This window comes from Sorex fumeus, unplaced genomic scaffold, assembly GCF_029834395.1.
Source record: "Sorex fumeus unplaced genomic scaffold, SorFum_2.1 ptg000094l, whole genome shotgun sequence".
Lineage (NCBI taxonomy): Eukaryota > Metazoa > Chordata > Mammalia > Eulipotyphla > Soricidae > Sorex > Sorex fumeus.
Window position 1 is genome coordinate 11,294,590 of NW_026606151.1, and position 144,179 is coordinate 11,438,768.

Here is a 144,179-nt window from a genome sequence, read left to right on the forward strand (position 1 = left end):
GCATTGCGCAGGGGTTAGTCTTGGCTCATGCACTCAGGAATTACTCCTGGTGTTACTCAGGGGACCATATGGGATGCTGGTAACCAAACTCAGGTTGGCTGGTGCAAGGCAAATACCCTACCCTCTGTGCCATTGCTCCAGCCTCCATATATTAGTCTTGATAGTGCTTGTGCTTCTAAGAAGTTAGCAATATTTTCAAAGTATCCAATTAATTGCATTGTTCATCACAGCAGTTTTTTTATTAGCACTGTAGCACTTTCATTGTTCATTGATTTGCTTGATTGGGCACCAGTAATGTCTCCATTGTGAGACTTGTTGTTACTGTTTTTGGCATATCGAATACACCACGGGGAGCTTTCCAGGCTCTGCTGTGTGGGCAGGATACTTGGTAGCTTGCTGGGCTCTCCGAGAGGGATGGAGGAATTGACCTGAGTCAGCCCCATGAAAGGCAAATGCCCTATCCACTGTGCTATTGCTCCAGCCCAGTTTTTTTTTATTAGCCTTTATATTTATGTGGAATTTATGGTCAAATGAACTGGCACCCGAGCTGCGCAGGAGGAAGAGAGCGGCTTGGAACGCCTTCAAGAACGTCGAAGAAATAGCTAAGAGGACGAAGAACCTCCGGCTCCGGGCACATCTCTTTGATTCCACTTTAGAATAGAAAGAGCTATGCTTGGAATATCATGTTTCACTCAAATGAGAGAAAGAATCCGCAGTTCTGACATCCGTCGACGATCAAGAATCAGGGATGCTGTCTCATTTGCCAAGGTGTCAAAAATCAGATGGGCTGGTCACGTAATGAGATTTAAAGACAACCGCTGGACTAGAGCTGTTACCGACTGGATTCCACGGGATGTCAAAAGACCGCGTGACCACCCACCTACCAGATGGTCAGACTTCTTCGTCAAGATCATGAACGATTGGTTTGAGGCTCTTCATGTTCCCAGAGCGAACAGATGCCATTGGGCTACACTAGCACGAGACAGGAACAAATGGAGACGTTACTGGCGCCTGCTCGAGCAAATCGACGACTAACGGGAAGTTAAGTGATTAAGTGATTATGGTCATAATACCATGTAGAGTTCCATGGATCAAAGCCAGGTTAGACATATCCAAGGCAAGTGCCTTACCCACTATAAAATTTTTTCCAGCCATAGCTGCCATCTTTTTTATAACTATGTAGTATTCCATTGCTTATATGCTACAACTCCTTTCTAACTCATCTTTCGTTGGTAGAATTCTTATTCTGTTTAATAATTTCTCTCCTAATCTTGAAACGCATCTTTATAAATGGTATTTTGAGTTTGATCTTGGGTGATTTACTTATTTGCATTCCATAAGGATGACTTCTAGTGATTAATCTCCTTCTTCGGTTTGGAACATATTCTCATTTCTTAGTTTTCAATGATTGTGTGTTGGTTTCATAAACATATAATATGACTCCTTTTCTGTCGGGTCCTGGCCAGTTGATCCCGGAAAACTGGAGTATGAACCCCCCAAAGTCACTGGACTGACTCCCTAAAGGGGAGGGAGTGGGTAGGGGAGAAGCCTCTGCCCTGGCCCTCTGTGCATGGCACAGTGGGATTCCTGGTTTTCTGCCCCTGTTGCTGTAGCAGCTGCATAGAAAGAAAGCCACAGAATGCGGGAGTCTGGTGGTCAACCAGTTCTCCCTTTATTGACCCCACTCAGAGATTCTTGTAGTACACTGGGAGGGAGGGGGTGTGAGAATCCCACACTCAGGGAGAGGGCCAATCTCATGTACAGCGTGTTTCTCAGGTAGGGCTCACAGATGTCAGTTAATGATTTACATATCCTGCTCTTAGGGCCAGATTAACAATATGGGTAGGTGGGCACAGTCATGTCCCTCATTCTTAACCAGAGTGCCTGCCTGAGGGGGGTTGCTGGGCCCCCTGGGTCTTTGTAAACAGGGCCTGCTCTTGCTTCCAGGGGCAGGGGATTTGGTCAAAGTCTCAGACTAGCTGCTGAGACCCCAACACTTTCCCAGATTTTTCCAGTGGCTTTTGGTAGGAGATGCTACTTAGCAATTCACTCAGTTTGAGATTATTGTTGTCTCCTAAACCTTTGTATCTGCAGAGCAGCCATGTTTATTCTTTGTGGCTCCCAGGAAATTAGGGTATGACACTTTTTATCAGTGTGCCCTGGTGTGTGGTAAGTGTCTCCTTATCCATTTAGTCTCCCAGAGGAATAAAATTGCTTGCCCTTCAACTCTCAGACAAAAAGTAATTGGAATTTGTACCTAAAAGCAGCAGTTGTAGAAGTCAGATATGGTCAAGCACCTATAGAGGAAAACATGGAATCTGAGTGTTTTTGCTGTTTTGCTCTTTTTTACTTTTATTTTTTAGACCATGCTAATAGACACTGGAAGGACTTATGTTCTCACATAAAATGCGCTTTATTTCTTTGATGTCTTCAAAGTCTCCTGCATACTGACCTCATAGTTTCCAGACCTCCCTGCTAAGAGTCTGTCTCTTTTCATAGCCACCAAAGTGGCTTGGTTAGTGTGTGGATAAACTCCAGGAAGAAGAGAGAGAGTTGTTTTATTGCTGTGGTGAGCTAGGGAAGGAGGTGCAGACCGTTGTCACACATCCGTGCAGACTCCAGGAGGACCACTAATTATGAACCACATCAGTTGCCCGCAAAAGGCCTATTAAAAGCTGAACTCTCAGGCAGCAGCTGGGACATCAAACCCCTCAATGAGAAACAGGGAGCCATGTATGTTTTACACTGAGTTTCCTGCACTGAGTCTGGGTGAAGGAGTGTGCAAAGTGCTCAATTCTGTTGGAAAGTGCCGCTTAGTTGAGTGTGGTCTTGGAGCATTCAAATAAACAAGACCTATCAGCACAGCAGTGACTTGGTAGTCCTCTGGGTAGCAGTTATAAAATTAGGGGTGCTAGGGGCTGGAGTGATAGCACAGCGGGTAGGGCACTCGCCTTGCACGCACCTGACCTGGGTTCAATTTCCAGAATCCCACGTGGTCCCTTGAGCACTGCCAGGAATAATTCCTGAGTGCAGAGCCAGGAGTAATACCTCTGTGCACAGCCAGGTGTGACCCAAAAAGAAAAAAATTAGGGGTGCTACATGTAACACTGGCTTCTTCCTTCCAGGGAAAAGATGGATGTTTGATTTTTTTGTTGAAGTCAGTTGGCAGGAGAAAATGGTGATGCACCCACCAATCTTTCCAAGTTACAGAAGAAAGTAAGTCAGCTCTTACAAGGAGGCTGATTATGAACCTGATTCAAAGCTAGTAGATGGGACCTTGTGTAATGAGATCTCTTCCTTAGGAGAAAGGAATTTCTAGATAGTTTTGCTTTGCTCTGCACTGAACCCAGAGGGATATCCATGGCAAGTGCTCACATGTCTTTCTACCAAATCTCACCACATAATCACTGCATACTGTTTTGTTGTTTTGTTTTGTTTTTAATAATACTGGCACATTAAAAGATAAAAAGGTCTTCAGAAATACCAGATGATCATAATCATTAATGTTATAGAGAGAGATAGAATAAGGGAATAGAAATTGCAAACAATGACAAACCCTTAAGCTTGAGTTACAAAACTCAGTAAGCAGTGGGGATGGGAAAAAGGGAGAAATAAGCAGATGAGAAGTGACTTGGGAGAGTGGTGGAGGCTCATAGGCATTTGGGTGCTGTGAGATACAGTACCTTTGTACACCAAAGTCACACACAAGTTGACACCATGTCACTTAAGCCATGATGTCAATTAAACAAATTAAGCCTATAGATATTGATTTCACTCTATTCTTAATTTTTTAAATTTTTAAATCTTTTGCTTTTGGGATTACTCTGTGCATCACCCTGGCGATGCACAGGGATTACTCCTGGCTCATGCACTCAGAAATTACTTCTGGTGGTGCTCGGGGGACCGTATGGGATACATGTAATTGAACCAGGACTGGCTGCATGCAAGGCAAACTCCCTACTGGCTGTGCTATCGCTCCAGCCCCTCCATTGTTTATTTTTGGCAGAAAGAATTGACGTAAGATCTTCCACCATTACACAGTAAAATATGGCAAATACTGACTCTATTCAAGAGTGCCGGTTTGTGTTTTTGATGGATGGATTCTTGCATTTTGGCTCATTAGCCTTCCAAACTAGGTGATTTGGGAGACATCCCTTGGGTGGCAACAATGAAAGTGGGAACACTATATGTACAATCTAAACCTTTCACTCTTCAGGGGTACTTGGTTGCTGGTTCCCTTTTGAATATAAGGCACTGTGTATGTATGTGGCGGTGGAGAGAGTGGTGTTTTAAAATGGGTGTCTCAGCTTTCAATCTGTTTTGATGTCTCTTTTTTTAGTTACTTGATGTGTAGAGGTCAGTTAACAGACTTTTTAGTTTCTGGAAGAGGGCATTTGTCATAATGTAGCTGCCTATTTCATGCATATATGGGACCCCGGAAAGCCAGAAGGCTCTGATCATGCCATCTTAATGATGTCTCATATCTTCTTGATTTTCTATTTTAGCTGTTATATTCGCACATTCTTTTTAAAGGAAGAAAGTTAAATGTGGAGATTAGACACTATATTTTGAAGATTTTTTTCTATTAAATAGACAAGAATTCAATAAAATCAACATAATTTTATTTTCTTCAGGGTGAGCCAAGATTTGGTCAGTTAATATGCTTTTAAGTTTCATACCTCCAACAGCAAGCCTTACCTCTTTTTCTACTATGTCAAGTCAATTTATTTGTAATACTTCACTCCCATTTCATTTTTGCAAGGCATGAGTGCCTCTCAATATTTATATTTTTGACAACTATTACCTTTGCACTTTTCAAAATTTCTGCAAAAAGTGTTCTCTGATAAATGTCCTTAATTTAGCTTTGATCTTCATTTTTCTCTGAGTCCATTGAACACAAATGATTTCAGTCCATATAATTTCCTACAGATGTTCAAGTGTTTGGTTTTCACATTATGAAATTTATTGAAGGCTCCTATATGGCAGTTTACTTATTTGCAGATTGATAAAAATTATTCATATTTATTTACACGTCCTCTCTGTTGGGAATCTGCAAGACTATCCTCAGTATTAATGATTTACTACTTTTACTCCTAGGATAAATAGTTGTTATTTTCAAAGTTACTGTTTATTACAGGAAATGGGTGCAAAATAAAACTAGCAAATGGAATGCAGTGTCCCCTTCCATGGATTCTCAATGGACAGGCTTACTTCCTCAAAAAAATAACCAACTACAATGAACATTATTTTCAGCTGGGAAAATGCAATCAAGTTTCAATATCTGTCTTTTAATCACATATGATTTTCTTGTATTTCTATACTATATTGGCAAAGTAAGCCATTATTTATAAGACACTGCAACAAAGATGTGGCTTGATGACAAAAAGATAGTCTGAAGAACCTGTAGGGAATTCTCCCCAGGTATGTGTGATATAAGGTTACACTTTGCTGCCTGTGAAAAATCTTTCTTTGGTAAACATTTATACTAGATTACAAATCTTCTTAGTCCAGACAAGTTGCACAGGTGAGTGGTTAATTAATTTTTTAAAAATGCATGGGTTATTGTAGGGGTTGAAAATGCTTCATACGAAAGTTTTATTTTAAATTGGGCTTATCTACTTTGAGGGAGGGCCAAGAGCTATTTAGTTTGAGTTAACGAAAATATTTAAATTATCTTGCATAAGCTTTACCTGTAATTAGTCCATTTTAATTTTCTTTATTTGGAGCAAGTTCCTAAGAAGTGCTGTGAAGTAAGTTAAGCCTAGAATAATTGAATTGTTTTACACAATTTAGGATCTTTAATGGTTGTGCCATCTGTACGGAGCTCAACAACAAAATTTTAAAAAATGAACATTTATTACAGAGCATTCAGTTTTATTTCTGTTTTTAATACAAACAAGTCTTTTACTTTTTCACACTCCTCAATTCTTTTGTTTATGTTGTTAAAAATTAAATGACGTCATCACTTTAACAAGTCCAATTGATAGAAGCAGGTCTGGGAGCAAATGCTATAGACTATAGTTGAGCTGACTGTAAGAGATGAGAACTGATGCATGTCAATGTGCCAGAGTAGTAGATAGGCCTGTTAGTAGCAAGTGCTCAGGTTGCCATTATTAGAACATTTGACAGTGGTTCAGAGGTTGAACATCAAGACCACTTCGATGCTTTTGAAGACTTATTTGTGTGTGTGTGTTTGTAAAGAAATGGGATTCCAGTCCTTCTAGTACATAGAAATTACATAAATCTCCATCACTTATAACATAGATAATTGGATAAGATGTTGACTATCATATCTGGCTTTTGCAACTGCAATTCAGACTTCAGATACCCTAGGATTTGGGTCAAAATTTGAAGAACATAAAGATTATTCTATTTTTGCCATCAGTAGCCTCCATTAAAGGGTTATAGTGGTTCTTATTGATTTTTCTAAGTTTTTATCTTTTGGGATAATTGTCTTTTCTATGATCACTTTGATTCAATAGAAGCTTCTGGTCTTCATTGGTACTTCCAAGAAATTACCTTTGAAGTGACTTGTTATCATGCTAATTTTAGTAGAGGCAGCTTGGCATATGAATTAGATTAAGCTACATCAGGAAAATTAATTTTTTCAGCTTTTTTATGCAGACATTTTGATTTACAAAACTATTAGTACTTTACTTTTGGGCATACAATCTTCCAACTCAAAATGCACTACCGATATCAGCATCTTTCCACCAATGTTCTAAGAATTTCTCTTATCTTCTCTATCCCAGAAACCTCCTTAGCAAAATCTTAAAATTTTTACATTAATACTTTTATTATGGAGCTGGAGAGATAGCACAGTGGTAGGGCGTTTGCCTTGCACGCAGCCAATATGGCCAACCCGAGTTTGATTCCTTCGCCCCTCTTGACGAGCCCGGCAAGTTACTGAGAGTATCTTGCCCGCACAGCAAAGCCTGGCAAGCTCCCCGTGACGTATTCGATATGCCAAACACAGTAACAAGACGTCTCACAATGGAGACGTTACTGGGCCCGCTCAAGCAAATCGATGAGCAATGGGAGGACCGTGACCATGACCGTGAATATTTTTATGAAATTATTTTAAAGGTTAATTCTTATGGTTTTAATCTACACACTTATCTAACTTCTACATCACCAAAGTGTCCAATATCTTTGACAATGTCCTTATATGACCTCACTTCAGTTCCCCTCTTCACCTACTCCACCTGCTCCTTACCTGGCATTTCCATTTCTTTAAGGTTTACCATCATTTGATATCTACCACTCCCTTATATTCACATGTGAGAAGATCTGATATTTGTCCTTCTCTCTCTGACTGTGCTTAAGATGTTACCTCTGATTCCACCCAAGTTGCAGTGAACCGCATGATTTCATCATTTCTTATGTTTTTATAGTATCCTATTGTGTCAACATACCAAAAATCATTTATTCACTATTTATTGTTGGAAAGTTGGATTGTTTACATATTCTGACTACTGTACTAAGTATTGAAATGAACATAGGTGTGCATTTATTTTAAAATTGATGTTTTGTGGGTTTTTTTTGGGTTTTCACATCACACCTAGTGATGCTCAGATGTTATTCCTGAATTTGTGCTCAGGATTCACTCCTGGTGAGCTCGGGGGACCATATGGTATGCTAGGGAGCAAACCTGGGTTGGCCGCATGCAAGGCAAATTGCATGTTTAGTATTATACTATTATACTATTATACTATTACACTCACCTGTTATGCTATTACACTGGCCCAATGTTTTGTGTTTTGAAATAAATGTAAAGCAGTGGAATCACTGGGTCATATAGGAGCTGTATTCTTACTTTTTCCAAAAAATTTTCATACATTTTTTTCCATAGTGGCTGAAACACATTTTCACCAGAAGTGAATGATTTTCCTTTATTTAAACCACAATTTGGCCAATAGTGGTAGTTTCCCCTATTTTTGATATGTGCCATTTATACTATGTAAGATGAAATTACACAGGCAAAGCTAAATTTACACTGATGGAATTATAGCGCAGTGATTTGGGACAGTTTGATTTATTATTTTTACCTTAAAAATACTCATAAATGTAGTCTAGATCATAGAATTGTGAGAAATAAATGATATAAAACACTATGTTAAGGGGCTGGAGTGATAGCACGTGGCCTTGCACGTGGCCAACATGGATTCGATTCCCAGCACCCTATATGGTCCCCTGAGCACCAGGAGTAATTCCTGAATGCATGAGCCAGGAGTAACCCCTGTGCATTGCTGGTGTGACCCAAAAAGCAAAAAAACAAAAACAAAACAATACAAAAAACACTATGTTAAGATCATCGCCAGTGCCTGGCACAAAAAAGGTGCTAATGCCAGATCCTAGTAGTCATGCTCTTCCTCTCTCTTCACTTTTAGTGATAATGTTACCAATTCTCTATGCATGTTAGGTATTAGTATCTGCTCACTGTTCTTTGAAAAGCACACTAGCAATGTATTTAGCAGTGATCTGAGGCAAGACATGAGCCCATTTTCTACATCTGACCTACTTAGTGGTTTGCTAAGACAATGAAGATCAGATTTAAGAGCACCAGCGTAGTGATACTTTATGTAATTCATCTATACTTTTTGTTTTGTGGTTTAAACTTTTATGGTGTGAATACCACCTCCTTTCAACTGATCCCATTTGAAAAGATGATTTACTTTAGAGATAAGTGCGCGGGTTATTTCAAAGCATGCAGCTCATCAAATTCGTCTCCCAGGCCAGGATGAAGAGTTCTTCACACACATTAAATCAAGCTTCAAACACTCTGCATTTCTAGACTCATGCAGCTTGCTCACCACAGCCAGTTTCAATTTCACTAAAAGGAAAGAATTGGTAATTAATTATCTAGGCCATGTAATGAGTTTCCATTACTTGGAATTCAATAAAGCTCTTTCATTGTGACCAGGCTGATCAATAGCACAGAAGGGCTAATAGAAGCCATAGATACAGTTGGGATAATAGAATGGCTATAGGAAATTAGGCTGGGTCCCTGGAGCACTCTTTCTTCTCTCCAGGGAACAACGCTGTTCAGAAGCTTTTTTTTTTTTAGAACACTCTGTGAGGTATTGCAAAATGAGTAGGCTATTGTGTTACTGCACAAGTTAATGGATACTACCTTTACAAAATCCATAGGCACTTGGGGCTGGAATAACTTTGGAGATTATTTAGTTGTATTACTCATGGATCACCATGCCTTCTAGTTGACCATTTGGTGGTGGAGGTGGTGTGTGTGTGTGTGTGTGTGTGTGTGTGTGTGTGTGTGTGTGTGTGTGTACTCGAGCTTAGTGATGCTATGTGCAGTGCTACCCTCTTTCTCTCCCCTGTAACCCCTGATTAGACAAAAAAGGAGGTATAACTCACACACACACACACACACACACACACACACACACAAATCCCAGCCAATCTTGGGAGCATGCAGTCTCATATAGGCAAAGCATGTAACACTAAAGAGACACAGAGAGAGGTAATGGATTATCTATGGGAGTTTTACCTTAATTACGATATAACTTAGGATATAACTATCAACTAACTATCAATAGATAATTGAATCACTGGGTAGTTTAAGATTGAGATGAAATTTTTTTGTATGTGGTTTTTAAAATTTTCTTGGAATAAACATTACTTCTTACTCTAGTAGCTTCTTAAGTAGGTATTTTATCTGGTAAAAAGAAAAACCAATAAATATGCCCTTAAAGTAAAAGAAACACTTCAATGACTTAAGTTGTGTAAGAGATGCACTTTTGTTAACATTCACATTTATGTTATGAAGGAAGTTAGCATAGTTTTATGTGATACTGGATATGATGAACAGTTTAAAAGCACTATCTCAAGATCCTATCCTCTATCAATGAAACTGAATTGAATATTTTCTCATTGATGGTTAATTACATAGGTTTCAAATAGCTGGAAATACTCTTAAATAAATAAAATTTGTAATATTTCAGATCCAGTTGTGTTGCCAACTTGTCGTCAATATCCTATTAGACGGATGTAAAGAGATTTCAAATTTCCCATCTCCAAGCCAACACCTGTAACTGTCTCTCTTTTGGTTACAGTCATATTCCTGAAAGTAAAGTCATAACTCATTGTGGTTTTGATTTGTCATTCCTTAACAGCTAAAGAAGATCAACTTTATCTGTCTTTGTTGATTATAAAAAATCTTTGATGAAGTACTAATCTAACATTTTACAACTTGAAAGTTGTTTTTTAATCTTTCAATCACAAACATTTTTTATACAGTGTGTATATCAAATCCTTATATGAATTATTTACAAATATTTTGCAAAGCATGATGAGGACTCAATTTTTTATCTTATGCAATACTTTAGAATATGATGAGACCAAGAACTTCCACTGTACAAAGTGTGCCCATTAAGTTTTGTGTTCCTTTTCAGGATTTCATGAAACACCTGGTTATACCATGAAAACCCTGAGTCTCCGTCTCTGCCTTCTGTTTCCAAGTGTGCCTTTCTCGAGGATCAGCTACCATTTGGTAGTGTGAAATGCACTGTAATGAAATGAAGAAGACATCTTTAGGTGGGTGGTATGGATAGATTTCATTTGTTCGAAGTTTTCTAATACTGCCTTGGGAGACCTTAGTGCAGACAGTTATGTATATGGCTGTGGATGCTAATTATTCTTTAGAGATAGGAAAATGTTTCATGAGACAAGGAGATAGGGAGATTTTTTTTCTCATTCTGAATGGGTTATTGAGGAAAGAAGGGGAAGAGGAGGAGGAGGAGAAGGAGAATGGAGGGATGGAGAGAGAGACAGAGAGAGAGAAGAGAGGGAGAACTTCAGCAAACTGAGAAACAAAGTTGGAGAAGAGAATTTCCAGGACATAGTCTGATGAATTGCAAGTAAATGGATGTTTTCCTAGGGCTAATCAACAGCACTCGCTTAACTCTCTTTGTCATGTTTGCTTCTCAACAAGAGAGAAAAAAATGAAGTGGAACAGTGAGAGCTATTTAAACAGACAACTGGAAGCCAGAAACTGGGGGAACATTTAGGTCTTTTATCTTTCTAAATCATGTTGTTGGAAAAATATCATGAATTGGGATACTAATTTTTTGGGCATGCAAAGTGACCACTTAAGCCAAACTTGGCATTCAATAACAAATTTCTTCTCCTCTGTCTAACAGTGTTATCTTTGCTTTTCAAAAATAATTTTTAAAAGTTCTGTTCATTGTTTCAGAATCTATCAAGGCAACACAGAAACAACATTTAAAGGGGCTAGAATCTAAGTCTTAAACTTAATTTTCTATATTCATCAATCCTGGTAAAATATCACTTGGGTCAAGTTTGAAGGCTCTCTATGATGGAGAAGACAGCACCTTAAAATAAACAGTCCAGCTTGTTGGATTTTTGAGCAGTTCTATTACCTAGTACATTCCCTCTTCACTGAACTGAAATGAGTTTCTATATACTTCCATAACCACCATAACTGATTATGCAACTGGAACCCAATGTATGAAAATTACAAATGCCTTTCACTTAGCGCCAAACACTTACATGGTGAGTGTTTCATATTATTATTCATTGACAATTAAGAATTTTTTTTGCTTTTTGGGTCACACCGAGCAATGCACAGGGATTACTCCTGGCTCTGCTCTCAGGAATTACTCCTGGCAGTGCTCGGGGGACCATATGGGATGCTGGGAATCAAACCCAGGTCAGCCACATGCAAGACGACCGCCCTACCCACTGCACTATTGCTCCAGCTCCTGACAATTAAGTATGAAGCTCTAAAAAACTCAGAAATTTATCTGCATTTTCCTAATGTAATAGGGAAAAGTTTAAATTTCAATTCCTGGTTCCTAGAAAATAAATTTGAGGCTATGATTTTAATCTTGATCAATTATGATTCAAAGCTTAAGTGATTTCCATATACTATTACTGCCTTTCTAAAAAAATCACTATTTCCCTTTACAAGAAAAGTTTAAATATTTGGAGATAATGTTATTTCTCATTCCCTCTTTAGCAAGAAAAGAGCCTCTGATTTTCTAACCCAAACATGTATTAACTTTTCTTTTTGGTTGCATGGCTGTGTGCCAGATACTTGAGACATTTTTTTGAGTAAAAACTTATTTTCTTAATGAATTTGCTACCAATGCAGCAGCTTCAACAGAAAAATCATTCTGTAAAGAACTATCGCAAAAGTAAGATAAAATAATTCAGGATATGTAGTTTGTTGGGCTAGAGTGATAGTACAGTGGGTAGGGCACTTGCACGCAGCCGATCCAAGTTCGATTGCTCTGTCCCTCTTGGAGAGCTCAGCAAGCTACTGAGAGTATCTTGCCCACACAGCAGATCCCGGAAAGCTCCCCATGGCATATTGGATATGCTACAAACAGTAACAAGTCTCACAATGGAGATGTTACTGGTGCCTGCTCGAGCAAATCGATGAACAACTGGAGGACAGTGCTACAGTGCTACGTAGTTCGGTCTATGTGTGCTTTGCCTTTGAACAGTGAATTTCAATGGAAATTACCCTGGTTTTCTCTGTCAGTTTTGAGTTACTATAGAAAATTGCCACAGAACATGTGAGAAGTAGGAACACAGAAATATAGAACAGGACCCAGCAGGTCAGGATACATAGGAAAGAAGAAAAGATATTGTAATATGCTCTCTTGAGATCTTCTTTAAATACATATTTAAGATGGTTTCAAATGCATATGTATTTTTCGAAGAAATAATGATTCCTGAGGTGGAGACAAGTTGTGCTGAAGATGTTGTTTGTGAGGAGGAGGTTTTTTAACTGTGATCATTCATTCATTCAGTCCTTCTGCTAAATTTGCTGAATGTCAGATACTGTCCTAAGTCTGGCATTTTCGTGATTGACACAGTCCCCCGCCCATATGGAAATTCTGTGAATAACAAATATTATGACCTTTTATTTCACAAAGTGAACAGCAAGTGCATTTCAAATTTTAGAAATGAAAGTCATTGATTTAGGTGTTGAATATGTATGAGGTGGTATTGGTAAGCATGTCTAGTGTCTCTGATAGTATTCTTGCACTGGTCAAGACATACTAGTCTGGTATCTGCTCTCTCCCCTGAAGGAGAGAGCTATTTAAAGTCAACTAGAAACCAGAGGCTAGAAGATCATTTAGATTTTATCTTTATAAATATATGATTTAATATATAATAGGATACACCTGTTCTGTTACATAGCATGGGCCAATTCCATTCTTTCACAAGGTCTACACTCTTCCCTGTGACTCCGAGTTCTGGAGAAAGCCTCCAGGTGAGTTTTAGGGAGTCGTAACCATTTGTGGGATTTGTAATCATTGGGTCTTGCATATAGGGCCGGGATGGCACAGTAGCTAAAAGGATGAAAAGAATCAAAACAGGTAGTTTGTCTTACAGTTCTCTCATTTTGCAAACAAAATCACCTGCACTCCAGAAAGCAGAAAATATACAGCCTGGAGTCAGAGGTAGCCAGTCCAGTTTCCTATTCCCTTTTATACAAGTCATTCAAATATTTCTTTGTAGTGGAAAGTACATGCTGTGATAAAAGAGAGGTCTATTTTCTTGGGGGGGTGGTCACACCTAGCAATGTACAGGTGTTACTCCTGGCTTTGCACTCAGAATTTACTCCTAGCAGTGCTCGGGGGACCATATGGTATGCTGGGAATCGAACCCGTGTCAGCTGCATCCAAGGCAAAAGCCCTATCCGCTATGCTGTCGCTCAGCCCCTTAAAGAGAGGTCTTTATCTTTTTCATTCCCCTCTACTTTCCAGTGCCAGAACAGTGGCTGACACTGTATAACAGATTCCCAGTAGATGTTCTGTGATAAAACATTAATTAATGAATTTAAGACTTTCTGCCACTATTTAGTACTACGTACAGGTGATCCTGCAAAGTCAATGAATCCATCTTTGCCTATATAGTACAAAATCAAAATGCAAACGTTTTCTTGGCTTTCCTGATCTTTACACCAGTAAACTCTGTTCACCTGAACGTCTTCCTGTTCCCTGATTGTCTAGTTAGGACATCAAGGATCAAGCAATCAGAGATCGTTCATCCAACCTGCATGATGTTGACCATATGACTGTAGGAGATTCTAGAAGAATTACAACAGATAGATGCTTAGTGTAAGATAGTCACATGACTTTGAGAGGAGAGGCCAAGGAATGGTTTCACTTAGGCAGTGTACCCTGGCGCACAGTCTCTTTAAACAGCTGGACCAGCACAGAGGTAAATGAAATCCCACAGTGGAGGGGGTTGTCTCTGAAAAGACAACTGTTGTATAGCTCAAGGACACGAGCAATAGGACGAGACTTGAGAGCACACGGATGACTCAGTTTCTCCCGGACACCTGCAAAAGCACTTGAGGAACCCATGTTTCAATGTTGCTCCTTTCATCCCATCATCCCAAATGAAGTATTTCTTGGCACTTGCACTTAGGAGAAAGGTTCCAGCATGTCCCAGGTACCACAGAATAGTCTGGATTTATTTCAGCACCATTTGTAGTGGCCAAAGAATGTTTGGTGTTCGGAGTGGAGACAAAATAAAAGCTTATTATTTCTGTACCTAAGTTACCTGGAGGTAGACACTAAAAGAAAACATATTTTTTGATCAAAGTTGAAGGAGGCACAAATGATACCCAAGGGGATTATGTTTTATGTTTATAAACTGTAATAAAGCATGTTTCTGAGCACCCTATAAGACAATCAAGCACTGTAGAGAGAGATAGTACAGGGGTGGGGCGCTTGCCTTGCATGCGGTCAAATGGGTTTGTTCCCTGGAAATTCATATGGTCTCCTGAGTCCTGCCAGGCCAGAAGTGATCCCTGAGTGCTGATGGTGTGACCCCTCCAACCTGCATTCAAAAAGACAGTAAGAGTGTGTGTGTGTGTGTGAGAGAGAGAGAGATAGAGAGAGAGAGAGAGAAAAGAAGGGAGAGAGAGGGAAAGAGGGACAGAGGTAGAGAGAGAAGGAGAGGAGAGGGAGAGGGAGAGAGAGAGAGAGAGAGAGAGAGAGAGAGAGAGAGAGAGAGAGAGAGAGAGAATATCAAGCAATGTCACTGTACAGGCAAAATAACTAAATTAAGGAGTAATGCAAGTCCTGCTTCTAAGTCATTCCTGAACAGATTTAATCATCTTAATGCTGCTTTGATAGAATAAAACTAGTGTAACTGTCAGGAGAAGGATCTCCTATGTCCAGGTTTGTTTTACCTTAGACAAGCCACTTAGATACACCCAGACTTACTTTTATTTCCTTATATGTGAAATGGGAATAATAGTCACTTCAAAGTTTCCTACTAGAGATGGGATTCTAGCCTCTAAATGTAAACACTGATGATCGACACTTTGACTCCTGGCACTGTGACAAGGACTTTATTTGGAAGTAGCTGAATTTAACTTCTTTATAAGAAGAGGGGGCTGGCGCAATAGCACAGTGGGTAGGGCATTTGCCTTGCATGTGGCTGACCTGGCTGACCCAGGTTTGATTCCTTCGCCCCTCCCGGAGAACCAGGCAAGCTACCGAGAGTATCTCGCCCTTACGGCAAAGCCTGGCAAGCTACCCGTGACGTATTTGATATGCCAAACACAGTAACAAGTGTCACAATGGAGACATTACTGAGCCCGCTCGAACAAATCGATGAACAACGAGAGTGACAGTGACAGTGATAAGAAGAAGAAGTTTTGGAGAAGGCCTGATGATAACAAAACAGATTATAATAAAGGCATGTGAGCCAACAAAGAGTAAAGAGACAAAGCCAGAAGTTAAGCAGATGCAGGGAAGGTTTAACCAGTCTGAAAGGGAAGACAGTCAGAGAACACTTTGTATATCTGTATGTTTGGGAGTAGGAAAGTATGAATTTATGTCATGTTAAGTTACTATTTTTGTAGAAATTTGTATATAGCCATTCTAGAAAACTAATAAAAATGTCTGACTAATATTATTTTGAGTTCAAAATAATAAGTGCGAATGTTCTCATATTTATTAGATCAGAATAAGTTGTTATAGAAATACAAATGCTGCTTTAACTTCTTTTTTTTTTATGGAGGAGTACTGCTATTTATTCAGCCACTGATTAGGCTGATTGAATTGTGCATAATCTCCACGTGAGTATTTTTTTTCATTTTTTATAATTTTATGTATTGAATCACCATGAGAAAAGCTACAAAGCTTTCAATTTTAAGTTTCGGTCATAAATGAAATACCTGTACCCTCACCAGTGCCCATTCTCCACCACAAAAAAAGCCCCAGAATACTCCCATCCCACACCCTCCCCCTACTTGCGGGGCAAATGATATCCACATTACTCTCTCTCTCTACTTTGATTTCATTCAATATTTCGACACCAGACTCACCATTATTATTTGGGATTTTAACACCACACTCAGATCTGCCAAAAAGGCAATAGTAGACTATTTGTTTTCTATTGCTCATTATGAATAACATATGATATCATGTGGCTGCAGTAGTGGCCGCATGATTTTGATATTTCAGAATTTTAATAATTAAACTTGGAGGAATTTCTTGCCAAAACCTGCTGGGTTCTGAGATTTGTTCTTGAGTCTCTGGGATCATGGCCTTTAAGCAGTTTGATCAGGAGCCAGAGATACCATTTGTGGGCGGCAATTTGGGGTCTCGTTAGGGCGTGGAGGAAAGGGCCGGCTCCACCCCCATTCCTTGAGGACCCATGTGTCTCGTCACTGCGGGCCCAAACATGACTGTCCAGTGGCCTCTGGAGGATGATGTCCACCAGGCCGCCAGGGGGAACAGGCCAAGACACAAAACCTATTTCCACCTGGGTTGGCCTGGTGCTGATTACCTACTGCAGGGACCGGACGCAGTTCTGCCAAAAGAAGTTGGGTTTTGAGATTTGTTTCTGAGTCTCTGGGATCATGGCTATTAAGCAGTTTGATCAGGAACCAAAGTGGCCATGCCTCTAATTATATAGCTGAGCCGGAGGTGGTTTGTGAGTGTGTCTCCCACATACCTAACTTTTGGCCGTTTACTTTCTTGGTAAACTTTGCCCAAAGTTTTTGGGGTCTGGCTAAAGGCACAGCAGAAATTTGGGGGTATCTGGAAGTCTGAAGGCGCCATCAGGCTGTTGATGTACTCGCCTCGCAGATACAGGTCAGATAACAATTGACCTGCTGCGGCACCATATTCCCTACTTTGACTTTTCAAACTTCATAGTCAGCCAAAATGGATTTCTTCAGAGCAGTGTTAAGGATATAAAATTTCAAACTCTGTTAGCTATGCTTGGCTGGAGTGATAGCACAGCGATAGGGCATTTGCCTTGCATGCAGCCAACATGGCTGACCCAAGTTCGATTCCTCCGCCCCTCTCGGAGAGCCTGGCAAGCTACCGAGAGTATCTTGCCCGCACGGCAAAGCCTGGCAAGCTCTCCGTGACATATTCAATATGCCAAACACAGAAAAATCAAGTCTCACGATGGAGATGCTACTGGGAATGCTCGAGCAAATTGATGAACAACGGGAGGACTGTGACTGTGACTGTTAGCTATGCTATTAATTGTTAGAAAACATTTCTTAGCAAACTCTTAGTTTTTGGGACCCGAGTGATATACAGTGGGTAGGGCTCTTGCCTTGCATGGTGTCTACCTAGGTTTAATCTCTGGCATCCCATATGGTACCCCAAGAATCACCAGAGATAATTCCTGAGTGAAAAGCCAGAAGTAACCCATGAACATCCCAGGTATGACCCCCAAGCAACTCCAAAAATCCATCCGAAATAAATTTTAGCTTTTGGAGGGTTACTTTGCTTTTTATTTTTTATTTTTTTCTGACAATATTTACCCTGCTGTGCCCAGTGCTTAATCCTGGCTCTCTGCTCATGGCTAAATCTTAGCAATATTTAGGGAACCATGTGGGATTCTGGGAGTCAAACTTGGTCAACTTCATGTGAAGCAAGTGCTTTACCTTCTGTATTCTCTCCATTCCCAAAGGATTTTAGCTTTTCCCACACTATGATCTTTAGGAGATAGCATTTTATTCTTGAATGTCTTATTCATTATTCTTAGAATGTTAGTCTCTCAAGGCCAGAAAGATAGTAGGGTGCTTGCCTTGCACTCAGATGACCTGGAATCTCCAGCAACCTGAACCTTCCAGGAGTGATCCCTAAGAGCAAAGCCGGGATTAAGCCTTGAGTATCATCAGGTGCAGCCCCAAAACAAAAACAAACAAACAAAAATGATATCATGTTCACACAGCCAATATAATAATGTAAATTAAATAGCAAACGCAGACATTTTATGAGCTATCGTCATAAAGTCCTTTTAAATGAGCCAGTTCTTTATCCACCCATACCAAATAACCACAGAAGTGAAATACCTTCAAATTACCATAATTTTGCAGTTATTTGTTATTCTGAAAGAGTGGGTAGTCTCAAGTACGACATTTATCAGGTAAAAATCATATTAGGATTTGAGAGTTCTGTAGTGTGTTGTCCCTTCTGCATACATGAACGAGAAAAGGCTAAAGTATTTTCTCACAAGTGAGTTGATTGGAGCAGGAGACAAGTGGGAGTTAAATGCACTGGACGTTGGAGGTCATCTGGTTGCAATCTGTTCATCACATAATCACTTAATCACTTAACTTCCCGTTAGTCGTCGATTTGCTCGAGTGGGCGCCAGTAACGTCTCCATTTGTCCCTGTCGCGTGCTAGTGTAGCCCAATGGCATCTGTTCGCTCCGGGAACATGAAGGGCCTCAAACTGATCATTCATGATCTTGACGAAGAAGTCTGACCATCTGGTAGGTGGGCGGCCACGCGGTCTTTTGACATCCTGTGGAATCCAGTCGGTAACAGCTCTAGTCCAGCGGTCGTCTTTAAATCTAATTACGTGACCAGCCCATCTGATTTTCAACACCTTGGCAAATGAGACAGAGTCCCTGATTCTTGATCGTCGACAGATGTCAGAACTCCAGATTCTTTCTCTCATTTCAGTGAAATGTGATATTCTAAGCATAACTCTTTCTATTCTTCTTTGGGAGACCTGAATAGCGTTCTCATCGTGTTTGCATAGGGCCCAGGTCTCTGAGGCATATGTTAATGCAGGAAGAACAGTGGAATCAAAGAGATGTGCCCAGAGCTGGAGGTTCTTCGTACTCTTAGCTATTTCTTTGACGTTCTTGAAGGCCTTCCAAGCCGCTCTCTTCCTCCTGCGCAGCTAGGGTGCCAGGTCATTTGTCATGTTGACCTCTCAACCTAGGTACACATAGCAGTTGCATTCAGAGATGGTCATTTCATTGAGAGCGAATGGGGTGTCAGGAACGAGGCTGTTTCTCATAAACATTGTCTTCGTAAGATTCAGCTGTAGTCCTACATTTCCACACTCACGGTCAAAGTTGGCCAGCATTTGTGCTGCTTGGCTGATGTTTGGTGTTATTAAAACAATGTCATCAGTAAAGCGGAGGTGGTGTAATTGCCGACCATCTATCGTCACTCCTATTCCTTCGCATTCTAGTCATCGCATGATGTTCTCGAGGGTGGCACTGAAGAGTCTCGGTGAAATGGTATCACCCTGCCGCACCCCTCTCTTGACATCAACGATCACTTCTTTGTAGAATGGTGAGATCCTGGTAGTGAATCCGCAATACAGCTCATGGAGGATTCTGATGTATTGGGCTTGAATGCCCTGATTGGCTAGGGCTTCAATGACCGCTTCCGTCTCAACAGAATCAAAGGCCTTCTTTAAATCAATGAACGTTAAACAGAGTGGCATCTTGAACTCCTGAGAAACCTCAATGAGCTTGGTTATTGTGTGGATATGTTCGATGGTGCTGAATCCTTTGCGGAACCCTGCTTGCTCGTATGGTTGTCCTTCATCTAGTGTTCTGCCAATCCTATTTAGGATGACTCGAGTGAACCACTTGTAGATGACAGACAATAGGCAGATCAGGCGATAGTTGCCAATGTCATGGATGTCTCCCTTCTTGAACAGTAGTATGGTCCTGCTGGTTTTCCATTGGGACGGAACCTTGCATTCAGACAGGTAGCGAGTGAAGAGCCGAGCCAGTGTATTGATGAGTACAGATGGCAGGTTCTTCAGGTGTTCAGGTCTGACCTTGTCTGGGCCGGGTGCTGTTTGTTTCTTTACCGACGAAATGGCGTGTCGGATTTCGGAAGGGAGGACATTGGGAACGACATATCCATCCTGTGGAATTTGGTATGTCAGCAAGTGGACATGGCTATCGAAGAGATTTGAGTAGAAGTCATGGATAATCTTCTCCATTGCCGTTCTGGAGGATGTGATGGATCCATCAGGACGTTGGAGGGCAGGCATCTTGGTCTTGTAGTTGGCGAAGGACAGGCGGGCGTTACGGATACTTTTCCCGGCTTCTGCCGCATCTATCAGTACTTCTGCTCTTCTCTCTTTGAGGTCTTCCTTGATCGCATCTCTGCACTGCTTTGTGAGCTCGGACGTTAGCTTGCGGTTGCCTGAGGCATGCGCCAAACCACGCTGGCGAATTAGCTCAAGAGTTTTCGAAGATAGGCGATTTTTTGTGGGTATCTCTCTCTTGGCGTTCCTCGCACATTCATGGAGGTGCTAAACCAGTCGATCGTATTCCTCGTCAATGTTGTCAACAATGGCATCTTCCCATGTTACTGCAATAGTACCAAAGAGTTCCCAGTTGGTAATCATTCTGGGAGTTCTCTTTTTGAACTTTGCATCCCTTTGTCCCCGCTCTGTGAAGTAGAATTTTTTATGAAGGAGACGGTGGTCCGATCCCGTTCGAAATTTTGGGACAACAGTGACATCCATCAGGCAAAACAGTCGATTGAATATGATGTGGTCTATTTCGTTGTGGAATCGTCCACCGGGAGACTCCCATGTCCATCGTTTAGATTCTGCCTTCTGGAACTGTGAGTTACCATGAATGGTCTTGGTTGACATGATGAACTCAGACAGTCTCTCACCCTGTTTGTTCCATTCTAGGCCATGGGTCCCAATGTGAAGTTCTTCAGCTGATCTTCTCGGTCCTATCTTGGCATTAAAATCACCCACAATGATCTTGTAGAAGGTGTGGTCTTCTTTATAGAACTTCTCTAGCTCCATGTAGAACTTCTCGATTTCTCTTTCATCATAATGAGATGTTGGTGCATAGACAACGAAAATAGAAACTGCAGGCAGTGAGCCACATCTATTCAAATGTAAACGTCCGATTCGGGTTGTTAGGCATTCGAATGAATCAATGCTCTTGGCCAAGTTTGTGTTGACAAGGACACCGACGCCTCCAACACCTCTTTTATCGCATGTTCCGAGGAAAAATTCTTCTCCAGTGTCGAAATCGGCATGGTGAGATTCGTGCCTTCTTGTCTCGGTCAGACCAATGATGTCGTACTTGATCATTCGCGCTTGTACCATCAGGTCCTCGATGGATGCATCTGATGCTAGCGTACGTGCATTGAAAGTACAGAAGATCATTTTTGTCTTCCTTCGCTGTGGCAGCCTAGGTCGACCTTGAGATTTTGTCGGCCTCTCCTTTCTCATCCTTCTCAGTGCTGCCATGTCGGTGAAGCCTTCAGGGTCAGGTGAATAAGACCAGTTGTAGTTACTGGTTTTGGCATATCGAATACACAATGGATAGCTTGCCAGGCTCTTCCTTGCGGGAGGAATACTCTCGGTAGGTTGCCAGTCTTTCTGAGAGGGATAGAGGCTTTTGGGGCAACCTCTAATCACCCTTGTAGGTGTTACCATCTGTTCATGGTACAGATAAAGAAAGCAGAGTATCATGGTGCATGACCTGTTGAAGGTTGCACAGGGATTTGGTGACAGTAAGGGATCCCGGTTACCTTACTCCCAACCCAGGACTCGTTCTTCAAAACAAGAGTGCTAATACAGAACTTGGGGCTAGCTCTTGGATATCTTGCCTAATAGCTATGAGACCTTGGATACTCTCAAATTCTCTCCACATGCTGTTTCCAGTTTGGAAAATGGGAACAAAAAATAGGTTTGTTATATCTGGAGTGCAGCTAGGGCAGAACTATCTAAACTGCCGCAGAATAAAGTACATTTTTCTGTTTCCATGCCACATTCATAAAGACCCAACTTTTCTGTCTCAGCCAGAACTTTCTGGGAGCATTCCTTCCTTGATCCTCAAAACTTTGCACAGGTCTACTCCTTCTGTACTTGTAGTTCTAAGTCTAAATATCCTAAATATCCTTTTTTTTCTCTGTTTCAATGGCCTCAAGATTTATTGATTTTTGGGTTGTCAACAATTATCCTTAGATTATGATCGCATGTTAGCACTTTATTTTAGTATTCAAAAGATTTTGAAGACTGAGAACTGCTCACCAACTAACTAATAAATAGATGATTTTGTGCTCACTGATTAGGGAAAATGTTTTAGTGGGGAAATAGAATATAATAAAAAAGAATCCCTTTTTTCAATAGTTACTGACAATGTAGCGCTGTAGCACTGTCCTCCCATTGTTCATCGATTTGCTCGAGTGGGCACCAGCAACGTCTCCATTGTGAGACTTGTTGTTACTGTTTTTGGCATATCGAATATGCCACGGGTAGCTTGCCAGTCTCTGTCATGCAGGCGGGATTCTCTAGGTAGCTTGCCGGGCTCTCCGAGAGGGACTGAGGAATCAAACCCTGGTCGACTACGTGCAAGGTAAATGCTCTACCCTCTGTGCTATCGCTCTAGTGATACATTGTATTCATCAATATTTTCCTCAAATATTTTTTTAACCTTTTGGCTATGTTTTGCTTAAGATATTCATAAAATTGATGATTATATTACCTGATCACATACTGATGAAGGCCATGTCTAGAAAGGGTCTAGGAGCTACATTGATAGACAGAAGGGACATTTGCCTTGCACGCAATTGATCCAGGTTTGATCCCTCGGACCCATATGGTTCCCAAGCACTACCATGAGTAATTCTGAGTTGCAGAACCAGTTGCACCCCTGGATATGACTCCAAAAGCCAAAAATAAATAAATAAATAAATAAATAAATAAATAAATAAAGTGTCCAAAGAAACCACAGTTTTACCCGCGGAAATTTAGTTTAGAATTATACCTTTGTGGCTCATAAGACACACTGTGTCAAACTATTTGCAAAATCCTTGAGCTTTTTAAAGTGGGGAAGAAAATTATAGAAGTGAAACACCTCTAAATTAGTTGTCAAATATTCTGGCTTGGAGTGTGGGCCTCTCTGTGTTTTTATTCGTATTATGGATAGAACAATACCTACAAAGAATATTTGTGAACCAACAAGAAAATGTTCATGATAACACTTCCTAAAAGTGAATATATGGACACCAAGAACAACTTTCTAGAAAAAGTACAACACATGTGTCAGGATGTTCACTGATTACAATGAACACGGATTACACTGACTACACTGAAGAATGAATACTGACTGGCCCGAGAAATAGTGCAGTGAGCAGGGCCGTTGCCTTGCATGTGGCCAATCTGACTTCAATCCCTGGCACCTTATATGGTCCCCAGTGCACCACTAAGCTTGATTCATGAGTGAAGAACCAGGAGTAAGTCCTGGGCACTGATGGATGTGGCCCCAAACAAACAAACAAAAAGCAAATAATCACTAATACTCTTTTCTCTTGTAGTTCCAGTAGGAAATAGAGGATGAAATTGCTCATTTAATCTTTTAAGAAACTTGGAATATATTGACAAAATGTGAGACCTTCTAGTTATTGACACTCAAATATTGAAATGCTAATATGCACCAATTTGACTTGGGAGACAGAAGATTCTAAAGCAGACCAGGTGCTGGAGTGATAGTACAGCCAGTAGGGCATTTGCCTTGCACACGATCTACCCAGGTTTGATCCCTGGCATTCCATATGGCCCCCTAGCACTGTCAGGAGTTCCAAAATCTCAAATTGTTTCTTTTCAATGTATTTTTCTGAAATGGGATTGTTCATCTTACCTGGATTGCTCCCAAATTCTAAATCTGGTCCGACCCACACTACGTATATTCCAAGATTATAGTACCAATCATACTTGCCTGTGAATTTAACTCAGTTTTACTCCAGGTTGTATACAGAGCTCTCCTTAAGGTACCATATGACAAGCCAGGGGCTCTTTATTACACTTTGGTCACATACCAATAGGCATAGGCGATGCCTTTTTGAGATGGTGAATATTTTCAGTTATTGCTAAAACATATACTGAGAGACAATCATTATCTCCTTTTCCTTCTAATGTTCTTAAGTTTAACCCTTTGCTGTGAGTCAGATGGTTTTGGGGTTGAAGAGACAAACATACATAGAGTTGGTAAAAAAAAAAATTAAGATTTTTTACTTGGCCAAGGGTACATAAGCGCTGGAGCAACAGCCAGCGGTAGGGCATTTGCCTTGCGTGCAGCCCGGTTCGATTTCCCCGCCCCTCTCGGAGAGCCCGGCAGCTACCGAGAGTATCTCGCCCATACGGCAAAGCCTGGCAAAGCCTGGCAAAGCCTGGCAAGCTACCCATGACGTATTCGATATGCCAAACATGGTAACAACGAGTCTCACGATGGTGACGTTACTGGGCCCTCTTGAGCAAATTGATGAACAATGCGAGGACAGTGCTACAGTGCTACATAAGAGCAGATGCCGTTTATTGATTGACTAAAGGCTTACCTTTTTTCCCCAACATTCCTTAGTTGTTTACACTTTCTAAGCAGCTAAAAAAAATCCCATCAGAATAAATAATAAAGTGAAAGTATTGTTAAGCTCTTTTCCCTTGCATTCAATTTCCGTTATTGACAGCTTACATTATCTGCTTTCTATATAAAGAAATGTTTACAAATGTCATACTCTGCTAATCTTTCCAGTTTTCTGAACCAAGTGCATCCTTTGAAACATCGACCTTCATCCAGGTGGATGAGTTAGTGGCCAAATACTTCTAGATAAACATGTACACTTTCAGTTGCTACCTATTGAGAAATATTGATTGGGTGGAGTTTTAACAAAGAGGTCAGTAGCGTATTCATTTCCCTTTAGTAGTATAATATGGGTGATGACAGTGTTTTACTTTCTGCAGAATGATACCTTGGGAAAGGTTCAGAAACTCCGTATCCCTCAGCAGTACTTGGAGCTCATAGTCATACACATAGAGAATGAATGTGGCATGGAATAGAAGTTTGCTGTACTTTATTTTTATTTATTTATCTATTTATTTATTTTTTGGCCTTTTGGGTCACACCCAATGATGCACAGAAGTTACTCCTGGCTCATTTACTCAGGAATTACTCCTGGTGGTGCTCGGTGGACCATATGGTATGCTGGGAATTGAACCCAGGTCCATCACATGCAAGACAAATGCTCTACCCACTGTGCTATCATTCCAGCCCCAAGTTCGCTCTACTTTAGAGTCTTATGCTAACACTTGCTAACACTTGTTTATAAGTTCACCAGGGGGCATTTTCTATACTACCTTGCTAAATGTCTCTTTCATTCTTTAGAGAATATAAAAGTTCAGGTCAGGCTACCAATATAATAAAACTAAAATTCTTATTTTCCTTTTTTCCTACACCTATAGGATAGTTTAGAACAAAAGGGAATCTATAGACTGTTTTTTTATTCTTAATAAAACCAAGTAGGTTTGAATATAATATTTAGTTTTTTCTTTCTTTATGTATTTGGTCAATTTAGAAAGTTATTTGTCTTTTAAATTACATTCAAGCCATTCTAGATTTCAGAACAACTTTTGAATATTGTGTGTGATTTAATGGTTTCATTTATGACTTAATATTGAGTAATATGACTACTCTCCAATCTTCCATAATTACAATTCAATTAGTCAGAATTTACTTAATAGCCATGTGCCTAAGCATAAGGGAAACACTTGGTCTGTTTAGCAAACCTTCTGTCAGAGCAGAAATACAAGGAAATTATAGCTGTTGATTACTGTTTTAGTGTGGGAAGGATCCGCCATATGATGTAAGATGGCTTCTGCCAACTTAGGCAGCAAAAGCTTTTGTTTAGCAGAATTCTATTTAAGGAGTTTTGATAAATAGTGTTGTCTCAGATGGATTAAACTATTGATTTACCAATACTGTTCCTATCTCGACCCACAGGGACACTGTTTATGCCACTTAGAATATAACAAACTCTTTGCCATATGCATGTTGTCTGGCCCATGCTTCAACCCTATCACCTTTCAGCAGATTGCTTTAGACAAGAGATCTCATGGGCAAGGAATCTGCAATGCATATAAGCCTACTTGCTGATTTAATACAAGAAAGTCCTAGACATTGACCTTGTCTTAAGTTATTCTAACTTGGCAGGGCTGTAACATTGCAAAGACCTGCAAATCCCTTTTTAACAAGACTACCTGAACCAAATGGCCCCAGTCCAAATACATGAAAATTTAAAGGTGTCCAAAAGATCAGTGACTTACAGTATTAAAAGAATAGGAAGACTGACACTGCATTTAACTCAGGTCTACTTGTTTATCCAATCAAGGATTCTGTCTCCAAGCATAATAGCTGCTCTGTTATCATTTTATAAATTGCTGTGCATATTATTTCAGTAATGAACTGGGAGAAGGTATTCTGATTGGAAAATGTTAAAGGTACCAAGTGCCCTGTGAAAATCCCCAGATGATCAATTATTTGAAAGAAATTCTTTCTCCTCTAAGCAGGTCGTATTTTTAATTTTTCCAAAAACAGCAGGTAGGACGAATATTAGAATGTCCACAGAGGCCGTGGTCCTTGAAGCACCCACAGGTATTACAGGCCAGTTGAGACAGTTCTCAAGGCAAAAGGCAGGCCAAGAACAGGATGCAGGTGCTTGCAATTTTGCTTACTAGTCCTTTCTTTGGTCAAAAAAAATTTTTTTTGATAATTTTCTAGGGTAAGAGAAAAATTGGCAATACCTACCAAGTTGGCACTAAGTAAGTCTAATTTGGCAAGATCAAAGCATACCCAGCACAGAATGATCATACATGCACATCATGTGCCCTGTCTAAAATGGTAGCCAATGCACTTTCTACTATTTTAATGATGGGATTTTGAGTATCAGTGTTCCATGTGTTTTGTAGAGTTTTCCCTTGACAAACAGGGAAGGTGTTCTTATGATGTGCTGTGAATCTGAGTTGTGCAGATCATGGAACAAGAGCCAGGAATATTGCTCCATAGTTGGAACCCTGCTACATGAGCTGGGGGAGAAGGCAACTGCATGATAGTTGGAGGAATCATTCGGGAATGGAGATATGTGCTGAAAGTAGATAAAGGACCAAACATGATAGCCTCTCAGTATCAATCTTGCAAACCATAATGCCCAAAAGGAAAGAGAGAGAATGGGGGAAATTGTCTGCCATAGAGGCAGGGGGAGGGTTGAAAAGGGGTAGGTATACTGGGGACATTATTGGTGGGAATGTGCACTGGTGGAGGGATGGATGTTCGATCATTGTATGACTGAAACTCAAACACAAAAGCTTTGTAACTGTGTCTTAATTAAAATATGTGATTTAATTTAAAAAAAGGAAGCACACAAGTATATATCTGTATCTACATATATGTGTGTGATATATGTTTGTTTCTATGCTATATATTGCATATCTATAATCTACCTGTGGTATGTATTTTTCTACATCTGAGCAAAGGAATTCAGACACTCTATAGTTCTACTATATGTGTGTTTTTCTTTCCCAACATGGCTTAGGCTGAACTCTCCTAGTAAGAGGCAAAAATACATTTTTAATGAGTACAAATAAAGAACTAAAGACAGGTTGCACTTAGGTTTTTGTAATAAAAAATGAGGGGGCCAGATTGATAGTACAGCAGATAGGGCGTTTGCCTTGCACACAACTGACCCCAGTTTGATCCCCAACATCCCATATGGTCCCATGACCACCAGGACTAAGTTCTGATCATTGCCAGATGTGACAACAGAAAAACCCCAAAACAAAAAGAAAAGAAAAAAGAAAATTGGGCCTACCTATTGTGTATGCCCTAGTAGGTATCTTTCTTTAGTGAACCTTCAGTTTTTTAATTTCTAATATGATCAAGTTTGAATAGTGATTTATGAGTATTTTCCTAATTTATGTCATAAGAATATTTAAATCTTTGTCATTTTTGTACTGAGGTGACTGACATGTTCTAAGGTTTACAATTTTGATGTACAAGGATATACAATATTAACACCTCACCTACTATCAAAATACCCACCACCTTCTACCAATACCTTTTTGTAAATCCTAATCCACCTTTTCATTTCTCTCCTCCCACTACCTGTCCTTCCTCATTGGGCAACTGAATTTTGTAATTCAAGGCCAAGGATTTCTTTTCAAGTAATACAGACACTGTCTGTTCCCTTGTTTTATTTATCTATATACTACAGGTGAGATATAGCATTCTGTATTTGTCTTTCTCCCTCTGACTCATATCACTTAATCTGATATCTTCTAGTTATTTTCAAGTTGCAGCAAACAGTAAGATTTAATTTTTTATAGATGCATCCACTTAATTCACTGGAATTCTCAGCTTTAAATGCGTGCATTTTGTCAGAAAGACAGATGTCCAAAGCAGACTGTAAGTGAAAAGGTGTTTGGGGAAGATTAATAGTTAAGTGCAAAAGGAGAAGAGAGTGTGTTCTGCTTTGGGGTTGGTAGCATCCCACCAAAAGTGAAATAAAGGTGTAACTGGTCTCCTGCATAAACTGGATTTGCTAGAGTACAAGCATAAACAACGTGATTTCCCCTTCTTCAGATTCTCCATTCAGTTTTTTGGGGCACTTTCTGTGAATTAGATTTTTTTTTTTGGACCCAGGAAGAACCCTTAGGCAGGTCTTCTCAGATTGATGAACGAATCATTCCTTCTTTGGAGATTAAGAACAGTCTGATCTGATAACCACACAACTCCACTCCAGTTTAGAATAGGAACCAAGACTTTTAATGTGTGATCTGTGAAATCTTTCTCCTTCCTCCAATTTGTACCTGACCCTACTTGGAATCCGGGAGTGCAGGCTATGGTCAGGGTTGATTCTTGAGTTCTTCCTAGCTGTGGTATTGGACACCTTTGGTTTTGTAAGAGATACTGAGGGAATTAAGGGAGAAAGGTCAGAATCTTATCTTCTCAGTAACCTGTGAACTGACATTGTCATTGGACATGGCAGATGTGAAAAATTAAGTAAAAAAAAATGATGAACTTGTTGAATTTCTAGGACCTACTTCCTCTATGTCAACTCTGTACAATTGTTCCTTAAGCTCCTGCCCATTTTGCAATGCAATCCCAGTAAGAAAAGTATAAAAAGATTGTTAAACAGAGATGAAGTAGGCTTAGAGTAGGGCAGTATCACTGTATCACTGTATTACTGTCGTCCCGTTGTTCATTGATTTACTCCAGCAGGTACCAGTAACGTCTCCATTCGTCCCAGCCCTGAAATTTTAGCAGCCTCTCCTTACTTGTCTTTCCCACAATTGGAGGCTCTTTTAGGGTAATGAGACCTATTATTTTTACTGTTTTTGACATTATCGAATAAACCAACGGGGAGCTTGCCAGGCTCTCCCGTGCGGGTTGGATACTCTCCCGTGTGTGTGAGTAGGGCTGGGAAAATAAAAAAAGAAGAAACTGAATATATTTCAGACTCCATTTATCCACTATGGTATGAATTTAGATCAGACAACACATACTTTGTACATATATGTCATTAAACACAGCTTGGTGAAATGATCTTACTCTATATTTTGCTATCATTCATTTTTCATCTAGATGCAATAGAAAGCAAATGAATTAGATTTGATCCCCCTTATGATGAGAACTCTTAGCATATATTCTCTTACCAACTTTCCTATATATGATACAATGTTATCTATAGTTATCATGCACGTTCTATCTCTAGTATTTATTTCTCTCTATATTAGTTAGAAGTTCATAGCTTTTAAAGTACAGAAAATATAGGTTAAAATGTACACTGTCCTCAAGTTCTTCCCTTTCCTCTCACCTTTCACAACCAGAAGTCTGTTATTTTTCAAAATATGGGCTTTTATTTTTAAGTTAGATTTTACAGATAAGTGAGGTTATATAGTATCTGTTATTTTTCAAAATATGGGCTTTTATTTTTAAGTTAGATTTTGCAGTGAGGTTATATAGTATTTGTCGTTTAATATGAAGTTTAAGATGTCTTTTTCCTTGCCATTTAGTATATAATATACTTCTTAAATTTTTTTTTGGGGGGGTGGCCCCTTAAGCAGGGCTCAGGAACTCTGTAGGCCAGATCAGCAATTCTCAGTCAATGAGACTGCAAGTTCAATGTAAGGGTCCAAGTCTTTGGTGCATCTCAGAGCTCTGTAGTACTCAAGCTATTCTGATGGTTCTGGGGCCTCCATGCTGCATAGGTAATGCTTGGGGGAACACATGATGAATTGAACCTGGGCTGTACTTTCTCCTGGTCCCACCTAAAATTTTTATGTGCCCAATAGTATATTTGTTAACTATAGGAAAGATGTATTTTTATTAAAAAGAGCTAGTAGTTTTTATTATTTCCCTGGGAAAAACTAAAATATCTAGTTAGGATTTTTCATTAAAACATTTTCATGCTATTATTAAGAAGCATATTGTCTATTTCCTCAAATTACTTGATAAATAATATAACTTGTTTTATATTTTGTTTGAGTTAAAAGGAAGAGGTGTATTTTTTTTTATCTTATTTTAACTGTAAAAAATCATGAGACCACATACTGAAGATTAAGTTTCCTGAAATACTCTTTCAAGTTTGAACACCCTCTCTTTTATTCCCTTGAAGATCACCATCAATGACATTCTCACTATATCAGTAGAAAACAGCAAATTTGGTGCTTTATTCACTGGTCTATGATCAGAGTTCTGTGATCCTCATGGTTACTGAAGAAGGATAAAGGTATCCCATGAATTTGTAATATACATATTATATAAGGGCTGGAGCAATAGCACAGTGGTAGGGAGTTTGCCTTCCGCACAGCGAGCCCGGCCAAGCCAGGTTAGATTCCTTCACCCCTCTCGGAGAGCTTGGCAAGCTACTGAGAGTAACTCGCCCGCACGGCAGAGCCTGGCAAGCTACCCGTGACGTATTCAATATGCCAAACATAGTAACAAGTCTCAAAATGGAGACGTTACTGGGCCTGCTCGAGCAAATGGATGAACAATGGGAGAACAGTGTTTTTGTGACAGTTCATAATATATATAATATATACAATATAATATATAATATAATAATATATAGTATAATCTAATATGATATATATATATATATATATGCCAGGTAGGGCATTTGCCTTGCATGCAGCCGACCCAGGTTCAATTCCTCCATCCCTCTCAGAAAGCCCACCTGGCAAGCTACTGAGAGTATCCCTCCCGCACAACAGAGCCTGGCAAGCTCCCTGTGGTGTATTTGATTGCAAAAACACGAACAACAAATCTCACAATGGAGACATTACTGGTGCCCATTCGAGCAAATCGATGAACAATGGGAGCACAATGCTACAGTGCTATATATATATATATATAGCACTATATATTTATACATATATATATGTATAAATCTGTCAAAAATGGTTTTTTTTTTGTTGAAAGTGATCTGGTTCTATTAATCCTGTATCCTGTGTCATCTGCTATGATGAGTTGGAAATAAGTAGCTGCGATGAGACAGCACATTGTTTGGATGCCTTGGAAAAGGATCATTTCTATTAATAACACCAGGACTAGTAAGTTTCACATTAATTAATAGAAACGACAGTACTTTAATCATTCAAGTAACACAAATACAAATAAAAACATGCCTGGGCTTGCTTGTCACACTGCTGCACTGAATACTACAGTCTGTTAAGTGGCTGGACATCAGCCAACAAAATACCTGAAGTTCTTCACAGACTGGACCAAAAAGTCCCCCAGCTTTTGTGAAAGAAATACTTGTCATAGTTTCCACACAGTATGAAATTTCCATCAGTGAGTGTTTTTCCTAATACTGTTTTATATAAATAAGTTCTCTGAGATTTTTCTCAGATGTCATAAATTGCTTCCAGAATGATCAAAGAGAGGAGTATAGGAACTCCAAAAAGGCAACTATTATAGAACTTTGAGGATCCATGTTTGTCTTTTCTTGTTTTTATTTTATTTTTTTTTGCTTTTTGGGTCACACCCAGCGATGCTCAGGGGTTACTCCTGGCTCATGCACTCAGTAATCACTCCTGGCGGTGCTCAGGGGACCATATGGGATGCTGGGAATCAAACCTGTATCGGCCATGTTGGCTGCGTGCAAGGCAAACGCCCTACCCGCTGTGCTATTTGCCTACCCGCTGTGCTATCGCTCTAGCCCCAAGGATACATGTTTCTTAATCCTTTGTAAGTACCTGACCTTTTTTTAGAAATCATGTTCTGGGACATCCACCTGTACAAAAAGCATGTTTTTGCAACTATGTATATGTCAACATTTGTAAGACAATTTAAACAATTTGCCAGCATTCAACAGTTTGCAACTAATTATACTATATTCTTTTTCTGTAGACAGTCCCCCAGTCTGTAACATTTAACTCTTCATTTCCTGAGAGTTGTGTGGATCCTGCTAGTCTAATGTTTCTTAGACCAGAGTTTCTCAATCTCAAGAATCTTGACAGTTTGGACAGAATGATTCTTATGGAAAGACACTATCTTTTGTTGTGGGTCTTTTGCAACATCTCTGGCTTTTAGTATACTGAAGTCAGTGATGATTCTCCCCAGATTGCAATTCCCCCAAATATTGCTAGAAATAATATATGGTCGATGTGGAGACAAAATCATCTTGCATTTAGGACTCTGGCTTTAGAGATATGGTCCTTTTTTGTAATCAAGGCACTACAAAGAACGTGAAGAGAGCATACACAACTCATAGATGATAGCAAGCTTGAAAATAAACTCAGGTTTTTGTGAGAGTCAAATTTTAAAATGCAAAATATGAACAATATAAGTTTTCAGAAGCAAAACTATTCATTAGCAGATACACAGAAATGCAGTTACAGTTTTAACCTTCAAATGGGCATTATTGATTGAAAAAGCAGGTGTATTTTAGATTTGATTAATTTGGGGGGCTTTGGGCAACATGTGTCAGTGTTCAGGGCTTACTCTGATTTTGCACTCAGGAGTCACACTGGTGCTCTGGGGATGATATGGGATGCTAAGGATCAAACCCAGGTTGGACACATACAAGGCAAGCACCCTACCTATGGTACTATCTCTCTGGCTCATAAGCAGTTGCATTTTAAAAAGCATACTTATATTTTTGAATAATAAAATGCCTAAGAATAATACTAATAGTCATATTTTAATGATTCATATACCAGTATGAATAAAATTATTCAGTTAGGTACGATGTAAATCAATCTTTTCATTATGATAAATGTAAAAATATAGAAAAAATAGTACTAGCTTCCATATTTAAGAGTGAAACAATTCACAGTAATAAGAATAGAAGTATGTGATAAGCACAGACAGAATGGAGCAGGAATATTTGATATTCATATGTATTCATTAAATGATAAAGTGAATACATGAACAAAATGGTCCAAACTTTGAAGGCCAAGAGAAAATGTCTATAATACACTTTTCTCAGAGTTCCAACAAATTAGCTTTGGGGAGTTCATAATCAACTCACTGAAGAAAGGACGTTTTATGAGTATCTATAAACATGTCTAATTTATTAACTCTTTCAAAAAATGTCATATATTCAGAGCTACTTTTTTTTTCTTTTCTTTTTTTGGGTCACACCCGGCGATGCTAAGGGGTTATTCCTGGCTCTGCACTCAGGAATTACTCCTGGTGGTGCTCAGGGGGGCATATGGGATGCTGGGAATCAAACCCCAATCAGGCGCATGCAAGGCAAGTGCCCTACCCGCTGTGCTATGGCTCCAGTCTCCAAGATTGCTGCTTTCTTTACTCAGAACAATGGCAGGTAAACAAAGGGGCATGGTAAAATCCACAGCTAACACCAACTTGTGTAAAACTGAAAGTACATTGCAAAGGTTAATGTGATCTGGTTTCTTCTCCACCACACCCTCATGAATTCTTGTGCATCTCTTAGACTTCACAGTGATCATCTAAGCACTGCAAAGTTTCTGGCCATGATTGTTGAGAGGAAGTACCATTGATATTTTTTAGAAATGAGGACTATATTTAACTTAAAAAAAGCCCAAACAATTTTGTCTTCTTTTCCCAAAAAAGCTGCTTTTCTTTGTCAACTATAGAAAATAGAATTTCCATGTCAAAACCATGCTTACAGATTGATTTATTTCCCTCTAAGGCATTTCTTGGAATATTTTCCTTTCCTCTAACTACATGCTTAACTTGGATACATTCTTGTTTGAGCTCTGTCTTGGTATCTGTATAAATTCTTAGACGACTAGGTGTTAAGTAGACCCTATAATTTATCTGACTCCCACAAAGTTTATGAGCGCTGAGAGAATTGCTTATATAATATGGGCAAAATTTTTTTCATGAGCCAAGATCATTGTTCCCAACTCACACTTAAAAAAATGATTCAAGGAGCTGGTGAGAATTTCATTCAGATGCTTTCTGCAGCTCTACGACTAGCAAACCTGAAGATCTTGAAACTCAATTTCAAGCGACGCGCGTGGTGTAATGGGAAAAGGTATTAAGTTTATCACGGGTCAAAAGACATGAATAAAGTGCCATCTCAGAATTGTATTTATTGAGAGTGGAAGAAAGGGGATGACCGTGTTGCACTGCTGTGGATGGACTCTCTCTAGTGTCTTGATGAAGTGCTGTCCCTGAGGTGTTTCTGTTCACAGTGCTCAGTCTCGGAAAACAGTTTCTCCAGCTCTTCCTGAGCATTCTTGAAAAACGATGCAAGTGTGGTACCAATTAGATTATTTTATTGCTTTTTCTTTTTCTTTTGAAATAGTTTTAACTTGCGATTCCAAGCATAAACCAAATATTCCCATATTCTCCTTCTCCAGACCACCCAATGGTTGACAACCCAGTGGTTGACATTTCCCTCCATTTGTTTTGTTATTTTCTCCCTTCATTCTCCCATCTGCGTGCACATACAAAAAAATGTGCTCTATTTTTTTCAAACCATTTGAGAGTAAGTTACAATGCAACAGGAAACCCTTAATCATCAAATATCTTAGTGGATATTATCTAAGAAATATATTTATTATATAGACAGAGGACAATGATAAAAATGAGAAATCCACATTTGTAAAATATTAGCATTTTTTGTCTTTACCTAACTTTAAGAATATTTGTAGGATGTTTTCCAATGTATTTGTCCAATTTTTTATTACTAGATTATATTAAAGCATTTTTGTGAGAATATATGTAAGTGATACTATATTCTTAGTTCAATATACTAGGAGACATAGAATGGTATTTTGAACCATTGTGATGGTTATGGTATTTTTCATCAATTAGTTAAGATCGTTTCTCTACTTAAATATTAGTATTTTTTTCTTCAAACTGATACTTTTTTGTGAAGGGGTACTTGAATTTATATAACCAATCTTGTCTTCACCTGATTTTCACCTTCCAATCAATATAAGCATTCATCTATGATTCGTGTCTGAAACAGTGATAACCACCATAGCTATAAACATGATATTCTAGCTAGATAATTCTATTCCATTTATTATTTCTAAAATCTGTTATGAAGCTTAATGAAGCTTAAAGAATGCCTGGATTCAGGGATCATGACCATCCTGTTATTCATCGATTGCCTCGAGTAGGCCCCAGTAATGTCTCCTTCGTCCTAGCCCTGAGATTTTTTTAAAAAGTGCCATATTCAAGGCTCTTTCAGAGTTAGGAGAATGAGACCCATCATTGTTACTGGTATTCGGCATATTGGGTATACCATGGGGAGTTTGCCAGACTCTGTCTTGTGGGCAGGTTACATTCGGTAGCCTGCCAGTTTGTCCAAAGTAGGAATGAGATAATAAGATATCACGTGGCAACGAATGTGGCCAAGCGCTTCCCGGGAGCTGGGTTTTATAGTCTCTGAGTCTTGGCCGTTGATGGGATTACACGGTGCCAGGGGACCAGTTGGTGGGTGTGAGCCCTGCCTACTGGAATTTGGAGGATCTGAGTGGAGGATGCTCAGCCCCGATCCGAGTAGGCTTGGAAATCTCAGTCCCGGGACTCGCATGCCTTTATTCCTCTGCCGGTACCTTCATGTGTGCACACATGAAGGTACCGGCAGAGGATTCAGGGATAAGAAAGAAAAAAAAGCTAAACCTGTATTATCTGTGGGATAACAAAGTATATAAGTTTTCATAAAAAGATGAATGAACTTGAAGACAAAATACAAACCAGCAGCCATAATGTAGTGGGAAAAAAAAGATTAGGAAAGAAATGGAAGAGAATGTAAAATTGTTTATGGATAACAGCAAGGGGAATTGTCTCCACATTATAGAAAAGCCAGGAGAGGAGAAAAAAAGAAAGGGAAGGATGACTGTTAGAAGAAATAATGACAGAAACTATTTATTTTTCTATATTTTATATTTTAAATATGTTAAATATTTATATATTTATTTTTCTGTATATTATTTTCTATAAGGAGAATGCATCTGCATAGGTTCAAGAGGCCCAAAGAGAAACAAATGAAATAGATTCAAACAGAACAACACTAAAGCATATAGTAATCAAACAGTAAAAACAAAGAGAGAAACAGACTACTAAAACATCAAGAGAAGAAAACCGTAAATGAGAGGGAAATAACATAAGAATCACAACATATCTCTTATATGTCACTGTCACTGTCACTGTCCTCCCATTGTTCATTGATTTGCTCGAGCGGGCCCAGTAACGTCTCCATAGGAGACTTTATTGTTACTGTTTTTGGCATATTGAATACGTCACGGGTAGCTTGCCAGGCTTTACCGTGCGAGCGAGATACTCTCGGTAGCTTGCCGGGCTCTCCAAGAGGGGCAGAGGAATTGAACTCGGGTCGACCATGTTGGCTGCGTGCAAGGCAAACGTCCTACCACTGTGCTATCGCTCCAGCCCAGAAAAGATTGAAACAACATATTTGAAGTGCTGAATGAAAAATTTTCAAACTTTCTACAAATCTGAGTTAGATCATCCTGACTTCAGAGTAGAGGGAAAAGAAAGACCGGGATTGAAAGAAATTGAGGGTGGGAACTAAGAAGACAGACAGGAAGTAATGGGGGCAGGAGTCAAGGGCCGTGAATTTATCCTTGGTGAGAAGGGTGGTGCATCTCTATGTCTATATCCTAGAACCAAAAACACTGAAAACATGAGATTCAAATACAACATCCAACAATAAAAATGTACCTGACAAGGAGAGAGGCTGGGGGTTGGGAGGGATCCTGAGGACACTGGTGGAGGAAAGGAAGTTGTCACCAATGGTGTGATCGGTGCTGGAACACTCTATGCCTAAAACTGAGCTAAGAATAACTTTGAAAGTCATGGTGTCTTAATAAATTTTTAAAATTGAAGTTAAACAAATAAAATGTGAACTATGTCAAATTGATACCAGTTGCTTTAATGAATCTTCACAGGCTAAATCTTGGACCATCAGAGTGTCATATATTGCAGTAGGTTATAATTCACTGAATAAAATAGGAAGAATCATATGAAAATTCCTAAGTCAATATTGAATACATGTACAAGATGGTTGTAAATCATAAAATTTTTATTTTCTTTTCAGTAGAATGCCAATTTTCCTTTTGAAGTACTTTTGTTTCATGGGTGTATGTTACCATTTAAACTCTGCTCAATACATCAGAAATTCATTATCTTCTCAAAAGAGATCTCTTGGGCTAGAGAAATAGTAGAGAAGTAAGGTACATGTCTTGCATGTAATCTATTGTTTTGATCCGTGGCAGAAAGAGTATTACCACAAACACCTTCTTTTCCTTAGCAAAAAGAGTCTTTACCATATTCTTGCTGAGAGATGAAAGGTAATATGGTGTTTGCATGTGTGTGTGAGAGAGAGAGAGACAGAGAGAAAGAGAGCCAGAGAGACAGAGAGAGAGAGAGACAGAGAGACAGAAAGAGAGAGAGAGAAAGAGAGAGAGAGAGGGTTTATCAGAGAAGGCTTTGAAGTGCAAAGAATTTCTAAGCCAACTGCCCAGAGTTGAACAGCAAAATATTCCAGGGCCTTTTGATTACCAGACTATCACTTTTAGCTTCAGTTCTCTAATCACAGTGACTGCTAGGTATATTTTCTAAAAATCCAGACTGTAATTCAGAAAAACCCTATGAACTTTGTGCTCTACTGTCAATTAGTAAAGTCACTATCTGTACCTTAGCTATGATCTAGTGATTGTTACTGACAGATCTGCCTGTAGCTTTCTGGTGTCTGGGTGGGAGATTGACATATATATATATATATATATATATATATATATATATATATACACACACACACATATATATCCCCTATATATGTATCACCTATGTTATATATACATATGTTATATGTTATATATGCAGCTAACACATTTGATCAGTAAAATGTTCCATCCTGAAGAGTATCATTGGAATTTCAAAACCAAGGTCTATTACTTTAGTAAAACTGAAAATAAGAAAATTGGCAAAGCATGTCAATTTTCAACTATTCTTGCACATATATGACTTTTTAAAAATAGGGGTTACTCCTGCTGCTGGGGGAAAGGGGGCACAAAAAGCTACACTTCCGGGTGTCCTTTTGGGGTCATGCATTTACTTTTGGTGTCACATAACGCTTCCAGGGCCATGTGTCGTGTTTGCAAGATCAAATCCAGGATACGCTAGGAACGCGCTCTATCACTTGAGCAATCCCCCCCCCCCCACTTATTTGATTGTTCTTTTGATTGCACAGTGATATTTCCCCCATATGAAAGGCCCAAAGATGCACCTAACTTCCCTGGCAGTAATGCAAGGAAAAAAGATAGGGAAATTGAGACAGGGATGAGACAAACAACAACAACAAAAATAAATTAAAATGTGGGTTTTAGTGAATAGCTTACCACAGTGGGTAACTGGGCCTTAGTCACGCCTAAAGGAATATCTTTAAAACATTATTTTCCCTTTGTACATATTCATGATGAAATTATTTCTCTTTAATATTTAGTTCAATTACAGGAAATTAATTTTCTATGCCAAAAGCATGTTTGCAGGTTGATGAGTTTATTTTCCTCTGAAGCATTTCGGAAACTGTTTTCCTTCCTAATAATAGCTGATTAACCTGAATGCATTTTCATTAGTGCCCTTTATTAGTGCAGTCCACATCCACGACGCGCTGCACAGCGAGACAGGGTAGCCGGGGGAATTTACTCATTGACTTTGACCTTCTTTGGTTGATGATTTTCCCAGGGAGTATTAAATTCCCTGCACTTGAGGCTGCTCTAGAGATGCTTAAGCAAGGTCTTAGGGTTTCGATCAGTGTTTCTGTGAACGGAAACGCCATCCCACAGTGGGCACTGGAATGATCCAGGGGGTGGGCGTCCAGATTGGGTGTTGGTTTTTGTTTGTCTAAAGAAGATAGATTGCACTGGGGTACTTGGTGATATTTTTTCCTGAAAAAAAAAAAGAGCATTAAGTCAAATATGGTTTTTGTTTGTTTGTTTGTTTGTTTTGGCTTTTTGGGTCACACCCAGCGATGCACAAGGGTCCTGGCTTTGCACTCAGAAATTACTCCTGGCAGTGCTCAGGGCTATTCCACTATGTGGAATGCTGAGAATAGAACCCCGGTTGGCCGCATGCATGGCAAATGCCCTACCTGCTGTGCTATCCCTCTAGCACAAAGTCAAATATGTTTGAGAACCTTTGGTGCAGACTAAGATTTCAAACAGAGAAGCAGGAAGTTGCAAGTTTGTGAATTCAAATTTTTTTTTTCACAAATTTTTTCCATTTTCTTTAAGATCAATATTTGTATAACTTTCTTTATCCAGAGAAATTATTAAAAATACTTAAGTTTCAAGTTTTGTAAATGCCAAGGATGAATTTTTGTATGAAATTATTTTCATATTTTAAAGTTTTTTGAAAGTCAAGATAAACCACAGATTATGCTAACACCAAAATGTTAAAAATACTAGAATTTTAAAATTTCCTGTGACCAGTGAGATGTACCACAGATAAGGCACATGTTGACCCAGGTTCTGTCCTAGCATCCCATAGGGTTCCCAAGCACCAGCAAGAGTGATCCCTGACATCCACTAAGTAAATGATGATTAGAGGGATCACCCAGAAAGGGAGATATGTGATGTAAGTAGATTAAGGACCAAATATGATGATGGCCTTTTAGTATCTATATTGCAAATCATAATGCCCAAAATTAGAGAGAGTAAGAAGGAAAATACCTGCCACAAGAGGCAGGGGGTGGGTTGGGGTGGGGATGGTGACAGGGAAACTGGGAACAATTGTGGCGGAAAATGTGCCCTGGTGTAGAGATGAGTGCTTTATCATTGTATCACTAAAATATAATCATGAAAGTTTGCACCTGTATCTCACAACGATCCAGTAAAATTTATTTTTTTTAAAACAAGTGATCCCTGACAAAGAGTTAGGAACGAACCCTGAGCACTTCTGGGTGTGACCTAAAAATGAAAATTCCTTATATTTAGAATTAATAAAATCATGAGAGATATTTTTAAATAAATTTTAAGGACTGTTCTTGGTTTCTTGTCTACATTTTTATTGTGAAAACTTCTAAAAACAAAAAATGTAACATTTGTTCTCATACTTCCTTTATTTAAACAGTTGTAAATATATATATGTTCTGAAATAATTTCTGACCTAGATAAACAGACTACACCTTATAACATGATTTCATTAAAATGTCTTTCAAAATTAAGATGGAATATCAGAAATATCCAACAACAACAACAACAACAACAAAAGAAAAAACGAGCAAAAAGATCCTGAAGGAAAATGAGTTTGTAAAATTTATGAAAGGGCCAGTATGGTTGTGAGGTTATCAGAAGATGGGAGAATAGAAAAGGTGTGATTTTAGAGGCAGTTAAATTCTGGCAGTGCCATATTGTGATACTCTTCATATATTAACACTAAAGTGGTATTTTATTTGGATTAATAAGACGCGGCCAAATCTCTATTATATACACATGCAGTAGTGGGATGGAAAATACACTGATAATGAAAGAATGGACATAAAATATCAACAGAGAGGCAAGTTCTGTTTTAGTAGAAGTGAATATAAATTTTAGAACTGGCTACTGCTCTTGCTAACCTACCCTTAGCAAGCGGACGTTCCTGCTGATGTCTGAGGGGCCTGGGGCCTGTTTTGGAACCAGAGGTGGATTCCCTGCTGCTTCCACGCTTGCCTCCACCATGCCAATGTGTCCAGCTTCACACCCACCTACATGACATGCAGCAGTTCCCTTTATTAAATTTCACACTGCTCACAGTTATACTTCCTGTCACCTGGTGAAGACAGGAAGGAATGGGAAAGAGCAACTCCCACTCTCATCCCTTAGAGACCTCTATGGGTGGGGGGGCTGACTAGAAAAGATCTGTCCTCAGAAAACTAGGAACACAGCAACTCTGATGGAAAAGATGGGTAGAGCAAATTCAATCCCATGGAATGCTCTGCCAGCACCCAGAAGCTCTGTAAATTTTCAGAGAATGACTTTGATGACACCATGGTGAGGATATTTAAGGGAACCTTTGTTTAGAGAAACGATGGTTCGGGGAATCAGTAAAGCACAAGAACATGTGAGAGCTGAAATGAAAATAGTATAGTCAGAATTGAAGAGTATAGTAGGTGATACAAAGAGCTCAATAGAAGTTCAGAGCAGCAGAATAACAGCAGCTGAGAAAAAGATCAAGCAGGTTCAAGATGAGATGAAAAAAAAAACTCTAAAAAAGATCAGAGGATGGAGAAAAGTCTGAAAAGAAATAAAAGCACAGCAGAGAAAAGAGGAATGAATTCAAGAGAAACAATATAGAAATGATTAGAATCCTTGAAGAACAGGAAGGTGAATACATTGAAGAACTGATAGTTGACAAAATCATAGTTAAGAATTTACCAACTTAAATTTGGAATACAGGCACCCAGATCGAAGAGACCTGAGGGGTCCCAGAAAAGATAGTTTTAAATAGAAAAACTCTAAGACATATACTCAAAATGATTAAAGTTAAAGAAAGAATTTTGAAAGCAGCAGGATTTAAAAAGGAAATTACATAAAAAGGAGAGTTCTTAAGATTCAGAACAGATAAAATGAGCCTCTACAAGCCAAAATAGAATAAACATGTAATATTCTATCCAGCTAGATTATTATTCAGATTTAAAGGAATGATACATTTTTTCAGGAACAAGCAACAACTCTGAAAACAATTTTTCAAGAAGTATTAAAGGAGCTTCTTTAAAAGACAAGATAAGCTTCTCAGCACTTGTCATTGCATATACCATATACTATGATGATCACGATTAGCCTTGACTAGATTAAGGAAGACTTGCTTACTTGTAGTTTATTAAGGGATCTTACACGTTTCCAATGACAAATTAGTATTTAATTTATATTGGCTATTAGATGCCTGCCTGATCAGGTTTTAGGTTCCTATTTATATTTTAGCATTCATAGAGTTTTCTAAGTGCAATATTTTACTTATTAATGCACAAACTTAATCAGTGGCTATAACATTTTTGATCAAAAACCAACATTCCCCTCTTTTTAGATAAAATAAAACATGCCCCTTTTTGTTAGTTTATTGGGTCCAAAATTTCTCAGAGAGCATTCCTAGGTCTGTGCCCAAAAATCATTTCTGGTAGGGCCTGGGGATCCATAATGGTCTAAGTTATGTCAACAGCCTGCAAGGAAAATGCCTTGCTCACTGCACTATTTCTCTAGCTCCTAAAACATACTTTTATACTTTTATAGGCCTACTCAAATTTTTCCTTAAAATTTTCTTAATTCTCTTCACTCTTACTGGATTTTGCACTTGCAGGATTTTGCTATTTTATGTAAATTTTAATGTGTATTTTAAATTTAAAATACATTAATTACATCAAAATACATTAAATTTAAAAATAAATTAACACATCGTTATTTGCAATATTGAGGAAAAATGTATATGCTTGTGAAAAGGAAGATGCACAGTTTTTAAAGAGTATTTACTTTATCAATTTATTATTGATTATACATGTTTGTGAAATTTTAGGAGTTTGGTCCACTCAGCTGTAGGGGGCAGGCATCACCTCCCAAATTAAAAAAAAAAAGAAAAAGGGAAATCTTTCCCATATGTAGGATTAAAAAGGAAACATTGTAAGGGGACAACAAATGGTCAGTCATCAAAATGGAAGATTTTGTCTACAGAACTGAATTTACACAGATCGAGGCCTTGGGAGAGTTTCATGGGACACTGGCAGGGAGAAGAAGCAGGTGCTCCGGTGATGGCTGAGGTGATGGGAATGAAGGACACGTGGAAAGTATAACTAACAGTGTTGAAAATCTTGGCAATTCAATGGCAATTTTTAAAAACTTGCCATTTCTTCAAACTAAAATGAACAATAATTTTCTTATTTATAGAGCGACTTACTGTTAGGAATCTTTACTCCAGCATCATTGAGAACAGTGACATTATAAAATACAAATGCATCTGTCTTCCTTTATACACCATAAAGTTTCCAAGTGGTATTTGACTTTAAAAGTTCTTACTTTATAACAAAATAGGAGACTAACACCCAAGAATGGCCGAGATTAGTACCAGGAATTTTACTCCATGGTTTGGAGGCCAACCACACATGCTAGGGGAAAAGGGAGCTCAGATAGAGAAGGGAGCACCAAATAAAGGTGTTGGGAGGATCCTCCCAGGATGGGAGAAGCATGCAGAAAGTAGACTATAGACTAAACATGATTGTCACCCATTGCCTCTTTTTCAAACCTCAGCACCCAATAAGAGAGAGAGAACAAAAGGGAATGCCCTGCCACAGAGGCAGGGTGGGATGGGGGGATGGGGGGTGGGAGGGATACTGGGATCCGTGGTGGTGGGAAATGGGCACTGGTGGAGGGATGGGTATTTGATCATTGTATAATTGAAACCCAAGCACAAAAATGTGTAAGTCTGCAACTGTACCTCATGATGTCTCACTATTAAAAATTTTTTTAATATAAAAAAAAGATATATGGCCAGTTTGAGTAGAATGAAATTTAAAAAAAAGTTCTTACTTTATTCTGGATAAAATATATCATATATGTGATTGGTTAATGTTTCTCTCTTTTTTTTTATAATTTATTTCTTTATTGAATCACTGTGGGAAAAGTTACAGAGCTTTCGGGTTTAGGTCTCAGTCATGTAAATATCAAACACATTTCCCTTTACCAATACTTATTTTTAACCGCGAACCCCAATAGAACCCCACCTCCCACCCCTCCCAATTCCTGTGAGGCAGATTAGTTCTAGTTAATACTCTATCTACTTTGGCTAGATACATTGTTTCGATAGAAGATGCACAATTATTGTTTAGAGTTTACGACCCCACCCCCCCAATCAGACATGCTGAAACAGCGTTGTGAAATGATTTGCTTTCTACAACTTGATTTAAGAATAAAATGATGTCGCGCGGCCGCAATACCAGCCGCACAGTTTTGGATTTCTGCTATTTTACTTATTAACCCTGGAAGAATTTCTATTAAAAGTTAGATATTTAAGAGATTGGTTTCTGTGCTCTGGAGTCGTGGCCATGCTGGAGAGCCGCTCGTGGGGGGCAGCTGGCGACCTCGGTCGGGCGTGAAGGACGACCCATTACGCCCCCCTTCCCATGAGGTCCCTGCTGCTCCCACCACCCCCGGCTCAAACCTGCTGTCCACAAGGCTCCCGTGCGGCCGCCATCTTTCTTTCCAGAGAGGAGCGGGCGAGCGGGTCAACACCCTTTCCCCTCTGGGCAGGCATGCTGGCGCGGTTTAACACATAGTCCATTTGCTTTTCTGCTCCAAGCGGGTGGCTCTCTGTGCTAAGTCCTCTTTTTTTTTTAAATTGCCATTTTTTACAACTATAACACTGTCTTTGTAGAGTAAAGTAAGTAAAGTAAAGGCCCTCCCGTTGATCATCGATTTGCTCGAGCGGGCCAAGTAACGTCTCCATTGGAGACTATGTTGGTACTGTGTCTGGCATATCGAATACGTCACGGGTGGCTTGCCAGGCTCTGTCGTACGGGCGAGATACTCTCGGTAGCTTGCCGGGCTCTCCGAGAGGGGCGGAGGAATCGAACTTGGGTCAGCCATGTTGGCTGCGTGCAAGGCAAACGCCCTACAGCTGTGCTATCACTTTAATACTAATAAAATTTAATTTGTTTATTTTATGGTCTCACAAAACAGTGCTCAGTGACCATCGGACAATATTTCATACTCCTTAGAATCTACCAGAATAGCACCCAGCCCTGTTCAGGGATTCTTGAGAATTAAACTTAGATTTTGATGTATACAAGGAATATATCTGGCATTTGAGCTATTGCACCTGCTCCAATCTTTCGTGGTTTTGTGGTGTTATACTAAAATCTTCCCACAAAATCCAAATTTATATGGATTTTCTCCTATACTTTTTTAAATAAATCTTTATGATTTTACTTTTTTACCTTCAGTTCTGCAATCTATCCCACAATTTTAGTGAAGGATATAATGTATGTATTATAGATTATGCTTTTTGTTTATGGAAACATTCAAATTTTTCAATCCCAAAGGTTGATAAGACTATATTTTCTCTATTAAATTGACTTTGTACCTCTGTACCTTTTCAAAAATCATTTGAGTGTACACTGTACATTTTATACTGTATAACACCACATAATATACCCTTCATATTCTGTGAGCAAATTAGATATATATTTGGATATATTAATTTGGATATATATTTGTGCTGGAGCGATAGCACAGCGGGTAGGGCGTTTGCCTTACACGCGGCCAACATGGCCGACCCGAGTTCGATTCCTCCGCCCCTCTCGGAGAGCCCGGCAAGCTACCGAGAGTATTCGATATGCCAGACACAGTAACAACAAAGTCTCCAATGGAGACGTTACTGGGCCCGCTCGAGCAAATCGACGATCAACGGGAGGGCCTTTACTTTACTTTACTTATATATTTGTGCATTTTTGCATGATATATGCAGATGATGAGACTGCCTAGGGAAGTAGACATATTTGTAGAAAATAATTAAAAATATATTCATAATTTTACGTGTAGTTTAAGATGTAAAGAATCAATGTGAAAACTCTGGAAGATGCTTTGGATGCAAAATATGATAATATGAATTATAGCAAAGTAATTTGGCATAGAACAGAAAATATTTGTTCCTTTTTTGATATTAAACTTCTATGGGCTTATTAAACTACTACTACATTTATTTTGGCACTGTATATCATTCAAGATATTAAATATTATAATATTAGTAGTGACAAAATCGAATGCATATTTCTTTTATGTTAGATTCATCAAAAACCTGCAATAATATTTGAAAACTGATCTATGTTCCAGATGAAATATGTGAACCAAATTTCTAGGTCTTGTAAATCATGCAGAGAAAAATTTCTTTCCAAATTAAGTGAGATTTATTTTTCAATGCAAGTTATTTTAAAAGTTAAAATGGTATAAAACAATTGTGATAAATTTTTAGTAAAATTTTCTTTAAGTCCATACTTAAAATGGTGAGAAAGCAAAATGAAGCCTGATTTCTTTATGAGTAGAGTGTTATTATAAGCTCTCATTAACATTTCTGCCTCCAGTTATTGTGGAAGAGCTTATTATTGGCCAAATTTCTTGCCATAAACAACTTTGTGGATTAGACAAAATTGAAAAATTATCTACATAGGCATCAAGGAGTAATCAAAGTATCTAAGATTTAAGATGCTAATATTCCTGCATGAAGAGAGCAGGATTTTGAAATGCACTCAGTCTTATCTTTTGGACAGGTTTTCCACTTAAGATAATTATTCTGCTGAAATAAGGAATAAGACAAGGATGCCTGATAGAATATATCAGTATTTTACACTAAATTTCAATACAACGACTAAAGAGTAAAGAAATAAAATGTTAGACCGAGATAAAGAGAAATGGGAGATGCCTCCAGACACTATGCCAGGCTCTCTTATCAGGTGCAATGCAGAGGTGGGCAAGTGAGTTCCCCTATCCACAACGATAGAGCCTCTGTAGCAGAAAACCTCCAGAACTTAAGCACTGCCATGATCACGGCTGACTTCCACAGTTGCAGACAAACCTCATCCATGAGTGAATCTGATGAAAAACCCAAGTATGCGGGACTTGTGACCCAAATCTATAGGCTCGCTCAGAGTGAGAAATGGGCAACCTTCCCCCATTAACCTGTGCGAAGTCTGGAGTCATGCCCACGAACTGCCTCTGGTGCCATATAAGCTCATTAATGTCCATGATACAGAGACTCATAAATAAATCTCTTGGGATAGAGCAACATGAGAGCAAAACACCACAGAGATCTCTCCAGACCCCACAGTCACCATCAAGTAAAAAAAAAAATACAAAAAACTAAAACTAACTCCAGCTGTATCACCATATTTAAAATTTCAGAATTCCATTCCGGGACCAAGTGGCCACAAATGTGGCGATGCAACTTCTCATACTTTACACCACTAATGCCGAGACAAGGGCTTCATCGCTCCCGGGTGAAGTACAACAATCCTCAAGAATTTTACTCTAAGGAAACTTTTCGGAATCATTTTAGTGGGTTACTCTTAACAAGCAATACAAAATAAATTATTTAGGTCCTCCTATGGGGGAAGGTTTTGTGGGTCAGAGTGAAAACATTCAAAATATGGTAGAGGGAAGGTGTAATTGTGGTAGGATTGGTTTTGGAATATTAAATGTAATAAATTACTGTGAACAACTTTATAAAAATAAAATGTAAAAAAAAAAGAAATAACATAATATTCATAGAAAAATCTATAGATCCACCGTCAGAATCAGAACAGTGGTTGAGAGATATTGGCACTTTTGTGCTAGATATGGTGTGATAACAATAGATATTCAAGCATAAACATTCTTGCATGTCAATATTGCTGCAGTAAAAATGAAATTATAGCAAATTTCCAGTTGAAATTTTTTATTTTCAAAACCAAAATTAGGGATAACATGTTTCTAATAATACATACAAAAAATATGTTAAATAGAAGGAATAAATCCACTGCAATATGTTCAATACACAGAAAATTATAAAACATTATCATGTATTTTCAAAATACTAAGTAGAGTGCAACAAAATCATATATTTATGGTTTGGTGACCTTTAGTGAAGTATCTAAAATTTCCATACTTTAACTATAAATTTGATGTAATTAAAATTAAACTCCCAGGAAGTGTTCATATAAATTTATAAGTGCTACTAAAATTTATACTAATATAAAAAGAACAAGTTACTAAATAATGTTGAATGCAAACAATATGGAAGAATGATAGAACTGGGTGTCAAATATATTACAAAGTTAGTTTGATATTAAAATAATTATTACAAATATATTACAAAGTTAGTTTGATATTAAAATAAAGGGAGAATTAAACCAATAAAAATCAACATAGTCTAAAAATAAACTCCATGAAAGGTAAGATGATATTTTTATATTACTAAAAAAATTAATCCTACCCATTCTTCACATAAAATATAGTCATTGTAGGTTTTCTATAGATATATGTGATAATGCTATAGCAGAGCAGGTAGGGTGTTTGCCTTGCATGCGGCCAACCTGGGTTCAATTCCCCTGTCCCTCTCAGAGAGCCCATCAAGCTACTGAGAGTATCCCACCCACACTACAGAGTCTGGCAAGCTCCCTGTGGCATATTTGATATGTGATATGCCAAAAACAGTAACAATAAGTGTCACAAAGGACATGTTATTGGTGCATGCTCAAGCAAATTGATGAACAACGGGAGGACAGTGCTACAGGAAAGTGCTACAATATGTGATAAAGGAAAAGAAAAAATTCTGAATTAACAGAAAAATGTCAACACCAACGGTCACGGTCCTCCCGTTATTCATCGATTTGCTTGAGCGGGCCCAGTAACATCTGCATTGTGAGGCTTGTTGTTACTGTGTTTGGCATATCGAATACATCACGGGGAGCTTGCCAGGCTTTACTGTGTGGGCAAGATACTCTCAGTAGCTTGCCAGGCTCTCCGAGAGGGGTGGAGGAATCGAACTCGGGTTGGCCATGTTGGCTGCATGCAAGGCAAATGCCTTACCCACTGTGCTATCGCTCCAGCCCATGTCAACACCAAGATAAGTAAAATTTAAACAGCGTATAAAAGATCTGACCAGACAAGAAAAATTGATGAGCAGGAGTGATTGTACAGCAGGTAAGGCACTTGCCTTGTAGTGCCCAATCTGGATTTAGTCCCTGGAACCATATATGGCACTTTGAGTACTGTAGTATGTGCATAACCTGAGTAAGGCCTGAGCACCAGTGTATATGACTGAAAAAAACAACAACAAAAGAATGATAAGAATGTAATGGAGAATTACACCAGAATTGGGAACTCCTGTTTTGAACTGGAGACGTAGTTCAGAGTTGAGATGCTAGCCTGCCATGACTTACTCCAGTTTGATCCCTGACACTGACTCGCTGATCACAGAGCCAGATTTTCCCCCAAGCACTGTTGGGTATGATCCCAAAACACCGCTCCCAAAATAGAACTCTTGCTTTATTATACATCCACAATTAAGAATATAAAGGTGACAAAGTAATGCATAACTATATATATATATATATATATATATATATATATTCCAGTTAAGTGTCTACATCTAGAACATACATACAAAATCTAGAAAGAAAAATATGGCTCATACTATATTACTATGGGAAAAATTTAATCCATCATTTTCTAAAAGAAGATAAAAAAGAATTTTATCAAAACATACAAAAAGTGGCTTCATATTCTTTGCCACCTGAAAAAATGCAGATAAAGGCAAACATTTATATTAAAATATTCCTAAAAGAATATAAAAATAAAAAGCAACTGACAAAATCAAATTTTGATAAGATATAGAGTAACTGGAGTTTCCCTACACTCCTTGAAAAAGTATAATTTGTTACAAACTCATGGAAAAATGCAAGAATCTTTGAAAGGTCTATTTTATACTTTGTAAATTCACTGTTTTCTAACTCATGTAAATGCATTTATTTCATCAGAAAGAAATGCTTAAGAATGTTATTGATAACTTTAACTCAAAGCTAAATAAAAAGGTCCGGTAGTTAGAGGGGAGAAATTACAGGCATTTGTATGATATGAAAGAATAAAAGTTGGCAATAGCAACCGGATGACTTTTAATGTACAAGAACATTGAGAGATGAACTGATCAAAGAAGAGGGTGAACAGTGTTTTACAGCTATTTAATATTAATTGAGTGGAATATCAACCATTTATAGAGATTTAACAAACAAAATATCGATTCTAGGAGAGGAATCTGAGCCAAAAAAACACTTGCACTAATATAAATTTATAGGTAGTAGTTAGAATGAATGTGATCTCCCTTTGAGTTTATACAGTTTGAGATATTGAGAGTTTATATGGCAGAACTGAATTGATAGCTCAGTAAAGCACTGGAAATAATCTCCATAAAAAGTTATAAAATCATTTGAAATTTAAAAAATACTTGATCATCCACTATATGCTATGCACTGCTTCAGGTGATGGGGTACATAAGTTTATCAAGATACAAAAATTTTTGCCTTCTAAAGAAACATAGTTTGGGAATAACAAATGCCCAAAGGCAATAAAAGTAGAGAGCATGAGAATTGGTCTTCATTTAAGCGAGCCCCTGGCGGGGAAATAGGTCGGTGAAGGTTGGTGGCTACTCTTGGGGAGAAGATAGTGCTGAGTGGAGATAAAGTGATATGCATGATACCCTATCAGCAGTAGTATTGGGACACACAGTGCCTGAAGGGGAGGGAAAAAAAAACAGGAAAAAATGCCTGCATAGAGGAAGACTTGGGCAGGGGAGCAGGGAAATAAAGTGGAATATTGGTGGAGGGAAGTGAACACTGCTGAAGAGATTTGAGTTGGATTCTTGTATGCTTGAAACTTAAGCATGGATAACTTTATAATTTTGTGATAACAGTGATTCAATAAAAAAAATCTGCCTTTATGTAATTTACATAGCAATGGGAAGAAAGACATAATAAACAAAATGTATATGAATAAAACTCACATTGTCATAAGCGTTATGGAGAAGAGAATCAAGCATTAAAGGAAAATAGAAATATGAAAACATATACTTAAAATTAATTATTAAATGCATGTCTAGAATTTACCCTTTTAACTATCTTTAAACACACAGTAGTATTGAGTACGTTCACTAATATCTGCAACTCATTTCATCTTGAAAATTGACTTTCTACTCACATCAAACAAGTCCTTATTCTCCGCCAAGCTCCTGGTAATCACCACTCTACTTTCTAAAACTGAACCCAACCACATTAGATTTCTCACATAAGTGGAATCATATATTATTTATCTTTTTGTGACTGGCTTAGTACAATATCCTCAAGAATCATTCATATTGTAGCATGAGTCAGAATCTCATTCCTCTTAAAACTCAATAATAATACCACATTGTATGAATGGGCCACATTTTGTTTATATGTTCATTCATCAACAGTCGCTTGAACTGCTTCCTTCTTTTGAAAATTCGCAATTCAGACTCTGAAGAAGCTATGAATGTAGGTGTGCACACATCTGTTCAGTATCTGACTTTCAATTACTTTGGTAATATAACCAGTTAGAATTGATGGGCCATAGGGAAATTCCACTTATACCTTTTTTTTTAAATGCTCCATGCTTTATTTCCATAGCGGTCACATCATTTTAGTTTTCCGCAAATAATACAAAAGTTTCTCAATTTATCCACATTCTCATTTATGCTTATTATTTTGGGGGTTTTACTTTTTCAAATAGGTTGATGAAGAAAAGCTTTTCTGAATATGTAAGGTTTGCATAGTAGCCTTAAATGAGGGATAATATGCAGTGTGAGATGTGAAAAATAGAAAAAAATCAGAGAAAGGAGAAAAAAAAGAAGAGTCACATGTCATGAAAAGAGAAAAGTGCACTCAGCTATATTTAGAAAGAAAGTCAGTATTAGTCATTGTCTATTGATTTATCAACACGGAGCATGTAGATCATTGATGGCCTTTACAAATTCATGTTGATGGATCAAAGTAATCTGAAATTCCATTAGAGTGCATTAAGCCTTGACTAAACATGTCCCGTTTGAAAGTATTGATGATATTGTGAAAGAAATCTTGTTTTAAAGGAAAGAAAGGGGTAGAGGATGCTGAGAAAGAATGCTAGCTGCAGAAAGTTGCTTTTAATGATGCGTTATATATAGATACTGACGAATAATGATGTACATCTGAAACGTGTCTTTTAACGCAATCCAATTTCAATAAAGTTCTATGCGAAAGAGGAATATCTTGGACATGAATAATTGTTGATTGGGAGAAATCAGTAGATAGGGAAATGCAGTCACAGAGAAGGGAAGAAAAAGATAACGAAACAAAAGGTCTCTGAGAAGATTGAGTTTGAGATCTGGGTAATGAACTAGCCTTTGATAGAAAGTACAGAGAGAAGACACTGTGTGGGCAAAAGGGATATATAAGCAAACGTTTAATACTCTCGTGGTGGTGATTTCTCACGCACTGGGAGAAAGAGTGAACCTCTCTGTGGAGAAGGGAAGGAGAGATGGCAGAATTGACTGTACAAGTGCAGACATTAAAGGTTGTGAGTTTTTAGTGAGGGCCTTCTCTAGAGAAAAATGAAAAGATTTGTTGATAGTATTTTTGAGTTCAGAGACATGACTTCATATTTATTCTAGCTGTCAGAAAATATGCTTTAGAAGAAAATCAAACTTTGATGAACCAATTTAAATACTTAAGTCACAACAAAAGAAAGTGTTGGGGCTTGCTTGCTTGCTTTTTCAAGCCAGTGTTCTCCCACAGGTATGTGTGTCCCGGGGCTGAGATCTCCAAGCCTGCTCGAATTGGGGCTGAGCATCCTCCACCCAGATCCTCCATCTTCCAGTAGGGAAGGTTGGTGGATGGGGTCACACCCACCGACTGCCCCCAGTGCCAGGTAATCCCATCAATGGCCAAGACCCAGAGACTATAAAACCCAGCTCCCAGAACATCTTATTATCTTGTTCTTACGTTGGACAACCTGGCAGACTACCGAATGTAACCTGCCCATGTGGCAGAGTCTGGCAAACTCCCCGTGGCATACCCAATATGCCAAATACCAGTAACAATGATGGGTCTCATTATCCTAACCTTGAAAGAGCCCAGAATATGGCACTTTTTAAAATCTCAGGGCTAGGGCGAATGAGACGTTACTGGTGCCTGCTCGAGGCAATCCAAGAACAACAGGATGATCGTGATTGTTCTCCCGAAGTCTGTGTTCTCTTTCTCACATGTCTCTCTCCTCTCTCTATTTCTCTCTAGTGGTCATGGTCCTCCCATTGTTCATTGATTCTCTCTGGCACATCTCTCTAAATTTCTTTCAGTAAAACTATTTTGCTTCATACAAAAAAGAAAGCATTGATGGGTTACATATTCCTAATTGGAGTTAGAGGTCTGCATTTGTCTGAGGGTGGCTCCCGGAATCGGAGGAAGAATGCTTATGAAGCAAGGATCTAATTCAGTGAGCTTTAGACTCTCCATTCCTATCAAGCAAGTGAAGAAAATAGTACAAATATGGACTTAAATGTAGGGGGTTGGTGTGGGAGTGTCTTTATTGAAAATAAACATTTAAAATTTAATTGAGTGTTCATCCATTTAGAAGCGACTCTTTGGTAATTCTTAAAAAATTCTTTTATTTTCTTTCTTCTTTCTTTCTTTCTTTCTTTCTTTCTTTCTTTCTTTCTATTTTTTGTCATAGGAATTTCTTGGTGAAAGAGGGAAGCAGCAATTACAAACTTTACAGATGAGGAATGCACATGTCCCCTGCCTGGTATCTGTTGCAATTGGCCTTTATTCAATCACCCACAGCTGGAGTAATTGGATCTTTAGGTACAGGTTAATGGGATAATTAGGCAAACACGATCAAACTTGTACACTATGCGGAAATGGATGACTGCTGTCTCCCAGCCTCCTGTTGTACACTATATCGCTGCAACCTGTTCTTTATTTCTATGGGCAATAAAGTAGGAGATGGATTAGCTGCAAGTGATTTCTTCTGTCTGTAAGCGGAAGTGTAGTTTGATTTAAGTGATTTATTTTTTAAGAGGCAGCTACTGGAATAACTAGCTAGAGATGAAATGGATGAGGTATTCCTACTTCACAAAAACCAATGCAAGGTGGCCCTGGTATTTCTTTGAAATATTTTAGTGTCGTTCCTCCACCTTATCTATTAAAATGATGCTCATTCATGTGACTGTTTTGTCATAGGTCTTGTAGCAGAAATACAAAATCATGTGACTTCATAGAAGCACATAAAGAAGCATATCCTTAGTACCAATCTTTCCAACAAAACCCAATGACACAGAAGCAGTCAACAATACTGTTCTATCTACAGGTCAATGTTATTTGAGTTATCTTTTTCATGGTTAGTCCTACTAACTCTGCTTGCAAGCCCTTTGTATTATAAAGGGATTTACATAAAGGTGCCAGATTGTGTTTAGTTTTGAGTTCTTCGTATGTTCCTCTTGGCCGTGACAGCTTCTTAAATGTTTCTTGTTTTTAATGAACTTTAACAGACTTTCATTGTTGTTTGTTTCATGGCCACATCTAGTGGTGCTCAGGGCTTGCTTCTGTATCTGACCTCAGAGATCACTTCTGGCAGGGCTCAGAAGATCATATGCCTTACTGGGGGTCAAAGCCTGGTTGACAACTTGCAAGGAAAGCACCTTACCTGAGGTACTATCTCGACAGCCAGTATCCAACTGGTTATAGATAGAGATCTAACCAGCAAGATACTTTGCAGATATCTGTCAATTGGGAATTGTCTAATGGTTTCTTCATGATTAGATTGGGGCTATTGTTTGGGATGATAGTTAACCAGTGACGTGTTGTCCTCGCGACATATCAAGGATATACATTATAAATCCAACTTGCCACTATTGATGGATATTATCCTAGATCACCTGACTCCAAGTAGTTTCTAGGTGGTGTCCTTTTTCATTCTTATGGACATGGGCCCATTGTTGTGGAGGTTTTAGTTCTCTTATTTCTCTGTAATTAGAGCCTCTTTCATTCTGAATTTAGAAGATGCGTATTCTTCTTCAGCTTTAAGTCACTTCTCCAGGGTGCCTTTTATTGTTCTTGAGTTGTCACTACTTCTAGGCCCCTTTATATGACAGAATAATTGGATATATTGTGAAATATATATATATGAAATATATATGTGAAATATATGTATGTATATTTAATATATATGAATGCATAAACATACTCATATACAAGCACATAAGTAAATTAATAGACACATGAGAACACACATATGTATGTTCATATATGTCATATATCTATACACTTGCTTATAAAACGTATGCACATCTGAACATATGCATGCATGAGCATTTCTATCATGCTTATATATTCCAAGTCTATCATGCTGGTATTGCCAAATCTAACACAGAATCCCATGGGTCACTCTAGCTTCCCTTGTTTATCTCTAGTCTCCCATGCCCACAGAAAGAAACATCTACCATTTGCCAGATGCTTATTCTAGTTGCTTGATTTCTTATATATGTATGAGCAGGAGAATCATTAACCTGCATTCATGATTAAAGAAGGACTCCTTTTAGTCCAAGAAATTTTTACATGTTCCTAAATAAAATATTTATAAAATAGGTAAGGTAAAGGTAAAGGCCCTCCCGTTGATCGTCGATTTGCTCGAGCGGGCCCAGTAACGTCTCCATTGGAGACTTTGTTGTTACTGTGTCTGGCATATCGAATACTCTCGGTAGCTTGCCGGGCTCTAAATATAAAATATTTGCTGATGATAAATTGTAAAGAAACATACTTTGGAATAAAAGTTTAAAACTTTTTGTGACGCCCTCACCTTCAGTCATGTCACCTCATAGAGAATCATGACCCACACAGTTTAAAAGTAATGAACAAGAAAGCAATATTTGGGTAGAGTTCCTTTGCCTTAATTCTTATAGATGGTTTATAAAGTTACTTGGATTTAACATCTCATCTTCACTTTATATCTCTATATTTCTATTTAACATTTAGTGTTAGAGCAATGGAGATAATCAAGGATATAATTCTCAGCTTAATACCATAAGGATCTCAAATGTTCTCTTTGGATTAAACTCCTAAATTCCATCAGGATCACTCTATTCATCTTAGTTATCTTGAATCTTTTGTGTTCTGGCTGGCTATTCAGTAGCAAATGAGTTTCTAGTGTGACCAGGCAGACAATTTACCTTCTTTATCTCACTTATATCATTCCTGGAATCACAGTGAGTTTGGATCACCCTAAGATGGCAAAACTAAAAGTTAGAGGAAAATGATACATTTCAAACTGAGGAAATAATGTCTTAGCTCTTTACTGAGATTTTTAGATTTCTTATTTTAGACTTAATCTTTGTACAGTCACCAATTACAGTATATATATAAAAGCACAGTCATACTAGTAAGCTTTAATACTTGAGAGAAATGTGAATTGAATAAAAAATGTGCAACTCAAATGATATAACTAGTTTCGGGTTTACAATGAGGGAACATAGGTCAAATGATTGAAACCTCTAACATAACGCTTTTAGATCAGTCACTCAGGAATCTAAAAAGAAGCATAATGAGGACTATTTGATAAAAGTAATATTGAACCAATGTAAGAAAAAATAATTCAGATAGAGCTTTTCAATCACAATTTGTTTCAATTTGTATTAGGCAAAATAGTAATAGCATTCATACTTTTCACCCAGCAATCAAAAGAAAGAAACAGAACTACTATTAACTATTTTACGAGGTCATACTAGAATGCCGAGATGCATAAATTGGAACCAAAACTTCATGATTGTGTGATATCTAAATAAATGGTCTTCCAAGCTCCTAGCTAGAGAAAATGGTGTTTATTAGGTATTGAGTTCTTGTTCTGAATATCTTCCTTATGCAGTAAAGGAAGTATTCTAGGACAGAAGATAGATATTTTGTTTTGCAGGGTATTTTCTATAGTTTTAAAGTTATAGGTAAAGTCATTTTGTTAGATGCTTGGAATGATGAATTTACAATACATTATTCAAGATTATCTTCCAGTTCTAATGGTTTTTAAATAGAAAGTTTGAAGAGAGCAGGATCTTGACATGGTATATTCTATTCCCTTTTAAAGTTTATTATTGCTGCTATCATCTGGAAAAAGAATAAAGTCAATGCTGGATATTCTAAAAAGAGCACCAAGTTTATTTTGATTAGATGGCAGAAAAATTGGAATGGGATACTAAAATTCAGAATGGCATCGTAGATTTAAATTTTGTGTGGTGTTAGAATTACGTGCATGAGGTTCCATTGTTATTCATACTGAAAAACACAGAATCTCAATCAATTAAAAATTATTTAGGAAATAGATTGGTAACTATATACTACTTTCTTTCTTGTGACTATATACTACTTTATTTGTTGTGGTTTTTTTTAGCTCTATAGGATTCATGTGGTTTCTTAATGATTGATATTCTAAGAGACGATATGATGGAAATTGCTTGTGGAAAATGTCATTTTTTAATTTTTTTATTTTATAGCACAGCGGTAGGACATTTGCCTTGCATGCAGCCAACAAGTTTGATTCCTCCGCCCCTCTCGGAGAGCCCGGCAAGCTACCGAGAGTATCTCGCCCGCACGGCAGAGCCTGGCAAGCTCCCCGTGACATATTCGATATGCCAGACACAGTAACAACAAAGTCTCCAATGGAGATGTTACTGGGCCTGCTCGAGCAAATCGATGATCAACGGGAGGGCCTTTACTTTACTTTACCTTACTATAATGTGGTTCACAATATTTAATTACACTTAATATTCAAACACCAATTCCATCACCATTACACCTTACAACTATCAAATTTGGGATGTTTCTATCCCAAGCCCCAATCCCTGTCCCAAAGCACAACCAAAATAATGTATTTTGTATTGCCTTTATAAAGAAAAACAGCAGAAAATGCAACAAAAAAGTATCTATAGAGGAGATGTGTGAAGACTGTTCTATTTTGTCAGGGGCCATTAAGACATTCTTTAGAATATCACTAACTTGTTGTTAAAGGTTGAATGATATAAGCTTTCGTATATATATCTGAAACTATGTATATATGCATAGTTTCATGTATATATGTATATACATATATACACGCATATATATATATATCACTGTATCACTGTCATCCTATTGTTCATCGATTGCCTTCAGCAGGCCCCAGCAACTTCTCCTTCTTCCTAGCCCTGAGATTTTTTTTTTTTTTTTTTTTTTTTGCTTTTTGGGTCACACCCGGCGATGCTCAGGGGTTACTCCTGGCTCATGCACTCAGGAATTGCCCCTGGCGGTGCTCAGGGGACCATATGGGGTGCTGGGAATTGAACCTGTGTCGGTCATGTTGGCTGCGTGCAAGGCAAACGCCCTACCCGCTGTGCTATTGCTCCAGCCCCCACCCTGAGATTTTAAAAAGTGCCACATTCAAGGCTCTTTCAGGGTCAGGAGAATGAAACCCATCATTGTTACTGGTTTTTGGCACATTGAATACACCACGGGGAGTTTTCCAGACTCTGCCATGTGGGCAGGATACTTTTGGTAGCCTGCCAGGTTCTCCAGAGTAAGAACTAGATGATAAGATCTCACGTGGCCGCAAATGCGGCCGCGTGCTTCCAGGAGCAGGGTTTTATAGTCTCTGGGTCTTGGCCATTGATGGGATTACACGGTGCCGGGGGCAGTTGCTGGGTGTAGTGTAACGCCTATGTACTGGAAGATGGGGGATCTGGGTGGAGTAGGCTCCAGTCCCAATCTGAACAGGCTTGGAGATCTACATCCCGGGTCCCACACACCTGGGTTCCTCTGCCAGTTCCTTCATGCATGAGGCTCCTCTGAATGTGTGGAGAGTGGTCTTAGAGAACAGCACAGAGTCTCCTGCCTCCACGCCTGGCTATCCTCACCGGGGTCCCTTGGAGGAGGGTGGGTTGAGTTTCCCTCCCCACCCCAAGCAGAGTTCCAGCAGCTGAAGACTTCCAGTTCCAGCCACAGCCATATATATATATATATATATATATATATATATATATATATAGTGGTAGGGCGTTCGCCTTACAAGTGGCCAACATGGGCGACCCGAGTTCGATTCCTCCGCCCCTCTTGGAGAGCCTGGCAAGCTACCGAGAGTATTCGATATGCCAGACACAGTAACAACAAAGTCTCCAATGGAGACGTTACTGGGCCTGCTCGAGCAAATCGATATATTGCTCTATGATTTGTTGACTACCATTTGAACCCCATCAAGTGTGGTGTGGTACTTATAGAGAATGAGTGGGAGTGTCATGCATTTGCGGCCCAACAGTCCAGGAATATGTTCACTCATACGTGAGGTTCGGCCTGAGCATATGGGGAGCAGCCTTGATTGTGGAGGCGGTTGGGTTCTGGTGGTTTTCAGCTGCAGGGACTGGGTCTCTTGGGGCGGGAGGGCTCTCACCTGTCCCCCTCTGGGTCGCCCTGAGTGAAACAGCCTGGTGCGGAGTTAGGTGAAATGGCTATGGCAGGAGTCATGTTGCTCCCTTCTGGGAGAAAAAGCCATGTGATCTGGATGGTAACTGATGAAGAGATTGGAAAACTGTCATTAAAACAAAAAGAGGATTGGGTATGTAAGATAAGAAAGGGCTTAGGAAAATGATTAAAGAGTCAGACAGCTTTATCTTATTATATGTCCCCTCCCCAATATTCATACAGAGAAGAGGGATATGTAGAGGTGGGTGAGAAGCTCAATTGCGCAATAAACTGCACCGTCAGTGCAAGAAAACATTTAAAACAGGAAAACGTTGAAGTAGTTATGAGGGCAGTCTTGTGTAAGAAGGTATGAGTGGGCTCCGTTATCTTCTTCCATTTTTATACTTAACCCAGATAATCATGAAAAGCAGGATAGAATCTGGGCAGTGAGTAGAGTATAATCCACAGAGGTGATAGGTTTGGTTTCCTTGTCTAATGAGGGGTTTTCAACTTAAGTGGTGTTACTGACATTGGAGTTGAACTTATTTTTAACTGCTGTAAGATTCTTCTGTAGGTTGAAAGATGTTTAGCAACACTCCTGGCGTCTACCCACTAGATGCCAGCAGCAGGCCGCCTGTGATAATCAAAGGTGTCTCTGTAGTCATAGCTGCGGGGTGGACAAAGTTGCCCCCAAGTAAGATTCAGTGGAATAAATGCTTCCAAGTAAAATTTTAGTTCTACTTGTGACCTCTTAGGTGTTAAATTGGTTATTTCTCTCTCTATTTTAATGAAGTTAAGTGAGGATTATGCAAATACCTCAAACTTTTTGTTTAATATGTTTAACATAGAAAGTCCTCAATTTTAGTCAATATAACGAAGAAGGCAAGTTTAAAATATTACGATGAGTATAAGAGATAGGTACATAGCACATTTCATTAAATTATATTAATTTAATTTCTTGCAAATCCACTTTTATGTAACAAATTGATGTTTAAAAAGCTTAATTTGAGTACAGTATGGTTTGATTTCTGTCTCTATAACATTTCAAGTGCTAAAATTTAACAGCAGTAGGGGATTCCTCTTGGTTCTCGTTCACCTTACTTCTAGTAGTGTTTTTATGCATTCTCTCTTCCTTAAACAAACTTTAATGCCAGCGCTGTATTTTCTTCCCCTACCTCTTTAAATAAAAACTTTGGAAAAAATAATAACACAGCTCTTCAGTTTTTACGTCCTTCAGCTTGTAGCAACTAATGTCCTCCAAGTTCTTTCTATGAGTTGACTACTGTAGGTTCTCCTGAAGAGGGGAGTCATTAACATGTGTCATTTCATGATTGCTTTTTCACTCACCATGATGCTTTCCAGGTTTCATGTTGTTTCAAGGCTCAGTTTCCATCCATGTAAGGATGAACAATACTCCAGGGTATATGTTTAGCACATTTTATTCTCCATTCATCCCTCTATCATGTAGGTTACTTTTAGTTTGGGTTTCTTTAGGGGGAGGAGTCTGAAGGTCACTCCTGGAAATATTCAGCAAAAAAAGGCCAGATGTAAACCAGCAGGGACCAACCCTAAGTCCACCTGGACTTAGGGCTACCATGAGTGTAGCTGAGGGAACCATGTGGTGCCAAATTTTGAACTTAGGTCACAGGGCATGTATCCCTGGTCACTGAACAATCTCCCTGGCCTCTTTTTCCTAGTCTGGCAATTATGAATTAAGGTCTCATAAATTTGTTTTATCATTGGAGTCCAAATTGCCTTTTGTTGATGGCAGAAATCTAGATTTCTCATTAGCTGCCTGGCCACTTTATTTTGGTTTGAATAGTGAATTCAGGCCATAGGTATTTAGTAAATATATTGATATAATTTATTCTGATTTTTATATGTGGATATCTTTTTATTTGGCTTTGTATCTTTCACTTTGTTCTTCTTTTACTCAATCTCCTTATACTTTGATATCTGCCATTTTGAAGAGCAATCAGGTCTATTTACCACTTTCTATTTGGTCCAAGTGTTTGTTTTTCTTTTGAGATTACTATGAGACTCACATGAATTTTTCTAAGCTTGTATACTTTTTCAAATTGAATGCAAATAAGCCTTGGATTTATTTAAGGAAAGCCTTAAATTCATTTTAAGAGTCTTTTTTTTAACCACATTTTATTTTTTTTTAACTATCTTACTATTTTCCAGTTGGATTTCTTTTCTTTTAATAGGAGATCCTTGAATTCGAATGCAGGATTGGTTTAGTGACTGATTTAGTGACAGTTTGCTGCTGCTTGTCTAAAATGCTATTTATTGCTCTTTCAAAATATAAGTGATAACTTAAGTGAATAAAGTTTTCTTGGTTGGAGGCGGTTCCCTTTTAGATCTCTGTATTGATCATGCTACTCCTTAACTGTAGGATTTCTGGAGTGAAATCCTGCTAATAGACTTCTAGGTTTCCCTTATGCTACTTTTTTAAAAAAAATTTTATTAGTGAGACATCATGAGGTACAGTGGTAGACTTAGAAATGTTTGTGCTTGGGTTTCAATTATATAATGATCAAACACCCATCTCTTCACCAGTGCCCACTTCCCACCACCACGGATCCCAGTATCCTCTCCCCCATATCCCCCATCCCACCCTGCCTCTGTGGCAGGGCATTACCTTTTGTTCTCTCTCTTATTGGGTGTTGTGGTTTGAAAAAGAGGCAATGGGTGACAATCATGTTTGGTCTATAGTCTACTTTCAGCATGCTTCTCCCATCCTGGGAGGATCCTCCCAATACCCTTTATTTGGTGCTTCCTTCTCGATCTGAGCTCCCTTTTCTCCTAGCATGTGTGGCTGGCCTCCAAGCCATGGAAGTACATAGTACTGGAAGTACTTGCAATAGTGATTAGGCAAGAAAAAGATATTAAGGGCATCCAGGTAGGAAAAGAAGAAATCAAGCTCTCACTATTCGCAGATGATATGATACTATACCTAAAGAATCCTAAAACCTCTACCAAGAAACTTCTAGAAACAATAGGCTTGTATAGTAAAGTTGCAGGCTATAAAACCAATACCCAAAAATCCATGGATTTCCTATATGCAAATAGTGAAAAAGAAGAGAGTGACATAAAGAAAACAATCCCATTCACAATTGTGCCCCAGAAAATCAAGTACCTAGGAATCAGCTTAACTAAGGAAGTAAAGGACTTGTACAAAGAAAACTACAAAACGCTACTTCAGGAAATAAAAGAGGACACCAGGAAATGGAAAAATTTCCCCTGTTCATGGATCAAGAGGATTAACATTATCAAAATGGCAATACTTACCAAAGCACTGTACAAATTCAATGCAATCCCTATTAGGATACCTATGACATTCTTCAGAGAAATGGAGCAAACAGTCCTGAAATTTATATGGAATAATAAGCGTCCCTTATGCTACTTTTTGAATTCTCCCTTTATCTATGACTTATGCTGTTTTATTTATAATATGTCTTGTTTTATTTGGGACTCTATAAGCTTGCTGATCTGGCCATGAGGAGAGGACTTGGAAGGAGCCTCTGGCTAACCATGAATTAACAAGGAGACACAGCAGGCATTGCTAATTGGTTGTACTCATAACTTCTCTGGGGTGGAGTGGGGATTGGTGATGGGCTCCCAAGTGTTGCTCATGAGACCAAGGGGCTCCTTCTGGTGACTGTTGTTCAACCAGGCTGTCACTTTAATACAAGGGATCAAGGATACAGTATCACTGGAGTCCGGCAGTACCAGAAATTACCCAGGCCACCCTGGTGGCTCTCAGGGACTGGGAAAGTCACATCTGGCAGTAGTCTGCAGACTCCAGGACCACATCCCGTGATGCTTAAAAGAGATGTGATACTAGGCATTGAACTGGGGTTCACTGAATGCAAGTCATGCATTTTTAACCCCTGAACTAATTTTTTTCTGGCCACTATTTATAGATCACCAATCCCCTGTATGATTTCTGTCTGTAGGGTGTAATTTCTTGTCTAAATATTAAAATGTGAATGGCCAGCAGCTGGGTCTGTTTGTCTGCTAGGAGTAGGCACCCTTTACCAATTCCTGCCCCCTGCCCCCCAAATAAGTGACATCTGCACTTGTTTGTTCATTGCAGCACTCTTTACAATAGCCAGAAACTGGAAGAAACCTGAGTGCCCAAGAACAGATGACTGGTTAAAGAAACTTTGGTACATCTACACAATGGAGTACTATGCAGCTGTTAGAAAAGATGAAGTCATGAAATTTACATACACGTGGTACAACATGGAAAGTATCATGATAAGTGAAATGAGTCAGAAAGAGAGGGATAGACATAGAAAGATTGCATTCATCTGGGGGATATAAAGTAACAAAACACGAGATTAATACCCAAGAATAGCTGAGATCAGAAACAGGAGGATTACTCCACATCTTAGAGGCCAGCCGGGCATTCTAGGGGAAAGGGCAGCTCCAAATAAAGGGTGTTTGGAGCATCCTCCCAGTAGGGGAGATGCATGCTGAAAGTAGACTATGGACTGAACATGTTTGCCACTCAGTGCCTCTTTTGCAGACCACAACACCCAAAAGGAGAGAGAGAACAAAACGGAATGGCCTGCTACAGAGGCATGGTGGAATGGGGGGATGGGGGTGGGAGAGATATTATCCATGGTGGTGGAAAATGGGCACTGGTGGAGGGATAGGTATTTGATCATTGTATAATCGAAACCCAAGCACAAAAATTTGTAAATCTACATCTGTACCTCATGGTGTTTCACTAGTAAAAATTAAAAAAAAAGAAGGTCTATTTCCTTTGTTTTACTTTGTCTGAAAATGTCTTAGTTCATTCCTGAAGGCTGCTTCATATGAGTATAGAATTATTATTTGAACTTTTTTTTAACCCCTTTAAAAATACAATGATTGGAATCACTGTTCCTCTGTGTATAGTGTCTCATTATTCCTAGATTTTATATTCTTGCTTTTAAAGGATTTATAGGGTTTTGCCTTTGTTTTTCACTTTAATGATTCTATTGATGTGACTAGTTATGATTTTTGTTTTATTTAAATATTCCATTTAGATTTCCTGAACTTTTTGAATCTTTCACATATTTTCAATTTGGGGAATTTCCCACCATTTTTATTTCAAATATAATTTTTTCCCAATCTAGCATTAAGAGTAGTCTAATTGTAGTTTTTATTTGTTTGTTTATTGACCACACACAGCTATACTCAGGGGTTAGTTCTCGCTCTGTACTCAGAAATTCCTTCTGATAATGTTGCAGGAGCCAATTGTGGTACCAGAAATTCAATCAGGACAGGCTGTGTGTAATCTCTCTGGTCTGAATTTATAGTTTCTTTCAAAAGTTTTCCCCCCAGTCTTTGAAATTCAGTTCATGTCTGCTAGGGCATTTGCCTTGCACGCAGTCGAACTGGTTGGCCCAGGTTCGATTCCTCCACCACTGTCAGAGAGCCCGGCAAGCTACAGAGAGTATCTCTACCACATGGCAAAGCCTGGCAAGCAACCCATGATGTATTCAATATGTCAAACACAGTAACAACAACAAGTCTCACAATGGAGACGTTACTGGGCCCACTCGAGCAAATTGATGAACAACAGGATGACAGTGACAATGACAGTGATGTTTTTCAGACTATATAACTTCTGTCAATGAATTTAAAATTAAATGGATCTTCCTTTTTTCACAAAGTTCTGATTAAACATATCCACTACATTTTCAATTCATGTATTATAATTTATGTTCTTAAATTTACTGTTTAAATTTAAGAACATAAATATAATATAATTAAAGAACATATAATATATTATTATATATTTCCATTTCTCTCTTGACTTTCTCCTCCTGCATTTCAAGTATCCTTTTTTTCTGCATTGTTCATGAACATGGTAACTTTCTCAGCTCTTTCAGAATTCCATTGATCATACATCTACATATGTTCATTGTCATTTTTCTCAATTTTTAAATATTCTTTGTGTGTTGACAGGTTATAGAAAGCATTTTGTAGTTTGTAATATCATTGTATATAGTCATTGGGTTCTGATACACTTACCTAAAACGTTTGAACTCTCATGCTTCTACCAACCTAGCATTATCAGATCAACTTTATGTGATTAGTAATTCTAATCTCAAGTAAGTTCTGAAAGTTTTTACTACAAAGTTTTAGAATTTTCCTATGTTGATCTAAAATAAATTAAATTTCATAGTTCTATATTTTATATAATATTTTATGCATGGGCTGGAGCACAGCGGTAGGGCATTTTCCTTGCACGCAGCCAACATGGCAGACCCAAGTTCAATTCCTCCGCCCCTCTAGGAGAGCCCGTCAAGCTACCGAGAGTATCTTGCCTGCACAGCAAAGCCTGGCAAGCTCCCCGTGATGTATTCGATATGCCAAACACAGTAGCAAGAAGTTTCACGATGGAGACGTTACTGGGCCTGCTCGAGCAAATCGATGAACAATGGGAGAACCGTGACCATGACCTGTTTTTTTTTATTTCAATGCTTCATAATTTTGTTTTCAAATATTCATCAATGTATAATGTTGTATAAACCACTGGGAAAAAATTTAAGGTGATGAAAGATGCTATTTCTTGCCTTTTCATAGGCTATTTTATTATAGTTAAGACAGCACTGTAACACTGTCATCCCACTGTTCACTGATTTTCTTGAGCGGGCACCAGTAATGTCCCCATTATGAGACTTGTTGTTACTGTTTTTGGCATATAAAATATGCCACGGGGAGCTTGCCAGGCTCTGCCATGCAGGCAGGATTCTCTCTTTTTTTTTTTAAATAAATGTATTTATTGAATCACTGTGAGAGCAGTTACAAAGCTTTGGGGTTTAAGTCTCGGTCATACAATGATAAAATACTCGTTCGTTCATCAGTGTACATTTTCCACCACCAAAATTCCCAGTATACCTCGATCCCACCCCTTCCCCTTACCTGTACGGCAGATGATTTCCACATTACTCTCTCTCTACTTTGATTACATTCAGTATTTTTGACATTGACACACCATTATTATTTGGGATTTTACCTGTACACTTACATCTGCCAAAAAGGCAACATTAGACAATTTGTTTTCTATTGCTGATTATGAATAGCATATGATGTTGTGCAGCTGCTACCGTTTCAGATTTTGAAATTCTGAAGTCTTAATAATTAAATCTGGGGGGATTTCTGCCAAAAGCTCTGGGTTCTGAGATTTGTTTCTGAGTCTCTGGGATCATGGCTTAAGTCACTTGCTATCAAGTGGGATACTTTTGGTAGCTTGCCAGGCTCTCTGAGAGGGATGGAGGAATTGAACCCTGGTTGGCTGTGTGCAAGGCAAAAGCCCTACCCTCTGTGCTATGGCTCCAGTCCTATTTTTAAGGTAGATATTGGAGCAATAGCACAGCGGGTAGGGCGTCTGCCTTGCACGCAGCCAACATGGCCGACCCGAGTTCGATTCCTCCACTCCTCTCGGAGAGCCCGGCAAGCTACCGAGAGTATTCGATATGCCAGACACAGTAACAACAAAGTCTCCAATGGAGACGTTACTGGGCCCGCTCGAGCAAATCGACGATCAACGGGAGGGCCTTTACTTTACTTTACTTTATTATAATCAGAAAAATCACTTTTTCTCTAAGATTCAGCTTATTTGAAGCCGAGATTCAGTCTCTATAAAGGATGGCCTATTTTTAGCTAAACCACCTTTTATAAAAGTTGTATTTGAAAATTCAAACCAAACCACAGTTATTATTTTCAGCCTCTTTATCATCTTGACCCTATAAGACTACTGGCATCTGTTTAGTTTCTCTCACCCACCATTTCTTGATCCCATTTTCAGTGTCAGCTCCTGCTTCTGAATCACCAAATGTTCCAAGAAGAAAAATACAAATAAATATGGATTCATTCTTGCAAGTTTCTCTTCTCTCCAAATACAGTCGCTCCTATCTTTATTTTAGATAGTTCTCCAATGTAGTCAGAGATGTTTTACATATTTTCCCCTATAGTTTATATTTTTCTGAAGCAGATTTATTTTGTTGATTATTATATCAAAGAGAGTGGTTAAGATGATTTCAGTAAAAATTGTTGGGCATCATGCTTCTGGGAAGAATCGCTCATTATACCATCTTATTCCCTGTGAAAATAAAATTTAACTTGTATCTGTTGACCTGCTTTTTTCCTAGAAAAGAATTTTAAGACTAACAACTGTCAGTTTCACTAAAATCTGTCAAAAATAGTAAATGATCCTTGCTTAACAGATTGTGGTCTTCGACAAAGCACATAAAATGTGTTTGGCTTAATCAACTATTATTGGAAATGAGAATCATTTTCAAATCACTCTGAAGAAAAACAAACCAACAAACTTGTAAACAAGCACTTGGCACAGAAACTCGGCTTAATTGAACTAAATTTTTAAAGAGAGCGAGTGAAAGAAGCTGGAGTGAGGAGCCTGTTTGATGAAGGCTGGAAAATCTACATGTCAGCAGTAATAAACTTGTTATTTAATAAGGTTAATAATAGATAAAGTCCCCTAAAGATGAATTGTTATCACAGTTGACGACCATTTTATTAAAATGTTAATGGCCTGAGGCAAAAGCAAACTGTTCTCTTAATCTGCCAGAAGAATTGCTTTTCAGGAATTATCATAGCCCACAGCACATGGAATTTGAGCAAGTCATAATAAGCATATTTGAAATTTGGACTAGACACCACTCCTGAGATCTTAACACAATTTGACTAAACTACAGATACATTTCACAGACTTATTTGTGATCAGATTTCTTCATTTTAGTAGTCACATTTATATCATTGAAATTTTCACATGGAAATCTATTAAGGGAAGTTTGTATAGATGATTTTTTCTTTCTCAAGGTTGGAGGAAAGAAATAGGTCATTTTTTTTCTACTCTACTTCCATGGACAAGCAACTTGAGAGCATTTTCTAGCAAATATGAGTGCCTGTACATTACAGTGTACCTTTTCCATGAAGACTGAAATAATAAAACTAAAAGAATTCATTAGAAATCACAAAAATCACAACCATCCTGTTATTTGTCGATTGCCTCGAGCAGGCCCCAGTAACGTGTCCTTCCTCCTTGCCCTGAGATTTTTTTAAAACGTGCCATATTCAAGGCTCTTTCAGAGTTAGGAGAATGAGACCCTTCATTGTTACTGGTATTTGGCATATTGGGTATGCCACGGGGAGTTTGCCAGACTCTGCCATGTGGGCAGGTTACATTCAGTAGCCTCCCAGTTTGTCCAAAGTAGGAATGAGTTGATAAAATGTCGCACGGCCACAAATGCAGCCGCGAGCTTCCGGGAGCTGGATTTTATAGTTTCTGAGTCTTGGCTGTTGATGGGATTACACGGCCAAGAAAATTACATTAGAAAATTTAGGGAAAATTAACTAACACAAGCCAAAGCAGACAGTCTTGTGCAAAAATATGTTGGCTTTCCCTGTGATCTACTTGGATCCATAACCAAATAGCACAGCAGTAGGGTGTTTGCCTTGTGCACTGCTGGCCTGACTGAGCCAGGATCGATTCTTTCACCCCTCTCGGAGAGCCCGGCAAGCTACCGAGAGTATCTCCACTGCATGGCAAAGCCTGGCAAGCTACATGTCATATTCGATATGCCAAACACAGTAACAACAAAGTCTCACAATGAAGATGTTACAGGGCCCACTGGAGCAAACCGATGAACAATGGGAGGATTGTGCTACATCACTTAATCACTTAATCACTTAACTTCCCGTTAGTCGTCGATTTGCTCGAGCGGGCGCCAGTAACGTCTCCATTTGTCCCTGTCGCGTGCTAGTGTAGCCCAATGGCATCTGTTCGCTCCGGGAACATGAAGGGCCTCAAACTGATCGTTCATGATCTTGATGAAGAAGTCTGACCATCTGGAAGTTGGGCGGCCACGCAGTCATTTGACATCCCGTGGAATCCAATCAGTAACAGCTCTAGTCCAACGGTCGTCTTTAAATCTCATTACGTGACCAGCCCATCTGATTTTCGACACCTTGGCAAATGAGACAGCGTTCCTGATCCTTGATCGTCGACGGATGTCAGAACTCCGGATTCTTTCTCTCATTTGAGTGAAACGTGATATTCCAAGCATAGCTCTTTCTATTCTTCTTTGGGAGACCTGAATAGCATTCTCATCTTGTTTGCATAGGGCCCAGGTCTCTGAGGCATATGTTAATGCAGGAAGAACAGTGGAATCAAAGAGATGTGCCCGGAACCGGAGGTTCTTCGTCCTCTTAGCTATTTCTTCGACGTTCTTGAAGGCGTTCCAAGCCGCTGTCTTCCTCCTGTGCAGTTCGGGTGCCAGGTCATTTGTCATGTTGACCTCTCGACCTAGGTACACATAGCTGTTGCATTTGGAGATGGTCGTTCCATTAGGAGCGAATGGGGCGTCAGGAACAAGGCTGTTTCTCATAAACATTGTCTTCGTAAGATTCAGCTGTAGTCCTACCTTTCCACACTCACGGTCAAAGTCGGCCAGCATTTGTGCCGCTTGGCTGATGTTTGGTGTTATTAAAACAATGTCATCAGCAAAGCGGAGGTGGTGTAGTTGCCGACCATCTATCTTCACTCCCATTCCTTCCCATTCCAGTCGTCGCATGATGTTCTCGAGGGTGGCACTGAAGAGTTTCGGTGAAATGGTATCACCCTGCCGCACCCCTCTCTTGACATCAATGATCACTTCTTTGTAGAATGGTGAGATCCTGGTAGTGAATCCGCAATACAGCTCACGGAGGATCTTGATGTATTGGGCTTGAATGCCCTGATTGTCTAGGGCTTCAATGACCGCTTCCGTCTCAACAGAATCAAAGGCCTTCTTTAAATCAATGAACATTAAACAGAGCGGCATCTTGAACTCCCTAGAAACCTCAATGAGCTTGGTTATTGTATGGATATGGTCGGTGGTGCTGAATCCTTTGCAGAACCCTGCTTGCTTGCATGGTTGTCCTTCATCTAGTGTTCTGTCAATCCTATTTAGGATGACTCGAGTGAACAACTTGTAGATGACAGACAATAGGCAGATCGGGCGATAGTTGCCAATGTCATGGATGTCTCCCTTCTTGAACAGTAGTACGGTCCTGCTGGTTTTCCATTGGGATGGAACCTTGCATTCAGACAGGTAGCAAGTGAAGAGCCGAGCCAGTGTATTGATGAGTACTGACGGCAGGTTCTTCAGGTGTTCAGGTCTGACCTTGTCTGGGCCGGGTGCTGTTTGTTTCTTTACCGACGAAATGGCATGTCGGATTTCGGAAGGGAGAACGTTGGGAACGACATATCCATCCTGTGGAATTTGATATGTCGGCAAGTGGACATGGCTATCGAAGAGATTTGAGTAGAAGTCATGGATAATCTTCTCCATTGCCGTTCTGGAGGATGTGATGGATCCATCAGGACGTCGGAGGGCAGTCATCTTGGTCTTGTAGTTGGTGAAGGACAGGCGGGCGTTACAAATACTTTTCCCAGTTTCTGCCGCATCTACCAGTACTTCTGCTCTTCTCTCTTTGAGGTCTTCCTTGATCACATCTCTGCCCTGCTTTGCGAGCTCGGACGTTAGCTTGCAGTTGCCTGAGGCATGCGCCAAACCACGCTGGCGAATTAGCTCAAGAATTTTCGAAGATAGGCGAGTTTTTGTGGGTATCTCTCTCTTGGCGTTCCTCGCACATTCATGGAGGTGCTGAACCAGTCGATCGTATTCCTCGTCAATGTTGTCAACAATGGCATCTTCCCATGTTGCCACAATAGTACCAAAGAGTTCCCAGTTGGTGGTAATTCTGGGAGTTCTCTTTTTGAACTTTGCAGCCCTTTCTCCCCGCTCTGTGAAGTAGAATTTTGCACGAAGGAGACGGTGGTCTGATCCCATTCGAAATTTTGGGACAACAGCGACATCAGTCAGGCAAAACCGTCAATTGAATATGATGTGGTCTATTTCGTTGTGGAATCATCCACCGGGAGACTCCCATGTCCATCGTTTAGATTCTGCCTTCTGGAACTGTGAGTTACCATGAATGGTCTTGGTCGACATGATGAACTCAGACAGTCTCATAGTGCTACATAAGAGACAGATCTTAAATGCAACCTTTTAACTTAGTGTTTTTCATGGATTCTATATAGCTATGAATATATGTGATATAGGCTAGTTGTATAAATTGCAAACCATAAATGTAGCACAGTAGTAAACATTCTATTGTCTCTGGAAGAGGAGCAATAAGAAATACATAATATCTTTTAAATCAGTCACTTAACGGGGGGTTGTGATGGCAAGTGGAAAGAATTGACAGCTATGAGAAATTGTCATATTTGGGTAAGAGAGCATAGATCATGTTTGCAATCATAGATCTACAGACCAGTGCTGGATTCTAGAAATTTCCTGAAGGTACTGCAAAAAAAAAAAAAACCCAAACTGATGATTCACATATTTTGTGGCTGGATTATCTAGTGATACTTTACAAATATTGACACATAAATATTGATATACAATTATTTTTATTTTAGAGCCCAAACAAGCACTACAGGGGTACTTTCCTTGTCTGCAGTAGACCCACTTTCATTCCTCCTATGACCTTATGGGCCACTTCTGAACACACAACCAAGAATAACACCAGGTGTGGCTCCAAGCCCCAAATTCACTAATCATTCTATTTCAAACAATGATTTTTATTTCTTCTGTTTTCACTGGCCTAGGTATCAATAAAGGCTGAAAATATTTGTTATAGATTCAACATATTACATTTATTATGAGAAATACTTAAAAAATCACCTAATTTAAGGAGTTAAGTGAATGCCAAAGATATATAAATTCCAGAGTTTAAAAATATAATTATAGGACTGGGAGAGAGTTGAAAGGGTCAGAGCACATGCTTTGCATGCACAAGGCCTGAGCTTGATTTCATGGTCAAGTCACAGGTCCCCTGAGAACACTGGGAGCGGCTTCTGAGCAACGCTTTGGTAATGACCCCTGAGGATCACTCAGTATGGCACCTAAACACACACAAAATAAACATGACAATAGTAGCAAACAAATTAAACAAAATGATAGTTAAAAGTAGTTGGTAATACCTGATACTGTGCTATATGGGTGAGGATTAGAGTGAAGGAGGGTGGAGAAATGACCCCATAGATGTTTATCTGTGTTTTTCCCAGGTTTTATTTCACTTTCATTTAAAAAAATTTTTTTTAATTGAGTCACCATGAGATACAGTTACGAAGATGTTCATGATCAGGTTTCAGTCATACAATGATCCAATACCCATCCCTTCACCAGTGTCCACTTCCCACCACCAATGACCCCAGTTTCCCTCTCACCACCCCCACCCCCAGCCTGTTTCTATGACTCTATGGCAGGCATTTTCCTTCCATTCCTCACCCCCTCTTCTCTCTTTCTCTCTCTCTCTCTCTCTCTCTCTCTATATATATATATATATATATGCATATATATTTTTAAGTGAAATATAATTGACACAAAACATTATTTTAGTTTCATATATACATTACAATGATTTATTTGCATCTAGTTAACATTGGTCTACATATATATTTATTTTCCCTTTTATCATAAAAACTTTTAGGGCTGGTGCGATAGCACAGTGGTAGAGCATTTGCCTTGCATGCAGCCAACATGGCCAACCCGAGTTTGATTCCTCCACCCCTCTCGGAGAGCCCAGCAAGCTACCGAGAGTATCGAGCCCGCATGGCAGAGCCTGGCAAGCTCCCCGTGACGTATTCAATATGCCAGACACAGTAACAACAAAGTCTCCAATGGAGACGTTACTGGGCCCACTCGAGCAAATTGATGAACAATGGGAGGACAGTGACAGTGACATAAAAACTTTTATGATTCATTTTCTTAGCAACTTTCAAATACGCAATACAGTAATGTTAACTGTAGTCATCATGCTGTGCATTGTCTGGACCTCCTTCACTTAATCCCCACATTACCATCCCTCTCAACTGAACAGTTGATTTATTCTCAGTAGGTTTGAGCTTGGAGTTAAAATTTTTTAATTTGCATATAACATTCCATTCCATCACAGCGGGGTTGGAAAGATAATATAACGGGTGAAGCGCCTGGCTTGCATGTGAGTAACCCAGGTTTGGTTCCAGGCCTATTGTCCATGAGCAGTGCCAGAAGTTATCAAGGAGCATAATCAGAAGTAAGTCCTGAACAGTTGGGTGTGGCCCAAACACACACACACACAACACACACACATACACACAATTTTCAGCAACACAAATTCTGTTGAAATTTTAAATGGATTACATTGAAAATTGTGGTGAAGATGTTAATTAATCCTATTTCCAAAAGAAAAATAAATTCATCTTTGTTTTAATCTTATAGTAAACAGTTACAAATATGAATGAATGAAAGGTGAGCAGTTAGTAGGGCAGTTTATCCACAATTCTTATGGATAAAAATTGATTAGCAGAGCTATATTTTGTTTAAAAGTCCCCTGCACCATTGTTAGAAAGACAATATTTTTTATATTAATCTTTTTCTCTTTCATGGAGATCAAGATAGTTACTATAGAAATTCACAGTATCTTTTAAAGTGTCACAATCTAGGCTAGCACATGGCTCAGAAGACTGGATCACATGCAAAGCCCCAGTTTCATATCTGTTGTCACATAGTCCCGGAGGACCACAGTGAGTGAGCTCCTGTGTATTTCACCAGAAGTAGCTCAAAAACTAAAATAATAAGTTGATAATAGTAATAATAAGAGAAGTAATTAGTCACTGTCACTGTCATTGTCCTCCTGTTCATCAATTTCCTCGAGTGGGCCCAGTAACGTCTCCATTGTGAGACTTCTTGTTACTGTGTTTGGCATATTGAATACGTCACGGACAGCTTACCAGGCTTTGCTGTGTGGGTGAGATACTCTCTGTAGCTTGCTGGGCTCTCCGAGAGGGGCGGAGGAATCGAACTCGGGTCGGCGGCATGCAAGGCAAACGCCCTACCGACTGTGCTATTGCTCCAGCCCAAGAGAAATAATTAGGAAAGTAATAAAATAATAAAAATTAAAAGGTAAGAATATAGTGTTAATATTTCTGAAACTTTATTCTGAGTAGAAAAGTGGAGGGAGCAGGCATACTGATCATGTGTGTGAACACATCTAAATCACTCCAGGACTTCCTGTATCTGAATTGGCCAGTCTACAACTTTTGGAAAAGTGGTAATATTATATTCAAAAGTCCCAGACTTTAAATCATCTAATTAATTCTTTTAATATATTGGCTTAACTCCATAATCTATATATATATATATTTTCTATCAAAGAATGACATTAAAGACAGTTGGAAATCTGTCTGAATCATTCATCTTGAACCTGAGATCTTGGTGAGAAAATGTTGAAAAATTGTTATCACACCAAAACATCTTACATTTTTGTCTTACTGAGTCACCTACCCCTCCAAGAGCTGAAAAACAGTCTCCAACATATTGTAGGATGACTGAATTAATGGAATAATTTGACCAATATAATTATTTTATTAATTGTAGTGATAAATAGTTATTATTAATATAATCTTAAAGAAGAATTGTAGAAAATGAAGAAATATATATTGGTAAATATTGTTTAATACTTTAAAATCTTGATTACATAGAATTCTAAATGATATCACTTTTAAAATATCAGTGTTTTTGTTTAGGCAAATACTATAGGCATAGATTCTTTGTTTCTTGTGATGAATCAATAGAATACCTTTTAAAAATTTCTCATCATTGACTTAATCAGGAATGACCATTTACACAATAAAAAATAAGAAATACAAAGAGATAGGACCAAGGCTAATCATGTAGTAATTACTGTAATGCGAACTACAAAGGAGGAACATATTCCCTTAAAACAAATGTTTTTCCTTGAACTTTGTCTGTTACCTATTGCCTAAAGATCACTTTTGAATTGAAAAACTAGTATTCTTATATATAGTAATTCAAGAATCACCCTGACCCCTATTTCTTACAGCTAAACAAACTGCAAAGCATGCAGTCTTTGGTGTTCAGCCGGCAGGAGCGCCGAGATAAGAATTCCCACTATGAACACGGTGTTATCCTTTTTGCCACTATCTACTGATTAAATAGCAAAGGCTCTTTCAAACTGTCAGGGAAAGCACACACAAGGTGTTCTTTGTGGATATGTATGGCAGGGAAGGACAGAGAGTTCTTGAATTCCACGTTTTGTGAATACCAGACTTTCATCCTTAAAGCACCTTGTATCTCAGCTTTTGGACACAGCACAAGATTGTGCTAGTAGGAAGGAGCCGGTAATAAAGGAAACACCAGGTGCAGGCAGTAACTAGAACTCGGGGGAAATGATTAGGCTCTAGCATCTGAGGCAGCTCAGGGTCAAGTCCAGGGTTAAGTAGAAGAGTGCTTCATGTCGATTAGCAAACAAACAACTTAAACCTGTTGGGGCACAGGTGGCAGGAAGCTTGCATTATCAGCAAAGGAAAGGAGGTATCACATGGGGGGCACTCAGAAGCTGAATGTGAAATACTTGTTTCATCAGTGTGATGAGGATGGAGTAAGGAGAAGGTTAGTGAGGATTGAAAAAAAAATGCACCACCAGATGCATGGATGATGAACGTGCTACCTGCAAGTCTTGCCATTCACCTGTGCTGACGGTGGCTTCTGGATTCGAACAAAAGTACTAGGGAGAAACTTAAATTACTTCTTGTCATGAATTTGTCAGTATGTGGCTGGTACCCTGGGCAGGAGGCTCCTGTTTCCAGAAGCAATGATAGTTTGCCATGCCTGGGTACAGGCGTTGTCCTGAGAACTCAGGTACCTCAAGACAGTTGCGGAGTTACTCCTGGCTCATGCACTCAGAAATTACTCCTGGAGGTGCTTGGGGGACCATATGGGATGCTGGGAATCAAACCCGGATCGGCCACATGCAAGACAATCGCTCTACCCACTGTGCTATCGCTCCAGCCCCGGTTGTGGAGTTTTTAGCTCTGACTCACCGGGTGTAATTTCTAGAAGGGCCTGTGGGAGAGAGGGAGTTAGACTGTAGTTGGGCACATTCTGACATTATCTCACTAACAAGGCCCCAGTGGCCAAGTGATGATGGTTGATGGTTATTCCAGCTGCCCCCGGGCAGAGACATAGAGTTGGTTATTTCTTTATCCAGGGCTTTTGAAAGCGATCTGAGAATGGATGGATTGTAAAGGTTTTCTGCTTCTAGATTTTTGGACCCACTGATTCGTGGTTCATTTCATGTATACATTTAGGTGTGAATGAAAATAATGTAGTCACTGAAACAATGAACCAAGCAGATGTCGAGCCAGCCCTCAGATCTATCCATTTGATTGTCTGGGTGGCTTTAGAAAAGTCATTAAATTTCTCTGAGCCTTTGACCCTCATGTAGGAAAAAAGGAGAGGAAAAAATTCATGCCTTTTTAATTATGATAAAGATTAGAATAACAGCAAAAGCCCATGACAGAATGATTAACAAAAAAGGACTACTCATTAAACTAACATATTTTTTAAAAAGTTTTACATAAAATGACATAAAAAAATTCCAACATCTGAATTTGTTGAACAACATTAAAAATTTTTGTTTTGATGCTCAGGCATAACAACTACTTCTTAAGTAAAGTAAAGTAAAGGCCCTCCCGTTGATCATCGATTTGCTCGAGTGGGCCCAGTAACGTCTCCATTGGAGACTTTGTTGTTACTGTGTCTGGCATATCGAATACTCTTGGTAGCTTGCCGGGCTCTCCGAGAGGGGCGGAGGAATCGAACTCTGGTCGGCCATGTTGGCTGCGTGCAAGGCAAACGCCCTACCCGCTGTGCTATCGCTCCAGTTCTTCTTCTTAATACACATATAAATATGTTAAAACTATATAAAATATAATATAATTTTTGACCCACACCTGGAAGTGCTCAGGACTTACTCCTGGCTCTGTGGTCAGAGATCACTCCTGGAAGTCTCTGGGGACAATATAAAATGATGGGGATTGAACCCACGTCAGTCACAAGCTTGGCAAATGCCCTACCCACTGAACAATCTCTCCAGCCTCAACTTCTTCATCATTTTCTTCCAGAGTTGCTACCCTATTACACTCCTTGGAAATCTTAATAAAGAATATTTTTGTTGTTGTTGTTGTTTTAAGTCACACCTGGGAATGCACAGGGGTTACTCCTGGCTCTGCACTCAGGAATTACTCCTGGTGCTTCTCAGGGGACCATATGGAATGCTGGGAATTGAATCCGGGTGCTGGGAATTGAACCCGGATTGGCCGCGTGCAAGGCAAATACCCTACTAGCTGTGCTATTGCTCCAGCCCCTTGATAAAGAGCCTTGACTTCTAGAAATTTCCAGGGTTGATAGAATTTCCCAAAGTTGCCACCTACAACATTCTTGATAAAAATGAAGATTCCTGGGGGTATGGTGCCACCAGCAGGTCAATCTGTACCTGTGAGGTGAGTGCATCAGCAGCCTGACGGCACTGTCAGACTTTCAGTACCCTGAAATTGCTGCTGTGCCTTTGGCCAGACCCCAAAAACTTGGGGCAAAGTTTTCCAAGAAAGTAAACGGCCAAAAGTTAGGTAGGTGGGAGACACACCCACAAACCACCTCCGGCTCAGTTATATAATTGGAGGCATGGCCTCTCTGGTTCCTGATCAAACTGCTTAATGGCCATGAACCCAGAGTCTCAGAAATGAATTTCGGAACCCAAAGGCTTTTGGCAGAAATGAGTCCTGTTCCTGCAGTAGGTTACTGGCGCTGGGCCACTCCAGGTGGGAATAGGTTTCATGCCTTGGCCTGTTCCCCCTGGTGGCCTGGTGACCGCCATCCTCCAGAGGCCACTGGACAGTCAGGTTTGAGTCTGCAGTGATGAGATACACGGGGCCTCACCACATGGGGATGGAGTCGACTCTTTCTCCCCATCCCAACGAGACCACAAGTTGCCACTTACAAATGGCCTATCTGGCTCCTGATCAAGCTGATTAATAGCCATGATACCAGAGACTCAGAAACAAATCTTGAAACCCAGTGGCTTTTGGCAGAAATGCATTTGGACTGCATACAAGGTGGCCACTGGCTCAAAGATTATTGGAAAGCCAGGTATGAGCCAGTGGTGACGGGGCAACTGCAGTCTCATGGGAAGGAGGGTGGTACCGGCTCGTCCTTCACGCCCTACCGAGGTCACGAGTTGCCCCCCACAAGCAGCTCTCTGGCATGGCCATGGCTCCAGAGGCAAAAGGACTTAATCCAGAACCAGGCAACTTGTGGCAGAAGAGTGAATGGACCATGTGTTAAACTACGGCGCCATGCCTCCCCAGGAGGAAAAGGGTGTTACTCCCTTCCGCCTTTCCCCCCACCCTGGCAGCAAGGTAGCCACCGCCTCAGAGCTTATTGGAAAGCCAGGTATGAACTGGTGGTGAAGGGGCACCTGCAGTCTCATGGGAAGGGGGATGATACTGGCTTGTCCTTCACACCCTACTGAGGTCATGACTTGCCCCCTACAAGCGGCTCTCTGGCACAGCCATGGCTCCAGAGGCAAAATGACTTAGTCCAGAGTCCAGCAGCTTGCAGAAGAAAAGTGAATGGACCATGCGTTAAACTACGGCGCCATGCCTCCCCAGGAGGGAAAGGATGTTGCTCCCTTCCACCTTTTTCTGCCCTTTTCCACCCTGGCAGCAAGGTTGCAGCCACCTCAGAGCTTATAGGAAAGCCAGGTACGAGTCAGCAGTGACGGGGCAACTGCAGTCTCATGGGAAGGGGGGTGGTACCAGCACGTCCTTCATGCCCTACCGAGGTCACGAGTTACCCCCCATGAGTGGCTCTCTGGCACGGCATAACACCAGACACACAGAAACCAATCTCGTAATCTGGCTCTTTGCAGAAATCCAAAATCGTGGCTGCATGACATTATATGATTCTCATAACCAGCTATAGAAAACAAAATATTTCACAATGCCTTTTCAGCAATTCTGATAGTTTGGGGGGAAATTCTAAACAATAATGGTGCATCTTTTGTTGAAATGATGAATGTAATCAATGTAGAGAAGAGTTAAGTAGAAATCATCTGCCTAACTGGCATTTGGAGGGGTGGTGAAAAATGAGTACTGGTGAAGGGAAAGGTGTTTGATCATTGTATGACTGAGACTTAAACCTGAAAGCTTAGTAACTTTTCCCACAGTGATTCAATAAATAAATATAAAAAGAAAAATAAATAAAAAAAATTAAGGTGGAGTTCATGCCCAATTCCAACAGCTAATCAGTGGCTGAATAAATAGCAGTACTCCTACAAAAAAAAAATGAATATTCCTATGCATTGTCCCATACTGTTCAATGCACTTACTTCTTGTTGGGAGTCCCATGACCTTGTTCATCTCTTGAGCTCTAAATTAAATAATAAAGAATTCCACCAGTTATTGAAATCATTCCATATTTACTATTCTTAATATTTATGTTGAATGAGTTAGTGTATCTACGTAAATAAGCCTGCTTCTCCTGATAACAGGTAATTTTAATCAACCAGGAAAGCTTCACCTTAGGGTATCAGACTTGTGGAATGGAGAAATTGTATCACTAAAATTCCTGCTGATAAGCAAAGGGTAGAAAGGCATGCCAAAACTAGCATCCAATTTATTCCCCTCCACATGAAAAGAAACCTCACTAGAAAGAAAAAACAAATATCTATCACTGCCTTCCACAGATATCCTCATAAATGGTTCCTGTTTTTTGACCATACCCAGAAATTCTCAGAACTTATTCCTGACTCTGTGCTCAGGGTTGACTCCTGCAAGTGTTCAAGGGAATGCTGTGGATTGAGCCCAGGTTGACAGTGTGCAAGACCAGCACCCTACCTGCTGTACTATCACTCCAGCCCAGAAATCTAAGAAATTCTTATGCACATTAAAAATACTTTATAAAGTCATATTATTTCCCCATTCATGCTTAGCTGAGTTTCACATGTGTAGGATAACACTCTTTCGTCCTTCTTTAGGTAGCTTAGGTTTGTCAGGTCACACCCATCTAAGGACACTGAACTTGTATTGTAAGCAATGTCCTTTCTGTGTGGACACAGGAAGACAGTTAATATTATGCTTTGTAACTTGGGAGTTGATTGACTCCAAATAATATTTACTCCTGGGCATCTGATTTCTTGACTCAGTTGCCCTTAGTTCCTAGCACCCCAAAAGCAGGGTCCCGACAAGGGACTGAATGGACCCAGGGCAAGCTGTGAGCTACCCTGGCATCAAAATGGGCCAGGCCAAAGAGCCACGATACTCAACTATAAGTTGAGGGCATGATCATGGACAAATGCTGTCATGATCCAAAAGTAAGTAACGACGAGACTAGGACCCTGCTGGAGCTAGGAAGATTAACCTGACCTGAGGACTGTGGAATGTATAGTGAGATGTTCTCAGGAAGAACCAAACTAAATTTATATCTCTTACTGTGCTCATACAGAATAACATTGCTAGAAATATTAGAAGTAGATTTATTACAACTATTTAAGTAGATTACTAACTGAGGGAAGAACACACCCTTGTTGGGATCCCACCCTTGAGCGGATCTCCTAGTAATCTGAAGTAATCTCTGTAGATGAGATTTTATCCTTGAGTTAATCTCCTGGAGGAGTGGTCTTACCTCTCTTTGTTGATTTGTCAGTATTCAACCCACCTTTATGTCACCGCCTTATGTGACTGCTATATAAACTAAAAAACGTAAGCTCGGAGAAGAGAGTTAGAAGTGAGAGAGCTCGGGCTCCAGAGATCCAGAGTCAGAGCCAGAAGGAGAGAGGTTCCAAGATTGGGGCCCAGGAGAGAAGGAGGCAGAAAAAGACAGGAGTGAAGAGGATTGGAATAAACTACTATTGATACAGACTAGCCTGGCCCTTGTTTCTTCTTCTGTCTGCCCTTGGCCAACAGCCGTTCCGATCCAGGCCACACACAGTGGCTCAAGAGCACTGAATGCAGGCGGTGAGACAGTGCCATCCTGTGAGCCCGTGAACACACAACCTTTGGTGTGATAAGATTTTACACACGTGTACAATATTTCAACACCACCAGTGTCAACTTCCCTCCACCAGTGTCATCAAGTTCCATCTCACCCCAAGTCCTCCTCTTAAAAGGCACATTTTAAAATTTGGTTGTTGTCATTTGAATTTCTTACAGTATTGTTGGCTCAATAGCATATATATATATATATATATTTATATATGTGTGTGTGTGTCTGTGTGTGTGTGTGTGTCTGTGTGTGTGTGTGTGTAATCTCTATAGTACCAATAGTACCAATGTGCCCCGAATTCCGGATTCATACTAGCCCTGTTAGCTTCCATCCCTCTTACTACCCCCTAAGTTTCCTTCACTGTCCTTCTCATTTTTTTGCTCAGGAGTTAGGATACTCTGGGTACAACCCCTTCGAGATCATGCATTTCCTTTTCCCATTATTCTTCTATTTGCCACAAATAAGTGATGTTCTCTAGTTCCATCCAATGTGCTGCAAATTGCATTATTATATCATTCTTTAGAACTGTGTAGTATTTTATTATAGATATACATATATATCATATTTCCATTATTCATCTGCTGCTGGGCTCCTAGATTATATATCCTAGCTATTGTGCTGAGGGCTACAATGAATAGTGATGTGCATATGTCCTTCTGAAATACTGTTTCAGTGCCCTTCAGGTAGATATCAAGAAATAAAATTGCTGAGTCATACGGCAACTCTAATTTTACTTCTCTGAGAGCCCTCGATACTATTTTCCATAGGGACTAAACCAGACAACAGTTCCACTAGCAATGAACGTTGAGTTTCTTTGTTACCATATCCTCAACACAGATTGTTCCTAGTATTTTTGACCCATGTCATTCTATTTGGTGTGCAGAAGATTTGGATAACACTGGCATCTTGACTCGATGAAGAGCATATGTTTCATGTGTCAATTGACCACCAGAGAAATGCTTGTTCATTTCCTCTCATTTTTAGATAGGGTACTTTAAATTTTTTTGGTTCATCTTTGTGAGTACATTATATTCCTGAATATCAATCCTTTGATGTTTTGAGTGGAATATTTTTTCCCAGAAGGTTAGCAGTCTTTTCCTTCAGATATGAAGATGGAGTGAGATGAAATGTGGTCATATTATCTAATTCTCCCAGAATCCTGATAGAACAAAAAGGCAGATGAAGGGTAAATTCACTTTCTCTGTTTGAGTTCAAATATTTATCTTCTCCTGCCTCCTACTCTTGAACATTGGTTCTACTGGTTCTAGAGCTCTCAGTTGAACTCAGAGCTTAAATCTATTCAGTCAACTAAATTCTAGGCCTTCAGTTTGGACTGAATACTGACCAGCTTTCCTGATTCTCAGACACACGTCTTGGGGATTCTTGGCTTCCATTACTGTGTGAACCAATTCTTATGACTAATCTATTAATAGAAATTTTCATAAAAATATGTATGTATTATACATAGTCTAAGTGTAAGAGACAGGAGAAGATAAATGTTTGAATTCAAAGAGGGAGAGTGAATTTGATCTTCATCTGCCTTTTTGTTCTATTAGGATTCTTGGAGGATTAGATGATGAACTACATACCAAATCATACCATCTTCAGATACAAAGGATAATTTATTCCTAAAGCATTGTAGATACACCTAGAGATAATGTTTGTCAACATTCTAGACATCCACATCTCAGTTAACATATAACATTAACCATTGCTTCCTATAAATGTTATGGCTCTAGCTGTAAAGTGACATGACGATGTAGCCAACCTAAGCAAAGCTTGCCTTTATGCCAAATAATGACCATTATCAGGGTTCAAAAAAAAAAAAAATCTACTAATTGCTTACTCAGCATTTAGCTGTAACTAATCATGAAGTATTTAATTCTGTTGACTATAAAAATGGGTATCATTATCTTTCTCCCTTTCCATCCAGACCCATTCTAGCTCCTTCAGTCTTTGATATTGGGCTCTTATACTGCCGTAAGAATCTGATTAGACTTTCTGATATTTCACTGGGGTTGTAGGCTCTTGTCAACACTAACCTATTATGGTGCCCTTCGAAGTACTTTCTCTCCAGTGTTGTGGTGAATTGGGAGTTCTTATTTAGCATTTATTAAATAGTAAATAGCTAATTACTCAAAGTACCTATTTACATATTGAATTTATTTTTCTTGGCATGTTTAATGTCTGATTAACATTTTCTTCCTACAGCTGTAAGATACTTACACAGAATAAAACATTCCCTTATTTAATCTCAAGTGGAATATACGATAAGTGTGATCATTTTAATTTGTGTCATTTATTAGCAGGAGAGAGATATTGTACAGGTGGGATGCTCCATCACATGCCAATTAGCAGGTGGCTTAGAGGGCAAGAGGGAAAACTCTTTTGCCAAGGGGATTATAGAAGTCACAGAAGTAGAAGTTCAACTATAGGAAAAAGAGGGGAAATGACATTGGGATGCCTGGTTTTAAGAGACTGGGGACAGTACTTAAAGCTGTAATGATAACACTGTACAGAAACCCTTAAAGAATATCCTAAACAGGGCATTGGGCACCAAAGTTTCCTTTTCTAATGATGTAAAATGCAGAAAAAGAAGTAAAGGAGAAATTTCTTATCTAATTAAGCTCATTACAGAGATAAGGGGACAGGGGCCCAGAAAAGTCATACCTCATTGTAATTTAAGTGAGCCATATAAACACACATAAAAAGATGAACCTGCTCTCTCTTACTCAATGAACATATTTTAGAAACCCACATGAAACATTTATCTACAGTATACTTTTCTTAATTGGCTCAATGATGGCCCACACCAGGATCCTTTAATATACTTCACTTATATATGTGTAAGTTTCAAATATGTTTTTTTTTAAAGATCATGTCATGGCAGGCTCACAAATATATTTAGAGAAAGTGAAAAATAGAATAAGATCACCAGACAGTCCATGTCTTCAGAATATGGAGCTATCTCGATGGGAAAAGTGGCCAGTCATGAAAAGGTGCTGGCTTTATTATGCTGCACTTACCTTAATTTCTTCAACCTGTTTGTTTACTTTTTGATTCTTGGAAGATAACAGTTTTGCGTTGAGGCATTTAGACTTAACTCAACGTTTCCTTGATGTCTACCCAATTCATAATGGTTTATTCTTATGCCTGGTTCATTTGCAAAGCTAAAATAATGCAAAGCTTGATATATAAGTACCAGACAGAAACTGACTTTGTTACCTGGAAGCTTCTGTGTGCGTCCTGGGATAATCAAAGTTCTAGACTCCTCAGATAGTTCTCTTTCCTTTCACTCCTCCTCCTTCACAGACACACACCTCTGTTCTTGTTCTTTGCCTTTGTGTTCTTTCGATAAGTAGACACAGGAGGCCACTCTCCTGTGCATTGCTACCTGTACATGAGGCCTAAATGGCCAACGTTTCTTCTTCTAGAAGAGAGAGCAGGATCTGGGATTACGTGTGTGTGTGTGTGTGTGTGTGTTTCACTTAGCACTTTTGAGAGCAGGGAGATGGTAAGAGCTCTAGGCAGTGCTAGAATGTGACACACTGTATTGAGTCGTTTGATTGCTATGATTTGAGGAGGAGGACGAGGAGCAGAAAGAGAAGGAGGAGAAGGAATAAAAGGAGGAGGAAGAGGAAGGAAGAGAAAGAATAGGAAGAGGAAGAAGAGGAAGAGGACAAACCACACTCCTCTCAAACTCACTATACCCATGACCGCCAGCACTGTGTGGGCTGTATCTATAATTTACAATTACATTTTAATCTCATGAAAAGAAGGAAAAGAGGAGGAGGAGGAGAAGAAAGAAGAGGAGGAGGAGGAGAAAGAAGAGGAGGAGAAAGAGGTTCCACTTGGGTTCTATCACATTTGGAATATATGACCTCTCTTCTGTGTGATCTTGGAAGACAGTGACCTGAAGTTCCCAGATCCTTATCTTTTCTAGGAATTATTGCCTCTGAAGATGACTTTCTGACAAGTTTCAACAGTATTAAAAATGCTCAACTCATTGCTCCTTTCCTTATTAACGATCCGAAATTGAGCTCAGACCCTTCCATTTGTAACAGAATCCCCTCCTTTTGTGCAGCAGCTTAAACTTTCCGAAGTTATACTGAAACTACATTGAATTCGCTGAATCTACTCTTTGCTGCACAGGGTGGCTGTTTTGATACACACGTTTTACCAAGTTACTGGTCCTTTATCTAGCAGAGCAATAAGTTTAAAAGATTAATTACATAAGTTTGATACCTTGGGTTATATAAAAATTAAATGAGTTCCCTGATGTTATCAGTTCTATAAATCCAAAACTTTGTTGTATTTACATAAAATTGTAGGTTCATAAAATTTCATCCTTCTTATACTCAGTCCCAGAATGATACTATGAATATTCTTCTCCTGGAGTTCTTGATGATCCAAAATATATTCTTCATGGAGATGGACTGATAATATTTTGAAATAAGGATATGCTCTCCTAACCTACAGATATGATTGTTACATATTTAGTACACAAGATATTTATAGATGAGACATTAGTTTAGGGGAAGACATAATGAGAATGGGATACTCTCTAGTCTTCTGAGGAGAATGAGTGGGGGCATAATGGAGGAGAAATTATCAGGGGTGATTTTCAGTTCAGTGCCAGTAATTGCTAGACATCTGTGAGTGTCTCTCTGATGGACATGAAGTTACAGATTCTGATAGGGATGATAGGGATCTCACTAAGGAATGAAAATGAGCCACAACTATGCTACTGGAAAACTACCCCATCATCTAAAATTCTTGAGGGTATCAAGAAGGCCACAAAAATGACTCCCTGAATATCATTAGACCTCGAAACCATAGGAAAACAATTTTCCTTCAAAACGTCTTCAGCATTGTTTGGGGAAGGGAAGGATCTACTTATGTGCTTCTCAGTCTAAGAAAATATTTTGGAGTAAGTAAGAAGTAGCTAGGAATCATTGTTAGAGTAAGTCTTGGAGGCTGGAGAGATGGTACAGTGGTTAGGGTGCTTGCTTTGTCTGTACCAACCTGGGTTGAATCCAGGCACCACATATGGTCCTAAAAGCTCATCCAGGAGTGCTCCCTGAGAATTAAGCAAGAAATAAGCACTGAACACTGCCTGGGGTGTACCTTTCCATCAATAATAAAAGAGTAAATCTTGGTTTGCTGAATTTGTCTATGTCAAGGAGAGTTGGAACAAATGAAAGCCACAGGACTAGGTTGATAATGATGTTGTAATCAGAACGTAAAAAACCTGGTTTAAACACATGGTTGAATTTGGAATATTTCCTTATAAAAAATAAGCCAAAAAATAAAAAAGAAGGACATCATTTTACTATCAGCCAACTCCAGGAGTATAAAATTGTCCCCGATACACCCCACAAATTCTCATGTCTGTGGTTCTCACTTCATTTTCCTCTCCTTCAAAAAGTCTCTCCTAACAAACCACACTGCTTGCAAACTCACAATACCCATGATGCACACTTACTGCCAGCATTTTGTGGTCTGTATCTATAACTTGCAGTTACATTTTAATCTCATGAAATGAACTGGAGCATTTTTTCAGTCTTATTTAAATCACCAACATTAGTTCAGAGTCTATTTTGTATTAGTGAGTGCTTGACACTCTGATAAAATACAGCTTAGTATACACATTGGTCATTAGACTGATTCTGATATTATCATTGCCTTTTTTAATATATATCTTGCATCCTTGGCATAGCATATGGTCCCTGGAGCCCTGCCAGAAGTGATTCCTGAGCACAGATCCAGGAGTAAGCCCTGAGCCCAGCCAGACGTGACTCCAATGCCCCTCCCTCCACTAATTTCAGCTAGTGAAATTAGGTATTTTGAACATTGATATGGTTCTTTACCTATTTGTTTCTTGTTTCTATTAAGTCAGGTATCTGACTTCAGAGAGGCAGCAGAAACAATGCATGTATTTTGGGTTTTTGTTTGTTTGTTTCTGATATTTAATATTATATTTTACATAAAGAGATGCACAGAATAATTGAACAGATATGAATTCTATAGATGAATGGTATAAAAATAAATAAACAAATTATCAAATGGATCTTTAGAAATGAGTCTCACACATACCCAGTTAAGTTTCATGCCAGAAAATTTTTACTTGGGGGAGGAGTCAAAGGAATCATTTCAGAGATCAACTCCACATCAGATCTGTCTTTCAGCAGTTCACAATCTAAACCCAAGCTGGTACTAATGTTGTCCAGTGACCTACATATCTCTCCAAGGCTTTGTTCCAACACTAGCTTTTGTATTTCTGAACTTCAGGGTCCTCTTGTCTAGACATTTGAATTCTAGTGCCTGACTTCCTCATGACATTCGAGTCCAGTTAAAGGGATTTGGACTTTTCTATAAATATTCCTGATAAAATTAATTGTTGCTAAACCAAATAAAACTACTTCAATCAAGGAGCGTGTGATAGATTCGTACAGCCCGTGATTCCCACCTGAGCCCAGGTGTCATATTCTTTGCCTATTTTTTTTTTTTAAGTGCGAAAAGCACTCAGAACACTTACAGCTTGTCAAATGATAAAGGCTTTGGAAAATGTTCAGATCCACACATTGCAGTCTCAGTTCTTTAGTAACACAAAAAACCACCGTCTTTGATTTGTATAGCTGAAAGTCTGCAAAAACGGATTTTCACTTGGGGTTTGCTCACAACTTGGAAAGAACTTGGAACATGAGTTGACAGGGGTGAAAAAAAGGTGAAAGATAAACCGTGTGGGCCGGAAGCCCGGGCAGCTCTGCTCTGGGCCTTCTGCAATCACTGCAGAGAAGAAATTCAGTGGATAGGATCAATAATTCAGTACGTGGTGGGTTTTTTTTTTTTTTTGGCTGTAGTAGATACAGTTCTTAAAAACAGTCTGCTGTGACATCTTTCGTATTCACACTGTGGCAGGGTCTTGCTTTGGTGGCAAGGGAGAGGGTTCCAAGAGGAAAGGAAATTGGAGCCTGCCTCTTTAGATGGAAGACAGCTTCCGTTTCAGAGCCACCAACGCAGAGCAAAGCGGTTGGCACCAGGCAGCTGTCGTCGGCAGCAGACGCTGCTCTGCATATGGCTGCCTTCTCAACTTTCACGCAAACAGGTTACTGAAACCTGCCTACCTGTCTCCCATCAGCTGGTGTGTACAGTACACAGAAACCGGCGATAGGAAAACAGCATATCTTGCAGGAGAAAGACATTGGCGCTTTGTTCTTTGGAGTGTTACAGCTCTCTCCCACCTCCAGAGTTTTAGAAAAACTGTGTTTTTCTAAAGTCAGATTCTTCTCACGTGGCAATGTATAGTTTGGTCATCAGTGAAGCCCTGGGGTTCTGGCTTTCTTTCCTCTCTGACTTGTCATTCTGTTTTGCTGGTACTGGAAGTGTGAATAGAAAAGCTTGGCTCTCTGAGACTGGGGGTACAGGCAACTCTTGAGTCATAGGATTGGTTGAAAGGCAGCGTCAGTCTCTCCATCCCAGATGGAAGGGAACTGCATGCCTCTAGGTCCCGAAGTTAGAAGGGAAAGGAGTCTCCAGGAGGGCGCTCCAGGACCCGTTTTCTTTATCACCAGCTCTCACCACGCTGATATGCTTTCGACATTTGTTTCCACAAATGATTTAGCTTTTAAAAAATGTCTGAGGGCAATAAATAGATCTTAGACTCTGAGAACAAAATTGTAAGTTACCAGAGGGGAATGGGGAAGGCAAGTGGGTGGTGAGGAGAGTGGAGAACAATTTCATAGTGATAAATGATAGTAGAACTTGGGTGATGAGTGGTCTATACATATATCAAGCATTAAAGCTGCTTAGTAATGCAAACCCATGGGTGCATTCATTAAAAAACAAACAAACAAACAAAATCTAAAAATGTGAGAGAAGTTCCAGATTCCACCTGTATGCAATTATATAAGTGATGTAATGTGGCATCTCACAGTATATTTATATTTTTAGTTTCTGTTTAAAGTTTTGTTCTTCCTATCTTGGCCTTATACTAATTCTTTTGTTGTTTTTTCATTTTTTTTGGCTTTTTGGGTCACACCCAGCAATGCTCGGGGGTTGCTCCTGACACTGCACTCAAAAACTACTCCTGGTGGTGTTTGGGGGACCATATGGGATGCTGGGGATCAAACCCAGGTAGGCCATGTGCAGGGCAAACATCCTATCTGCTGTACTATGCTCTGGCCCGTGCCTTATACTATTTTGACTCCTCTGAGATTCTAGTTTCTATGGCAGAAAATCTGGTGAGAAGAGTGTGTTTCTTCTTGCTTTTCACTGCAAAGCTGTGTTACTTTTCATCCCAGTTTAATTTCTGAAAGAATGGTGACACCAGTTGAAATTCCAAGGGTACCTAAGATCATCCTCAGGTTCAACATTTAAGTAGGTGAACTCAAAACTCACTAAAAACCCTGACACTCACAGTTATGTTTAATTTTAAGGAAGGTACTTAGATTAATGTCAGTTAGGAGGAGAGAGCCAGGGGCATTTCCTGGAGAGGAACATCCATCTATTCTCTTTCTTTGTGGAGTTGTTTGGACTGTGCTTATTTGCAACAATATGTGAAGATAAAGAGTGTGGACAACCCAGGAAATCTAGCAATGTTGATAGATGGTGTCCAGACATTTCTTGGCCTCAGGCATGTCGACATGATTGGCCACCCTAGACTAATGCCCCTGTTGATGGGATGGTTCTGAGGCCCCTCGCCATATGTCATATTTCCAGAATAGATTATCTGCCATGAACCAAGTTTTTAAAGAGAGAGTTTTATCAGGCAAGTTTAGAGATTTCTTCCAATGAACTAAGGGCAGGTGCCAAACCTATCTTTGGGACAGAGTTACCTTTTGCTGCAAAGGTATTTTATGCCTCTAGCTGAAATTGTCTGGTAATTTTGCTGCTTCACTAACTCCACTTTGATCTGCCATTTTGTTTCTTTCTCTTTACCACTTTATCATTTCTTATGCTAATTATAAAACACATCAGTGATGGTTGGTAAAGCTTTCAGGAGAGCTGAGACTGGTAGCTCTCTGGAGTGCAGATTCTTGATTATTCTTTGAAGTGCTAACAGAACATACTGTAATGTGAATCCTAATTAGACTACACTAAGTGTTAACTAATTTTCACTAGGAAGTACACGAAAGCTAACTTGTCAGTAGTATACTACTGCTGCAATATTTTGAAGTATGCTTGAGACACTATGAAAGACCCTTCTAGAATAGGTATTTCTCCATGCCCTTCACTTTTGAAGGTTCTCCTAGATTCTTTGATGTTCTTATTCTTCTTTTTCTACAGTGTGCTAATTTTGTCTGAAGACCTTTTGGGTCCTTAGATCTACTTTCTCTACACTATTTTATTATTCTCATATAGATCTTTCTCAACAGACCCTAGAATATACTCACAAGTGGAAAAGCATCACATATTCTTAAAGTTTGATTGATGGATCATGGAAGCATAGAAGGCTTCCAAATCCCACAAGTTGCAGCTTTATATCTGAATTGAATTTCTATACTTGGGGCTTATAATACTGTCCTTAATCCATAAGAAATACTCAATATAGGCTTTTTGTTGTTTTGTTTATTGTGTTTTTAGTAAAGCATTATTGTTAATAATGAGAGAAAGAAAGAGAGAGTGATAGAGAGAGAAAAGTGCTTTCCATGGTGTATGAGGGGGGAGGGGGGAGTGTTGGGGGTAGAAGTATGATACCTCATTCTCATTTACCAGGACTCAACCATTCATACTGTTTTACAAGCTATATTAGAGTAGATTCTCACACCAACTGGTTAAAAATTCTGTCCTTATGTGCATGTAATATATTGCTTGCCTATGGGTGAAATTACTAGGACTATTTAAGAATTCAAGATTTAGGTATGAGTTAAAAGAAAAATGTCAGAAACAGAAGAGATAAGCATCATGCCAATTAATAAAATACAAATTTCTGTCAGAGAAAAAAGTACAGGGCCAAACCAATGATGCAAGATTTAATGACAATGTAAGGTCCAGTATTTTTTTGTGAATTTATGTGATGCTTTGCTCTATAAGCTTAATTTACATTTAGAAAAAAACAAACCCAGAATCTAGATGTAATTTTCCTAAAGTAGTTTGTGAGTAGGTGGTCAACACCAGATGTTAGTAAGATCCTATTTCTGATTCCACTTGTTAGAATCATATCTATTTTTAGTATCCAGTACCAGGTACTTTTGAAAGAATATTGAATGAATGTTTGTTAAAATATCTTTTAACCATGAAGGAATAAGGGTTATGCAGGCTGTAAGAACCACTGCATAAATCACAGACACATATATCACACAAACACACGTAAACCTAAGCAAACTCACTTATCCACTTACACACTCACATAAGTGCTGAAGAAGTTTAGATGGATGTGTTTCTTGTGGACCTCAAAGTAAAGGTTTTGGTGTCAACGTAATAAAATTTTGTCTGATCTAAAAGAATAAATAAGTATTACAGATCTTAAAGCTATTTAACAGAATGGTTTATCTCCCCTTTTGTGCTACAATATTTTAATTTCCTTTTATAAACTATTTAATTTTAGATTTTTTCCCTGAATTTTATTAAAGCACTATGAGTTTCAAAGTTATTGATAGTTGCGTTTTTGACATACCATATTCCATCACGGATGCCAGAATCAACTTCCCTCCACCAGTGTTCCAGGGGTCCCTCTCCTACCCACCGACACAGCCCCAACCCTAGCCTGCCATCTTGACAGGCACTAGGTGAGGAAATATAGTAATTTTAAAGGGCGGAGGGATGCCTAGATCATCCTTGGACCCAGAATATAGAGAGAAGGAAAGAAACACAGTGAAAGAGAAGGGAGATGAGAAGCAATTGGGGACAGGAGTCAAGTGAATTCAGGTACATTGGTGGTATTAGGGAATGATAGAGCCAAACATTCTTTTTGCACACGGGTTGTTTTGCACAGAGTTTGCACAGAGTTAACAAGACCTTGCTTTCTTCTTCTTCTTCTTCTTCTTCTTCTTCTTCTTCTTCTTCTTCTTCTTCTTCTTCTTCTTCTTCTTCTTCTTCTTCTTCTTCTCTTCTTCTTCTTTCTGTGTAATTATTTTAGTGTAGGTTCATGTTTGATACCACCACTCTGCTTGCTTTGTATGATTGAATTTCATCTCTGAGATTCCCTCTATTGTCAACTTCTTTCTCCCCATAACATTGATGTGAACAGGTGATGCCATTCTTTGGGGACATTTTTAAAAATTACTTTATTAAAACATTAGTTTAGTTACATATGTTCAATATTCCAACACCAATCTCAAAACCATTTTACCTTTCGACCACCATTATTTCCAATTTTCCAAACCACCCCTTAAACTACCCCCATTGCAGGCCCCCAGTAATTTATTTTACATTTCTTATAAATTGCTTGGGCTGGAGTGACAGCACAGAGAGTAAGGCAGGTGTTTGCATTGCACATGGCCGACATAGCCCTCCCAGGTTCGATTCTTCCACCCCTTTCACAGAGCCCAGCAAGCTACCAAGAGTAGCTTGCCTGCATAGCAAAGCCTGTCAAGTTCCCTGTGACATATTCAATATGCTAAAAACAAGTCTCACAATTTGTTGTGAGATGTTACTGGTGCCTGCTCAAACAAATCGATGAACAATGGGAGGACAGTGCTACAGTTATAAATAATTTGCTAAAAGGATGATTAAAATAAGTTTTCTTAGAAGAAAGTGAAAATTGTTGTATCTTAGCATGGAGTATTCTGAGAGTATTCCACCCGCACGGAAGAGCCTGGCAAGCTATCTGTTGTGTATTCGATATGCCAAAACCAGTAACTACAACTGGTCTCATTCACCTGACACTGAAGGCTTCACCAACATGGCAGCACTGAGAAGGATGAGAAAGGAGAGGCCGACAAAATCTCAAGGCCGAACTAGGCTGCCACAATGAAGGAAGACAAAAATGATCGTCTGTACTTTCCATGCACGTACGCTAGCATCAGATGCATCCATCGAGGACCTGATGGTACAAGCGCGAATGATCAAGTACGACATCATTGGTCTGACCGAGACAAGAAGGCACGAATCTCACCATGCCGTATTCGACACTGGAGAAGAATTGTTCCTCGGAACATGCAATAAAAGAGGTGTTGGAGGCGTCGGTGTCCTTGTCAACACAAACTTGGCCAAGAGCATTGATTCATTCGAATGCCTAACAACCTGAATCGGACGTTTACATTTGAATAGATGTGGCTCACTGCCTGCAGTTTCTATCTTCGTTGTCTATGCACCAACATCTCATTATGATGAAAGAGAAATTGAAAAGTTCTACATGGAGCTGGAGAAGTTCAATAAAGAAGACCACACCTTCTACAAGATCATTGTGGGTGATTTTAATGCCAAGATAGGACCGAGAAGATCAGCTGAAGAACTTCACATCGGGACCCATGGCCTAGAATGGAACAAACAGGGTGAGAGACTGTCTGAGTTCATCATGTCGACCAAGACCATCCATGGTAACTCACAGTTCCAGAAAGCAGAATTTAAACATTGGACATGGGAGTCTCTGGTGGACGATTCCACAACGAAATAGACCACATCATATTCAATCAACGGTTTTGCCTGACCGATGTCACTGTTGTTCCAAAATTTCAAATGGGATCGGACCACCATCTCCTTCGTGCAAAATTCTACTTCACAGAGCGGGGAGAAAGGGCTGAAAAGTTTAAAAAGAGAACTCCCAGATTGACCACCAACTGGGAACTCTTTGGCACTATTGCAGCAACATGGGAAGATGCCATTGTTGACAACATTGACGAGGAATACGATCGACTGGTTCAGCACCTCCATGAATGTGCGAGGAACGCCAAGAGAGAGATACCCACAAAAAATCGCCTGTCTTCGAAAATTCTTGAGCTAATTCGCCAGCGTGGTTTGGCGCATGCCTCAGGCAACTGCAAGCTAACGACGTCCGAGCTCGCAAAGCAGTGCAGAGATGCGATCAAGGAAGACCTCAAAGAGAGAAGAGCAGAAGTACTGGTAGATGCGGCAGAAGCTGGAAAAAGTATTCGTAACGCCCGCCTGTCCTTCACCAACTACAAGACCAAGATGACTGCCCTCCGACGTCCTGATGGATCCATCACATCCTCCAGAACGGCAATGGAGAAGATTATCCATGACTTCTACTCAAATCTCTTCGATAGCCATGTCCACTTGCCGACATACCAAATTCCACAGGATGGATATGTCGTTCCCAACGTTCTTCCTTCCGAAATCCAACACGCCATTTCATCGGTAAAGAAACGAACAGCACCCAGCCCAGACAAGGTCAGACCTGAACACCTGAAGAACCTGCCGTCAGTACTCATCAATACACTGGCTCGGCTCTTCATTCACTACCTGTCTGAATGCAAGGTTCCGTCCCAGTGGAAAACCAGCAGGACCATACTACTGTTCAAGAAGGGAGACATCCATGACATTGGCAACTATCGCCTGATCTGCCTATTGTCTGTCATCTACAAGTTGTTCACTCGAGTCATCCTAAATAGGATTGGCAGAACACTAGATGAAGGACAACCATGCGAGCAAGCCGGATTCAGCACCATCAACCATATCCACACGATAACCAAGCTCATTGAGGTTTCTCGGGAGTTCAAGATGCCGCTCTGCTTAACGTTCATTGATTTAAAGAAGGCCTTCGATTCTGTTGAGACGGAAGCAGTCATTGAAGCCCTAGCCAATCAGGGCATTCAAGCCCAATACATCAGGATCCTCCGTGAGCTGTATTGCGGATTCACTACCAGGATCTCACCATTCTACAAAGAAGTGATTGTTGATGTCAAGAGAGGGGTTCGGCAGGGTGATACCATTTCACCGAAACTCTTCAGTGCCACCCTCAAGAACATCATGCGACAACTGGAATGGGAAGGAATGGGAGTGAAGATAGATGGTCGGCAACTACACCACCTCTGCTTTGCTGATGACATTGTTTTAATAACACCAAACATCAGCCAAGTGGCACAAATGCTGGCCGACTTTGACCGTGAGTGTGGAAAGGTAGGACTACAGCTGAATCTTACGAAGACAATGCTTTTGAGAAACAGCCTCGTTCCTGATGCCCCATTCGCTCTCAACGGAATGACCATCTCTGAACGCAACAACTATGTGTACCTAGGTCGAGAAGTCAACATGACAAATGACCTGGCACCCGAGCTGCGCAGGAGGAAGAGAGCGGCTTGGAACGCCTTCAAGAATATCAAAGAAATAGCTAAGAGGATGAAGAACCTCCGGCTCCGGGCACATCTCTTTGATTCCACTGTTCTTCTTGCATTAACATATGCCTCAGAGACCTGGGCCCTACGCAAACAAGATGAGAACACTATTCAGGTCTCCCAAAGAAGAATAGAAAGAGCTATGCTTGGAATATCATGTTTCACTCAAATGAGAGAAAGAATCTGGAGTTCTGACATCCGTCGACGATCAAGAATCAGGGATGCTGTCTCATTTGCCAAGGTGTCAAAAATAAGATGGGTTGGTCACGTAATGAGATTTAAAGATGACCGCTGGACTAGACCTGTTACCGACTGGATTCCATGGGATGTCAAAAGACTGCGTTACCGCCCACCTACCAGATGGTCAGACTTCTTCGTCAAGATCATGAATGATCGGTTTGAGGCTCTTCATGTTCCCAGAGCGAACAGATGCCATTGGACTACACTAGCACGGGACAGGGACAAATGAAGATGTTACTGGCGCCCGCTCGAGCAAATCGACGACTATTGGGAAGTTAAGTGATTAAGTGATTAAGCATGGAGTCCTGAAGCTCTTGCATAAGGTATTACTAAGATGTGGTTACAGGTTAAACTTACTGTGTTCATATTTTGTTATTTGAGATTGGTTGCCTTCTACATTATATCCTATCAAATCTGGTGTGCTACTCCTGCTTTATAAGTGTTGAATAGAGTTTGAGATGTTGTGTGGACAAAATTGTGGTTGAATGCTCTGGGTGTCCAAAAATGTTTAACAGGGTAATACAGCTGTAGTTAAATTCTTAACTGACCGGCAACTTTGGGTATGTGTGTGACTGCTGGGCTTCTGAAATGTAGGGAAATGAGGCGTGGGGGTAGCCCATCCCCAATGCCATAAAAGCCGGAGATTTCAGTCACAAAACCTTCGTATTTGAGTTTAAAACAAATTTATTTCTGGATGAGGTTCATCTGGGCAAGACCATAGCAGTGGAGTATGGCCAGGAGCCTGGTGATGATTGTGGAGTATGGAGGATTTTGGCTGCCAGGGCTCTGGGCAGGCACGTGGGCTCACCCACCCTCTGGGTTGCCCTGAGACATCTCATCTTTGTGACAAAATCTGGAAGAAATTCTGCCATTAGTTGATCTCTGTCGAGATTTTTTTTTTTGAGTCTCTATATTCTGGCCAGTGAAGAGCTTACATCGGAGACATTTGTCTGGTGATTTTTTAGTTTGGTTTCGGACCTACACCTGGCATTGTTCAAGGCATACTCCTGACTCAGTATTCACTCTTGGTGGGGCTTAGGGACCCTACGGCATGCTGGAGACTGAACCTGGGTTGGATGCATGCAAGACAGGAGCCCTACTCTCTGTACAGTAGCTCTGACCCATTTTTTTTATGGTTTTGTCGCACTTTTCTTCTGTCCTGTATGCTATAATAGGTCTCCTAGTTTTGTTCTAGAATGGGAACAACAATTTTGATCTGTTCTTTAACCACTCCCCCATACACACACACACACACACACACACACACACACACACACACACACACACACACACCCCATCCCACCACTTGAAAGCCTTGGTTTGTCTTAGGAGCTGCCCTCTGCTCCTCCCTCCCTTGCATCTGCCTCCACTTGCCACATTTCAGGAGCCTGCTGTGCTAAAGCCCATGAAAGTGGCAGTCACTGACAATTTTATACCATTCCAAAACCCAGGGAAGTTGCACCAAGGGAAGGTTTATCCTGCAAAAATCATCCTCCAGAAAAGGCAAAAGAATTCAGCTCTTTATGAGCAATTTCGAATTCTCTGCCGAATGGAGCCGAGAAATGGTGCCTCCGTGAGCTTGGAGCTTGGCATGTATTATATTCTCAGTGGCTGGGAATGGGACAAGAAAATTTTAAGCAAAACTTAAATGTGCAGAAAACTAGCTGCATTTATCCCAAACTGGGCTCCTCTTGCTAAATTAGCTTATAATTCTAGTAAGGTCCTCTCAAATATTCCATTCTCTTCTCCCAGAGAGTTGGTAGAGAGGGAGTGAACAGTTACATGACAACAAGAAAAAGCATTAGCTTTTCAGACTATCCTTGTTCCACATATCTTTACTGGCCTTAGATGGGGTATCTATCTCCTCTCCTTGAACCGTGGTCTGTGGTCTGTCCGTCTGTCTGTCTGTCTGTCTGTCTCTCTGTCTCTCTGTCTCTCTCTCCTATGCAAGTGCTGGTAATGGAACACTGTGTGTTGCTCTTCTGAACGCACTGTTCTGCTTCAGACTTCTGGATCATATATTGTCCAGGTTGGTATTTCATATCAGTTCTCATGAATTCTTTGAAGCTCCCTGGTGTTACCTATCTGGTTCTGGATTTGAGCTGGGAATCTTTATCCTGTGCTACAGACTTTTCTGTCCCAAGGGGTGACAAATGTCTCGTTGCAAGTTATAGTCTAAATTGTTTGCTCCTTCTGTATCTATCTTGGGCAGATGGGGGGTACTAGGCTAAAGGAATGTTTCTATATCCCATTCCTTCTCATACTCTGGAAGACATTGGTTAGGTCATCCTGACAACCAACTTCCAGGTCTATTGCTCAAAGCACAAAGCAAGTAAGGTAGAGGTGAGTTGGAAGTACCCTCCTTATAGAGGTGATTCTTATAACATGCTTTAGTTGGACTCCATGGGGATTGGTATTTTGAATGAGTAGAAGATGTTAAATATTTAATGAGTATGAAAGACTATAAAAAATCTCCCTAATACCAAGTTCTGTATCCATACATATATAGTAACTATCATATTTTCTGACTCTCTTGATCAGCACCATTCAGGAAACTTAAGAAATCAAATTTCCTAATAGTCCTTGGTGGTTAATTTAAATTTTATGTTATATATTCATGTGTTTATTTATAACAAGTAACCCAAGTTCATTTCATTTTATTTTTTCCTTCCTTTCCCTTTGGTACTTATGTTGTTGTTATAATAGCAACAACTGGAGTATACACACATAGAAAATACCCCCATCTTCATTTTTCATATTGCTTCCTTATTTAATTTATTCCTTTTATGACTGCTGTTCTGTTAATAATAAATTGGAGCGATAGCACAGCGGTAGGGCGTTTGCCCTGCATGCGGCCGACCCGGGTTCAAGTCCCAGCATCCCCTAGGGTCCCCCGAGCACTGCCAGGGGTAATTCCTGAGTGCAGAGCCAGGAGTCAGCCCTGAGCATCAGCGGGCGTGACTCAAAAAACAAAACAATTTTTTTAGGGCTGGAGCGATAGCACAGCGGTAGGGCGTTCGCCTTACAAGCGGCCAACATGGCTGACCCAGGTTCGATTCCTCCGCCCCTCTCGGAGAGCCCGGCAAGCTACCGAGAGTATTCAATATGCCAAACACAGTAACAATAAAGTCTCCAATGAAGACGTTACTGGGCCCGCTCGAGCAAATCGACGATCAAAACGGGAGGGCCTTTACCATCCTGATTAGGCTCAAATGAGACATTTTCACTAAGACTGTTTCAAGGGTGAAGCACAGGGAACATGAATCACGTATTGATGACTATGTAAAGGTGATTCTTATTGACTTCTGGTGTACTCTTATTTGTTTGAAGGTTTCCTACTTTAATTTCAATTTCTCTTGGATTCTTATTTAGACATGTGTTCTCAACATGTTTTAGAGGTCATTTCTTAGATTCCATAGACTATAGCATACATGTATTTAATTAACATGGGATGATAGATGCTTTGGAGAGTGCATTTTTCTATCTTGGAAATGAAACTAAAGTTACTATTGTTTGCTAATGAGTTTTTGTTGATTGAAGAAGAAATAGTCACAACTAGACTACTACATCTTGATTCAATTTTTCCCCCAGTGACCTTCACATTTTTCTGTCTTTTTGTCCTGAGCATCTACATATGTGCAATCTATCCTATCAACACTATAGATTCTACATAAGTAAATGCAAATATTAAAGTTTTCCCTTTTTTTGTTAACTAGCATACATGCACACACATATATATACAGAAATAAAATTGAAAAATAAATGAATTCATTCACTCAACTTTATGACACTTTCAAATAGCAGTTAAAATTAACATAGAAATCATTATTAAAGGTTATATCCATGTATAAGAAGACACATATATGAACATATAGTACATATATAACTTTACACACATACTTATGTATACTCTTGTATTATATACATGTATAATCCACATAGACATGAATATGCATATGAATAACCCCCAAAAAAGCTAGTTTTAGTTCAAGGTGAACTGTGCAATTGACTTTATCTCAGAATTAAGGAAATGTGAGAATAAATTTGTATTATATGGGATAAAGTGTGTGAAGAGAAACTTCTTTCTCCTTTATTCTCTTCAGTAAGTGGCCCTGATGTGTTAATAATTTTTAACAGAGTGATTTTTTTCACCAAGAATAGCACATTTAAAGCTCTTCGGTGTGGGGACATGTGGCTTGGCTTCACTGATCTGCAAACAACACCCCCTTTGAGTACTATTATCATCCAGACGGTTTTCTTACTGAGCAGTTATGAAGGTTTATGACCAAGTTATAAACAGGAGAAGGGAACTTATGTTAATGAGGTCAACACTTTCTGTTATGTCTTTGACTTATTAAACACTCCCCCAGAGGGAATACCTTTTCCAAATGGGCTAAACAGAGAAACTTTTAACTATTAAAGACTTAGCTGCAACTGTACTTGATAAAGTAGAGCTCTGTCTAAGCTACATGGAAGCATTCAAAGGTACCTGTTAATTTAACTGTTTATTAACTTAACTTATCTTTGGACATATGTAGACATTCTTATAGCCATTTCTGGGGCTACCATAACAAAACGACATGGTCAGGGGTTCAAACGACTAAATTTTTTTTTCTTTTGTTGTTTTGTTTTTGGGCTGTGTTCAGAGTTTGTTGTTAGTTCTCCTAATTCTGTGCCCAGGGATCATTCCTGGCAGACTCAGTGAACTATCTGTTGTGCTGGGGATCAAACCTGGGTGGGTTGCATGCAAAAAAAAAAAAAATACCCTACTCTCTAAACTATTGCTCCAGCCCCTAAGATTTATTTTTTCACAGTACTGTAAATTAGAAAGTCCTAAAGCAAAGTACCAAGGTTTCTAATCAATCAAGTTTTCTAGGGTGAGCTGTCTTTCAGACTTAAAACATATATTTATTTTTTAACTGAATCACAGTGAGATACACAGTTACAAAGTTCTTCATGGTTGTGTTTCAGTCAGATAAATTCCAACACCTGCCCCTTCTCTTTCAAACTTTTAAAAAGATGGACTTTTCACTGTGTTCTCAAGAGAAAGATGTATCTCTACTTCTAAGGACACTAGTCCTTTTAGGAAGTATCTGTTATCTTGGCCTCATCTAACCCTAATCACCTCCAAAATGACCAATATTCAGATGTAGGGCTCCAATGTCTGAATTGCAGGAGCACACAAATCTCCAGATTTTAACAGTTTATATGGAAAGTGAGCAAGTAGGAGGAAAATGCTGTGTCTCTTCTGTTAGACCCATTAGTTGATAAAATCAGCCTCCAGACATTTAGGTTGTGTGTATTGTATTCTCTGGTTGCTTGTTTCTATATCCAGGAAATGCTTCTGGTTTTGGCCTAGTGATTATGAGTGTACACTTCACCCGACAGAGTAAGACACGTATCATAGAAGAGCTGGAATATTGAGTGTAAGTAGACAGTTGCTATACTTTAGCTTTTTCTACCCCAATGGATACGGTCACACTAGTTGAAGTTTTGTTTTGAATGTCTAATATTTTGGACTGGAGTGATAGCACAGCGGGTAGGGCGTTTGCCTTGCAACCAGCCAACATGGCTGACCCGAGTTCAATTCCTCTGCCCCTCTTGGAGAGCCTGGCAAGCTACCGAGAGTATCTCACCCTCACAACAAAGCCTGGCAAGCTACCCATGATGTATTTAATATGCCAAACACAGTAACAATTGTCACAATAGAGATGTTACTGGGCCAGCTCGAGAAAATCGATGAACAATGGGAGGACAGTGACAGTCTAATATTTTATCACTTTGCAATTGTAGTCTTAGTTCAGGTTATTATATGAGTGTGCACTTCACCCAACAGAGTGAGAAAGATATAGAAATGCTGGAATATTAAGTGGATGGTAGATAGTTGATATAGTTCAACTTATTCTACCTCAATGGACAAAGGCATGACAGTTGAAGTTTTGTAGTGAATATGTAATTCCTTACCACTCTGCAATTGTAGTCTTATCCCTGGATTTGCATAGTCTTGATAAGGAAGTTGCTGGGTTTTCAGTTGGGTGGGTTGGGCAACCAGGCAGCTGCTCATGCATACCAATTAGGGTTTTGTTGATGCAAATTTTGAGAGCCCTTTAAAAAATTTAGCCCTAAGTGTCTACTTTGAGCTTCAGAATGATATGTGATAGGAGACCACTTAACCAGAAAGTTTACCCCTAATTTTAGTTTCACCTGAATTAAAGCTGGCGTGATAATGCATACTGCTGCAGATATTAGCAGACTTAGCGCAGAAAGAACCTGAAAGTAGGTACAGCTCAAGGGAAGGAGCATAAGAAAGTCACTGGTGGTTTTGTGTTGTTCTCAAATTTTCAGGAAATCACTGATGAATATTAGGGTAAAAGAGGTAATTTGCTTCTTTACAGGAACACATTTTTAATGCCATTTATTTCCAACTTTGGCAGCTTAAAACAATCTGCCTACATACAAAGGAAGCAAAACATAACAAAACAAGCTGTTTGGGGAATTGATTCTCCAACAAATCCCTTTTGTAAGAGTCAGGTCCTCCAGTTTTTTTGTTTCGTTTTGTTTTTTCATTTTTGAAACAGAATGCTTTTTCTCTTCTGCTTATTCCTAAAATCTGCTGAAGTGTCCAATAAACTAGGGCAGCTGAATAGGTACTGTGCCATTTTGTTCTGGATATGAGATCCCCCCACCCCTCCCTTTCCTTCCTTTACCTACCCTCCCCCTTTCCTCCTCTCTTCCTCTTTCTCCCTCCTTCCCTCCCTCCTCCCTCCCTCTTTCTTTCTTTCTTTCTTTCTTTCTTTCTTTCTTTCTTTCTTTCTTCCTTCCTTCCTTCCTTCCTTCCTTCCTTCCTTCCTTCCTTTTTTCCTTCCTTCCTTCTTTTCTTTTTTTTTTTCTTGGCTTTATTTACAGATCACTGTATCACTATCATCCGTTGTTCATGGATTTACTCAAGAGGGTTCCAGTAACGTCTCCATTCATCCCAGACCTGAGATTTTAGCAGCCTCTCCTTACTTGTCCTTCCCAACAGTGTCATACTGGAGGCTCTTTTAGAGTCAGGGGATTGAGACTCACTATTGTCACTGTTTTTGACATAACAAATATGCCACGAGTAGCCTGCCAGGCTATGTAATGAGGGCTGGATACTCTCGGTAGCTTGCCGGGTTCTCCAAGATATTTACAGATATATTTACAGATATATGCCTTTATTTACAGAATTACAGAAAAGCTCCTAGATTATGGTCTGCTAAGGAGAAATCCCGAACATACTTATTTTTAATTGAGAACTTTTTTCATGCCTAGGCAACCAATGATCCAAGTGGTCAAACCCCAAGTAACGCCATCTGGTGCAGATGTACCCATGTATGTGTATGGCTTTCTGTGGAAACAAAGACCAAGAACCAAAAGGCTATAAGGTGTTTAACAGATGCCCAAACTGGATGATCTGTTGGTTCCATTTTTATAAAGCCTCCCTTTTCAATCTTAAAAACAGTAACAACAAGTGTCACAATTTGTTGTGAGATGTTACTGGTGCCTGCTCGAGCAAATCAATGAACAATGGGAGGACAGTGCTACAGTGCAGTAACTCAGTCTGAGACAATAGTGAAAGCTTTGGTTAAAGGTTTTGTTGTGTGGCAGAAAGATCCCACACAGATAAACAAGATGATCTGTTCCTGCTATGTCTTGAACTTCCTTTGAGGCTGCAGATAAGGGTCTTAACCTGGGGGAAACCTGGGATAAGTTAAATTAATGATCTATGTACACTTTTCATATTCAATGTTCAATGATTCTGAGGATTCTATGAATAAGTCAGAATGTTCTTAGTTTCAGACATGAAACTTTCAGAAATCTATTATTAGGAGCATTTTGCATCATCTGATTCCTACTGTGCCTAATTCAAACTGATTGCCAGGACTCTGCTCCTCATCAAGTTGCTCCGAGACTGATATGGAGTTTGGCAGTATTGTCTTGATTCTGAAGTTGAGTCATATAGTACACAGATGGAAGAAGATGATGCGTGGAAAGCTGTATTTGTCATGTGGAGAACAAAACCTATTCCAAGATAAAGCCACATTTCCCACAGATCTTGACTGCCACAGACTAGTTTGTCTCTGCTAATGCTCCTATTACCGTAATTTATTATGGAAGGAAATCTAATGGGCAATAAGATTCTGGGGTCATTTTGGGTCATCCTATTATGTAGTGGTTGGGAGTTAGGGTTTTCAGTTTTAATCAGGACCTTTTGTTTGAAGTCTGTTGAGGGAACAATTGTAAAATTTGTTTAGTTTTATTTGTATTTGATTGGGTATATCACTACTGTTTTTATGTTAAAAATTGATTATTTGCTGCTGTATGAAAAATACTATTTTAGGTTTGGTAAAAAATACAAAAGTGCTCCTCGCCTTTTAAAAAAGAGAAAAAAGAAAATATGGTAAGGAGATTTGATTCATGATAAGTATTTATTATTATTGAATAATGTAATTTTTTTGTTTTTGCAAATAAATGTAAGTTGTTCTTTCTATGTTATTGTAAAAGACTCTTTGAGGGCAGCCAGTGGGTGACCCCGACGGCTCTTCCCCTGGCCGCCAGGTTCTGGGGAAGGGGTACCTGGTCCACTCCCCCAGCCGGAGTGGCCCGGGCACTGTGACGACGCAGAGGAGACAAGGGCCAAGCTGGTTGATTGATCAGATGCCCTTTATTATATTCTCATCCCCGTTCACTCAATCCTGTCTCTCTCTCTCCTTCTCTCCCAGGCCCGATCTGGAACCCCTCTCTCCTTCTTGCTCTGGCTCTCAATCTTGATCTTCTCCCCCAGCCCACTCTTACAGTCTAGTTAAATCCCCAAACCATGAGGGGCTGGGCTTACACATAGGTGTGGTCACAATCAATAGGGTAAAAGTTCTTCCTCTCAGGGGATGCTGCTTCTAGGACAGATTCTCTTTCAGCAGGACCACCCACCCAAGGGTTGAATCCCTTGGGTGTGTTTTTCCTCTCCTTGTCCAACAAACATACAAGTGTTCATAATATTAATCACTTTGTATGGACACAGTAAGAGATGCATTAAGCTTATAGAATTGCTCTTGTGGGGTATCTCGATCTCAGACCACAGTGTTCAGGCCAGATTAGTCTTTCCTATCCCTAGCAGGGTCCTAGTCTAATTGTTACTTTTGGATCATGACAGCATTTGTCATGATCAAGCTCTTAACTTGTAATTAAGAATTGTGGCACTTTGGCCAGGCCCATCTCAATGACAGGGTAGCACATAGCTTACCGCTTGCCCTGGTTCCATCCAGTCCCTCGTCAGGACCCTGCTTTTGGGGGCGCTAGGAAGTGAGGGCAACTGAGGCTTAAGTTGAGAAAGCAGATGCCTGGGAATGAATAATATCTGAAGACAATTAAATCCCATGTTACAAAAGCATAATATTAATTGTCTTCTAGTGTCTATACAAAAGGACATTGCTTTAAAGTAAACTATTCAAAAGACATAAGGAGAAGAGAAAGGCAATATTAACTTACAATACAAGTTCAGTGTTCTAGAAAGATCCAACCTTACAAATTAACATAAACTGATTAGGGGAATAAGCTGATTACCTGTTTGGGGAAGAAAGCATAGAGAAGTAGTTACAAATAAACAAAAGAATGGGAGTGACTCTGAGATGGGTGTGACCAGATAAACCTAAGATAGCTGAGGAAGGACAAAACAGTGTTATCCTACATGCTATAAATATCTATGTTATGTAGAACAAAGCTATTAAAATGTTCAGGATCTCATGCACATGTTAAATTGTTCCATGATAGACAATGTCTAGTTTGATTCAGAATCTAACTTAGTTCAAAACTATGAAATTGCTAAAACCCATGGAAAACACTTTCATGTTAGAACTACTTTTTCATTTCATAGAAAATGGCTAATTTAATTTTTTCTGAGTTAAAATATATAGGGCAAATGATAATAGGCCATTTTACTTCTTAAGAAACTGAAATTATTTGGCTTGCAAGATACTCTATCATGTAAAATGTGTTCACCCTTCAGCATTTTAGTTGTTCTAGTCCAATTTCAAGTCAGAGTATGAGAGTACTGGTACTTTTGATATTGATATTTCAATTAAGGCTTAGGAGGTGGACACTGATGAGAAACCAGAGTTATAATTTCTATACTTGGAAAGGTAGATGAATGTTTTAACCTGATTCCGTAGTTCAAAGACTATTACAGGAGAGTAAATCTCCTTGTCCTATAAGCATGAAGGACATAATGTTTCCCAGACAGCTTTGATGAGATAATAACTGTGGTTATAAAGTCTTAAAATCCTTTGATTCTCCTTTCTAAATTTAGTTAAACACAAAAGAAGCAATTTCTAGTCTTCTTTTTACCTTCTGAGAGTCATCTGAAAATATATCAATGTGATTAATGCAATCACTTAAAATATTTGAGGTGTTAGCCCCATGTCTACATAGAATTATAAGTTATTTGAGGTTAAAATGCTTGAAAGTCGGGTGTTATTCACTACACTCAAAGAAATTCTTGTTTATAGATAAGAAAGATCAGGAACTCTACTATCTTCAGTATCCCCCCCAGCTGTTTTTCTGCAGATACATATTTCTATAGGATTAAAGAAACAGATTTACAAGCAACCGTTTCATTGACTTCTAAAAAAAAATAAATCAAATACTCTATTAAACCAGTTGACATGCATTGAGATCTTTGGATTACATAAATGTAGACCAGGTATCGAACAAAGTGGAGGTAAATAATCACCCTTCTTAAACTGTATAGTCATCAGGGATAAACTCAGTAGCACTTGGGTGTAAAAAACTTCAAGATAAACTTTCTCCCATTTATGAGGGGGCTCTCAGGTTTCTACTGACTTAAGTTGTTCCCTGCAGCCTATAAGCATGAATGACTGTTCAACAATGTTCATGTAGAAGCCTAGTCTACAAAGAGCAGTTATCCATTTGAGCTTGGAAGATTTGCAATACTGGAAGAAAAGAGTATTTCCTAGCTTTTTCATTAAGCATGTTCCTTAAGGGGGCTGGTGAGACAGTAAAGCAGGTAGGACACTTACACTTTCCTTGCATTTGACTGATCTGGGTTCTATCCCTAGTATCCCCTCTCCCCCTGAACCCTGAATACCAACAAAAATGATCGCTGAGTGCAGAACAAGGTATAAACCCCAAGCACAGCTGGATGTGGCCCACAAACAAGCAAACAAACAATAAAAATGTCCCTTGAACAAATTTGACTCTAAGGGACATTATTAAGACTATTGAGCTAAAAGTATCAGATTAGGGGACTGGCACATAGCTGAAATGGTTGAGAACATGCCTTAAATGTGCAAACCCTGACCCTGACCCCCACATAGTTCCCTAAACACCTCTGATTGTAGTTCAGTGGTACCCTGAGCATGACTGGGCCTAAGCAACAAGCCATGTGGCCCTCCCCATTGGGGTAAAGAATAGCTAGGACTAGGCCTGGATACCCTGGGCACTGCTGGGTAGCACCCATAAAAATTTCATATTAAACAAAGTTGACAGGTCTTTGTATACTATATCTTCTTGTGATCATTAACTCACCATATTTACCAGGATATTTAACACGATATGACTATCCTGGTAAATGGATCCTATAGGTATGGTATTGTGGATGTTTTACACTGGCATTTCTCACCCAGGCCATAGGTTCCAAAATATTCCATATGTTATGGGAATATTTTGGGTTCCCAGAATATTCCAGGGCAAGGGTAGGGAAAGGTGAATATTGTATAAATGGGGGGGTTCCAGGCAACAGATTAGAGGCCCAATTTTTAGAATAAGAGAGAACACAGGAGGGAAACAAGGTTAGAATGAGACCACACTGAAATAAAAGTTGAAAAACACTGGTTTATATCAATAACTCACTTTCTGTTAACTATGTACTCAATAAAATAAAATATTAAAGTATGGGAAGTGTGTTTGTCAGAGTTCCCTGGGGTTTCAGGACTTGTCTCCTTTGGATGAGTTGTCATAGGACTGGGTGTCTATATGTGTAACTACCTCCTTAATGCCTCAGATATTTTCCTCTGAGGGCCCAGAGTGAAACTTCTTTTTGAATCTCTAGAACTTGACTTTTTCCTGGCTTTCTGTCTTGTGGCTTATGGCAATCCTACTGCATAAGGAGGCATAATGCATTTTGGCACTTCTAGAGATGCCTTCCTAGTGACAGTCTTCCTTCATTTCCTCTTTCATTTTCAATCTGGTCCCTGGGTATCTTTTGTTATAATGATTAAAACAAGGAAATAAGCATTTAAAACTTTTCTGAATTCAGGAATAAACCTTTGTTCGCGTACTTTTTTTTTTTTGCAACAAACAACTTTTTGAAAGTGTGTTTTCTTTTGATGCCACTCATGAAATAGAAAGCAATTAAAATGAGCTTGTGCATACACTGTTATGAATGGTCATGAATGTGCAGCAAGTTAAGAATGGATAACAAGACAATGAGTGGGGCTGGGGTGATAGTACAGTGGGTTGGGCATTTGCCTTGCATGTGGCCGACCCGGGTTCAATTCCCAGCATCCCATATGGTCCCCCCGAGCACCACCAGGAGGAATTCTAGGAGTAACCTCTGAGCATCGCTGGGTGTGACCCAAAAGCAAAAAACAAAAAACAAACAAACAAAAATGGGTAAGAAGAAGCAGTGTTCTGCCTCTAACAAGGTCTGTAGCCTAGTGAATTGTAATTATACTAGGTTTTGCTTTTCAAATCTTTTTTAATCTAAGAAAGTAGGCATAATTGTATTTCCTTCCTGAGACAATTGGGAAGATTCAATGAGAAAAGACTTGGATGTGTAACAGTGCCATGCTGACACCTGGCACCAGGTGTTTGTCTCTTATTGTTTCTCTTTCGCTGTTGACAAGGTCAGTGATTGGGTTCTAGGAAGTCTTGGGAGTATAATAAGAAGGACTTTTGTATGCTTCAAAGTGAAATGATTGGGACATTCGGATCTTTGGAACACAGCTGATTTCTAGCTGCCTATTCCGATGTTTCTTTGAGGGCCAGTGTTTCTGTAGACATGTGGCATGGCTCTGCCAGAGACACACAATCCACCATGACTGGTGGAAACAGGAGTGGGAGATTGAGTTATTGTGCTGATAGGATGGGGTAGCTGCTGTGAACTTGCTGAGCCCTAACAATTCAGTCTTCTGGACATCTCTGGTGTGATCTTCTGTGAGACTTTGAAAATTAAGGTGTTCAATTTGCTGGGGGACAAATAGTTGCTTGATCCTCAAGGTATAGGACATACAAATGGGATCCCAGCCAGAAGGGGTGGAAGTCTTCCTCCTAATGTGCATATAGAGAACTCTTTTTTCTTTGTTCCTTGTTATAAAGGACACCTCAAATTTTCTCAGGTTTAGTGGAAGGTAATCAATGCAACTATCACTTGAAGTAACACAGACATGATATGCACCCATTTTCTCTCTAAGAGGTAGTTTTCTTTTTTTTCCTTTCTTTCCCTCCCTCCTTCCCTCTGTTCCTTTTACCTTTGTTCTCTCCTTTCTTGTCTTATTTCTTTCTGGGGAGTGACACCTGGCAATGCACAGGGTTTACTCCTGGCTCTGAACTCAGGAATTACTCCTGGAAGTGCTCAGGGGATAATACAGGATGATGGGAATCATACCCGAGTTGGCCACGTGCAAGGCAAATGCCCTACCCGCTGTACTATCACTCCAGCCCCTGTTCTATTTTTTTATCTTCCTCTTAGTACCTTTCTATCTATCCTCTGTACCTCTCTGTTTCAATTTTTATTTCTTTCCTCACTTTCTTACTCATTTTCCTCTTTTATTTGTTTCCATGTACGTTTTCATTTATTTTTATTGCAGTATCAGAGTTTGCAATAGTGTGGTCATTGTTTCATACTTGTATGCATCTATACTAATACCTTCCCCGGTGTTTTCTCCTTTTTTCAGCATATTAAAATGCCATTTAAATCCTTGGGTGCTCTGCCTGTATCCACCACATTGTTCATGTAGAAGCTGCTAGGTAGACTCCCAGACCATACCCTCACCAGGTGTTTCCTGTCCTTGCTCTCTTGAACTTTACCGTCACACATGGTCATCTCTATTCCAACGATTCTATTCTCACATACACTCACTTATATACCTTTCTGAAATCCACAAGGACTTGCTATGGACATAGCACTGTAGCACTGTTCTCCCATTGTTCATGGATTTACTCGAGCGTGCACCAGTAACATCTCCATTGTGAGACTTGTTGTTACTGTTATTGGCATATCGAATATGCTATGAGGAGCTTGCCAGGCTCTGCCGTGTGGGCGGGATACTCTCAGTAGCTTGCCGGGCTCTCCGAGAGGGATGGAGGAATCAAACCCTGGTTGGCCACATGCAAGGTAAATGCCCTACCCGCTGTGCTATTGCTCCAGCCCAGTGGATATAGCATACCCTCATACGTCCTCTCATTAGAACATGAGACTGTGCCATACCCGTTGAGAGAATGAGGCCCCAAGAATTGCCAGAGGGCTACCCAGGTCCAGCACCAGCAATGAGGTCCAGCAGCACTCACACAATTCAGGTAGTAGAACCCCAGGTGTCATTAGATGTCTTCCCAGGTTCAGTAACAGCATGCAGTAAGGCTCTACAACTGGTTCTAGTGCCTGGTACCAACTCTCCCACAGGGCACTATCTGCTTACTAACCAACAGCCCATTATTCTGGAATCAGCCACAGGCTATGACATAGCACTGGGGAAAATTGGAAGACAAGGGAACTCAGTTGTGTCAAGAGAAAGGGACAAAAGTCTAGAAAAATCCCCAACAATATCAGAGCTTTGGAAGCTGCCTGACTGATTTTGAACAATAATCATAGTGAAGCTCAAGAGCTTAAAATGTCATTTGAACAAAAAATAAGTAAATTTGAAGAGATTCTGATTGATAAGGAAAAGCAAAATAACTCATACAAGTAGTGGTAAAGAAACTAATGGCTACAGTAGCAAAATTCAGAAGCAAGATTGTTGAAGTTGGAATTGAATCAGTGCACTCAAATAAATGGTAGACATGGTAAGCAAAAAAGAAACAACAAGAAAGGATGTGAGGAAAACCAAAGAAAATATAAGTGATATAATTGACAACTCCAGGAGGAAAAACCTCAGAGTCAAAGGAATTCCAAAGGAGAATAAATAAGGAGGGGGAAAGGAAGATGGATTGAAGAAATAATAGGTAAGGACTTGCCCAAACTAAAGAGGGAGATGACCCAAAGATTGTCAGTCAGTCAAACCAAACAACACAAGGCATTCTGTAACCAAAATAAGAAGAACCAAAGACAAAGACATACTAAACATACTGCTTAAAGAGAGAGGCAACGCCTCATATACAAATAATGTTCACGTTAAAGGAAAAGAAAAAGAGATAAGGATAGCCAATACATATTGGCTAGAGAAGTGATAGAACTAATAAGGTCTTAACTCTTATCAATATAGCTCTATTGAACAAAGGGGCAGCACAATTCATTAAGCAATAAAAGATATTTCTATGGCTGCAAAGTAAGAGTGAAAAGCTTTAAAAATGACATCCCGACAGAGGCCCAGCTCTGGGCAACAAAGCTGAACGGCTCCAATTCCAACAGGTACAGCCCGCCCCCAAGGGCCTGGGTTCCTCTCTGGGCACGCGCAGCTAGAAACAGCCCCGAGACAGCCGGTTTTCAACCCCTGAGCTGCGTGGGACGGGCACAGAGGCCCAGCTCTGGGCAACAAAGCTGAACGGCTCCAATTCCAACAGGTACAGCCCGCCCCCAAGGACCTGGGTTCCTCTCTGGGCACGCGCAGCTAGAAACAGCCCCGAGACAGCCGGTTTTCAACCCCTGATCCGCGTGGGACGGGCACAGAGGCCCAGCTCTGGGCAACAAAGCTGAACGGCTCCAATTCCAACAGGTACAGCCCGCCCCCAAGGGCCTGGGTTCCTCTCTGGGCACGCGCAGCTAGAAACAGCCCCGAGACAGCCGGTTTTCAACCCCTGAGCTGCGTGGGACGGGCACAGAGGCCCAGCTCTGGGCAACAAAGCTGAACGGCTCCAATTCCAACAGGTACAGCCCGCCCCCAAGGGCCTGGGTTCCTCTCTGGGCACGCGCAGCTAGAAACAGCCCCGAGACAGCCGGTTTTCAACCCCTGAGCCGCGTGGGACGGGCACAGAGGCCCAGCTCTGGGCAACAAAGCTGAACGGCTCCAATTCCAACAGGTACAGCCCGCCCCCAAGGGCCTGGGTTCCTCTCTGGGCACGCGCAGCTAGAAACAGCCCCGAGACAGCCGGTTTTCAACCCCTGAGCCGCGTGGGACGGGCACAGAGGCCCAGCTCTGGGCAACAAAGCTGAAAGGCTCCAATTCCAAACAGGAGACATTCCCAACTCCTCGCCCAGTGCCAGGGACTCTTTCCGGAGCCGCGGCCACTAACACGGCCGCGAAATATTTTCCCACTACATATGCCATAGGAACCATAAGCTAACTTCTTAGATGGAAACTTCTCTATTTTAGCTCAGCCACTAGAAATACAGTTGCCAATAACTCATAAGCCTATCTTAACTCACACTGCATATCAAGCAGAATAGTAACACTGAACGTGAAGGACTAAACCACACCTCTCACAATGGTAAAGCAACGCAAAAGCCCACCAAACATTCATATTGAAGAGTCTAGCCCAGATGACACCAACAGTACTGTAGTGTTAGACAACCTCTCTGACAAGGAATTCAGAAGGGAGCTACTTAGGATGCTTAGGGAATTAAAAGAAACAATGGAAAGCAATGCCAATAGAAGACAAGAGGATCTGAAGGCAGAAATGAGGAAAATGCAATCAGAAATGTCAGACCTGAAAAATCTCGTAGGCGAATTGAAAAGCTCAGTGGAAGGCCTCAGCAGCAGAGTAACAGCGGCTGAGAACAGAATCAGTGAGCTCGAAGATGAAGTTCAGAGACTCTCCCGAAAAGAGCAGAAAATGGAAAAGAGACTCACAATTCGGGAACAGATGGCAAGAGAAGATCGTGATGAAGCCAAGAGGGGTAACATAAGAATTATTGGAGTCCCAGAGGGACAGGAAGAAAACCTCGATGAAGAAGAAACTGTCAAAGACATCATTGCTACAACATTTCCAGAGCTGAAGAAAACTTGTGACCACATTCAGGAGGCCCGAAGGGTACCAGCTAGAAGAAATCCGAATAAAAATACCCCAAGACACATTCTGATCAAAATGACCAAAACCTTAGACAGAGACAAAATTCTGAAAGCAGCAAGATCGAAGAAAGAAATCTCTTACAAAGGAGCATCCTTAAAATTCACAGCTGATTTTTCTGATGAAACCCTCATGGCCCGAAAACAGTGGTGGGACATAGTAAAAAAACTCAATGAAATAAATGCCTCCCCAAAAATACTTTTCCCAGCAAGACTCTCATTCATAATAGAAGGAACAACACACAGTTTCACAGACAAACAACAGCTCAGGAACTTCATAGACTCAAAACCATGGTTACAAGAACAACTAAATGGGCTACTTTAAGGCAAGAAAGGCCCCTCAAATACACCCAATTTTAACATAACAATGGGACAAAATCCCATAACAATAATCTCTCTCAATGTCAATGGGCTAAACGCACCAATTAAAAGACATAGAGTGGCAGGATGGATTAGAAAATTGAACCCAACATTCTGCTGCCTGCAAGAAACGCATCTCAATAGTCAAAGCAAACACAGACTCAGAGTCAAAGGCTGGAAAACAATCCTACAGGCAAACAGCTCCCATAAAAAAGCTGGGGTAGCCATCCTTATATCAGACCACATTGATTTCAGAGTGAGGAAGGTCATAAGAGACAGTGAAGGCCATTACTTATTGATCAGAGGATCTGTACAACAGGAAGAACTTACAATAATAAATGTATATGCACCTAATGAGAGACCAGCAAAGTACTTAAAACAACTACTCATAGATTTGGAAAAAGACATCAATAGCAACACAATACTAGTGGGAGACTTCAACACTGCTTTGTCACCTCTTGATAGATCAACCAGACTCAAGCTTAGCAAGGACATACTTCATTTGAGGGAAACAATGGAAGAAAGGGACTTAGTAGATATATACAGGACACTTCATCCACAAAAAGCTGAATACACATTCTTCTCAAGCGTACATGGAACATTCTCCAAGATAGACCACATGCTGAGCCACAAAACATGCCTCCATAAAATTAAGAAGGTAGAGATTGTATCAACAATCTTCTCAGACCATAATGCGCTGAAATTAGAAGTAAATCACACACAAAAACAGAAAACTAAATCAAACACCTGGAAATTAAACAGTGCACTATTGAACAACGAGTGGATTAGACAGGAAATCAAAGAGGAAATCAAAAGATTCCTAGAAACGAATGAAAATGAGAACACGAGTTACCAAAACTTATGGGACACAGCAAAGGCTGTGTTAAGAGGAAAGTTTATAGCTCTACAAGCATTCCTCAGGAAGGAGGAGCGAGCACACATAAGTAACCTAACCTCACAGCTTAAGAGCTTGGAGAAGGACCAAAAAAAGGAGCACAACCCGAACAGGAGAAAGGAAATAATAAAACTCAGAGCAGAGATTAACGAGATGGAAACCCAAAAAACAATCCGAAAGATCAATGAAACCAAGAGCTGGTTCTTTGAGAAAATTAACAAGATCGATAAGCCTCTAGCAAAACTCACAAAGAAAGGGAGAGAGAAAACCCTAATCAACCGAATCAGAAATGAAAAGGGGGTCATTACAACAGAAACCACAGAAATTCAGAGGATCCTCAGGGAGTACTTTGAGAAGCTTTATGCCACGGAACATCAAAACCTCGAGGAAATGGATAAATTCCTAGACTCCTACAGACTCCCAAGGCTGAACCAAGAAGACCTGGAATACCTGAACAGACCTATCACCATCAAGGAAATTGAAATGGTAATAAAAAGTCTCCCCAAGCACAAAAGTCCTGGCCCGGATGGATTCACTAGTGAATTCTTCCAAATCTTTAAAGAGGACTTACTCCCAATACTCTTTAAGCTTTTCCACGAAATTGAAATATCAAAAACACTTCCAAACAGTTTCTACGAAGCAAATATCACACTGATACCAAAAGCAGACAGAGATACCACAAAGAAAGAGAATTACAGGCCGATATCCCTGATGAACACAGATGCAAAGATCCTCAACAAACTACTAGCAAATAGAATCCAACTACTCATCAAAAATATCATACACCATGACCAAGTAGGATTCATCCCAGAGATGCAAGGATGGTTCAACATTCAGAAATCAATCAACATAATCCACCATATCAACAAAAGAAAAGATAAAAAGCATATGATCATATCAATAGATGCAGAGAAAGCATTTGATAAGATCCAGCACCCCTTTATGATGAAAACCCTAGCCAAAATGGGTATAGAGGGGACCTTCCTCAACATAATTAAAGCCATCTACCACAAGCCTACAGCAAGCATCATCCTCAATGGGGAAAAACTGAGAGCCTTCCCTCTAAGATCAGGGACGAGACAGGGATGCCCACTCTCTCCACTGCTGTTCAATATAGTACTGGAAGTACTTGCAATAGCGATTAGGCAGGAAAAAGATATTAAGGGCATTCAGGTAGGAAAGGAAGAAATCAAGCTCTCACTATTCGCAGATGATATGATACTCTACTTAGAGAACCCAATAACTTCCACCAAAAAACTCTTAGAAACAATAGACTCGTATAGTAAAGTTGCAGGTTATAAAATCAATACCCAAAAGTCCATGGCTTTCCTATACGCAAACAGTGAGAGAGAAGAAAGCAACATGAAAAAAACAATCCCATTCACAATTGTGCCCCAGAAAATCAAGTACCTAGGAATCAGCTTAACTAAGGAAGTAAAGGACCTGTACAAAGAAAACTACAAAACGCTACTTCAGGAAATAAAAGAGGACATGAGGAAATGGAAAGATATCCCCTGCTCATGGGTCGGGAGACTTAACATTGTCAAAATGGCAATACTACCGAAAGCATTGTATAAATTCAATGCAATCCCTATAAGGATACCCATGACATTCTTCAAAGAAATGGAGCAAACACTCTTGAAATTTATATGGAACAATAAGCCCCCACGAATAGCTAAAGCAATTCTTGGGAAAAAGAAAATGGGAGGAATCAACCTCCCGAACTTCAAACTGTACTACAAAGCAGTAATAATTAAAACAGCATGGTACTGGAACAAAGGCAGAACTGCAGACCAATGGAACAGGGTTGAATACACTGACATCTCTCCTCAACCATATGCTCATCTAATCTTTGATAAAGGTGCAAGTAATGTGAAGTGGAGTAAGGAAAGCCTCTTTAATAAATTGTGTTGGCATCACTGGACGGCTACATGCAAAAAAATAGGCTCAGAACTCTGCCTAACACCATGTACAAAAGTAAGATCAAAATGGATTAAAGACCTCAACATCAGACCAGAAACCATAAGGTACATTGAAGATAAAGTTGGCAAAACCCTCCATGACATTGAAGCTAATGGTATCTTCAAAGATGCCACGCCACTGGCCGAGCAAGTGAAAACAGAGATAGATAAATGGGACTATCTTAAACTAAGAAGCTTCTGCACCTCCAAAGAAACAGTGACCAAAATACAAAGACAGTCTACAGAATGGGAAAGGATATTCACCGAATACACATCTGACAAGGGGTTGATATCCAGGATATACAAAATACTGGTTAAACTCCACAAGAAGAAAACATCCAACCCCATCCAAAAATGGGGCAATGAAATGAACAGAAACTTTCTCAAAGAAGAAATCCGAATGGCAAAAAAGCACATGAGAAAATGCTCTACATCATTAATCATCAGGGAGATGCAGATCAAAACCACAATGAGATACCATCTCACACCTCAGAGACTGGCCCAAATTCAAAAGAACAAAAGCAACCGATGCTGGCGTGGATGTGGCGAGAAAGGGACACTCCTTCACTGTTGGTGGGAATGTCCACTGGTTCAGCCCTTCTGGAAAACAGTATGGACGATTCTCAAAAAATTAGAAATTGAGCTCCCATTTGACCCAGCAATACCACTCCTGGGAATATATCCCAGAGAGGCAAAAATGTATAGTCGAAGTGACATCTGCACTTGTTTGTTCATTGCAGCCCTCTTTACAATAGCCAGAAACTGGAAGAAACCTGAATGCCCAAGAACAGATGACTGGTTAAAGAAACTTTGGTACATCTACACAATGGAGTACTATGTAGCTGTTAGAAAAGATGAAGTCATGAAATTTACATACAAGTGGTACAATATGGAAAGTATCATGCTAAGCGAAATGAGTCAGAAAGAGAGGGATAGACATAGAAAGATTGCATTCATCTGGGGGATATAAAGTAACAAAGTATGAGATTAATACCCAAGAATAGCTGAGATCAGCACCAGGAGGATTACTCCATAACTTAGAGGCCAGCCGGGTATCCTAGAGGAAAGGGCTATTCAGATAGAGAAGGGAGCACCAAATAAAGGATGTTTGGAGGATCCTCCCAGGAGGGGAGATGCATGTCGAAAGTAGACTATGGACTGAACATGTTTGCCACTCAATGCCTCTTTTGCAGACCACAACACCCAAAAGGAGAGAGAGAACACAGGGGATTGCCCTGCCACAGAGACGGGGGGATGGGGGGATGGGGGTGGGAGGGATATTATCCATGGTGGTGGAAAATGGGCACTGGTGGAGGGATGGGTATCTGATCATTGTATAATTGAAACCAAAGCACAAAAAATTGTAAATCTACAACTTTAAAAAAAATAAAATAAAATAAAGGGGGAAAAAAAAAGAAAAAAAAAATGACATCCCATTTCATCTTTTGGACAGATCAACAAGACAAAAAGTTAATAAATAAGAGCTGAAAATGAGAAATTAGAACAACTATTTCTAATAGCCATCATTAGAATCCTCAACACTTAAAAAGTTGGAAATACATTCTTTTCTAGCATATATGGAACTTGTCCGGGATAGATCACATTTTGGAATACAATTCAAATATCCATAAAGTCATAAAATTAAAAATCATTCCAATTATCTTTTTAGATCATAAAGTCGCAAAGGTAGAAATAAACCACATAAAAAAATGAGGACGAGCTCAAACATTTTGGAAACTAAAGAACATTATTTTAATTAACAACAGAATCAAAGACAAGGTTGAACAAATGAAAAGTTTTCTTGAAAAATATATAAGAATGAAAACACAAGCTAACAGAACCTACAGGACACAAAAAAAGCAGTAATAAGGGGAAAATTCCTAGCGATAAAGGTTGATATTAAAAGAAAAACTCAAAGCAGTAATCTAATGTCACTATTTGAGAAACTAAAAGAAAAGCAAAACAAGCTAATTCAAAGTGGAAACAAGGCAATAATAAAAGCTACAGCAGAAATTAACAATCTAGAAACTAAGAAAACATCACAAAGGGTTAGTGTAAGAAGGACCTGCTCAATATTGTGAAACGTTTATCTAGACTCACAAAAAAAGATGAGAGAAAACATAAACAAGTCAGATAAAAAATGAAAAGGGAGAAATTACAACAGCTATCTTAGAAATATAGAAGATCATAAAAGTTTTCTATGAACAACCTTATGCCACCACTCTAGAAAACAGAAAATGAAAGAACTGGTTGAAATTTTAGAATCGTATAGTTTCTTAAGACTAAATGAATGAAGAAGTAGAAAGATGTAGAAAATCTGAAAAGACCAATCATAAGTAAGGAAACTGAAACAATAACTTAAAATATCCCTATGAACAAGAGCCCTGATTCAAATGGGTTCCCTAATAAGTTCCACTGAAACTTCAAAGAAGATTCAATATCATATTCCTCAATCTCTTCCAAAATATCAAAGAATTAGGGAAATCTTCCTGATATTTCTATTAAACCAACATCACTCTAATACCAAAATCAGACACAAATATTACATGATAATATAAAATTATAGACCAATATCCATGATGGCCATTAATGCAAAGAACCTCAACAAAATCTTAATGAATTGAATTCAAAAATATCTTAAAAGAATAATACAAATTCAATAAGCCTAATCAGTGTCTGAATAAATAGCAGTATACTCCTACATTTAAAAAAAAAGAAGAAGAATACACTGTGATTAAGTGGACTTCACTGTAGGCATGCAAGTTAGACTCAATATGGGAAAATCAATGAATAAAATAAAATCATATCAATAAAAGGAAATGTGAATATTGCATGATTGTATAAATGGATGTGTAGAAGGCTTTAGATACAATTTGACACCCATTCGTGATTTTTAAAAACAGGGATATAAGGAATTGAACTTAACATAGTAATGACCACCTACAACAAATTACAGTTAATATCATACTCAATATAATAACTGAAAGTCTTACCCCGAGTATCAGTCATGAGGCAGCAAGTTCTACTTTTTCCATTTTTATTCAATATAGTTTAGAATTCTTTGCCAAAAAAAATCAAAGTAATCAAAAATTTAAAATAGTTAAATAATGACTTTCTGCAGACATCATGATAATATATATTATCTCCCATACTGCCCCAGTGATCCCCCTTTTTAAAAATCCTACATAATTCACCAAAAAATCTAGAAATAATAAAATGACACAGCAAGGTTATCAGAATACAAAATTTACACATAGAATTTGGTAGCATTACTATAATCTATATTAACTAGAAGAGAAAGAAATAAAAAAGAACAATTCCTTTCAAAATAATGTCCTAAAACACCAGATACATAGGAATAAACTTATTAAGGGAGTAAAAAACTTATACAGAGAAAATCATAAAGCACTATTGAAATAAAAGGGGACACAGGAAAATAGAGAAATAGTTTACACTCATGAATGGAAACAATTAACATTGTCAAAATGATTCACCTACTCAGCAATAATAGATTTGATGCAAACTCTATTAAATTTCCCAAAACTTTTTTTAATGGGCCTGGAACAAACTCTCCTAAATTTTCTATGGAACCAAGCTGAAGAGATAATAGGGACTGATTTTACTTTGCACTCAGTCAACCCTAATAAATCAAAGGGACCAAGCATCACATATGTCCCCCGAGTACAGAACAAGTTGTAAATACAAAACCTCTCAGCACCCCAGAGTGTGATCCCAAAACAAGACAAAATAAAACAAAAGCAGCGTTATAAACAAAATTTATTCAGAGCCATATAGCTTCTCCAAATAGTCAAAGCAATAATAAGAAAGAAGATGGGAGGTAGTATGTTTTCTGACTTTGACTTGTGCTATAAAATTATTGAAATAAAAACAGTATGGTAATGGAGTATGGATAAACATACGGATCAGTGAAAAAGAATCTGGATTCCTGAGAAAAATCATAAAATTTATGAAGTAAATTTATAGAAAGGCATCTAAGTACAAAAAATGGACCAAGAGAATTCTCTTCAACAAATGGTTTTGGGAAAACTTACACTAAGCATAGCAATAAACATGCGTCTTCCTGAATTAGTGCTTTTGTATTTAGAGAATAAAAAAAAAAAAAGGCCCTCCCGTTGATCGTCGATTTGCTCGAGCGGGCCCAGTAACGTCTCCATTGGAGACTTTGTTGTTACTGTGTCTGGCATATCGAATACTCTCGGTAGCTTGCCGGGCTCTCCGGGAGGGGCGGAGGAATCGAACTCGGGTCGGCCATGTTGGCCGCGTGTAAGGCAAACGCCCTACCCGCTGTGCTATGCTGAAAAATGGGATCAGTGAGCAGAATGGGAGATCTTTTCTTACATTTCTGAGAGATTTTCAGACTTTTTCCATGGAAACAATCAACATACCCATCAACAGTGAATGAGGGTTCCTTAACACATCTCCACCAATATTACTTATTTCCAAACCTTTTAATATACACCATTCTCGATGGTGTAAGATGATATTTCATTGTTGCTTTAATTTGCATTTCCCTAAACACTGTGATGATGAGCACTTTTCATATGCCTACAAGCCATCTGTATATCTTTGGAAAAGTGTTCATTCTTCTTATATTTTGATGAATTTATTGGACTTCATTGCTGAGCAATTGTAAGTACTTTATGCATCTTGAATATTAGCCTTTTGTTTGATGTATTGTGTGTAAATATTTTCTCCTGTTCAGTGGTGTGTCTGTTATTTTATCTCAAGTTTCTTTCACCATGCATAGATTTTTAATTTTATGTAATCCTATTTGTTTATTTTTGGTTTTGTGGTCTTTGGCTCGGAAGTCAAATAACTGAATACTACTGCAAGGTTTATTTCCTAGGTCATTTCACCTATGTTTTCTTCAGTGTATTTTATTGTTCTAGTCTAATATCAAGGTATCTAACATACTTTGAATTGATTTTTGTGAGTGGTATGAGATATGGTACCAGCTTCATTTTCCATTACGCGTGGCTATACTTTTCCTGTGACCAATATAGTGAATCTTTTTAAAATCCAAAATTTTAAAATAATCATTTTGACTATCATGGCTCTGCTGTGTCATTTATAAAGAAGTTTTAGTATTGAATCCCCTTTAAATCTCACAAATATTGCTATAAATATACTGGAGATGAGAAAAACTTAGGAACTTGGGGAGCAATCAATGAAATAATTTATATGAAATAGTTTAGCATGAGCCTAGGTGTTATGTGCTTTTGAATTTCCCTTCCTTAGTCACATGACCATACTCAGTCCAAAATATTCTTACACCTTTTACATTAAACCACATCCTCTACCATGGCATGAACAATAAGGAATAGAAAGTACATGAAAGCAGAGTCCACTCAGGACTCCCTGCTTCCCATCATGCATCATTTTGATTCCTTTGATTTGTGAAATTTCTTCCTCTTTCCCTTTTTATCTCTATGACTCTCTCTCCTCTCTCTTCCTCACTCTTACCTCTCTCTTGCCTCCCCCTATAGTTTCTAAGTGAAACTTCTTACTTTCAAAAAGTAGAAGAGGTTGTCTATATGCTTATTTCTTCATTTTAATTTGTCTTCTAAAAAATAATTTTTCAGATACAAAGGTTGGGAAGTCCTATGAGAGAGCAGTTTTGGAATACATAGAAAATATACTTTATCGAGTTCTTTAAAAACTTGAGATTCCAACACATGTGTCTGTAGAAAGGGTTACTTTTCTGTTCTATTTGCTTGTTTCCTGTCATTGCAATATCTTAGGTAGACCACCATGCAGAAAATGCAATAAAACACCCTTCCCTGCAGAACCCTGAATTTGAGGCACCCGGGGGAGCTGAGCATCACATACACAAATACAATATAAGCAGTGGCGCAGAAGAATGAGCACCAAGTGGTCATTTTTGTTGGAATGCTTCACAGAACAGATGGGTTTTTATGAGCTTTCTGAAGTTTGTTATTATAAATCTAAACAGTTATCCTGAGGATTCTTTTCTTTTATATTTATGTTAATATCTCCATTTGTATTTAGTGCTTAGGAAATGCAAGGACAGCTGCCCTGAGAGTGAGGCATCTCAGGGCAGTGTAAACTTTCCTACATAAACTTCCCAGAAATCCTTACTCACCTATTAACCAGTTCAACTAGAGGAACAAATTTGAAAGTAAAGTCTGAGATCACACCCCAGGTTTATTTCTTGCTAACACAATGATGCAGTTGTACATGCTGAACTCACAACTATTCAAGCTGTGTATACAGTACATCATGCATATTCAGTTCATGTCCACTTCACTGGGGACTGAACTCATGGTCTTGATGTTACAAGACCTGTAGACCCTTAAAGCAATTTTTAAAGAATAAAAATTCATTTTGTTACGCTCTCCTTGGTGCCAATCACATTCTCATCTCCCATTCCATTACCTAACACTTATCTCAGAAGCAACTCACTGTCAAGCTGATAAAGCTGTTCAAAATTAAACATAGGCAAAACTGGGGGAAAGGGTGGACAAGAATGTCTCCAAAGAAGACATTCAGATTGTCAAAGGTATATGAAAAATTCTCTGCATCACTTATCATCAGAGAAAAGCAAGTCCAAACAGCAATGAGACATAATATCATACCAGTGAGACTGGAATACATCACAAAGAACAAAAACAAAGCAGTATTGAATTGCTGTGAAAGTGAGGATAAGGGGCTTTCATTCATTGCTAGTGGGAATGTGAATTGGTCCAGTCTTTCGGGAAAACATCTATGGACATTTCAAAAAACTAGGAATTCAACTTACATCTGTCCCATAAATTCCACTTTTTGGGCATCTACAACAAGGGTCCAAAAACGCTCTTCAGAAAAGACATTTGTGTGTCCATATTTATTGCAGCACTATTCATAAGAGACCAAATCTGGAAACTACCCAAGTGCCCAATAATAGACAACTGCATAAGAAACTAGGGTACATATATATACAATACACTGCTGTCTGTAAGAAAAAGAGAAAATTATGAAATTTTCTGCAACATGGGTGGATATTGAGAAGAGGATCTTGCTGAGTGAAGTTAGTAAGGAGAGGGCTAGACACAGGATGATCTCATTGTGAGATATAAAGAAACACAATAGTGTGATAACAATGCTGACAGGCAACAGCAACAGAAATGTTCTTTGATAGGAAGTTTATCATGGAGAGGTGAGGTTGGGAGAAGAGAGAGGAAGGACAGTGATACAGTGGTGGAAGGAAGTGGACACTGACGTAGGGTGTGGTGCTGGAATATTTCATGCTTGAAACCCTACATCAACAATATTGTAAACCAAGGTGACAAAAATTGAAAATAAATAAACCAAAAGAGACATAGCTAAGGTTTGGGAAGATGCTACTTAAGTCCTCCCAAGTCCTCAAACCTCAGATATATAGTAAGTAAATATTTTACTTTTGTGCTTTCCATGAACCCCAAACTCAACTCTAATCCTGAGGCCAAATTATTGAGACTTGTTGAGAAGCTAAGTAACGATTGACTCTCTTGGTTTCTATAACACAGGACTCAGTTTTTATATTTTTATTTGAAGTAAGAACTAAGATTAGAGAGTAACTACATTAGTGCAAGATGATTTCAATGTGAGAGCTAGAAGGAAGATACACTGTCTACACTGTCCTCCCGTTGTTCATCGATTTTGCTAGAGCGGGCCAATAACGTCTCCATTGTGAGACTCCTTGTTACTGTGTTTGGTATAGTGAATACTCTCGGTAGCTTGCCAGGCTCTCCGAGAGGGGCGGAGGAATTGAACCCGGCTCAGCCGAGCTGGCTGCGTGCAAGGCAAATGCCCTACCGCTGTGCTATCACTCCAGCCCCAACTTTTTTTTTGGGTGGAGGGAGTAGGTTGTATTAAAGTGCTTTTACCACCCGAAGTTATTGAGGTCTTGAGAAGTAAATGTTGTTAATATCTAAGTTTACAACTTAATCCTTAAAAAATTGAATATTGGGAGCTGGAGAGATAGCACAGTGGGTAGGTTATTTGCCATGCACGCAGCCAACCTGGGTTCGATTCCCAGCATCCCATATAGTGCCCTGAGCACCACCAGGAGTGACTCCTGAGTGCAGAGCCAGGAGTAACCCCTGTGAATTGCCGGGTGTGACCCAAAAAGCAAAAAAGAAATTGAATATTACAGCATAATGACTTAATACATGAATGCACTGTAAAATTAACAAAAATTATTATTTACTATTACTGTTTACTATTTCTGTTACTGTGTGTTTAGAACACTTATAATCTACTCTCAGCAGATTTTAGGTATAGAGTACAGTATCATGAACTACAATTTCTGGATAGATCCCAGAGTATACATACATATATATATATATATATATATATATATATATATATGTGTGTGTGTGTGTGTGTGTGTGTGTATTTGATCCCAGAGTGTATTTTATATATATATATATATGTTTGTGTGTATATAATTATATGTATATGCATTAGATCCCAGAGTATATTCATCTTTCAGCTGCAAGTTTTAGCTCTTTATCCAAAATATTTCTATCTTCCACCTCTAGCTCCTGACAACCATGTCTCTACTCTCAAGTTCTATGGCGTTTGACTCTTTTAAGTATTATATGTAAGCAAGATAACACAATATTTGTCTCTTTGTGCCATGACACATGTACTTTTAATAAAACATAGTATTAGAATACACACCAGAATTCATTTATAAACATAATAATGGACTGTAGGGCTGGAGTGACAGCACAGTTGGTAGGGCGTTTGCCTTGCACACTGCTGACCCAGTCGACCCAGGTTCGATTCCTCCACCCCTCTCAGAGAGCACGGCAAGCTACCAAGAGTATCTCGCCTGCACAGCAGAACCTGGCAAGCTACCCGTGACATCTTTGATATGCCAAACACAGTAACAACAAGTCTCACAATGTTACTGGGCCCGCTTGAGCAAATTGATCAACAATGGGAGGACAGTGACAGTGAATGAACTATAAGCAAAGTTACTATAGTCACACAAACAAAAAGTCAATAAGAATTCTTCCTAAAGGGAAAATGGGTCTTTCTCAAAAGACTGGGTGTGATTTCTTACATGATTGCATGATGCTTCCGTGTGAGTGTTCTGTGGAAATGAGTGTCTCTGCAGATTATCAAAAGCATCTGTGATTAAAAACCTAATGTCTAAGAATTATGTTTCATAATTCCCTAACCCTCAAGCACTGTTCATTTCTCTTCATGAAAAGAAATCTAAATACCAATTTCCAGTTGTGATCCTATTTTAACAAAATTTAACCACTAGAGTCAAAGATTCATGTCAAAGCAGTTAAGGATTTCTGATATTAAACTTGAATGGATGTTCATTTTAATATTTATGTGTAGCTCAACAATTCTTTTTTAAATATATATTTTGTTGTGAATATATTTTTAATTTGTTTAGGTTTTTGGGCCACACCCGGTGATGTTCAGGAGTTACTCATGGTGGTATTCAGGAAACCAGATGAGATGCTGGGGGCTGAACTCTGGTTGTTCGCTGCAAATACCCTACCTGCTCTACTATTGTTCTGGCTCCTAAGCCCAGTAATTATTTGTGTTTTTTTTTTATTGAATCACTGTGGGAAAAGTTACAAAGCTTTCAGGTTTAAGTCTCGATCATGCAAATATCAAACACATTTCCCTTTACCAATACTTATTTTTCACCACGAAGAACCCCAATAATGCCCCCCTAACCCTCCAAAAGCCTGTGAGGCAGATGAATTCTAGTTAACACTCTATCTACTTTGATTAGATTCATTGTTTCGACAAAGATGCACCATTATTATTTAGAGTTTACACCCCCAAATCAGACATGCTGAAAAGGCATTGTGAAACAATTTGTTTTCTACAGCTGGTCACAAGAATCAAATGATGTTGCTTGAATTTTATGAAATTGGTTTCTGTGCTCTGGAGCCATGGCCATGCTGGCGAGCCGCTCGTGGGGGGCAACTCGTGACCTCGGTAGTGCGTGAAGGACGAGCCGGGATCGCCCCCCTTCCCATGAGGTTTCAGTCGTTCCATCACGACTGGCTCATACCTGGCTTTCCATAAAGCTCCGAAGCGGCTACCATCTTTCTTTCCAGAGGGAAAATGGCAGAAGGGACCAACACCCTTTCCCCTCCAGGCAGGCATGGTGGCGTGGATTAACGCAGTCCATTCACTTTTCTGCTGCAAGCTGCCGTGCTCTGCATTAAGTCCTTATGTTTTTTTTAACAAAGAGAAAGACATTAAACCTGCTACCAAATTGTATATTTACATATATATCTACTTCTAAATGCATAGGCTTAAATAATTTAACTTAAATGTTTGTCATGAGATAGACAAAAATACTGACATTTCTGTTGAGCTTCCCCAGAAGTAAATATCCTTGCATCCCTCACAGTTTCCATCCTAAAAGTACCACAAACTACATTAAGAATGTCTCATTTGGGGACAAAAAACTGGTTCAAGAAATGTGCTTGTCCTATCACTACAATTGTCCTCGGCTTCCTGGTCATTGCTTGGGAAGTTTTAAACAACAACAAAAAATGCTCACTTACTTTATTTACCTAGAATGTGACCCCTTTCTATAAAGAAACCCCCTCCTTGAGCTATCTACCTGAAATTTACTTTTCCCTAATGCCTCTTATTTGTAAAGATGTGTGATGCTATAGAGTCTTAATGATCCCAGAAAAATTAAGGAAGAAAATTTGTTCTCAATTTATGTTATTTACATCAGAGAAGGAGAGAGACAAAACCAACTTTCAATCAAGAAGTCACAAAAGGGCTGGAGCGATAGCACAGCGGTAGGGCGTTTGCCTTGCAAGCAGCCAACATGGCCAACCCGAGTTCGATTCCTCCTCCCCTCTCGGAGAGCCCGGCAAGCTACCGAGAGTATCTCGCCGGCATGACAGAGCCTGGCAAGCTCCCCGTGATGTATTCAATATGCCAAACACAGTAACAACGAAGTCTCCAATGGAGACGTTACTGGGCCCGCTGGAGCAAATCGATGAACAACGGGAGGACAGTGACAGTGACAGTGTCATTTGAAAGTAGAAAAAAGGGTAGGAGGAAGCTTGTATTTGTGAATCATGTAGATTTCCAGGAAGAAAGCAGATCTTCTTTACCGTTAAAATCCTAATGTTTAAATAAATTCCAGGAACTTCAAATATTCAATATCTGTTTGTGGAACAAATGGATGAATTTGTACCTCAAATTCCCCTCCTGCCAACTTTCATGTTTGTCTTTTGGTCACCAGGGGTGTGAGTAATCCAGACATAGCAAAATAACTATAATGTTATTTTGAATTTGCATTTTGTAAATTTGGGTTCTTAAAAACCAAAATAGTTTTGAAGCTGGACAGAATAGGAATTAAGGCACTTGCTTTACATGTGTCCATTCCAGTTTATTCCCAGTATAGCAGATGATCCACCAAGCACTCACGTGGAGTAATCCCTGATCACAGATTCAGTTATAAGCCCTGAGCACAGCTGAGTGTGAGCCCGAAACACAACACAACACAAAACAAAAATATGTTATCACCAGTATAAATCACATGTTTTAAATGCCATAGAACTCGACAATGCATAGATAACATTTGAGCTTGTCGTAATTTTTAATCAAGGCCAAAGTAATGTAGGAGATTCAGTGAAAAGTCTTCATTTGTTTGAAAAGATCAGCGTACAAAAGAAGAAATTACCATTTTTGCATGTGAGATGCGTGTTTGTGTGTGCCCTTTCACTTCCTTAAAAGTTTTTACAGGTATTAAGTCATTTAACCCTGTTCAGAGCACTGAGGCAGTTACTATCATTATATCCATTTTATAGTTTTTTTTTTCTTTTTTCTTCTTGTCTTGGGGCCACACCTGCTGTGCATGGATCTTACTCCTAACTCTGCTCAGGGTTCACTCCTGGTGATACTTGGGGTGGCACCTGCATTGTCAGGAATAATAGGACTGGGATCAACTTCATGCAAGGAAAGTGCCATCTCTTGGCCCCATTCTATAAAACTTTACAGAAAGCTTATACTGACATTTTTTTAAGTAAGTTATACAAAATCAAATAGCAGGTTAGTAGTAAAACTGAGTCTTTAAACCAGTCTAACTCATGGTTTCTTTGCTAGTAGATTGCAGTCTTCCTTACTTGAGAGAAAAGTGGAAATAAAAAAATAAAAGGTGAAGCAAAAATGACTTTTATTGTGCCTCATTGAACCCCATTATAGTTTTCTACAAACATGTATACTGGAATTTATCATCCAGAAATAAATAACATCTTCCTTTATTTCATTTTCAATTCCTAAAAATCCTATTTTAATGTGTTTTCTGAATGTTATAGTGTCTCTGTACTTTAATTAGCAGCTGTTTCCAAGTGTGATAGGTGATTCATGCTAGTCTTAATATTGTATATAATTGGATCTCTAAGGCAAATTTATCTGTCAGAGTAAAATTGATCTACAAGTAGTTCCCTCTAGCTAATACCTAAATTAGTTTCACCTGGACTCTGCCCTCTGATTTCTTCTGAATTATACCCAAGGAAGGAAAGCTAACAGCTGGTCTAGGAAGCAGCAATTTTATCCAAAAGACTCTAATATGAGTCCAAGCTGATTATGAAAGAAACAAGAAAACTAAATATATTTATAGGTTAGCTTTGGGAAAATCAAACTCATCATATTTTAGGGTATTTAGAGCCCACTATTCAGAAAAAGACACTTCAAAGTAATACCAGTCAAGAGTCTGAAATCAGTAAGAAATAGAAAACTATATTATAAGGGATTTGGGGAGTCCTTCGTAAATTTTTATTGTTTAAGCATAGAATCTTACCTGTATATTTTCTTCAATTTTTCCTTTTACAACTCTAAGAGAGTGTTCTAATCTACCTCCTGCTCTCCATAGAACTAAAAGGTAATGGTTTCTTAGAAAAATGGACAATTTTATAGACATATACCCAAAGGTAGAGTAAATAAGGGTTGATTGTTCTATGAATTCTTATTCCCAAGGCATGCTTTTAGAAGTCTATGACTTCAACAGGGCAGTGGAGAGCAGATTTTTTGCTCTTGAATGTAAAATTTGTCACTTATATCTTTTCTCCCTACCCATCACCTTCAGGGCTTCATGATAGTAATCTTTCTTTCTATACCATAACATTTGTAACACTGAAATTGTCAATTATATTTTGTATAATTGGCATGCGGGTCCCAGGACTGAGATCTCCAAGCCTACTCGGATCGGGGCTGAGCATCCTCCACCCAGATCCTCCACCTTCCAGTAGGCAGGGGTCACACCCAACAACTGGCCTCCTGGCGCCGTGTAATCCCATCAGTGGCCAAGATCCAGAGACTATAAAACCCAGCTCCCGGAAGCATGCGGCCACATTTGTGGCCGCATGACATCTTATCTCATTCTTACTTTGGACAAACCTGGCAGGTTACCGAATGTAACCTGCCCACACGGCAGAGTCTAGCAAACTCCCCGTGGCATACCCAATATACCAAATACCAGTAACAATGATGGGTCTCATTCTCCTAAGCCAGAAAGAGCCTTTAATATGGCACTTTTTAAAAATCTCAGGGCTAGGACGAATGAGACGTTACTGGGGCCTGCTCGAGGCAATCGACGAACAACAGGATGGTCGTGATCATGGTCGTCGTGATTTTGTACTGTAGGGTTATAAAACACATTCAATTCTATTTTCTTATTTCTAATTCTAACATCAAATGACCTCTCTAAAGTTGAGAATTCTAACTTCAGTTTTTAAAGAAAAAAAAGAAGAGAAAAAAGCTAGGCAAGAAGATAGAAAACCTAGTTCTAATGGCAATAAGATGAGTATTGCATTGCTTTTTTTTTTTTGATGATCAGTTTATTTTAATGTTGAATATAAGCAATTTCATTCATTTGGCCCAAAGTATTTTCCGAATACAAAGACACTCATCTAAAAAGTTATTATATGTGTTCCTACTATTCATTACAACATTATTTATAATAGCAAAGTTATAACAATTTACTGTCACTGTACTGTCACTCTCCTCCCGTTGTTCATGGATTTGCTCGAGCGGGCCCAGTAACGTCTCCATCATGAGACTTGTTGTTACTGTGTTTGGCATATCGAATACATCACATGTAGCTTGCCAGGCTCTGCCGTGTGGGCGAGATACTCTCGGTAGCTTGCCGGGCTCTCCGAGAGGGGTGGAGGAGTCGAACTTGGGTCGGCCATGTTGGCTGAGTGCAAGGCAAACGCCCTACTGCTGTGCTATCGCTCCAATTTAAGGGCCCTATAATGGATGAATAAAGAAGTCCTACGTATATCACTTAATCACTTAACTTCCCGTTAGTCGTCGATTTGCTCGAGCGGGTGCCAGTAACGTCTCCATTTGTCCCTGTCGCGTGCTAGTGTAGCCCAATGGCATCTCTTCGCTCCGGGAACATGGAGGGCCTCAAACCGATCGTTCATGATCTTGACAAAGAAGTCTGACCATCTGGTAGGTGGGCGGCCACGCGGTCTCTTGACATCCCGTGGAATCCAATCAGTAACAGCTCTAGTCCAATGGTCGTCTTTAAATCTCATTACGTGACCAGCCCATCTGATTTTCGACACCTTGGCAAATGAGACAGCGTCCCTGATCCTTGATCGTCGACGGATGTCAGAACTCCGGATTCGTTCTCTCATTTGAGTGAAACGTGATATTCCAAGCATAGCTCTTTCTATACTTCTTTGGGAGACCTGAATGGCGTTCTCATCTTGTTTGCGTAGGGCCCAGGTCTCTGAGGCATATGTTAATGCAGGAAGAACAGTGGAATCAAAGAGATGTGCCCGGAGCCGGAGGTTCTTCATCCTCTTAGCTATTTCTTCGACGTTCTTGAAGGCGTTCCAAGCTGCTCTCTTCCTCCTGCGCAGCTCGGGTGCCAGGTCATTTGTCATGTTGACCTCTCGACCTAGGTACACATAGCTGTTGCATTCGGAGATGGTCGTTCCATTGAGAGTGAATGGGGCGTCAGGAACAAGGCTGTTTCTCATAAACATTGTCTTCGTAACATTCAGCCAGATGTGGTGCTGGCTCTCATGATCTAGACCTATGTATATAACATGGAATTATTAATCAGTTATACAACATTAACAGATCAAATTCTTTTATTTATGATGATGCTGATATTAAGGGCATTATGTGAATGAAGTAAACCAAAAACAAATACCATTTGACATCACCGAAATATTAAACTTAAAAACAACAAGTGAATAAATATAAAAGAACATACACAAGCCCTTAGATTCTGAGAATAGAATGCTTGTTACCAGAACGAAAAAGGGATTAGGGAAAGAGAAGAGGTAAGACATTCAACTGGTGATGAGGTAAACTAGACTCATGTTGCTGATTACAATGCAGCATATGTAGATGTTGAAATATAATTCTGTATAAGTGAAACCTATATACTTAAATATATATACATATAGTTTAATGCAGAAAGAGGCAATAAATACTATATTACCTAAAGATATTTGTGAAATAGAAGGAGGAAAACAAAGTAAAACTCCATATATGCAATAAAATATTCTGATTGCATTCTAAATGGAATACAACGGAAAAGGCAAAGGATGTTTGACCACATCTGGGAGGAAGTTGGGCGCAAAAGCCGTGATTAGTATCATTGTAAAATTATGCTTCTTGCATTCAGGATTGGTGTGAGATGGGTTCTTTCATAAAAGGATAGTTTTAGGTCTAGAGAGCAGAATAAACAATAACTGAAGCTGGGGAGGGAGCCTGGTTTATTCAGAAATCACTGACAACTTTTGTCAGAGCAGCTTCACTGGAATTGAAGAAATGGATTAAACTGGAATCTCACATGGGGGAGTCAGTTAAGACAGTAGAGACACACTTTAACAAGACTTCGTGAAAGGAGCACAAGGGTTGAAGGAGGAACTTAAAAAGAGAGCTTTCTGGAAAATGAGCTAGAGGGCAGTAATCTTGTATTAAGTGTCTTATGATGTGTACTTTGGATTCCACAGGACGTCAAAAGATTGCATGGCCGCCCACCTACAAGATGGTCAGACTTCCGAAAGTAGACTATGGACTGAACATGTTTGCCACTCAATGCCTCTTTTGCAGACCACAACACCCAAAAGGAGAGAGAGAACACAGGGGATTGCCCTGCCACAGAGACAGGGGGGATGGGGGGATGGGGGTGGGAGGGATATTATCCATGGTGGTGGAAAATGGGCACTGGTGGAGGGATGGGTATCTGATCATTGTATAATTGAAACCAAAGCACAAAAAATTGTAAATCTACAGCTTAAAAAAAATAAAATAAAATAAAGGGAAAAAAAAAAAAAAGATGGTCAGACTTCTTCGTCAAGACCCTGAACGATTGGTTTGAGGCTCTTTGTGTTCCGAGAATGAGCAGATGCCATTGGGCTACCCTAGCATGCGACAAGGACAAATGGAGACATTACTGGCACCCGCTCAAGCAAATCGATGAGTAAGGGGACGTCAAGTGATTAAGAGCGATAACACAGCGGGTAGGACGTTTGCCTTGCACGCAGCCAACATGGCCGACCCGAGTTCGATTCCTCTGCCCCTCTCAGAGAGCCCGGCAAGCTACCGAGAGTATTCAATATGCCAGACACAGTAACAACAAAGTCTCCAATGGAGACGTTACTAGGCCTGCTCGAGCAAATCGATGATCAACGGGAGGGCCTTTACCTTTACCTTTACCTTTTTAGTTTGGAGAACCCATCAGGCTACCGAAAGTATCCTGCCCACACGGCAAAGTCTGGCAAACTTCCAGTGTCATACTCAATATGCCAAATACCAGTAACAATGATAGGTCTCATTCTCCTAGCCCTGAAAGAGCATTGAATATGGCTCTTTTAAAATCTCAGGGCTAGGAAGAAGGAGACATTACTGGTGCCTGCTCAAGGCAATCGACGAACAACAGGATAATCGTGATCATGATAGTGATTTTTTGTGAAAAATGTCATTGGAATGGGCTGGAGCGATAGCACAGCGGGTAGGGCATTTGCCTTACAAGCGGCCAACATGGCCGACCCGAGTTCGATTCCTCCGTCCCTCTCGGAGAGCCCGGCAAGCTACCGAGAGTATTCGATATGCCAGACACAGTAACAACAAAGTCTCCAATGGAGACGTTACTGGGCCCGCTCGAGCAAATCGACGATCAACGGGAGGGCCTTTACCTTACCTTACCTTACGTTGACTCTTTATATTGTTTATGCAATCATTAAAAAAAAAATTTGTCTTTTGAGAGAGTGGAGGGCGTGCTAGACAGTGCTTGGAGCTTACTTCTGGCATTGTGCTTAGGGATCACTCCTGGCAGACTAGGAGAACCAGGTGGAGCACTGATGATCAAATCTGCTCATCTCTGTGCAAGGCAAACACCCTATCTGCTGTACTATCACTTGGGTACCAAGAAAAATTATCACTTTAAATGTTAATTGTTTAATCCATGAGCATAGAATGTCTTTTAATTTTCTTGTGTCATATTTCAGTTTCTTTTAACAGTGTCTTAAAGTTTTCAGTTTAGTTTTTATACCATACCAATTAAACTTATTTCTAGGTATTTTATTCCTTTTAAGTAACTAAAATCGTACTTAATTTTTTTCTTTTAGAGTTCATTTGCTCAAGCGGGCCCAGTAACGTCTCCATTGGAGACTGTTGTTACTGTGTCTGGCATATCGAATACGTCACAGGGAGTTTGCCAGGCTCTGCCGTGCAGGTGAGATACTCTCGGTAGCTTGCCGGGCTCTCCAAGTGGGTGGAGGAATCGAACTCGGGTTGGCCATGTTGGCTTCATGCAAGGCAAACGCCCTACCTCTGTGTATAGATGCAACAGAAACAAAACAAGCATATGGTGAACATACACATGAAAATATGTACACAATTAATTATTATTAGGAAAATGCAAATGAAAATGACAATGAGATATCACCTTATGCTGTTTATAATGGCTATTATCAAAAAAGATAAACAACAAATGTTGAAGATGTTGTGGATAAAAAGTAGTGCCTCCTACATTCTTGGTGATAATATTAATTGCTATAGTCATGGTGAAAAAATAGAGAGATTTCTCAAAAAAATTATTCATTCATTTATTTTTTGCTTTTTGGGTCACACCTGGCGATGCACAGGGGTTGCTCCTGGCTCTGCACTCAGGAGTTACTCCTGGCGGTGCTCAGTGGACCATATGGGATGCTGGGAATCGAACCTGGGTTGGCCGCATGCAAGGCAAACGCCCTACCTGCTGTGCTATCTCTCCAACCCCTCTCAAAAAATTTAAAATGAGGAAATTTTCTATTTTCATTTACTAGTATCTGTCCAAAATATACAAAAAACTACTAATTTGAAAAGAAACATGCACCTCTCAGTTCACTGTATAACATATATCTTTGTGCTCACTATGTTCACAAGAGCTAAGACATTAAAAGCAACAGAGATGATAAGATGTTGCACAACATCTTATCATCTCATTCCTATTCTGGACAAACTGGCAAGCTACCGAATGTAATCTCCCCACACGGCAGAGTCTGGCAAACACCCCGTGGCGTACCCAATATGCCAAATACCAATAAGAACGAAGGTCTCATTCTCCTAACTCTTAAAGAGCCTTGAATAGGGCACTTTTAAAAAAAAAAATCTCAGGGCTAGGACGAAGGAGACGTTACTGGGGCCTGCTCGAGGCAATCGACGAATAACAGGATGGTCGTGATTCGTGATTCGTGATAAAAGCAACAGTTTAATGGATAAGCACATATGTTAAGGATACATGACGGATATTAAGATAAAAAATAAACAACAAAATATTCTGAATAAAATTGAGGACATTATACCAAGAGAAGTAAGAAGTGAAAATATTGTATCATTTCACTCATACGTAGAAAATAAAGAGACCAGGCAAGAAAAAAATGTTATAAAAATTCTCAGATTCTAGGGCGTTCGCCTTACAAGCAGCCAACATGGCCGACCCGAGTTCGATTCCTCCGCCCTTCTCGGAGAGCCCGGCAAGCTAACCGAGAGTATTCGATATGCCAGACACAGTAACAACAAAGTCTCCAATGGAGACGTTACTGGGCCCGCTTGAGCAAATCGACGATCAATGGGAGGGCCTTTACTTACTTTACTTTACTTGACAATGAATGATTGTGGTTAATAAAGGAAAGGTGGGATGAGGAATGAATGCGTTGAGTCTTCCATGGTTGATGGAAACTAGACTTCTAGTGGTGATTCCAATGTGGTATATACAGATGTCAAAATATAAAGCTGCTATATAATTGAAACTTAAACTATACTAATAGCTAAATACAATTTACAGCAATATTTAAAATGTTGGAAAAAGAGCAAAAGACATGGAGACATTCACCCTGGAGCTTGGTTGTGATGGGAAAAAACTTCTTTGGAAAAATTACTCATTTCTAATTTTAAATATCCAGGAATCTCACTTGGTGTGATTTACTATGAAAAGGTGACATTTCATTGAGCAACTTCTTAAAAATAGAAAATTACCTTTCCTTTTTGTCTATGCTGAGATATATACCTTGTGGGTATCCACACTGTTCACAGGAAACTGTATAATATGTTGCTCTGAGCTATATAAATTCAAAAATGAAGCAAAATATAACTAGCACAGAGGTCTAGTTTGATTTTAACACTATTTTCTAGGGAAAAATGTAATTCGTAATATGCATTTCCTAAGCAGTAGCATTCCCAGCAAAGAGACCTATATTATTGTAAATATCAAGTGATCCTAGGCCTCTGCATTCTCTCCACAATTTATCCTCCTCAAGTTGATAATAATAATAATGCGTGCACTTTTGCAGCACCTGAAATCCAAGGAATTTCATGTGCTCTGTAAATGTGAATCAAATCGTAAGACACCCCTGTGAGAATGAAAACTGTTACTAATATTTCATAAAGAAAGGAAGTGGTGAGGGGTCAGTTCAGAGTCATTTGTTGGTGCTTGACAGTCCTGGATGAAACATCTATGTATGTGAACATATCTACATGTACACACACACACACAACATACATGCACATACACAGACACTCACATACCTGCACACACAGACACAGACATACACACATGCGCGTGTGCACACACACACACACACACACGCACACACACACAACACTGAACCTGACTTCTATGGGGACACCATATAGAAAAATGCATTTGTCTAAAGAAATTCACTGCGGTGAAATATAAGATAAATACAGGATGCATTCCTGGTTCAAAGGAAGGCAATCATCCTTTCTTGGTCTACTGACTAGGTAAATCCTCAAAGTGAATACAATATTTGGCCACAATTACAAAGAACAATTTTTAATTTTTTTAATTGAATCACTGTGAGACACACCATACAAACTTTTTCACGATTGAGTTTCAGCCATGCAATATTCGAACACTGTCCCTTTACCAGTGTACATTTCCAACTACTAATGTCCCAGTTTCACTCCTACCCCCACCACCCCCAGTCTGCCTCTATGGCAGACCGTTTTTCTTCTCTCTCTTTTTCCTTTTACACACTTCAGTTTGCAATACTGTTACATAAATAGTATTATGAATATCCCTATATGTCCTTTTAGCACCCAGTTTTTGTCCAGAGTGAAAATTTCCAACTATCATTGTCATGGTGATCCCTATTCTGTCCTAACTTCACACCTTGCCTCATTTTTGTGGTGAGCTTCTTCTATGGGCCAGTCCTCCTGGCATTCTTTTCAAATACACAGGGTGATTATATACAAAGAACGATTATGTATATACAAAGCACAGAAGGCAAGACCAAAATGCGTTCTGTAAATAATGCATTTCACTGTATCACTGTATCACTGTCATCCTGTTTGTTGTTCACCAATTTCCTTGAACAGGCACCAGTAACGTCTCCTTCGTCCTAGCCCTGAGAATTTAGAAAATATCACACTTGAGGCTCTTTCAGGGTCAGGAGAATGAGACCCATCATTGTTACTGGGTTTTGACATATTGAATATGCCATGGGGATTTTGCCAGACTCTGCCATGCGGGCAGGATACTTTCAGTAGCCTGCCAGGTTCTGAGAGTAAGAACTAGATAATAAGATGTCACGCGGCCGCAAATGCAGCCGCATGCTTCCGGGAGCTGGGCTTTATAGTCTCTGGGTCTTGGCTATTGATAGGATTACACGATGCCAGAAGCAGTTGGTGGATGTAAAGCCTGCATACTGGAAGATGGGGGATCTGGGTGGAGAAGGCCCAGTCCCGATTTGAGCAGGCTTGGAGATCTAAGTCCTGGGTCCTGCACAGCTGGGTTCCTCTGCTGCTTCCTTCATGTGTGAGGCTCATCCGAGTGTGTGGAGAGTGGTCTTAAGTATGGCTCTGCCTTTAAATAATGCATTTCAAATATTAAAAACAGTTTCAATATTTTCATTAAAATTGTATGATGAGCATAAAAAAGAACAAAAGAAGTCCTTTAAGTACAATAGTCCTGTAAATCCCATTACACTATAAGAACAGAGACCATCAGTTAAAATATTCACCAGGTCAGAAACATAGAATGAATGAGCAATGTGAACTGCATGGAAGTTCTGGTGATCATGATTTTCTATAGAGGTCATGGGCTTATTGCCCATTTCTAGAATGTTTGTTGCCAGGTGCCTGGTATATCATATATCCTAAATCTTCTAGAATAATTCAGGGGTCAGAATTTTGAAAAGGGAACTAGCTATATATTGGTATTAGCAATCATTTAGTCTTTTTCAAAATTGGCTATCTTAAATAAAAATATATCTACTGAATCTGGGAGATAAATTTAGCCTTTTAGATTCAGCTGAAGAGAAGAACAACATGGAGGGCGGGATCCACAGATCCCGAAGGGAAAAAAAAAACAGGTTCCAAAAAGAGCCGAGATCATCGGGAAGCCCCAGATGGGGTAGGTACCACATCCCGCCTCCCCCAGATGGAACCCCGGTGACCAGAAGCCTCTACAACCACAGCTCGAGTATGCGGGAACTTGGACTTTTCCTCAAATGTGCCGGGACTGCAACTCCCAGGTAACCTCAGATTCCGGAAGTCACGCCCACAGCCTGCCCCCCAGCGCCATATTTACAGCATTCAGCTGAAGAGAAGAACAACATGGAGGGTGGGATCCACAGATCCCGAAGAAAAAAAAAACAGGTTCCAAAAAGAGCCGAGATCATCGGGAAGCCCCAGATGGGGTAGGTACCGCATCCCGCCCCCCCAGATGGAACCCCGGTGACCAGAAGCCTCTACAACCACAGCTCGAGTATGCGGGAACTTGGACTTTTCCTCAAAACCCCGTGGCCGCTCATGCGGCCGCGCAACATCTCTCTATATACAAAGTGATCTATGGGAAGTAAATGACCCAACGTTTCTCTCTCAAAATCATAGTTAAGTTTGGAACACGGCCACAGCCCCAGAAACACAAGGACTTAATGCAGAACCCAGCAGCTTGGAGCAGAAAAGTGAACGGGCTATGCGTTAATCCAGGCCATCATGACTGTCTGGAGGGGAAAGGGTGTTGCCCCATTCGCCCTCTCCTCTCTGGAAAGAAAGATGGCGGCCACATGGGAGCCTTGTGGACAGCAGGTATGAGCCGGGGGTGTGGGGGCAACTAAAACTCATGGGAAGGGGGGCGTTCCGGTCCGTCCTTCACGCCCTACCGAGGTCACCAGTTGCCCCCCGCGAGCGGCTCTCCAGCACGGCCACGGCCCCAGAAGCACAAGGACTTAATGCAGAACCCGGAAGCTTGGAGCAGAAAAGTGAATGGACCATGTGTTAATCCAGGCCATCAAGTCTGCCGGAGGAGAAAGGGTGTTTCCCCATTCGCCCTCTCTTCTCTGGAAAGAAGGATGGCGGCTGCATGGGAGCCTTGTGGACAGCAGGTATGAGCTGGGGGAGTGGGGGCGACTAAAACCTCATGGGAAGGGGGGCGTTCCGGTCCGTCCTTCAAGCCCTACCGAGGTCACCAGTTGCCCCCCGCGAGTGGCTCTCCAGCACGGCCACAGCCCCAGAAGCACAAGGATTTAATGCAGAACCCGGCAGCTTGGAGCAGAAAAGTGAACGGCTATGCGTTAATCCAGGCCATCAGGTCTGTCCGGAGGGGAAAGGGTGTTGCCCCAGTCGCCTTCTCCTCTCTGGAAAGAAAAATGGCGGCCGCATGGGAGCCTTGTGGACAGCAGGTATGAGCCGGGGGACTGGGGGCGACTAAAACCTCATGGGAAGGGGGGCGTTTCGGTCCGCCCTTCATGCCCTACCGAGGCCACCGGTTGCCCCCCGCGAGCGGCTCTCCAGCACAGCCACGACTCCAGAGCACAGAAACCAATTTCTTAACTATCTGACTTTCAGTAGAAATACTTCCAGGGTCAATAAGTAAAATAGCAGAAATCCAAAACCAACATATAATTCTTGAACCCAGCTGTAGAAAGCAAATCACTTTACAATGCTTTGTCAGCATGTCTGATTCGGGGGGGGGGGTAAACTCTAAATAATAGTGGTGAATCTTTTATTGAAACAATGAATCTAATCAAAGCAGATAGAGTGTTAACTAGAATTCATCTGCCCCACAGGGACTGGGAGGGGTGGGGGGGTGGGGTTTTATTGGGGTTCTTCATGGTAAAAAATAAGTTTTGGTAAAGGGAAATGTGCTTGATATTTGCATGACTGAGACCTAAACCTGAAAGCTTTGTAACCTTTCCCATGGTGATTCAATAAATAAATAAATTAATTAAAAAAAAATTTAGCCTTTTAGCACCTATGTTGCCATGCCCTCAAATGTCCAGTATACCTTAGCTTTAGTATATTTTTCAGAGATGTTCCATTTTTCCTTAAACCTGTTAATGAAACAAGGTTAAATGATGGCTTGAGCTTTTACTTCCTTATCAGGCTAGATGTCATTTAAATTTAAAAATTAATTAAATTAAAGGCCCTCCCGTTGATCGTCGATTTGCTCGAGCGGGCCCAGTAACGTCTCCATTGGAGACTTTGTTGTTACTGTGTCTGGCATATCGAATACTCTCGGTAGCTTGCCGGGCTCTCCGAGAGGGGCGGAGGAATCGAACTCGGGTCGGCCATGTTGGCCACTTGTTAGGCGAACGCCCTACCCGCTGTGCTATCATATTAGGCCTTTTCACTGGTTGGCCAAGAATCACCAGTGCCATTTCCAGTGTTTCTGAGCATCACTTAATAGGTCTAAAATATTTTTTAAAGAATTAAAGGATTTAACGAATTATACTCTATCCTACTATGCTAGTTTTCAGAGACCATTGTATAACACTATACAATGAGCTAAGATAAAACTACTTCTACAAGTAATGATTTTATTAGTGCCTATGACTTATTGAAAACTATTTTTTGAAACGTTTTTAAATGCTTCGGTGGTAGCTACACTTTAGTAATATGCTATTATTAGTCACATGAAAGAAACGCTCTGTTGGAAAGCTGTGGGTGATCATATGTTTTCAAGTTTAGGTTATACCATTTATTGTTAGTCATACACATTAAAATTTGGGCAGAACCATGCTTTTTTAAATTTTGAAACAAGATATGTTCTTAAGCAAATTACATTTAAGAGTTTTGGGCACTTTGGTGCTGGAGAAAATACACTAAATTTTTACATAAAAACTATAAATATTAACACCATGGCAGCCATGTTACCTAAACCGCAGTTAAAAAATTTAAATGAATCAGACAGCAAAAAAGACATTTGAAGTTTTGGACTTGAGAACAGTATTGTATGAACCTTAAGTAAATCTTAACAAACAGCAGCAAAAGCAGGAATTTCTTTTCAGTAGTTTATGTATTGGGCTGGAGCAATAGCACAGCAGGTAAGGCGTTTGCCTTGCACACAGCCGACCTGGGTTTGATTCCTCCATCCCTCTCAGAGATCCTGAGAAGCTACTGAGAGTATCCTGCCTGCACTGCAGAGTATGACAAACGCCTCATAGCGTATTTGATGTGCCTAAAGCAGTAACTACAAGTCTCACAATGGAGACCTTACTGCTGCCCACTTGAGCAAATCCATGAACAATGGGAGGACAGTGCTACAGTGCAATTTATGTATTTATTTAGAGGCAAAAGAACTGAACCTGATGTCACACATCTGTCCTGGAAGGAGAACTATTGGGGAAGTGTGGCCAGCAAACAGTTGGGAAGTGGTTCAGACTCTTTCATCTGGGATCTATTATCTCCTATTTTCTATTTAACCTCTTTCAAACAGGTGTTTGTCCCCCTTCCTCCATGAAAACTTTTCCAGACTACTCGTGGTCTCCATATTCTAAAACTAACAGACACCATCTTGAAATTGTCATCAATTTATCCAGATTCCCTCTTGCTTCATTTTATTTATTTGATGTTATTTTTATTTAATCACCATAATTATCATAATGTTTAGATTCGTACTTTGGGAATATTTTATCACTGCATCACACTTGCTACCAAAGTGTCCACACCCTTCCTCTAGTGATTCAAGATGCCTGCTTGTGCCCCTTCAAACCCCCCCCCCCCCCCATTAGCAGGCACTTCCTGGTATAGTTAAAAAATTATTTATTTATTTTATTATTAAATGCAATTACAAAGCTTTTATAATTGGGTTTCAGTCATAACATGCTCGAACACCCATCCCTCCACCAGTGTGTATTTTCCACCACCAATGTCCCCAGTATTCCTCTCACCACCCCCATCAAACCCCATTCCCTGCCTCTAGGGCAGACAATTTCTTCCTTTCTCTATCTCTACTTTCATCAACCATTTTTAAATTGTACTATGGTCTTTAATCATTTTTTTAAATTTCTATAATAGCACGTCCTCCTCTTTTCTCTCTTCTTTCCCTATCCAACTTTTAGATATTGGAGTATACGATTTCCTGTATTTAGTAATAACTTCTCCTTAGTAGAGGAGGAGTAATTACTAAATAATTTGGTCTTAGGCTTCTAACTATAACAAATTGGCTGGTGATTAGCACATTTATATTTGTATTCAAAAAGAGCCTCAGATTCACATATCTGTTTATAAATACTCATGGAGGCTTAATACACATTTCTAGTTTAACACATAAAAATGTCAGCTTGCTCTTCCAGCCTGTGTTCTCCCTTGAACACAAATATCCCTACTAGTCTTTATTTTTGCTTGATTCTTCCCACTTTGGAGAAGCCTGTGTTCTCTCTTGAACACGTATTTCTTCTTTTTGTTTTCTCTTCACTTCTTTCTAAATGAGTTTCATTTAATAAAAATTATTTTCCTTCACTACAAAAATGAAAAACATTAACATGTCATTCTTCTCATCACCTGTTCACAACCTAATCTTTCCCAAAGATTCTTTCTTATACACTTTATTGACTGGATATGTGTGAGTTCAAAGCATAGGTGTGCAATGTGTGTGTGTTCGGTGGCCAAACTATTTTCTCACACCTCCCCAGCAGAGGAAGAAAGAGACGGGGGACCATGGATAGATGGTCAAAATGGCCCAGTTAATGCAGAGCTGCTAGAATACTTATAGAACATCTGAAGGGCTTCAAGGTATAGGTCTGCACATGGGTGTGATTGATCATTTACAGAGGCAAAGTGTTTCAATGGAGTCAATTCTCTTGGGTGGATTAACTCAAGGAGACACTCTTGTCTTTTAGGGGCTCTATGGAGAGATCCACCCAGGGGTGACAAGCATTACACTGCTTTTATTTTTCCCTTTAGTTGTATATATTAAAAAGTTAAGTTTACTTATTAATATTTGCAGTTATTTGGATAAACAGTAAAAGGTATAGATTCCAAAACTTAGATCTCTGGGTTAAGTTATTTCTTATTAATACAGTTATTCGGAGAGCCCGGCAAACTACCGAGAGTTTGATGGCACCCTCATGGCAATTTGATATGTTTGGCATATCAAATACCCGTGACATACTTGATATGCCAAACACAGTAACAACAAGTCTCAAAATGGAGATGTTACTGGGCCCGCTTGAGCAAATCGATGAACAAGGGAGGAGTGTTTATTTGGATAAACACAGTAAAAGATACAGATTCCAAAACTTAGTTCTCTGGGTTAAGTTTACTTCTTATTAGTACTTGCAGTTATTTAGATAAACACAGTAAAAGATAAAGCTTCCAAAACTTATCTCTCTGGGCTCCAAGGGCAAGATAGGCTTTTTTACTGTAAATCCCAGACTAAGTATTCAGGCTGTTCAGCTTGTCTTTCCCCGTGGAGGTCCTGTCTCTTAAGTCATAACGGCTTGCATCAAGACCATTCTTTTATGTTCTCTGTAATTGACTGATGCTAGGAGTAGATGTATTTCAGAGTTGATCAAATCCCAAATTATAGGAACACAGTATTAATGGTCTTTCTGTGTCTAAGCAAAGAACAGTGCTCTATAGTAAAATGTGAAAAGGCTATAGGGAAAATAGAAAAGTAAGGAATTCACTACAAATACAAAGTCCATACTTACCAGAAGGTTTGACTTATAAATAAATAAGACTGACTTGGGGGATTGAGACAATGGGAGAAAAAACACAAAGGAAAGGTTAAAAATAAACTCTGGGATGAGGAGTGCTCAAAAGTTTCTCGGGGGGGGGGGGGGGTGGATAAGGGGAAATTCACTGATGTAGCCTAAATCACTTACGGTTAATAGTCAACATATCTATATTATATTTGTACTTTTAGCTAATTTTGTCTTATGCCTTATGTAAAAAAACCCACCAATTTCTGCATTATTTATCTTTAAAATATTTCTGGTTACTTATAGTTTGCTTGTCTTCTTTTTACTGCCACCATACTTCCTAAGTCATCTCTAGCTCAAATTTCTATAGTTGCAACTGTTCATTCTTTGATTCCATA